This window comes from Danaus plexippus (assembly GCF_018135715.1).
Source record: "Danaus plexippus chromosome 13 unlocalized genomic scaffold, MEX_DaPlex mxdp_15, whole genome shotgun sequence".
In the NCBI taxonomy this organism is placed as follows: Eukaryota; Metazoa; Arthropoda; class Insecta; order Lepidoptera; family Nymphalidae; genus Danaus; species Danaus plexippus.
This window is the reverse complement of record NW_026869849.1, coordinates 4,703,981-4,825,876: the sequence shown is the minus strand read 5'-3', so window position 1 is coordinate 4,825,876 and position 121,896 is coordinate 4,703,981. Positions and strand designations below refer to the sequence as shown.

Below are 121,896 nucleotides of genomic sequence, written 5' to 3'. Positions count from 1 at the left end.
ACGAAGTATTTCAACAAGCTGTATGGCTGCTAAAAGGCATGTCCATATTCCATTGTGAATTTTACTTTCAGCTTCGTTATCAAGTCGGCACACGCAATACCACAATCACGACCGCGATGAGTGCACATCAAATACTTCTAAACTTTAACTTGTATAAATAATAATATATTCTTTTCTAACAACTTACATATATCAAAAACTTACGAGAAACTGTCCATAATTGCTTTTTTAATAAAGTCATGTCAAAAAATTTTATGAAATTCAAAGTTAAATATTTTTATGTTATTATTTTATAGCGATAAGATTATATGTATCAATCTTTAATATTTCCAAAAATGTATATGTTAGCGGAAAAAATGTGTGTGTGTGTGTTTTATTTAAAGCATTAAAATAATAAGTATGTCAACTGAATCATAAAAAAATATCAAATTCAATTGAAATTGTCTTTAAAAGCAACATTTAATTGAAAACATTTGTATTTATTTTTCTTTGAAAACTCATTAGTGAAAAGAAAAACGATACTTATGATTGTTGAATTTATGTCGTTCATAACAAAATTTTCATAATATATTAATAACTAACTATAAAGATATTTGTATTATTTTTTTCGGTTTTTATTTCGTTGTAATACTTTCTAATATTTCAGATGTACTAGGACCGGGCAATAAAAACACTTTGACATAACCTCTTCCGTAGTATACGATATATGTGGTAATGAAATTCGGTATCCAATACATTTACATAATGTTTGGGCTACATGCAAAGGTTCCTTAGTATGTGTTATGTATTATCTATAATATAAAAATAAGTCGAGTTTTCCTTCCTGACGCTATAACTCCAGAACGCACAAACAGATTTCCACAGTTTTGCATTTGTTGAAAAGGTCTCGGGCTCCGTGAGGTTTATAGCCAAGAAAATTCAGGAAAATTTCAATAGAAAAGCGAGAAAATAGGGATATCATTTTTTTAATACAGCGCCATCTCTGATACATAGCATGTACTACAAACCAATATTTTAAGAAGATGGCGACGGTGCGTGACACATTGTTTGACAGCTACTTATTGTTTTCTTCTCAGTTAATTTCATGTGACAAACCGGTGTGAAATTGTGAAAAAAAAGTAAAAAAAATAAGTTATTCGTTTCTTAACATTTTAATTGGAAACCATCAAAACAATCACGTGTATTGTGTACATTTTTATTCAATTTCAACAGCAGGTATTTGTCTTTAAGGTGGTAAGTTGAACTGTGTAAATTACGTGGATCGTGCATTTGAGGTTAAATTCACCACTCTGCCCATAGTTAAAAATGCCTAGAGGACGACGTGCGAACATCGGTCGCCGCACAAGACATGCAAGTCAGCAACAAGTGTATTCACAGAACTTAAGCGAAGAAAGACAAAATATAATAAGAGAAAATGCCCGATTGAGACAACGCGTGAGCACACGAAGATCATTGGCATCATACAATCGCTTGGCATTCCAATATGATCCCACTGCGAACTACAGTGATGATGAAAATTTAAATATTGGACCAATGACGACTGTATGCCGATATTGCAATGCGTTAAAGTTCAAAAGAGAAACGGCTGGATTGTGCTGCGCAAGTGGAAAAGTCAAACTGGATCCATTACTTACACCACCACAGCCACTGAAACCATTGTTCGATGGAAGTGATCCCGATTCCAGCCATTTTCTTCAACACATCCTTGAATACAATAACTGCTTTCGCATGACTTCCTTTGGAGCTAATATCATTCGAGAAGGCGGCTTCATGCCGACTTGCAAGGTAAAAGATACAACACACACGATCAAAAGTTACACCATATTCTTTAACAAATTCTTTAACAAATGATTGTTTGCAATTACAGATACAAGGACAAATATATCATTTGCATGGTTCAATGGTGCCAACACCAGATGAACCGCATCAATTTCTGCAAATATATTTCATTTCGTCGATGGTGGATCAGCTGAATGTGCGGTGTAATATTCAGGGAACACAACAGTTAAAGAGACGGATTATTGAACAGTTGCAAGCATTTTTTCACGCTAATAACGCTGTGGTTAATATGTTCAAAACAGCATTGGAACGAATGCCATCGGATACGCACAAATTTGTCATAAGAGCGGATTGTACCCCAACAGGTGAACATGTGCGAAGATTCAATGCACCCACCGTTAATGATGTTGCTGCAATTATTGTTGGCGATCCAACTAAATCGCGAGACATTGTCGTTCAGCGAAGAAGCAATATCATGCATCGTGTAAACGAGACACATCGTTTGTACGATGCGTTACAATATCCAATCATTTATTGGCAAGGGCAAGACGGATACGACATCACGTTGAAGATGGTCGATCCAATTACAAGTAAAATATTCACACACTAATTATTGCTATTATTGGTTTCCATTAACAATTCATTTAATTTTGCATTTTCAGGCGTATCAACGAATAAAAATCTAAGCGCAATGAATTACTATGCGTATCGTATGATGATTCGTACACATGAGGAGAATGTCATTCTGAAGTGCCGTCGGCTATTCCAGCAATTCGCTGTCGACATGTATGTCAAAGTCGAGACAGAACGTTTAGCGTTCATCCGATTCAATCAGGCAAAGCTACGATCTGAGGACTATATACACTTGCGTGATGCTATTCATTCAGATGGTGATGTTCAGAGTATTGGACGTCTGACGATTCTCCCATCATCTTATATCGGAAGCCCACGCCACATGCACGAATACGCTCAAGACGCTATGACGTACGTGCGAAATTATGGAACTCCCGATTTATTTATTACGTTCACTTGCAATCCGAAGTGGACGGAAATTGAACGTGAGTTGGAACCGGGCCAAAAACCGCAAGATCGCCATGACATAATAGCCAGAGTATTTCAGCAAAAACTCAAGGTCATGATGGATGTGCTTACTAAGTATCGAGTTTTTGGTGACACACGTTGTTATATGTACTCGGTGGAATGGCAGAAGCGTGGACTACCGCATGCTCATATCCTAACTTGGTTGCTGAACAAATTACATTCAAATGAAGTGGATGACATCATATCAGCTGAAATTCCTGATCCAGTCACTGATCCCCATCTACACGACATTGTGACGACACAGATGGTGCATGGACCGTGCGGTGCATTAAATCCATTATCGCCTTGCATGACTGATGGAAAGTGCACAAAACGATATCCGCGACCGTTAGTTGCTGAAACAGTTACAGGGAACGACGGATATCCAGTATATCGTCGGCGTTCAAAAGAAGATAATGGTCGAACTATCAAAGTTAAAGTTCAAAATCAAGAGATTGAGATCGGAAATGAATTCATTGTACCATATTGCCCGCTACTATCACGAATTTTTGAAACACATGTAAACGTTGAGAGTTGTCATTCGGCCAAATCAATCAAATATTTGTGCAAGTACGTCACAAAAGGCAGCGACATGGCTGTGTTTGGTATTGCGTCGGAAAATGCGAATGACGAAATCAGCAACTTCCAAATGGGCAGATACGTCAGTACTAATGAAGCACTGTGGCGATTATTTTCATTTCTAATTCATGAAAGATATCCCACAGTTGTACATTTAGCAGTGCATTTGGAAAATGGCCAAAGAGTTTACTTCACTGAAGCTAATGCAGCACAACGAGCTGAGAGACCACCATCGACAACATTGACTAGCTTCTTTGCAATGTGTGAAGCAGATCCATTCGCAGCGACGCTGATGTACGTTGAAATGCCTAAGTATTACACTTGGAATCAATCAACAAAGAAATTCCAACGTCGCAAACAAGGAACCCCAGTTCCAGATTGGCCACAGGTGTTTTCCACTGATGCACTAGGTCGCATGTATACTGTTCATCCTAGAAATGATGAATGTTTTTATTTGCGACTGCTGTTGGTAAATGTACGTGGACCAAAATCATTTGCGCATTTGAAAACTGTGAATGGCCACCAATGCCAAACATATCGAGAAGCATGTCAACTATTGGGTTTGCTAGAGAACGATTCTCATTGGGATTTAACACTTGCGGATTCAGTTGTTTCATCAAATGCGTACCAAATACGAACGCTGTTCGCAATTATCATCACCACATGTTCTCCTTCACAACCAATTCAGTTATGGAACAAATACAAAGACGACATATGTGAAGATATCTTGCATCGCTTGCGCATTCAAACGAATAATCCTGACATGCAAATAACCGATGAAATCTACAATGAAGGATTGATTCTGATTGAGGATCAATGCTTGACTATTGCAAACAAGCTACTTATTGAAGTAGGAATGATTGCACCAAATCGATCAATACACGATGCATTCAACCAAGAATTAAATCGAGAGCTGCAATACAATGTTGATACATTGCAGGAATTCGTTCAAAATAATGTGCCGTTGCTGAATGAACAGCAAAAACCAGTATACGAAACATTAATGCAAGCGGTGGACAATAATACTGGTGGTCTATTCTTCCTGGACGCATCTGGAGGAACAGGGAAAACATTTGTCATTTCATTGATTTTGGCCACTATTCGATCAACAGGTGACATAGCTTTGGCGTTAGCATCATCTGGAATTGCGGCGACTCTTCTAGATGGCGGTCGTACTGCACATTCTGCGCTTAAGTTGCCACTCAATTTAAACACAATTGAGACTCCAACATGCAATATTTCCCGATCCAGTGCAATGGGAAAATTGTTGACGCAATGCAAGCTCATTGTTTGGGATGAGTGCACAATGGCACATAAGAAATCACTTGAAGCACTCAACTTCACACTGAAGGATCTTCGGCGAAATAACAACATTTTTGGCGGCTTGATGATATTGTTGGCAGGCGATTTCAGGCAGACGTTGCCAGTAATTCCCCGTGGAACGCCTGCAGATGAATTGAATGCTTGCCTGAAGGCATCACCTTTATGGAATAACGTAAAAACATTATCGCTAACCACTAATATGAGAGTTCAACTTCAAAATGATCAAAGTGCTGCACAATTTTCAAAACAATTGTTAGCTGTTGGAAATGGAAAAGTCCCAGTTGATGCGACATCTGGATTAATTACTCTTACCAACGACTTTTGCCGATTTGTAGACTCTCAACTAGCTCTTATTGAAAATGTTTTTCCAAACATTAGTGAGAATTATCAGAATTATGCTTGGTTAAGTCAACGAGCAATTCTTGCCGCAAAGAATAATGATGTACACGCACTGAATTTCACCATTCAATCAAAAATCGATGGCGATTTGGTGACATACAAATCCGTTGATTCCATAACAAATCCCGATGATGTAGTACATTATCCAACGGAGTTTTTGAACTCTCTGGAGTTACCAGGATTTCCACCACATAACTTGCAACTCAAAGTTGGTACAGTTATTATGATATTGCGTAATTTGAATCCACCGCGACTTTGCAACGGTACTCGACTTGCGGTAAAAAGACTTATGCCGAATTTGATTGAGGCAACCATTATTAACGGAAAGTACGCAGGTGAAAATGTATGTATTCCTCGAATACCAATGATTCCGACTGATCTTCCGTTTGACTTCAAACGATTGCAATTTCCAGTTCGCCTTGCGTTCGCAATGACAATTAACAAGTCGCAAGGCCAATCGCTTAGTGTTTGCGGGATAAATTTAGAAAATCATTGTTTTTCACATGGGCAGTTATACGTTGCGTGTTCACGAGTTGGGAAACCATCCGCTTTGTTTGTATTAACGTCAGACCAAAAAACAAAAAATGTGGTTTACCAAAGAGCACTTCAATGAAACGGTTAATTTGCGGACACGTATAACGCTTCGATTCAGTATTTACTTTGGATTCACTTTCATTTACTTAGAGAAGTTCAACTAAATAACACTTAATTTTTTTAATCGAAATGAATTCATTACTGTTGTGAAATGAAATAAAATTTTTCATTTCAAATATAAAACAAAAAAAAAATTTTTTTCTTCATCTTTTAATCACCAAACGAAACGTTACATAAAACGAAGCCATCTGGTGGCGAAACGGAGTTCGCCGGGTTTGCTAGTATGTCATAAGAAAACAAGAAATTAAATTCCTAAAGAGAATACATTGACCTCAAACGTTGATCTCAGGTCTTCTCCGCAAACGTTTTTCATCGATTATGTTACCTATTTTTTAATTAATACTGAAATATGTTACACTTATTAAGATTATTTTATGGCTGTTATAAAGAAAGGTTATAATATAATTGTTCCGCTGGCTTGGTTGTATACTTTTAGTTTAATATAGATTTTTCCATTAGGAATTAATTAGAACATATTAGATTGACATTAGATATTAGGAGGGTATAAAATAAATACAAGCCTTTCTTTCAAAGATAGGAACAAACAAACAACTCACACATTAAAAAATATAGATTTTTATTAAAAGTGTTGTCTTAAATAATAAATATATTGAATGTAAATAAAATCAGTATGTTTCATATTGTGGCCTTTATCGTTACGTACTTCGTATTACCTAAAATTGCACGTGTAAGGTAAATAAAAAGAGATAAATTCTCCTTCAAAGAATGGGATGAAAATATATAAACATTCATGTAAATATAAATATTCTTTAATAATTTAGAGATTACTTTTTTATAATATATTTTAGCATAGTTATACTTGTTGGCATTTTACCTCTCACACTAGGATACCTTGATAACTAGTCCGATTTTGTGGGTCGTTTTTAAAATAATTTCAACTTAAAACAATTTTGTTACTAATTTTAACGATTTGTTACCCGTTATATGTTTCGGATAGTTTGATGGTTCTCGAAGTTACACTTGAAGTTACCCCTCAATAGACCCTTACGACTAAAATAACTTTCGTCTTGAGAACTCAGATGATACTCAAAATTAACTTTTGTCTAATGTAAAATTTCAAAAATCTTTTGGTTTTTAAAAATTAGAACGGCCATGAATGCAGTTTTTTGTCATATAAGAAAAAAAAATTAGTCATGACTCGCTTTTTACGAATGGCAATAAGAAAGATGTTAATATCATAATACCCTTACTCTTATCTTACTTTAAACAATATTATTAGTAATTTGCATCATTATACTAAAAATGGATTACTTCAAGTAATAAATATAAAACTAAATTTATTTAAATTGTTATGTTTAAATGTACCTAATAATCATTAGCTAAAAATAATTACAAACTTTACGGAATAATAATACGAAAACTTATACATGTATATACATTTATAATGCATATTATATACAATCACTGCACCTTCTCATATACAATATGTACAGTAATTGCTTATATAAGATAGCCGCTCTCTGTTTACGTTTAAAAGCCGGAAACATTATGCACTGACACCATATACAGATCACTTAATGCGATCTCAAATTAAGCCTATATTTCTCTAGAAACCAGACCATTTAACATTAAGTTTTCCGAAAACGGTAATGTTGTATCCTTAATAAAGCAGATATATTTTATTGAACTGTTTAGTATAATTTAAAACAGTATCATATACGTTTTGCATTACTTCATTATCTATGTTCTGTATTTCAGTAAGAATTAAAACTTTATATGTATAATATAAATTTAAAAAAGAAACTACTTTAAAGTACAGAATGCTACAAGAAACAGAATGCGGTGAAACACGACAAAAACACTTTGTGACGGCTTGGACGATTGACAGCTCACCTGGGAACCGCATGCAAATTGACTGCAGGAACAACGAGCCAAGAAACTGGGATAAAGTCAGTAAAAGCAGGTTTAGAATATTATCATTGAGTTGCTTTGATCATATTTAATTGGTTTATTTTGATGTACCTATACTGTACAATAATAATGAAATTTGTGTATTAATTCAGAAATTGTCCTGTAACAAAATTATTAACATCATATCAAGCGCCTGATAATCCAGAACGTCCGGAAATTTATTTTGATATGATTGTCATAAAGTTTTATGAGCACAAGTTCAAACAATAAATATTATTCATGATACAAAATATCAAGTGTCGTGATATTGGTAACAATATATGAGATTAATAACGGCCTTACTCGGTCACGCTCGATTTAGTGCGGACCCAACGGTTACTAAAACTTTAATAATAATACAAGCAAACAAATATCTATTTTGATTAATGGAACGTTTCCTATTTCAGTTAAATTAAAGGTTCTTATAATACTGATTAATATTCTAACTTGCTATCTAAACGCGCCGGAGGAAGCTATGCACAAAGCCGACATGGAAAGGGTATTAAGCAGTGGCTTCAATAAACGGCCCAACAAGTTATGTAAAGTGCATCGCGTTACTACAACCCTACATGGTTAGTTGGGGTTGGGGCGCATGCGCGTGCACCGTCGGCCGTGCACGGCATATGCGGAATATTAAAGGAGGAAAGAGAAAAAAATTAACTTGTGAAGCCATTTTCGTCTATTGGTACCCCCTCACCCGCGACGGGTTCTCCGATGCAGGCAGAGCGCCTCGCGGAGCGGTCGCGAACGAACGTCTGGCGGCATTGTGACGTATTGCGCTCTGATTCTCGAACCGGTTTCGTTGGAAGTGATTACACGTTATCCAGTTAATAATACTAGTGCAGTGTTTTGTACAAACTCTTAAAAGCTTTTAGCCGTGAACTAGTGCTTATAAGACAAATTTAAGCCAATAATGTGTTTTACATATTTTTTTTATTGTGAAGTGAAGTTTTAAAAAAGTTTTGTGATTTCCTTTCTAAGTGATATAAACTAACTCAATTGTCATTTATAGGATATATTGATTATATTGACTTATTTGCAGTTAGTATATAATTTATTATTATATTTTAAAGTGTATTTATAAACTTACTAAAGTGAATATTTATAAAAAATAATTCTACAGGCAAGTAAGATTACAAAAGAAAAAGGTAAGTAAAAACAATGCCTTGTTTTTGTCTCTTCATAAAATTTTGTTCGTTCTGCTTTATTAGAGATTTTTTTCATTTTGGACGAGATTATTTATGAGAGCATTTATTATTATATATTCACATTTGTATTTATTTTTCTCTTTATGTTGTTTAACTTTGAGACTAAAAATATTTAGCTGACGTATAGGTTATTTAGTTAGGGGCATGGAAGCTAGTGTAGATACCTGTTGATAGACCATACATAGACATAGACGGTGTTTGTCTTAATGCACTGAGTTATGGCTTGATTTTTTAAAGTCACATTCCATTACGTTTTTTAGTTATTTATGGTTTAATAACGACGGGAAAAAGCAATTTTAAATAGACAACCGTCATAAAAATCCATACGGCTTCTAATAAATTATCGGAAGACGTTCTTTTTATTGGAGTAACGAATGGTGAGATGAGTAATGGCACAAGTTTTACCAATAAATCATGCTTTCCCTGTTCGAGTGGAGCTTCCGCCTTGGGGTTGTATTTGGCATGAGTTCTACTTACTTTTATTTTTGAGACTGGAGACTCTTTATCTGACGTCTGCAATCAGATGTGCAGCTACAACTTTTGTAAGAAGTAACTTTAAATTACTTTTTACTTTCTACGTACTACATGTATACTCTGTGTACCAATTATTGGAAATAATACCATGTCAACTTTTATAGGCAAGTTTAAAAAAAGTACAAAATTAGGTGAATTATTGAATAAATATTGATAGCAGTATACGATTTTCACCACGAAAATAGAAGTGCTAAATAGACCAGAAGTCGATGGGCCGTGAAATGACGTGTCGGACCCGAGATAGTTGATGAACTATTGTTTAGAAATGTAGAGATGTGGACGTGTTCCCTCTAGAGTCCTATTGATATTGGATCTGTCGGATTTGTGAAATCTATTCGGATATCCGAAGAATTGATTAAATGTTCCGTTAAAGTGTACGCATTCTCTGGATAAGTTGTAAGTCATGCGAAGAAAGGTTATTTCATGTTTTATTATTTTATATGTATATTGATTTGTCTTCTCACCATCCTCGGACCAAAAACTACATATATAGAAAAGAGCAAAATAGAATTCATAAATTTTAAGACAACACATATCTGATGAAGAAAAATATTTTTTACTTAATGTTTATATATTTAAGTACTAGGAGAACCATAGTTTTATCGTCGTCACGGTTCATATTGACGATAATAAACAGCGATTCCCACGTTAACTGAAGCCGGCGTTGGATGCCACGCTTCGATACTCCATTCTTTTTCACTATTGTCCCTTTGTTCCTACTTAACCTCGTCAGGCTCAAAGGAGCGGTGCTTTATTCCACCGCTTTAGTTTAAAGTACTTAATTTTCATTGCAGCCCTCATTCGCTATATTTTTATCAGCAACATAATGGACACGCGGAAAGTTAGGCGTCATCTTAAAATATCAATTTAGGAATTGTAAATAATAATATTATTTAAAATAAAAGAAAGATAACATTGAACTCAAGAAGTAAATGCAAGCTGTCTATTAATTATACATACTTTGTTTCTGCGTATCACTTTTATTGGCAAAAAGAAATTTATTGTTATTAAATTTAAAAGTGTATGGGACTGCAAAAAGATCTTATGAAGAAGGCTACTTTTTGACGCGATAACCAATCTGAAGTAGACGGAGCCGAGGACAGGAACTAGTCCATAAAACTCATTTGCATAGTATTATTTATTGACGTCGATAATATAGATGTTTATACTTAAAACTCATATCCGTTTTAAGATTACACCAGATAATTAAATTTAAATTAATTAAAGGTTTTATAACCATACCGCCGTGCCGACCATCAACGTAAAAAAAAATTTGCATTCTTGTTCGTATTTCAAAACTTTAAGATACGTTTTAGACCACCCGCGAAGCCTTGGTTTTTAATTTAATAAGAACTTTATTTCAATGTGATAGAACTTAACATAGTTTTATCTTACAAATTTCGCTATTTGCTTGCGATTTCCTATAATAACCTCACCCGATGTAATCATTGAGTACAACCTGCTATTGAAATTACAGCTTGCAAAAATGTTTATGCGCTATAATATAAATTTTACTTCATCAAAAAAAAAAAATGTGTGGAATACGCTGTTAATATTTTTAATCTTCGTGTAATATTAAGAAAAACAGTTGCTACATTCGAATCTCATTAGTGAAACAAAGAACAAAAACTTAAAGCAATAAATTTAGCAAGGCTCAAGTCGAACCGCTTACGGTTTCTTTTAATTTGGTTGCCATTGTTAAGACGTCCCGCTGGGCGCCACCCGTAGTATTTCTTGCTAGAACTCCAGCTGATTCAAACATTAGTAACTTCTTATTAGTCGATTACGAATGAAAATTAAATTTTATTTCCCGGTTCTGGTCCGCAGATAAAAACAGCAATAATCTGTCCTGTATTATTTCAAGTAAATTTCATCATTTGAAAATTAAATGATTTGCACTTGTTATCATAAATTTTTATAATTCTTTTCTTGGAGACATCAAACAGCCTGCTACCGCAAAAAAAATTCTCGGAAACGATATTTATTTAAAATGATTGAAGCTGAGAGCTTAACCGCCGGAGGACATATGAGCAAACTCAATGACTTTGCATTATTATATTGACGCATCGAGCCTACACTCCGATGAAATTAATAGTTGTCCGGCTATCGATGGCAGCGATAAATTTGTCCGCACATGGATAGGTTCTAGATACATCAATCATTTTGTGGTAATTGAAAACATACAGCTGCATTTTAATGATTGAATAATAACTTGGTTGATGAATATCATGTCTTTAAAAACTGAGACACATGCTAGCTTACAGTCTCCTAAAATATTTATTACAATATGACACATTTTGCAAATTGGTACCGATGTCGGCACATCTGTGTATAGGAACGTGCCGTTTTGGGCCACTATGAATTTTCCCACACGTAAAATGGAATAAAAAAAATGGTTCACCCAACAGCCCCTTTTCGATACAACAAACAAGCAGGTAAGCGAATCTTTACGATCCTTCGAATAAAATATGTTTAGAACGCTGAAGGATTGTACATCTTGTTACAATAGAATAGGTAGTAAAATGAGAGTGACATTCGAGACTTCTGTAACAATGTTTGGGGAATATAAAACCAAATTGCTCTTTTTTACGTCCGAACGTCTCTCCATATTAAAATGCTATAAAAGTTCTCAAACCAGGCAAATAAAAAGTTTATATCAAGACAGCACGCAAAAATTCACATTAATTAGATATTTGGTTGCATATACTATAATGATATGAATATTCTTTTTTTCACTAATATTTTACGGTCTAAAATGTATAATGAAGTTATATGAATATTGTTAATTATTATTAACTACCGACTCCATATCACTAGGGATACTTAAATATAAATAAAAATACAAGGTAAGTATGTACATCACCTAAAATTTCAAGATCCGGGTTCTTGAATATCATTATAGGTAAATCAATGAAAAAAAGCCATTAATAGCTGGTCGTTGTGAGCATAGTTTAATACATCGATGTAAACATTTAATATCTTCTTATTGTAATGTCCAAGTTAGAAACGTCGGGGTAACATTCCAGACGCGACGGTCAATAAAGGACGGTAACTATCAATAGCATTAGAAAGTGTCAGGGAATGAGAACTGAGTTTTTAAATCATGGGTGTGATATTTGTGAACAAATATTACCGATTTCTGTTGATATTTCGGAATGTGTCACCGCTTTCAAGATTAAGTGGTGCCTTCTATGGAAATGAAAAAATCAACAGCTGTGCTTCTAATAACGTTACTGATGTGTATGGCTCTAGGCGTTTGTACGTAACAATAAACATAAATACAGAGTCACGTTTGTATATTAACCTAAAATATTTAATCAAACGAACGCGGTAAACATCATTATATGTAGAAAAGTTTACGCTTACTTCCCCAGGCGTATAATTACTCTTTGTTATGGAATCCTGTTCAAGCGGGCGTACATTAAGTTTACATAACAACCTAGCTAGAGGGCAGTGGTCGCAGTCAAAACAACGATGTTATGATACGAGACGGTCCGCATCCTCGTGGTTCAAATAAACAATCTTTAACCGCCATTAAAGCGCAGCTGGCAGGTGTGACGAGGACATCAGGGTATAATGTGATGGTAGACCATCACGTTGTTATATTCAAAACATCGTTAAAAACTCGCTTTGTTAGCTAGGTCATTGCTTTGACGTAAAAATTAATAACATATAAAACAAATTTGTTTTTACAACATGGTTTAGTCTGTAATATAATCTTAATTATATTACAGTATTACCGTAGTACTATATACAAAAAATTATACACAATACTCTATTGATTCGTATGTTGGCATATTAAACTTGAAATGGCACTTCCAATTTGATGAAATGATATCAATAAAACACATTTTACCGTAACAAATATTATATGATGAAATTTTTATTATGAACAACGCAATTTATATCTATAATTGAGTTGTTGTGCTAAAGTAGTAAAGTTATTTGCTCAATCGATTGAATAAAAGCACTGTTTAACAAAATGCTGTGTGACAGACAACTATGCCGTATTCAAACATGCTAATGGAATTGATCAAATCCAGCCAGTTCCGCTTACGGCCATATAAATAATTCCATGGTTTTGTATATATAACTGTAATTTAATTGGATCAAAATTTTATGTTTAATTTAAATATTTATTAATATTTGTAATGAATATATCAAAATGAAATACTGAGTAAATTTTTGAAGCTAAATGAAGAGCATCTTTTTATCGAATATGATTTTGAAAATAAAAACCGCTCTGTAGTTTGACAGAGAAAGAAATCTTTTATCTGTGGTATTAAATAACAAAAAGAATAACGGGTGTGGGTATGAATTTAGAAAAATATGTAACCTTAGAACTATAACTATCTATGTACCTACAAATGTAGATGTATTGTGCTTATTATCAGAGGTATCCGCTCTACATGTGTAACAACGATTTTTTTACAATAATTATACTAGATACCAAAACTATCATATGCAAGAAAAGTTATTCAAATCACTTCACTAATTAAGTAGAAGTTAGAACCAAACATAAACAAAAAAAAATCCAGACGTATTTATTTGTCTAATTAAAATGCGGAAAATTAATTTCATTCATTTTTAAAGTAACATATCATTCACTTAATTAAATCACCTGTTAATCGTTAAGCAATATATCCCGGCTTATATTTAAACAGGGTTTATGGTCATTTCGTGAACTTTACCCATAAAATAAATAATTTTTGTTAACGATAATCAAATAATAAACGATCCAAAATAATCAGCGTGCTTTAATCCAACGAAAATGTTTGAGCTTTATCCACTGTATAATGAAACAATTTAGGATTATTATAATTTTACGATAATATAAAATGCATTTTCCTGTCCATTAATGCTTTTATCTGGCAGTAAAAATAACTGAGCAAGACAATTAAATTACTCGTGTTTATTAGTTGCGGCGTCGGGACTGTAAAGATGACAAAATGTTTAATTTATATTCTGTTTTATTTTATTGCGATGACATTAAAACAATTCTTCATTGTTTTCGTTTTACGTCATAATAATATCGTCTCCCTTTAATTCGATATTGGATATGTAATGGCACTATTTTATTGTCAATTCAAAAATGCTTACAAATTATTATTAATGCTCATTAAATTTAAGTGTTTTAAATGAAACCAATATATTTCGGATATACTACGCGGATTTTATTATTTTAAAAGTACACAATACCGACGTTTCGGAAATCTAAGTCTGTTTTTAAAAATCCATATCTCTCATAGTTCTTCACGGCTAAACGTCTAAATCGAAATGGAAAATTCTATGGAATGAGAAAGTACTCAGAGTACTAAAAGCCGCTATTAAAAAAAATTCATATAAAAAAAAATTGTTTAAATTATATTTCGATATAATTATAGATATAAAAAAGATAAATTATAGAGATTTGCTTAGAAATATAATTTAATTATAAACTATCATGTAGTTATAAAGTTGCGTATGTTGTGAATTCAAGCCTCTCGGATTACCAATCACATAAATACAAGGAAACTCATAATTACAAATACGATGATACATCTACGTCACTTTTAAGGAAAGTGTTTGTGAATTAAACGTAATCATGCGCTAATACATCGGTTAACTTCAAAGCGTGCAGCTGACTTCTGAACTATAACGATGTGCCACGGATCGAAGTTTACTGCCTATAAAGTCTTTATTGCCCATTGTCGACGATTATTACTTAACCCTCATGACTTATGAAGCAATAAATTCGATCTTTCCATACCTAGGGTATATCCAGTCCATATTAGTTTAGAACGGTGCAGGAGTCCGAAACACTAGGGACGCTTAATTGAAAACGGTGCAATATGAACTTTTAATAGTCCGCAGCGCAAATCACGTTACCCAGTGTCAATTTTACTCTCAGTTAAAGCTCATGTACAATCCAGCTATTGTACTTCGTATTATTTATCTATTTCTGAATTCATTATTTCTCTTCCTATTCCTTCCGCTCAATAGACCAAAATGTTACAAATAAAGGTGTTAGCAAAAATTATTATTGCTACTTGCTTATATGTGTTAATGAAAATTTTGTAAAAAATTTATCACTCCTTATTGCACAAAATTATAGCAAGCATGATTCATTCATATATATTTATAATATAATTACTATTTATTTAAATAAAATAATTATTAAAACTTATTTTATTTTATAACTATGAAATCAAGGAAAAATCATTTTACACATACTTATTATTAAAAGAATCAGTATAATGTAATCTAAAGGGAACAGGTCTACACAACAATATAAAACCAAAGAAAAACTCAATGGAATTGCATTACGTGTACAATAGATATGAATGACAAAAGTATAAAGTCCGTTAGAGACAATGGCTTATTGAGTCCCATGCTTCAGAATACGATCTCAGCATAAAGTTATTTTCACAACAAAGCTTGTAGGGCCTCTGAGCTTCTTATATTGGACCTCTTTAGAGCCGACCCATTGTAATCTTAATGCCCTATTATATTAATGCGATAAAGATCTCCTAGGCGGGATCGGTTTATTATTTTTCAAGTGAATTTCTTTGAATTTATTAGCATGGAGACAGTTTTTTATTGAGAGTTATTACTATATATATTAATTTCCATAGATTCAGCTTAGAGCAGGTATATTACTTTTAGTTTTATTTAAGTATGTTACTTACATATGTTTAAGGAAAGGGTCAATTTCATTCTAGCTTAATTAAAATCCTTGATAACTTCACTTAGACCTTAATATCGCCGATACTAAGCACTCGAACTAAAATGTTTGTTAGTAACTATATGTATACTATGCTTTTTTTCCGAAATTCCTGTACATATATTTTTATACTTATGGCCCTTATCTTACATAAATATTTCCAAACCAATAAACAGATGTGTTTTATTTATGTGGCTCATACATTTATCAAGCTTTTTATCTTTTTTTTCACTATCAATAGTTATACAATTTTTCTGTTTTAATAAAAGTTTTATAATTTTTCTGTTTTTAATTTTTTTAATCACAATATCATCATAATATGTAGGTTTTTGTACTAGAGATTATGTGAACTTTGATATAATAAAATTGCTTTATTTTTTGAATGAAAAAGTTGATAGGAGATTATATTATGATAAAAATAAAACCCGTCAGCAAACAACGTGACCGTTTTACCTAGGGTCTTCGTCAAACGTTATGGAAACGAAGGCCGTGGGATTATGTTTCAATTTTATTTTGCTCTTTAACAAAATATTTTCGAAGTCACATACAAATCAATATCAAAGCAGCGCGGACACTTCATCTCGGCCGTAATATTCGCCGGCAAATACTTATTGTATCAAACATTTTATTCTGTAATGAATTTGGAAAATTAATCACGACAATCAGCGAGTCTTCATGAAATACAGGGCAAGAATTTCCTTTGATAATTAAAATTAATTCTGTTTTTTTTTTAAATGTATTTTGGTGTGAACTATATAAATCTTACCGTATAATATACCTAACCAATTTTGATTATTTGTCTGGAAGGGCTTTCGGTATGAATCAAGAAGGCGTCATCTGAGACAGGAATTCAGATGGTAAATGGATTAGACTGTTTGGGTTGGATGACGTGGCATGAATCTTCATGTTTAGAGACCGTTCTCAAGCGGATCATATTGTCTGTGAACAAACTTGTGCCTTTATCGAATAATTGCCGCATTTAACCACGAAGGTTGAATCTATACCCTTTATCAAGTATTTGATCTCCATACTGCAAATAAACTGAACTTTCCATTAGTATTCACGACAAATAAATGATATTAATAATATAAATTATATTAATAATAATATTAATGATATTAATATATGGTATGCCACTAATAATAAGATATACAATTTTTAAATAATTTTTATTTCATCAAAAAATCTGGATAGTAAAAAGACTGTCAAAAACTATGAAACACTAGCAGTGTGTCTCATCTCAGTCTCATCGTGTCTTTATGATTTCCAGGAGATCAATGTTTGCAGGTATGTGTGAGACGCGAAATGACTCACAAATTGTACTATACTGTACCTACCGAAATTGATAAAATTGTGTACGTTGTAGAACTGTCATAAAATATACTTGTATATTTAAAAAAAACCACAGCAACAAAACAGACGACCCGGATGCAAACTGTCAAATGTACTTGTTTTTCGTTTTATATTAACAGTTAACTGTATAATGCTTCAATTAAATCACATAAATTTATATTCGCATTTTATAATAAGCCACTAACGTATATTTGGCATGAGACATTGTGCATGGAGCTTAATGGAACGCTGAGTAATCGCCGCTGGAGTATTTTCACTTATTTATGTATACGTCGTTTCAACTTCCACTACAATGGGACATTTAGGAAGGGAATAAAATTTCAAGTTACAGACACAATATATTATATTCACGTGACATATGAATGGCTTCTTTTAACGATTTTACGAGAGCCATAGCATTTCAAACTTGAACCGGAGCTAAGTTAAAAACTTCATAAAATAAAAGTTTGGTTTCATTATACATTTCTGAAAGTTCTAAAGATATCAAAACTAGAAGAAATATAGTACCTAATTCATATTTTATTTGCAAACAAATAATTTACATACATTTGTCTTGTAAAATAAACAATACATTTGTCTTGTAAATCACTACAATTGTCAAAACTATAATACGTTAAATGTGTAACTTACTTATTTAAAAAAATAAACCATAGAAATAGTATCAAACTAATGTCAAACAGCTTATGGAAAAAACAGTTAATAAAATAGAAAGCATTGTTCGAAATAACTTCATAACTTGGAAAATATTTCTGAAATATTGAATAAATCCTTTCAAAACCATACTTACTTGTTCTGGAAATAAATAATGTAGCAAGTTTTATATACTTTAATAATTAACGTATTTTTATTGAATATTTTCAGAACCTACGCTAGAAACATTTTTTTGTTTATTTGACAAAGACACTTAAGCATTCGCTTATTTTGAAATTCGAACCGAAACAGCGTAAACAACTTAGTATGAACTCAAACACACAATTAGAGTTAAAGAATAAATCTTGCACATAAATTTATTTTTTTAAATTATTAGCTATATTTGATTCCATGAAACTTCATTAGCAAGTTGAATTGTTTCCGATTGCTGTTTTAACGCTCGTTCAACGCATTTGAATAAGAATTTTAATGTGCTGTAATAACATTCCAAACATATTGCCTGGTTACGAAGTGTTTATAGATGTTTTTAATATATTTAAAGATAGCTGAAATTACGATTTAATTAATCAACATATTATAACGAAGTCCGAAGACACTACTTTTAATTGGTTATATGAAAAAAGTCATTACTACGAGTAACCGAGTAATAATAACGAAAATACATATTTATAGACTTCTAAAAAGAGAGATTAAAAAAAAAGGTTTTTGTATCGTATTTTCTTCTTTTTTAATCATTTCATTTATTTACATAATATGGATTTTGATGTATTTTATAAATGAAAGGCTTTTTAATTAGTCAGTAGTATTCTGACACTCCGTCTTTCCCCACCTAGGACAAGAGGGGTCATTTGATGATTTTCCCCCTTTCCTCCTTTACCCCTTAGAAAATGCTTTTTCATTATGTTATTTTTGAACGTAATTATTCTTTTAGTTTTAAATACTGTCATTTAATAGTGAAGGATAATTGTATTCTAAATTTAAAGTTCGTAATTCATTATTAAATAACATTTGTTTATATTTTATAAAAAAAAAAACGATAAAGAGATCATTTAAGTTGATGATGAATGGTAAATAGATTGAATAAGTTTTATCTTGTAAATAACTCCATAAAAACAAGAAAGACCTTCATGTAACTTAAATAAACATTATAATTTACCTTTTCATTATTTCTATCAAAAAATATTGAGTACATTTATGAATATATAGTCGTTTTTATTTACCTTTTTATATCAAATACTTATACAATGATAAATTTTAATCTGTGTAGCAATATTCATTCAAAAAAAAACTTATATATAAGCAAAGAATATTTATTGACATAAATCTTTGTTTAAATGAAAGTCAATAGAACTTAAGTAATGTATTGTAAAGCTTCATTTTAGTTTTATATGAACTGTAAAATTGTAAAACCTTCGTATTAATAAGCTAAGTATAAAGCTGGGTATGCACCAGCAGTAAGGCTTATCTTTGCAACACGCCACTTTTGTGTTGTGCCAATTAAAAGAATAATTTCTGTAAACTCACAATATAAATATGTTCCTTGATTATATTTAAATAAACTTTTAAATCAAAATTGTAACAATTGTGCAAAATACTCTTATGTAAAAATAACTTTTATAGTATACTTTTATAGTCCTGTCGCATATAAATCATTTTTAAAATGGGTTTTGGCCTTTTTAAGATAAATTTAAGAGAGAATTTGTTAACAATTTTCTCTTTATAAGTTAACAATCACTTATTATGGACTCTTCATGAATCTGCCTACCAAAAAAGTGGTTTTCTTTAACTATAAAACTAAGGACCATTTAATGGTTTAGTTTGGGTTAAGACTTGAAACCAGTTAAGATTTCTATGAAAACCTTATTTAGAATAAATACAGCAACGACTTTTTAGTTTTCCGTGCAGATCAAAGTAGCTTTAAAATGTAGCCCTTTGAGAAGTTTGTTCACAAAACACGAATCGTTTGTGGTCACACATGAACCTGAACTCTTGAGTCTAGTGCAGCTTATGACTTTAAAATAATGACTAATATGCAATGGCAATTGTTTTATACATATTTGCTAACCATTGAAGCATAGCGTGCTTATCTTCAGCACGCTACTCTCTGCCAATTAACCAGGCTTAACCTCGCACAAAAATAACAATCCCGAGTTACTTGATACGGATTTATGATTTGAAACAGCTAATGAATTATTTAATAATTCACAATCACATGTCACTAAATGAATTTTTCATATTGACATGAATTGTTACCAAATTGTGAGTTGACACGAAAAATCTCAATTAAGTTAACTGGAAAATCGCGCCGGCTGGTGTTTACAAAAAATTACGTCAGTTTTGATTCATGACTTTATATTTATGATTAAAATAATACATATATCGGAAAATGAATTATTTCTTTAACTTTGATGCAATGCTTTCGTAAACGCTGCAGATTAGGTATACGATACTATCTGGGAACTAACAACAAATGGAAAATTTAATTTCTTTAAGCACTATATTAAAATAAAGCTTTCTTTTTGTAACACTCTAGCGAGAATTGAAATCATACTTACCTCTAACGTAAAAACTTTACTGAATAAAATTTTCTTGCTCTTAATTATGAAAAAATTGTTTTAAATCTTTTAACAAAAATCAGTAACAATGTAAACGATGTAGTTATAATAATTACTCCAACCAGAAAAGTTTAGTCCCCGGTTTTCTTGGAATTGTAACGAATAAAACTGTTTCATTTGTAAATATGTATCACTCATTCATTTTAATGAATCCTCAATTTGTAGCATAATAATCATTCGTCCATCTATTTCAAAGACATCCTTTTACCATCTATTTTATTCATGACAAGGAAAATATAACGAATGGAGTCTTTATAAAAGTTTGTTAGAAGCAACTGCTGTATTGTAACATAATAGACGTAGTAGACCGTTAAATTAATCGAATAAGTCTAGACGGTCTTAAATATGCAATTTAGAATTTTAAAGGGAAAGGTTCAAATATAAATGATTGTGTAGTGAATGGCATGTCTTTGCGTGTACTAGAAAGACCCATTAATGTAGTCAGTCTTGAGCTGCCGCCAACAAACAAATTACTGATGCAAACACATCGGAACACGCAAGCCAGCTCTGAAAGCCTTTTGCTTGCTTTGTAAATTTTGCTTCCATTGCCGTAACGAAGTCGCTTCACCGAGTAATTTGATAAATGTTTATTATAAATAATGTGACTCACGCTATTCCATAAGTTCAGCATTTGGTGATAAATGCAGGTCACTTGGTCGGGTCGATAGATAAGGACACTGCGTCACGGAACTTTTTAACATAACACGCACATGCAATATGCATGCAAACGAGTCTCTAACAATACAACGCATCTAGTCACATATCTTTTGCATACAATAAAAACAAGTTTATGACATGTTGAAATAAGGAACTAAAATTAAATTTTAAATTTAAAACATTTAAACGGGGAAAAAAAGTTATGTATTTAAATTTAAACGTGGTAAAAACTATTCAGCCGTAAGAATTCTATTCAGAAACATTAGAATAAATTCATTTTAAATCTGTCTTATAAATATTTAATTTAATATGCAGATTCTTGTCGGTTTTACACCAAAGGGTACCATTATAATTGTAATAAATAATATTTATTGAATCACCATTTCTACAAAAAGCTAATGTGGTATTTTAAACATTCCATTGAGGTAAAAATAAAGGATATTTAGGCGTGCGCTCGTCAATTAGTAACGAGGTGTCCGCCCCAGACATACATAAACTATCGCTTTGCTAGAGCTGTCACTGGCACGCCTAGAATAACAATACAGAAGTATAAATAGCCGATTATGCTGTTAGTGATTTATATTCTGTCTATAGATACAGTTATATGTAACTTAGAAATATGCTAATTATTGTATAGGATTGATTAGAAGTAACGACATCGAACCGTTTCATAGACCAGCCGTTTATGCACGGAAACTTAAGAACCAACTATACTAACACGTTTTTTACAAGCTCTTTGCTATTATTTTATACAATAAGTACAAGTGCTTCTCTATTCAACTTCTATTCAATTCATAATAAATATTTGCATATTTGAACAATCTAATTACTAATTGCTTGAAATTATTATAATGCCTCTTGTGACTTTATAATTCAACCCCATTGCATGAAATGCCTAACACATATAGTGTTTTGGAGACAAGTTTGATATTGGTTACTGGATAGCTCTATATCCCGGTTTTGCAAACAAATTTTCTTCTTATTTACAAACAAATAAAACTGTATGATATAGTTAAAATGAAAGCAATTTGATTAAACACAATAAAGCTAGTATAGCAACATTATAAAGCGTATTTTTAAGAATATCTGTTATATATAAATTCAATTAATGCAATATTTTATCGTTCAATAGTTCTCTTATTGACTTATAATTTCTCGTAAATTGTAAGAGATAACAATAATTAACTATACTCACCAGTCTATTTACTCACAAATGTTTTGCTATAAATAAAGTCTTTTTAGATAAAACCAATACATATCGGCAATAAATTTGGCCTATAATGATAGCGCACAATGATATTGTATAGAATTTTACTATATTGGATAACATATAAGCCGTTAACAATGTAGGTTCCTTCAGAAATTTTGGCAACTAACAAAACTTATTTATCAAAAGGCGTTTGCTATTTCCTTTAATATTCCTTACCGAGAGAGGCCACCTGTTGCCCTTGCTTAAATGTGTCGTAATATTCCCGCTGGCTTTTATCCTATGTATAACATTACCCAATTATGCAGAACCCGCTAATTAACTTTTATGGCAGGTGTATTATTACTGCAACTTCTGGATAAAATGTTTTTAAAGTAAGTGCTTTTTTTGAGTAACTTGAATAGAATTTATTAGAATGTTTGTATGTAATTCGTATTTGTTACCTCATCTCTATAATGCTTTCGTTAAGAACAAGAGGACCAAGAGTTGCACTTGGTTTCGTTCGGGTTAAATATGAAAACATTTGTTTGTCTGATATTGCCATTTTATTCTACGTAAATTTCTGCTTATGTAATAAAATTCGTCCAAAACCTGAATGTACTAAGAGTGGAGATATAACAAGCTTGCATACATATATCTTTCACATTTATAATGGTATCGTGAGCTAACGACGCGACGGCAAGGTTACATTCGAGGTTGGCAACCGCTTGCTTCCGAGGTAACAAAGCTACGTTTTGAAATGAAGCTCTCTGTGGATGATTTCTTACCGTTTCGGGACAATCTCATATCGATTTTATCCGAATAAGATCGGTCAGGTAAGAAATATACAGAATTTTACCTTCAAAAGTTAGGAAATAAATTTCTTGTGTTTTTGTATTGAAGGAAAGAGAAATGTAGATTCCCTGGACATTTTTATGCTTGACTATAAAACCATATAATAAAAGAAGAATACAAAATCACACTATCTATTAACATTTACAATAGGTTATATTATCTATAAGAACACAAATGTTTGGAGGTATCCGAACAATATCTTAAAAGTACTTGTAAAATGTAGAAAACTTTCTGTAGAGATATTTAAAGGAGAAAATTTGTAGCAAGAAAATAAAAAGAATCTACGTAACACGAATATTTAAGTACGTAACTTTAAGAAATATTCATGAAAAATTGTCCGATTGTTCCAACAGTGCATTCAACACTTCCAGCTTCCATTTCAGTGAAAAGTTCAGTGTTTGCAAAATGGCAAGCCAAATTCAACGTAGTAAAGCGAGATCAGGCAGTTCAGGAATTAAGCTTCCAGTTTTAACTAAATTTATCTTGAGCTGTGTTCAACCTACGTGAGGCATCAGTGTGCCTGTCTGTTTGTACCCTTTACGTGAGTGGATTGCTATCTCCTTTTTCTATGTTGGCCATTCGATTTATGTTCAGCATGCCAAGTAAGTAATGTTTAGTCATCGATTTCGTCATTTTGCGGTTTTAGCGATGTATGGCATGTTGCCAATATTTATAGATGAATCGTGAAAAAAACGTCGAGATCTAGCTTTATCATTTGTGACAAATTTAGATCCACGAAATTCACACATTTATTTGGAGCAGGAATATATTTTGTTTAAAAATGGGTCATATAAACTCGCTTACTTAACTTTATGCTCACATCAACACTTCAGTCTTATCAGAGCGCGTAACACTTGCCAAATATATTCCAGCAAACATGCAGTTTCCTAAAGTTTATTGCGGGAATGTAAAATATTTTCTCTGAATTATACCCACCTTCCACTGCAAGCGTATTATTCTATGTGCGGACTCTATTCCACTTGTATAATATAGACTAAATAAAAAAATTGCATAAAAATAACTGAAGAAGTGGAGAAACTGTAATACAGTTTTAATATTTTCGGGGCTAAAAAAGACATTACACTTTTAATATTATATTTACGCAAACTTTTTTTACACTGGAAAGAGAGTTTTAGGACCGCAATATATCAAGTTATATGCAGTATTTGCTGCAGTTACTTCAAGTACACAAATGTTAGACATTAATTCTCTCCGTGTACCGGCTTGTAGCAATTTGGTTTGAAAAATGTTCTGAAACTTAGATATATAATTTTTACTTAAATTTATAAGCACTGATATGAATAATTGATCTAAGATTTATTTTAGAATGATACATAGTGAAATGTATTAAACTAAATGTGATAAAATATATGAGAAGTGGGTTTGAACACATCCAAGTGCCACTGCATAAATTATTTAAATGTTTAAATACATATGTAAGTCTTAGTGCAACAAGAATGGACTCAGTGATGTTGGGTTTGAAATTTTGCATGAAATGAAACTTCGCGGTGGACAGCTGAGCTAGAATACAATATGGCTGAATTCACCATTTACCATATTAATAAAATAAGCCAAAACCACTATAATTCCTACCTTTAAAAAAAACCTTAGGATTACAAACCTGCCACTCTTTAAATATTTTGAAGGAATATTCTGATTTTTTTAAATTGTATTCATAATAATTGTATTCATAAGGACCTATGTTAAAAATATTATTTAAATTAGAAAATATAATAACGTAGTCGAATCCACATACCGGTTTTGTAAAAAAAAATATTAACAATAGTAGTGCCGACAACACGTGTTTCGTCAACTAGAGTCAAATATTAACATACAGTTACTGTCCAAAACCTTTTAAGATTTTGACATGACGTTACATGATAATGTGGTAACGATACAGTTTTAAAGGGGGAGTGACGTACAAACGTTTTGGTATACCTAAATTTTAACTCAATCACTCCTATAAAACAGGTGCATTTTGCATCGTATCCCTTTATATAGTAAAAACTTATAGGCATACCCGAAATACTAGCAGCTGAATAATTTAAAACATTACAATTTAACATTTTGCCACAAAGATTAATGAGGGTAGAAAGTAAATATTTTTTATTCATCGTAAATTAATTATCTTTTCAAGTGTCAAACGCCTACGCACAGGCTGAGAAACTATTTATGGAGTGGCATGCGAGTTATAATTTATTTAATATGCCGTCAGCCCATTAAAAAGCATTCAGTCTCGACGCTACATTGAAGTGCATTAACTACGGGCCAAAGAGTAAAACATAAAACCAACGTTCACTGCATTATCAATCTACAGAACTACCTTTTGATATTTAATAACAACTGGTTACAAATAACGCAGCTGTTTTGTTAAAGATATATTAGATTAGATTCAATTAGTTTTGTTTTAGTTCAGTCGCATCTAAGTGGTATATTTGGTAGAATTCTTAATGCTCTTGCTACGATATTTTGAACTTAAATAAGTTTAGACATACGTTTAGTCATGGCTAATTTATGCAGCATGTTTTTTTTTTATTCTTTTTCTATAACTACATAAATTTACTGCCTTTTATTTCGACGAAGACCTACCGCATTTAACAAAGTAGGTCACAAATATAAAATTTAAAAAAACACAGATCATTCCACACATCATGCTAAAATAAATATCGCAGGAAATGTAATTTTATATAAAATAAGATTACAATATGCAGCAAAAATACTTTTTTTTTTAAATAATACTATCATTTGTATTCGTAAGAAAAATAATAATCGGTTAGTTGTGCCAGAACATAACAACTGCGTCTTGTTGTTTGCTCTACTAGAAAATCAATTTTAAGTGTATGGGTGTGGTAATTACATGGCAAGTGGTGATTAAAGCTACAAATAGTTGAATCGGCTAATTTGCATTTTAATAAATTAAAGCTGTGTCTAAAACTTCGTAACGCTTTATAATAACGTAATCAATTTCATAACATGAATTCTAATTATCTTCCTGTTGTTAATCCCGTATCAGAAATGAAGGGATGGGGACCGGTGATCGTCAAAGGCTTGTCCAAACAAAGGGGAATTTACTGGTTAAAATTGAATGCGTTAATTATTTTTCGCTCTATCGCAAATTGTATGAGGTTTTGTTTCTGCATATAGTAAGAGAAGTGGCTCCGCCCAACACTAGCAGACGATTCTGATTGGTCTGTCAGGCTTCCTTTTTTACCAGCATTATTTAAACAACCATTTAAATTAGCGTTTTCAAGTTTTTATGACGCTCATAAAGCTATCAGCGGTTATTCAGTTATCTTTACCGATGACAAAAATGATACGAAATATTTTCTTGCTCTAAATTTAATTTAAGTAAATTTAATTTTTAAATTTGTCGTGGTACAACAATCGTGCTCTAAACTTAAAGGTTTTTTAACGGACTTCATGATTAAAAAAAAAACTTTTTTTCTCGCACATTAATCTTTATGAACTATACCTACTCCGCTTACGGGTGAGTCAACAGATAGAATATGTATTCATCTCAGACACATTTATATTCAAATCTAGGAGACATTAAAAATGACTAATGCTCAACGCGTCAAATTAACATAAATTGAATTGATTTAGACCTGATTTATTTTGATTTATTGTTTGTTAACATAAGAGGACTTTGAAGTACATAATCAACTTGTGCAATAACAATTCAGTGAAAGCTTTTCCTATTGCAGCTGAGATTTGTTGAATAAGATTCCGATGAATCTCTTACTTAAGGATAACGTATTATATTGTTCTTATTTAACTCCTAATTGTTAATAGATTCTTTAAGATAAACTTACTAAAATGCTCTCATTTTTATTTCAGGTAAGCGTAAACAGATGTCTAAGAGGTGAATGGTGTAATTATACGGAATACATCTGATAAAATCGGAGCAATTTTTAAGATATTATAAATCTTTTATGTACATTCGTTGTGGAAATATAAATAAATATAATAATTAATATAATAAATTCCAGTATTTCGTAAAATGTTTCTTTAATGAATTTATTAAATTTCTAAAATACGATAAGTTTGTTCAGGACCATAAATGTAAACAAATATAATTTTATCTGGCCTGGCTATTATACTCAAGTATTCTCATTTACTAAAAGAACTCACTGGCAGAAACAAATTACGTCTTCTTTGAACGCCAATACCAATTATGTCATTTTGCTGGACACGTTCCAAATTATCTTTGCTCGTCTGATCCGGGTGTGAAATTTTTAGTATATAACAGTCGTAATGACGTGTTACGTACTATTTAATGTAAAAGTTTTTTGGTCTCCAGATTTAATGATGGCGTCGAAGAAAGCTTGAATTTTAGAAGGAGACAATATTTGATATATCTTTATTAGGCTTTCAAAGTAACAATAAATAATAGATAACGACACAACAGATCTGGCAAGATAGCTATTACCATTCAAAATGATAATAGAAGATTTGTTTACACCAAAGCGGCTCGTTTTCCCATAGCCAGTTCCGACTCGACATAACTCGAAATGATGTGGTAATGGACTGTAATGGATGTCATCTTACTCACGTTTTGAAAACTTATTCCACTGTGATTTGAGTGTTATATTTAACTTTAAATTTAATTAATGTTTTTCTTATAATTGTGTGCTTTAAAACATTATATTATTTTGATATAATATAAAATTTCACAATATATGTACTTGAAACTACATGAAGTCATCGTCTCATAAATAGTTGTTTAATTTCGTTTCGCTTTATCAGATGTAATCTAAATTCATAATGACATTTGCATAGAAAAACGTGACACATTATTCTGTATACTTCTTCATCTGTGGTTACAAATGTAACTTGTTTATTATTTCCGAGAATGCCATATGACAATATTTTATGTAAGTATTATTTAAATAATTCATACATCGCTATCGTCTGTTCAGTGCGACACAGACCGGGTCTAATACATATTTAATAAGCCTTTACCGCCATGTAATAAAGACAATCGTTGGGTTGAAGGTAGAATAAAATAAATCCTTATTTCGAATCATTGCTATCACCCAGACAGAAGGAAAATCGTTACAACTGATTGTCAAGTTGGCGTCGTTTTCTCCCAAACGAACTACAAAAACCTCATTGGTAATGGCAGCGGCCGTCACAGTAATAATAGCTAATTTGTTATAAATAAAAAACTTGCAAATGGACCTTGGGGCTATAATAAAAACATCGATAGGCCCGGTGGGTTGGATCGAAAAATGAATTTAGATTACAGGTTAACGCCGACTAAGTGTGGGTTGACTTCAACTGTGTTCAGAAAAAAAAAAACATCAAGTAAAAACAGTGAAGCGGTTGTCTCTTCAAGCTGTCATGTGAGGAACAGCCATTTTAGGACGAAGCCGTCCCGACGGCTTATGAATGTATACTTTACACAAAAACACCAATGCTTTTTAAGTATACCGATGTTGTTGTTTTTAATGTGATCCGGGGATAAGTTTACGATATACGTGACTTTTAGTTAGCAACTTGAAACAACTCCTAACTAAATTTTATGAAGCTTTCCAAACTAGTTAGCACACAAAGATACTTGATTATAGTTGATTACTTCTCGCTAGAAGACGTAATGGGATACTGTACTATGTTGGGATGCCTATATTTGTGATGCAATACACTGCGCCTGTAGCTTTTGTAGCATTTTTTTTTAGACATAAATTACTCTACTTTTTTAACATTAAAAACTTGACATCAACAACGGTGAGAAGCAAATTTATTAATATTATTAATATATCCTTTTTTATCAATTGTTAAAATATAATTAAGTATATCTGTATGTCTGTCAAAAAAGCCTGTGACCAACATATTTAATACGAGCGCTTTATGTCACTTAAATAATAGCAACGCTCATTTATGACAACTATCAATTTAATACAATATTAATTTAAAAAAAATATTTACACAACTGTGACATCTTGGCATAATACAAATATTTTTGATTTTGGTAGTTCTTAAAGAGACCGTTACAATAATGAGATCTTTATCGTAAATTACTATTTATGTAAACATTCTATGAACTTTGACTTCATTTAAACAGTAAAAAATTAACATAATACATTTAGTTATCTACACATTCGTAGATTATGGCACTTATTACTGACAGTGGAACCAAACCGTGACTCTTATATAGCTAAGAATAAAAGGCATATTTATATTTAGTAAATTTATCTCTACCCCATGAGAAACCGGTTTTACAAGAGGAATAGTTCCGACCATGGGCATACTATAAGAGGCAATGTTATGGAAAGGGCCAAGCGCTTAGTGAGAGAGCCCACGCGCATTTAACTTACGATTCTTATAATAATGCCCGACCATTTACATTGCTTTTTCGAATCAGAAGCGTAATTATATTTCAATCAAAGGACCACTTTTAAAGACTCATAAAATTTATCAATGATAACCTATTCTTTATCTGCACACAACTATAAACGTAGTTTAAATGTTAGATTAAGGTAATGGCCAAATATAACAATATTGAGCTACTAGCTACTACAAGACTAAATGAAGTGGAAATTCATTACTTTAGTGGAAATTTACCTCATTGCAGAGAATAAAGCTCGTTAAAATTACTCGCAGCCCGTTCCTGAATAAGTTTCCACGGAATTTTATATATTTTAAAGAAATGAAATGGAGCAAATTTAATCACTCCTAGCTCATCGTTTTTTATGTTGAAATCTATTTAATTTTTTATTTTATTCACATAATTTGTTAGATCAGAATCCAGCAGCTCAATTTATATTTAATCTTTTATAGACAATAGCTTCAAAAACAAATATTATTTCGTTTACAAGATTGAAGTATTATTTTGTTTCACAATTGAACTGAAAAACAATTCGTTTTTTTTTTTCACTATACATAAAACTTATGTCATAAAGGTTTGAATCGTGCGATAATATTCAATTTACTTTGTTCCAGCATCGAATAGGGGGTTTTATAGTTTCGGCTTAACGAATGTTGCGGGCCTTTGTAATCCTTCACCGTTTTTGTAATGGAGCCAACAAAAACTAATAGAGTGACGATCGAACAATGGCTATTTTAATGAAGTTTGGATGTGAGAACGTACATCCGTCGTGGTCGCGTAACAGTCTAATAACGTGTAATATCAAGTGACGGAAATCTACTATATATACTATATATTTTTTACAAAAATAAATCACGCGTAGTAAATCCGAAAAATAGTTTCATTTAAATGAATAAAACTCGCGAAAATCTTAGATCTCAATCTACTATATGTTTGATGTTATACAACAAAATAGAAGAAAAATATAATGCTCACATATTTTTTTTCTACTTAAAAGCTTACTGGTAAACATTTCCTTTGCTTTGTAAATAAAATGAAAAATTATTATATTTAATTGCCTAATATTTTAACAATCTGTTCTTCATCTGCATATCGCAATTGAAGAAATCGTTTTATCAGCTGCTTGAGAAAACAACTTGTACCTTGTTATATAGAAAACCAATCATACGGTACAACATTGTAAGAGCTTTTGTTCCTCTTGAAGTTTATCTTAGCATCTTGCTTATACAAACAGATGTGCACTCTGAAAAAACCATTTTAGCTTATGCAATAAAAACTAAAATCCTTTGTGTTTCCAAGTTCATTGTACAACAGTTCTGATTTGTAGACTTGATAGGCATGAGATGGGAGTTCTCGGACGCAAGGACACAAGTAAATGTTAAAAATAAAATAAAGCTACAATATAATTTGTTGTGATAAGCGTCTGTTTATCTGTTATTTTGTCTTTTTCTCAAAGAATTAGTTTACATCTATTGTAATATTGTAAATATTACATTACCTTAATATGTTGGTTACTTAACGTTTTTAAGTCTTATACTTTTTTTTATTGCTATTGAGTCGTGACAAGGCACGACTCTTATGTTTTGTTTGCTTATTTAAATTAAAGTATTTTTGCATTCTGGCTGTCAAAGGTGCAACACATCGTCTAAGTCGTTGGAGCATGAAAATCTATTTATTACATATAAGGTATCTTTATGTTTTTAAAGTTTATTGATTTTTTTAATACCCATATTAGAAGACTATTGAAACAAACATATATTTTCACGTCCTTTAGAGAATATAAGTCAAAGTTAATGTATTACAATACACAAATTATTATAAGTCAGCAGTAAAATATTTCATATCACATAAAAATACGTTTATCTTGATATGAATAAATAATATTCCATCGATTATTTTATTTATTTCAAGATTTCCATACGAAAATGTTAAATTGCATAACACTATATGGGAACTTTCTATAATATTGGTTACATTATCGTATTCATAGAGGGTACTGACAGCTCGAATAAACTTACTTATAATGCGCATTTGATAAAGAGCATTAAAACTAGAATAGACTATACGAAGCAACTGATTGATTGCCCTTGCATTAAAGAGTTAATTATAATTAACTCCCGTTTGTAACACAAATTGCATTGAATCGATGTTGTAAATCCAGCTGAGTCATTATTGATTTATTTCTCCATCTGCGTGTACAAAGATAAAAAAATATATATTTGTTTTTTCTTTCAAAAAGTGAACACGCCATTTTCTTGTCTCCATATACATGCTAATTGAAATTGTCGTCGTCAAGGCTGGACTTAAACAATGGGTATTTATGAGCCAAGTGATCTGGCTATTACATTATTCAGCACGACTTGCCAACCTGCTAGCGTCTGCTATTAAATTATAGATGGGTCGACTATCTTTGCTAATAACAGCATATCAGAATATTATAGTATACTTTCTAAACGGCTTAAAGGAAGAATTGCTGTTATGACCTATTGTAATATTTACGAAAATATAAAATATATAAATTTTAACATAACATTAGACAAAAATTAAGTAATAGAAAATGGTGGTCTTGAAAATAGAGAAAAATGTTTTTAACTTACTCATTATTGTTACTCCATCATAAAAGTTGCACACGATTGTTCCTGAGTCATATTGTTCTGACCGCAGACCATGGTTTTATTAGAAATGTTTATGTTTCGCATTGATATAAGCAGGGGATGAAAACAGTATAATTTCTGTTTACTTACGCTTTAGTTGTTAATTCACTATTCAACTATTTTGTTTTAAAGCTTTTTTTTAACATTGTAATGCGGGTCTATTGTGTAGTGCCTAAAACGCTTCTGTATTGATTATTCGAAATTGTGTACTATACTGTCTATCAGATTTAATCCCTCAAGACTAATCGAGACTGCTCTATCTCTTTTATGAATACAGTAGTAGTTATATGAGTTATTACTAAATACGTTATTACGAGGTCTCGTTAAATTTAACAACTACTTGTAAACAAGACAATAATCACATGAAATGGATGCTGTAACAATAACATATATAAAAGGATTTTGTGCTACAAGTTTTTATATAAATAAAAAACATATGTGAATTTTTATTATGTAAATATATACAAAATATGTTTGGCTGGACAAATTTTTATTAAAATATTAATTAAACTTGTATTCAAATAAACTAATTGGTGACTTGAAAACATTGAAAAACGCTGTTTAAATCTATACCAGTAACTATTTTATCCTTATATGAGGATTTATAATATACGAATCACTCCAATGCGACTTTAGTTTTTGGCTGGAGATTTTTTGTTGTCATAATGTATTTTTAAAAATAAAGTAGTGACAAAAAATAAATCGCCAACCCTGCGGCATCGGAAACCGAATACGGCCTACATGTGCGTGATTCCGAGTCTGCATAACTAATCCTGCTTTCGGCATAGCCGGTGTTAAACTTTTCGGACGGGCTGCGAGTTTTAATTTGTGATCAATTATGCGTGAGCACTGTTATTTATCGTTTTTATTTTATTTGCCTTCTCGCAGCATCGCTGGGTGGTCTCACGATTTACGGACGGCTCTCGAATACTTTCTGATTGTGCCATAGAACTAACGAACCGATACCGGATTGATTAGAAACATTATTGCTGTTACAAACTGATGTTATAATGAATTTAATTAAATTTTTAATCAATTACTTTGTCTAACGAATTTCTTTGATTTGGTATGGATTATTGCGAATAATTGAAGAATTCCAAATAGTTCGTAACATATGTATATATTTTATTATCGATTTCATGTTTATATTTTTATGTGGCTGTAAAGAGAATTCTAAAAGCTGTATCCATAAACGAATTAATTTCCGAAGTCGATCGGCCATTTTGTTATTCCAAGCGCATCGGCGCCCTCCAACTGGTTAGCGGCAAATTGTTCCACGTAATGTGATTCTAATTGAGCAACTAATTTCTACTGAGCACACTTCGTTAATTATCCATTACTACAGTACAGGAGAATATTTTCTATATTCGAAATTTTTTTTTTTTATGTTATTCAGAAATGTATAATAGTATAAACCTTTAAAGGAACACTGCTACCCATTCTCGCTTAGATTTAAAGTATCGAATATTAATATAATGATCTAAATTGTATTTTTATTACTTTATTTGTATTCATAGGAGCACTTTTATATGCAGAGGTATGTCATAAGTATTTTACTGTCTTTTATTGCACACTTGTTATTTTGAATGCAGAACGTAGAGTAGGTACTTTCGTCACAAGACTAAATATGTGATGTACCTAACGTTTCTTTGCTATTTTGGCTAAAAAAATTTGTTAACGTGTCATTAAATGAAATGTAATTGTTACCTCATATAGGAATAAGTATTAAAAATGATTTTTGATTTGCATATTACTGTAATAGATCTCCGTATTCATTTGTCACGTATTTGTCATTGATAACTTTTTCAATTTGTGTTTAGCAGAAGTCAAAATATATTTTACTCTCAGTTAAATAAGGATAACATGACCTAGATTCATAAAATTTGCGCGATAATCTAAATAACGGTTGAATGTGTAGAATTGTGGTCTCTAAGAGCCTTTTGACCTCAAGTCCGGCTCTTAGGCACGGCCAATTATGTAACGTGAGAGTTTACTTTGTAAGCATGGATTATTAGAAAGAAAAGATAAGTGCCCTATATATTTTTTTCAAAGCTTTTTTTCACTGATCTCATTATAACGTAGAATATTATACTACAACAATTTATTTCTATATAACAGTTAATTAAAATATAAAGTTAATAATCTCATTCAATATACAGAAGCCTGAGAACAGGTTCGATTTCATTTAATAATAGCCATTTCATTACTTGCGGAATTTATTTTGCCGCGCGGGGAATATGAGCCTACGCGCTTTGGAAACGAGGCTTTTGCAATTACTTAAGATAATTTTCTGAGTTGCTTCGATAATTTGAATTGGTGTATATAATAAGCCAACCGTTCAATACTTATGAGAGATTTTAAATTACTAATAGGATATAATTAATGCATACGATTAAAGTGATCGCTAATTTCTAAGGAAGCATCTATCATTAATTATAATATATTAATCAAAACTTCATATTGTTAAATCTACTACGTTTAATCACGAAACTAAAGAAGAAAAGTGAGAGCAGAAATATGTAAGTAAGTAGTTTTTGCAATCGCTGAAAAAGTAGATGTACTAAAAACACAACTAGCCCAGTGAAATTTAGTATAGAAAAAGGATAAACGGAAAATTTATAAAAAGACACGAATATACATTTTGGTATATATTTTGCCAGTCCAGGTTGTTATAATAATTATTTATAACAACATTATAAAGCTCTAGTAAATATGGCGGAACCTGTATCCTACGCAACCTTTGCAGCAATTTATTACTGGAATGGTAGAAAGACGTTATCGCTATAAAAGGTGGACATGGCTAAAGTACACGCTGGCATTTTACTTTGGAATGCTATGTGGTGTTTCTTGGAATAAGATAATATTTAAAAGGTCAATCTCCTTTTAATTAAAATATATTATAAGGTGAATAAATAAGACCTAAATTAATTCCCGCAACTGGTCTAGGACCTCTGACCAGAAGATGAAAAGTATTTGGAGCCCCATAACAAACACAATGAAATTTGGTATTGTTTTTGGTATCTACTTTCACGTTCAATAACGTTTCTTGTTCTATGTAATAGAGATATCACGCTAAAGTCATTATTCTAAATGTTCGAAGAGTTCGAATTAAGACAAGTTTGCTAACTATCTAACTGTTTCCTAGAAATCAGTTTAAACAGTGTCGGAAATCATTGTTAGGAGTAACATTAGTGTGCTAAAATACTTAATAGATGCGGTTGTGTCCAACGTATCATGGTGAAAATATATACCGTTTTCCATAAAATTTAGATATTAAAAATAAATTGATGAATATAAAAAAATCCGGAATAAACTTCTTATTTATTATTCAATTCTATGTAAAAGAACTACCTTTAAGAGTTGACATTATAACATATCCATAGCTGTGAGACCTTTTGAAGTCACAGAAAAAGAGATTTGATAATAGTCTATAAACAATAGCATAAAGCCTGCGCTGCAAATCTTTTTTTAAAGTATGTACCGATCAATCGTTACTTTATTTGTCATAATGCCGCTTTGAAGATTACTTTCGAAGGCTTTGTTATAACTAATGTCATTGCTTCGTTACCACATGTCGCATAGGAATATTAAAATTTTAACTAGAATAATATTCAAAATTAGGGTTAAAATCGCTTCAGTTTCGTGTAGATTTATCTTCGGCCCTTAGTGAACATGTCCCCTGTCACAACTCCCACACACGCCTCCAATTAGTACAGAAATAACGCGAAGTATTTGTTAACTTCCGACCTTATAACATTCTTAAGAACGTAGACAAGATGAGAAAAAATATATTGTACAAAATAACTTCATTAGTAATGAAAGCAAATAGCATGTTGTTACCTTTATCTCGATTTACTTCTCTTGTTGACTTGTTTCATATTAAATACATGATTTAATATACATATTTATGTTATTCCACCATAAAACAATTCAAGAATATTTTATTACAAACATAACATTTTAACAAATGAATTTTAATTTAGCATATTTTGTAAAGGCATGGTTAATTACACTAACCCTATCCATAATAACTTCTGTTGGGAAAATCTAGGAAAAGCCAGATGTGACAGACATAAAAAGTGTTGTTTATATAACTTTTAATTCCTTATTGAATGCTTGCTCCGGAAATTAACTTCAAATAAAGTAAGGATGGTTCAAACTTATCTTACAGGTGCGGGAATGACCGCACAATGAGGCACCCCACGAACTTTTATCAGAACAAAGTTGACAAATAAAAGCCCCTACAACTTTTCTCATAGCCTAGTAGACGTGACTCGACCTATTTCACCTACTTGAGCTAATATTGTTAGCAATACTTACACACTAATTACATACAAACCTCTAATAATCCTGAAAAGGTCTAAACAACGGAGGTTGTGTTTGACCTTTCTGTGCTAATTGAACAAAAAATAGACGACATTTTTATGAGCTTTTATAAAAGACGTTAACACATCACTAATTAATTCCAAACACAACGAAGAGTAATTCATTGTATCGAAAGTATATTTTGGACTTTTCGCCATTATCGATTTTGGAAATCAATCGCTCAACTTCTAGATTTATAAATAAAAAGTTAAAATAATTATAGGAGAGAAAGTAAAACTAATTTTATTTTAAATATGTTCTTCTTATCAGGACTAAGAAGTATGATTTGATTACGTTATTTTTTCGAAGGACCGTGGAAGTTTTTACATTGGTACTGTGAAATATGATAGCTGGAGGTAATCCTCGTAAATGAAGAATGACAGGGAAGCCGCAAACTTATCCATCCAACCTTCTAACTGAGATTAGCAAATTTCGGTACAACGATCTTTCGAATAGCAATAAACTTAATTGATTTTAATGACACTTTTCATTTTATTATTATTTTGTTTACATAAAACTTTGTAAATTAATCTTGCTGGACTATTGTAAGTATCTTTTCCTTTTTCCAAAAATTCGAAAAATTTATACTTAAGCTATCAAGCCTGACGGGTTTATTCACTTCTAATTTTGAAATAAGCAAACCATGTAAAACTCAAAGCATACCTAAAACTTTCAGTAATAGAGGTGGTTTTTGCGTGACATGGGATAAAATTTGATGTAAAGCTCGCGTTTCCGTTCAAGTTTTTAAAAGTCCGGACTCAGTAACGGGTCGGTATTGTTATTTCAGTCGTCGGAAACGTAACGAATGGGAAAGGTTCAAAGTGACGGCAAACATATATTTTATAAGCGGCCATTTGTCTCAAGCGCATGTGTCCGCTCCCGCTGAAATATTTACGAGCTATTAGAGCAACAAGAACAAATATTAGGCGCAGCTTGCATTTCTCATTCCCCTAAAATCAGATCACAGCTATCTTAAGTCGACTGACTCCGTTTAATATATTAGCTGGGATGTTTGATGCATCGGTGCGGAAGATGATTCTCATGTATCCTAATTGTTTGGAGACAGATTAATTAATTTATTAGTGAACAAATTAATTTAATCTGTTGATGTATACATTTTTGTTCCTTTTATCAATAGAGGTATTCCTAGCCTTTGTAAATATGGGTGTATTGCTCAGTTGACAAATTACTTAATTTTATTAAGTGGTGATACACATGAGGCCCCTGTTTGCGTAATCCGAAAGTGTTTCATGACAGCGACCGGTCCCCCACAAACTTTATAATGCGTAAACTCACCAAAGTGCTGTATTAGTCGACCGCGACAAAGAAACGGTAATGGTCTCTCATATATATGCAAATAAATTTTCGAAATGCATTTTAAATGAAAATAATCCTAAATTTATATGTAAATTTGTGACCGCATTTTGTCCTTCGCGGCTTCTCGTTTCTAAATCGATTACGCTACACGGATTCGGGCTTAGATCCAAGTCGGATAAGTTTAATGAAGGGTTTTAAATGGAGATCCTTTTGGTAGAATCTCTTGATTGGTGATTCTATTATAACACGCTTTCATTGTACTTGTAATTTCTGTGTTAGCATTAAATAAGATCGTATAGGTTTAAGCTGATATGAAATTATCAAGCACAGTTTTATGAACGTACTATCAAAAATCCCAAAAATTAAAGTATTTATTTATGAGGCCTGGCTTGATAGTTCATATCTTATTTTTGTTCGCCTCTCTTTTGAATTCTAAGAACCGAAACCTATATTTATGGGACCACCCGGGTAATTTAAACTAAAGCTGATGTATGCGTGTTCCCTTTATGCCACTTCAATTAGTCATGATTAACTCAAATTTATAGGTTCGTTTAATGGGCCATTAGCTTACTCCCTTGTGAAATGACTTCTTATTTGAAACCCTTCTGTCATATAAAACACTTCCATCCAATAAATATGTGTAATGATATTCGATATCAAGAGGCATTATTACGTATGAAGTCAAAGTCGTATCAGTATATAGTTATAAAAGTTCTTCATAAGTATGTTATACTTTGGATCTTACCTTTAATTATATATCTTAGTTTTTACAACGTATTGTATGCAATCAGTTTACGTACTTACTTTATATTCTGTAAAACTTTTATATGTTCTCGTTTTAAATGTAGTTCAAACTACGTACACATTGATCAGAAATACATTTTGAATTTAATGTTTACACAAACAAAACCAATACAAAATATGTATTTGTAAAAAAATATAACATAAATTGAATGAAAAATAATATAAAAATATGAACGGATAATCCAATCCCTTAATTGTATTTAACTTTGTAAATTATAAATGAAACATAACAAGGAAGATAACTATAAATATATTCTTATATAAAAAGAATTGATAGGCAAATCATTGTGATATATCGTCATAAATTTTATATGTTGTCCGATTTTTCCCTTACAGGTATGTGTTATGAAAAATAAGAGACCATTCAAGTAGGTATTGCATGATAAATTGTGTTCAATTTGCAAGCTGACAGCCACCGAGGAAAGCATTTGGGTAACAAATGTTTAGGTATGGTTAAACAGCACGCGATCGTATACAACTTTACTATATACATTCATCATTTCACATTCCGTTGAGTGGATATATGTCTTGTATATTTTATTTTACTTCCATTTAAAATTACTTACGTTTTATGATTACACTGGATTGTGGACATTTTAAATGCCATTAGTGATTAGAACAATAAACTTTGTATTTTATATAAATGTTAAACAATTTTATAAGTACACGTTTACATCTCATTTTATATTAATGTTCAAATTTTAAAACATTCAAAATAAACGACGGTGGAACAAAGGAATAAATAACAGATTATTTACAGACATCCTCCGTGTCTTGCTCAGGTGGTATTACGGAAAGCAGAGTTATGTTTGAGCATTAAATCACATACCAATTAGGTTAGAAGTTTTCAACAATTTTATCCATTATAATATTTATTGTTCTAATTTTCAATTCCTTAGCATAAAATAATTGTTTTATCATAAATATAATTTATTGTATGGGAATGAACAGTCTGGTTATGCGAAATTCAAACCAATATTAGGTACATACACATACATTACAATATTTATATACTATAATTAATGAAATATATATATTGATAAATATAAACACTTTTTCACATAAAGCAGCAACAAAGTCTACCTTGGTAATTCATCAATTATAAAATAATCCAGTTATGTTCTAAATCTTGTTTATTTTTACACGAATTGGGGGTAGGTTTGGCACGGAACGGTTCATTAATCATCGCCCCAAATCCGGCTAAACGAATATGTTTAAGTGAAAGACGGCTGAGAAGGCAACGATTTTTTACTTCGCGTAATCTCTCTGTAAATGACATTTGCCTAAAGTAAATATTAAATGTGAAAACGGTGACAAATAAACTTTTCCTCGCTGAAATCCGTGATTCCATTATTCTGGTAACACCCTGGAATTCTTTTAGGCTTAAACGTCATTGTTGACTTAGAGTTTTTTTGAAAATATCTTTACTATTTTGGGGTCTGTTTCGTTAACCTAGAAACGACATTTGTAGTGGATTGTTGTAATTTTCCCTTTTTATATAAAAATATAATTTGCATACAAAAAATAATTATCAATATCGGATCCCAAAAGAAGTTTAATATAATTTTCAAGAATTGGAATTACTTTAACGAAATTAAATAGAGACCGACTGCCAATGTAATCATTCGTATTGATTGCCATTTCTAAGAGCACCCAATTACTCGTTTTATACGACCCGATAATAATGTTTGATTTAAAGAAAAAAATAACGACACTTTTAAGTCAAACTTTTCAAATAAACTTCTTTAATAACGACGAATATAAGTATTATTACTATGTTTATTAGTAAGTAAGTCATGTTTCAATGCGTGTATGATTAATTTTACACGGTATAATGTTAATTTAATTCCATTTCCATGTTAGAATAATTTTAACATGTCAAATAATTTGTATCTTTTTTCCAAATGTTTAGTTAAATAAGGCGTTATCGCATCCACATCTGCGTGTAGATCATAATTTTGTTAGGCACTCAGTCGAGTCGAGGAAATGTTTGTTCATATCTATGTATTCATCGCGTGAAACCGTCTAGTGTGGCAGGACCCTAATTTTTGAGTATATTTACCCGTCCTTTCTAAATATTGAATAATATAATCAAGCTTTATAATATAACTTATATAAATCATTTAAATCTTATATATACAAAAAAAATGCTCCTACAACTTTAAATAAATAGGGACTCGAATTGTCTATGTTACTTTCTAAAACTGAGTTAGGTTCTGTCTTAATTTTATTTATATAAAAATAATTGAATATAGTGAAAACAGACTGAATGTGCATGAAAAATATGAAATTATATTTTATTACAATTGTTTTTTTTTTAAAGGACCACAAATAAAATTGAGAGAGTGTATAAAAAAAATATGGGACATAATAGTATTGTCTTGTATTTTAAATTCATGAATATAGGACTTATCAAATGTGTGTTCGGTTCGTATATTTGTATGAGTTTTCAATAAAAATAAATATTATGCTACTGTGACCCTATTTTCAAGAACTGAATTGAATATACATTGCATATAACAACTGTGTCGCTACCATTATCATAATAATTAAGTATTCTATTACTACAGGTGAATATTTTATATATATACCTCTAAAAAAGGTACTGCTCCCTCCCTCAAAACGCTACTGCTAATTAGTGTTTTTAATTAAGATGAAAAATAAGCCGAAAAAAACTATCCTCTGACCTAGTTTTAAATTTATTACACAAATACATACAATATGCAACTAATTTGACAGCTCCACTTGAACAGTTGTAAGTTAAAATTATAAATAAACTAACCAATAAGTACAGCTACAACTTGTTGAACGACTTGACAACGTCGCTATGTAATTTTTTTTATGCCAAAAAAAATTTACATTTTAACATTAATTTTGGCTCCACGCCTTGAAACAAGTGGAGATAAAATTAATATAGATTTATTATAACAAAACTCTTAGATGTGAAATTTCTATTGGTATTTATTAATCTTCAGAGTTTAAAGTATATAACTAATAGTTTTTGTTAACAAAAATTAAAAAATATAAATTGTGTGGAATGTTCTAATTTAAATTGGCCCTTGCGTGATCTCAAAATACCGATATAAAACCATACATAAAACGATGCTGGATTTCGTGGAACAAAGAGAGCTGAGGGGCTTCTTTGAACACAAGGTTAGCGTAGTGTGAAATAAGAATAATTCGCTTTTTCGTCATCACAGGAGCAGTTGAAAGGTTCAAGGGCCATCCAAGGTGGAGTGGCAGACTTTATTATTGGCCTCACAACGCAAGGGGATATTGGAAATGAGGTCATAATGCTTCCACGCAGGAACCAACTTTGCTTTGTACTTCAATATCACGTTGATTTGACTTTGAGTGCCAACGCAAAAAAACATAAAATAAATAAATCGCTATGAACCTTTTGGAGCAAATCTGGTAATTGTGAGATATTTTTATTATTTCGTTTTCCATAATTACCTTCTTATTACGAACTTTAAATAAATTTCAAATATAATTTACTTGTGCCTTTTTGGTAAGTCCAATAGAAATTTTAAATAATGAGAAAATAAATCCGAGCTTGAATTAATTCCCCACTTTTTATCTATATACATACTAGGCATTGTGAAGCAATATGTTGTATACAAACATTTCTCCTTTATATTTTATTCATACACACTTCTATAAATTGCCAAACTATTTTAAACTTGATTATCCTTCATAATTTACACCCACATCTAAATTAAGGTGAACACTGTTCTATTTTGTAATGAAATGTAACAAAGCAATTCATACCTCAGTTCAACAGTAAGGGCAAATACAAAACAAAAAAAATTCAAATATGTTACAACTTTCATTTCGGCTTTGTCCTCGGATAATTGAAACAAAACGAGCGACAACGCGCGTCACGCGATTCACCAGGATTAATATAACCTTGTACTTTCACAAATTCATTTCCTCACGCATAGAAATAAGTATTTCTTTTACACTACCGTATTTTATTATGAAATTGATTAATATTCCGCTGTGTTGCCATGCTTCATTTTTGTTAATATCAGAACTCAGTCGTTGACGTGAATCATTTGACAATGAACATTATATTAGATAATATTATGTAACACTTACATTATTAGATTTAAGTATTTGTTTGTTATCATGTACCTTATATGCTTTTATATGGAATAAAATTTAATATCTGTATGATGGCATCGTTTGTCAAATATTAATAGTATGTAATGTATTGATTTTAGTATGGAGCAGATTAGTTAAGCTTTTCTATCAGTACCATGTACCCAAACAGATTTGTGAGGTCGGCAAGGATAATAGTATCACTTAATATAATCTTTGATTATTAATGGCTTTTAATTGGAGAAGAATAGAGGGGGATTATTTGTAGAGTATCTGACGTGACCTTTTTGGGAGATATATTCTGCAATTGTAAGTATAGACACATTCAATATTTATAGCATTCTATATATTTTCATTGAGTGCATTTCAGTATTTGCTTTAACGGGTAGGGTAGGGAGGTTAATTATAAATACAATTCTAAAAAAATTCATTGTCCATAACAAAATCTCAAGTTAAGTGTATATCCAAAACAGCAGATTATTTTCAGAAGAATAAATGAATTTTCCAATGAAAAAGTTTATATAGAGTCATTAATTTTAAGAACTTTCTTTAATTAATTTAGTTTCTGAACATCAATTTAAAACTCAAATATTTGAAGTTCTCATTTTATTTTTCGTACCATTTTTAATTATTTTGAATCTCACTCTTCATTACTAGTTAGTGCACTACAATATTTTTCTTTATGATTACTGAGCTAAAAATATTTTTTGCACGCTAATTAAAATTACTTTTTAATAAGGATGAAGTGTTAATATTTAGTAAAAATAAGACTAAATATATTAGTTAACATTTCTTGGCTTGGGAATTAATTGAAATAAAACAGGTGGTTACTGTTGTGAGTCACGCAGAGCATTCGTACAATTTTATACTCGAATAGTATAAAATGAGCAAAATTTTTCCTTATTGCAAGAGAAAATAGTCTCACAATATTCACAAAAATATGTTTAAGGAAAAAAGTTTTTCTCTTTTCAAATACGACGAAAATGACGACTTAATTTTTTTTAAAGATAAAAATAATATCAAGAGCGTGAATGCTCACTTGTTCAGATAGTGTGCTTTTTGTCTGTCACTCAAAATCCGTTCTAAATGTAAAGCTATTTCTGACTTTTGCTGACAACTAGAATTGTAAATGGAACAGTATTAACAATTTATTTCGGGACAAATGTCACGTCATCTTAATCGAAGGTAATTTGCCTAAATCCTTATTTATTTTTTATCCATTCATTCTTAAATGTGAGCCCTTTTTAACGATTTATGTGGAATAACTAACAATGAAGTCCGATGCTCCATAATAGACCATCCATTACTATAGTAAAAAAAGCCAAATATTCGAAGACATTGTTAGGTTGCTATTGTGCGAACCCTCCATATTCACATATAGTCAGCTCTTTGTGCTTGTCTGCCTCTGACGTTTGGGCTGTTTAAGATAAATGAGACTGTAGAATTAAATACGCTCCAAAATGAACGTACTTAAAACCATTAATACCAATGTACAATTTTGTGATAAGCTAGAAAACAATAGTATTATATGTTATAGTAATATTTAAATAACTGTCGTAGTTCCAAAGTAATTTTACGACATGACACGTGATAGACACGTCCATGCATTATAAATTTCTTTCGTCGGCTAATTCTATTTAAAATCAATGGAACGATAACGGCCATCATGCATATTCGTTCATATAATCTGAATTAACGATTAAAGTCGCGCGCGCATTGTGGGCGAGACTTAATATGGCTAAAGCTTTGTTCTATACTGACCTAAATTTAGATACGGAATAAATTATCTCTTACATACCTTTATTCGTTGGCTTCATCTAATGAAAGCCTTTCGATATTATCAGTCAATATGGTAATTAAGAATTAAATATCAACCTTCGGGATATTTTAACTATTTATTAATTCATAGCTAAAATAAAAATAAAATATTGTGTATACTAAACAACTGATTTAAAAATATATACATTTTGTTTTTCTATTGATATAACTTATATTGCTAAATAGTTGAAAGTTGTTGATGATTCTCAAATATTTATAAAGTCTGTACAATTCGATGGAGTTGTATGGAATAAACAATTTACAATTTAAAAAATGTTTTTATCTAAACTTTTAAGTGAAAAAAGTCTTATCTTTACCGACTATTGTAATGCCATTGGTGAGATAACACTATCGTTAGCGGAGTTTTCAAGCCATCGCGTCGACCACATATGATTATTTTAACGTATACTCGGTCTTGTGATAGCATTTTTATTATGTAATAGAGAAGAAAAAACACGAAGTATTGTAATGTATATTTCTGTATTTATGTGTATGTATTCTAACGCAACCTATGAAATTTATTTTAATTCATTTATTATGTTTGTACTCGTATGTACACTTCAAATTATTAGTCAACGCTACTATTAAAGTTGCCTGTAAAATAACGATTTCTCTAGAAATATTTTAAAAATGTCGGTGACCAAATATATTTATATAATCTGATTTAAAAAAATCTTTGACCAACCTTCTTAACACTAACGTGAATAATGTGTCGTTCAATATGTGTGTGTGCTTATTAGTTTGTCAGGTTTTCTACTTCTTACTCTACAGAATTTACTATGGTTGGTTAAGTATATACATATATGCACACGTTTTACTGTAGAATTTATCGACCATAGACAAGCTTTGCGCAAGCCAACCTTTATATAAAATTCGATGAGAATTCAAACCTATTAACAATTCTTACCATATTTCTGTAGGAAAATTTAACAAAATATCATAAGCGAAAATTGTTTAAATCAATTTCATCACAAGACTAAAGTTAGAAGTGATTCTTCGACGAATAAATAATACGAATCCAAAATGGTAATCCGAAAACAGGTAAAAATTTCCATACACATCTATCGGTCCAATCAATATGAAATACCAGATCTGATACGAATCAGATGTTTCATTATTCATCTGCTCCCCACTTTCCAGACGACAGGCCATTAGCATTTTAAATTGCGTAATGAATTTACTACTTCAAGAGGTTTAAACTTCAACACGCGGGAAAGTTTCACAACGGCTTTAATTTGACGAATAATTTTGGATTCAAGCACTCTTGTTTCATATGTGTTTTTTTTTTCTTATTTTACATTGCAAATAAAAATATGTGCATTAAAACTTGTGTTGTAGATGCGTAGTAGAAGATTAAAATGCTTTCATTAAATAAAAAGGGAATTACGTTGCGACGATAAGTATGTGCGTACTTAGGAACGCAAAGCAATTATTTAACTCGTTACTGTCACCTTGACAGCTGTAATGTTAATTAAAAAAAATACCAGTACATATCTACTGCGTTTGAGTATTTAGCATAGAATTAACTTCCACATACTTACTTTTCAAATGCTTTTTAATGAACTTAAAAGCTTGTACGCCTTAATATATATATCTTCTAATTATAATAGAAAGCCTTGCCCCGTTCGATGTATGGCAAAGATTGCAGCAATGATAGTAGTGGCACAATTTGTAATAACATCAGTATATAATATTACTTTATTTGAACAGTGAAATAGCGAGTTTATAAAACACTTGTACGTTTTAGTCTAAGTAATGGTACTGTCAATATTTTGAAACGAATATATCAACACATTCACACCTGTTGTAGATTATACAAAGTACATGATACAATAAATACAGGAAACTGCTTATAAAAATATTACAAAGAGTGGTCGCAGCAGGTGACGTCTACGTTTCGTTTGACTTAAGCCTAAGGGTCACTTCAATTGAGTGGACAGTTCATTTTATTAAGAAATATGTGACATTTATTGTCAGTCAATAATCCCGCATGTGGGTGAGACCTATTATTTAAAAGTGACTGGATAGAATGCTCAGCTTAAGCAACACGGCTAACGTTTTGTTTCTTGTTTCAGTTGATCGTTTGAGGCTTAACATGTCATAAGGTAAGTAATCGATGATAGTACCTTCAAATAAATGTACGGTGATCATTATAGCAGTTTTATATGCTTTGTGATTCCATTATCATTGTTCTGATTTGAAGAGAATTGATGTAGAATAATGGACAAGATTTATTTAACTACATCGAGCTTAAAGAAAATAGTTAAATAAGCCTGACTTTTTTAAGGCAATGATTAATCACGAGTTATAAAAAATTGTAAAATCTATAAATATGAAGCTAAGTTTAATTTTTTTTTCTCAATACTACTAAATATTAAAAAAAAAACTTTATTAATAAACTAAACAAACATGTTCTTAGCGCATAAATATTTCTGTTTTTACACCGTTGAGAAATGATTCGTCTTGTTATTATGTACCGGTAATACTCCATACGATTATGTTTAGTAATTTTTCCCTTGTAAATTAATAAATATCCTTACATTTCTCCACTATGTTATAACTTCTCATTGAGAGTAATAAAAATTTCAGATATTTCATTTTTAGAGATACTAGATATTTGATATATTTGTCATATTATAAAAATAGTACAATCTTTCTTAAAACTGACTGCGAATGTAAAAAATGGTCTATAATTCATATATATATTTGAAACCTGTATTCCAAGTGTTTTGTTTTGTATATCGTTGTCAGATCTCGTCCGATTTATATGCTTGCTAGAAAGCACTATAGCTTGAGGCGTATGTCAACTGCTCTGTTGCAGATTATAGTCTAATCCCCTTTCTATGTTGAGATTCTAAAGCTTTGTGCTCAGACACTCCGAATGTCGAGAGTGCGTAAATCTGTTTCAATTCTGCGATCTTAATTATATGCAACTCAATTCACACTTAATCCAGTAAATGTTATTATAATAGACTCGTGGATTATATATATATATATAAATATCTGAGTAAGTTTTTTCATAAATGTTACGCCCGTTTTTATGAGAAAAATAATGTAACGAGATCTAAGATTTTTGCGGGTTTTATTCATTTAAATCAAACAAATATTTTTCGGATAAACTACGCGTGATTTATTTTTGTAAAAACTTCGGGAGTATGTAGTTTTTTACAAAAATAATTCACGCGTAGTTTATCCGAAAAATATTAGTTTCATTTAAAAAAAAATGTAGCTAGCAATGATAGTAAGTAGAGTCACAGACGGCTCTTAGTTTAATTTAATATGAAGTATAAATAGTACTATGCTCATGGTCGGCTTCCCTCAGTTAACTCGATACCTGTCAAGTGCGCCCTAATTCTGTTCTAAAGTGTTGTAAATATTATATTATATCATATAATATATGGTTTCGAATAGATCAATTTTTTAATAAAAGTCAACCTTTAAAAAAGATAATGAGAGTAATTTTTGATATTTTACGATTTAGATTAAAGATATAATAAAGAAATTCTTGCGTGTTAAAAAGGAAACGTACCGTAACGAGATGATCAAAGAAAGATAAAAAAATGTCGCAAATGGTAACTGATGGAGAGCTATGCCTTTAATGTGGCTTTAATGTGACCTCAAAGTCACGGACGCGTGTCCCGACATCGCCAGTGGAGATTACGGATTATTCCTCTGTCTTCATATCAAAAGAAGAATACAAAAGCGAGATTCATATTACGATTTTTTTTTAATTTTTAATTAAAACAAAAAATATATAAGATTTTTGTATCTTATTCAATATAAAAGCTATTGTGTGTTTATATTATTTTTACTATGTATAAACCAGACGTGAACAGAAACCTCATTAAGAGAGAGAATTACCTTCCAAAGTCGTAGCCTAAATGGTACTTATATTTGCCCAAGGCTGAAGGATCTCATGAAGCATGTAATGGATAACAGTAGCATTGCTAGGGAAAGGGCACAGAATATTATTAATATTAATATGTGCTTATATTCAGTAGAGTTTACAGTATAAAAAACAGTATTGTCATCTAGATCCAGCAGTCACACAACACTTTTTTTAACTTGTTCATTGTGTTCATAACTTTTGCATTAATAATCAGAGTTATATAGCTCCACGGCTGTTAAGCGTTAGGAAGGTCTGAGAAGCCCGTCAAATGCGGCCTAAATCTGTTTTGACAAACCAACCGTAAAGTCAACATAGGAAATGTTAACTGTCTTACGTTTTCCTGCAATATCTATTATACTCACGATTGAGACATTGTGGACGATCTTTATCTCTTTTTATTGAGACCCTCTTCCATTTAATTTGTTAAAAGTAATTATATAATTTAAATAATAGTTTATTTACTGTTTGTAATACTTTAAAAGATGAGATGATGTTTTATGTATGAGGCATCATTTTTCTATTTGGTCTCCTATATCTACGTATCAAATTTTATTAAAAACTGATTAAGAGCTTCAACGCTAAAAACAAGACGGCAGTTAGATATATATCGTAATAAGTTTATATTGCTATTTCGTAAATAAAATCAACGATACGATACAGGTGAAAAAGGTGATATCTGTGTATATATTACGGAAAAGGTATAAAAGTAAAAAATCACATCTGTTTCCAATGGATCATATAAAGTTAAAATATTTTTTCACGTAACAGCGGATACTTCAATTTAATCACATTCCCTATTTTAATGAAAGAATCCCCGAGCACATTTCAAAGTAAAAGTAATCTTGTTAAAGTAATTTTGTACTAATTGAAACCAACAAAGCTCTTTTTGCGTTTGCTCATTATGGAATTTAATTCAAATAAACAATATCATCCATTCCTTTCCTTTGTGCGGCTGGATTCAATAACTTTAATTAAATGATAGTATAAATAATGAAATAAAATATCTTATTCTTTGTGTATAATTTACAAAAAATAAATGAATAAGCAGATTATCTCTTATGATTTCTCTAGTAATTACTACATGTTTAAAATATATCTAATACTCAAAATAAACTACGAAAATAATATAACGTATATAGTAGTACAAGTATTTAAATTATGTCATGTATTTTTGAATTTCCTGATTTGTTTACACTGTCACTTTATTGAACGTCCGCCACGTTCAGTTCCCTCTCCAAATTTTATCAAACACAACACTTCCGTTATTGACAACAAATATTTCGAATTTAAAATCTTCTAGAAATCACTAACATACAACATCAGCAGATGTTTTCTTATTCATAAATATTATCAGATTTGTGAATAATGAAAAAACTTTTTAAAAAATCCTCCTAGTAAACCAAGATACGTTACTGATAAATAAACAGTGGCAGCCCTGATTTTAGGGGCGTAATACGCGGAATCTCACCCGTGCGCTTTAGTAGAAATCATAAACAGTGCGACTTTGATCACTTGTTTTTATTGAGTTAAACCCGTCCAGTATTGATTGTTATTTCTAAACAACTGGTGTTAAATAGTCGTAAATGTAGACTATTTATATCTCAATGAAATATATTTATTTAGGGCACAACAGAATGAAATGTGTTTCATAAAGAGTGTAATAAAGAAAATATATCGCTGATTGTTACCGGTATAAGCTTGAAAAATCGTGAGCATTTACAGCTCATATTAGGTGTCACGGGGCAAACACGAGCAATAAGAGGATTAGACACATAAAAGGCTTTAATGTTCACAACTTAAATAAAATACCCGAATTAGGGTCAAGTAATAAACCAAACTACTACCTCTTGCATTCATAGAGTAAATTTGATCGGCATTTTAAATGAAATATAAATATATATTTCTTAATTTTATTGTAAAAAACTAATTTATTTGTCAATCTTCAAGTACAAGTAAATGAGTCGTTATAGAAAAGTTAAGTGAGATTTTAATAAAAGGTTGTTGCGTCAAAAATAACATAATACTATAGTGTTTGTAGAAATATTTCTCATTTTATTAATGTTCTAATAAAGCCAAACTCTACAATGTATTATTGAAAATGATCGCTGAATCGGAAACCGAGCACATTAAGATCGTAAATACAAAGTCGAATATAAATTTATTTCACAACCCTTACATAAATCCATTCTGCCCTCAAAATACGCATAAGATAATTGTTATAACCTAGTATATGACTGAACTTAATGACTCAGCTTCCGCACTGCGCCCGCGTCCTCAGGCCACGGAACTTCAATTTCCGCTCCAAAGCTGATTTTCCCTTTACGACAAGCGCTGCCTATTCTTTTACTTAGTTTTCATTCCCTATTATGAATTTATTGTGTCTAATACATTAACTTTTATTATTAGTTAATAAGCATCAATGATTGTGAGTTCGCATTTTTATTATTATTATAACATGAAATCAACTCCGTTAAACATTGCGTAAGAAGTCTTGCGAAAGACTCTATAAACGAATCACGTAAATAACTCATAAAAATGTATGTGGCCGACTTCTTTATTTTTTTATTTTATTATATTATTACTTATTTATTTTTTATTTATATGGATATACGACTATACTCCGAGACACGTATAAATTGGCATTGACTTTTGATGGAAGGCATTATTTCAACTTGTCTCGAGATAAAAATTCAGTGTGTGGCGTAGTTCTACTCGTATGTGGACCATCGGTTTGTTCCACTCAACTTTCAAAACCCGAAATCAAACAAAAGAAAAGACACATTGGCAACTATTATATCCGAAGGGGTTGGTTTTGATGGCAAATTCGTACAATGCCTCATTTTTTTTACCAATAGGCTTTCAGTTTTCTTTATTAAAGCTTGTTTTAAAATTCGCTATTGATTCATTTATGCGGACAACTTTTGTAGCTCCTCATACTGTAAACGTATTTTATTTTATATATCCATGAAAATCAACAACGGCCTCTATATATTTGTAATTGTAATACTATTGAGCCAGTACGCAATGTTTATATTATATGATACTGTAATAATAAAATATATCTCAAAGCAATTTCCCGTAAGAAATTAGTTTCACAATATATATTCGGCATAACTTGTGACAAGCAGAAATAACAAAACGAAATCGTTCACAAACAATGGAGCTTGACATACGCGTATAGCCTCGAGAAATATAAATCTGTCCTGAGATCGTGTATTAATCGTCGTATTTGGTGAATAAATTTACTTTTGTTTGAGTTTGTTTTCACTGGGGCGTTATTTATTCAGTAGGACGACCCCAGGCCAGGACGCGGATACTCCAATGTTTACATAGCATTTTCGTCCTACTGTTTACCATTGACTTGCGATATTCTATGAAAATAGTTTATTATGGACTTATTTGTTTTAAATGAAACAGAATGTATGTCATGAAATGAGCAATTCCGTTGTTATCTAAAATAACTGATATTTGAGGTACCAGCTGTCCGTATTCTCACAAGAAAATAAATGTTATTATAGGTCAATTATTGCTGATTTAAAACTCACAGTCAAGAAAATATTTCTTTAATAAAAGAAAATTATTTTAATTTAATAAAAATGTGTCCTCCTCCTATTTCCAGTAAGAAATATGTAAAGTTATTTTATTACGAACGTTGTTGACGTGTTTAGAACGACATTCGTCGAACTGTAGGCGATTGATTTACGTTGTTGATCGCAGACTTGACTACGCGGCTTGCAAACAAGTTACCTATATATACGCTAAGAACTATCCACTGATACTACTCTGAATAATAACACAATACATTTAGAATGGACAGGATGAACGATAAAATTCAAACATTTATGTGAAACATAAAACATTGAAGGAACATATAATTTTCTCCAAGCAAAGGGTGCTTGTATGTAGGGATTTCGATCAAATTTTAAGACTTTGGTTTTATGTTTATACATTAAAAATAAACCGATATTTTATTAGGGAACATCGAATAATATCTATTTCTACAGACTTACTTCATACGCCTGGATTTCTGTGCCATAAACAAAAAAGCAATAGCGTTCGAAGACAGGTCAAGCAATTATGGCGTGTAGGAGATATAAAATAAACTAAAAACTCATCATCGCATCTTTGATAGTAGTCAGGTTGCTAGGCATGAGTTTAAAAGTAACTTAAATATTTTTAACATCTATATATTATAAATGTCACAACTAGTTTAGTGAAAATTGTAACTGTACATATTTAAAAATGAATAAAATTTGCTTTTGAATTTATATTAACCTTAAAAATAGCCAAATTTATGTTTCTATGATAAAAGGTAGTTTATGAACTCAATCATACACCAACTCACATAATTTTGACTAAAATTTTAACATAAACAGCAGCCCTTTCTTGAGCAAAAGCTATTTTTAACGACCAGCTCACTGACTTATTTTATACTTGATTTTAATGGCAGCGTTGGTTGTGATTTTTGCTTAACATACATAATTAAAAACACTTTTACTGTAATGAAAAAGGGGTGCGCCATTAAAATAGTACCACATAAATAATTCAGGCGTGGTTTTGGCGTCGTTTCAAGATATTTTCACATTAAATTTCATGAGAGGATCATTTTTCCGGATAAACGAGAGCTGTGCTATCTGCACCGGTCGTCTTACTTGTAATTGACCGTTCTTTCTTATTTACTTATAATTGGAATATTATCTTTTGGTTTTAGACGTCAGGCATGTAGAGATAGATAGCTATAGTCATATTTTTGCTACCAAAAAATTGTTTAATGCAAATGGTTGGTTCTTTTTGTAAAATATTTAAATCATACATCTAAAATACAGTTAACTATTGATCAATAAGTAATATTGATAAAAGAAACATTACAAGCATTACCAAAACTTAATAAAAAAACGCATAAGTGGCAATGTAAAAAAAAATATTTTTTTTTTAAAAGGAAGTATATATAGAATATTACATATTTTAAATTATTATTTATAAGTTGTGACATTAGAAGCCGTTAAAAATAAAAATATTTTAATTCTTTTATATTAATAATATGTAAAATATTCTTTTTTTATAAACCCATCCAAAGTTAGAAAATTTATTAAAATATGTTTTAAGTTATAACTAACAATGTGCAATTCATAGATCGTTTTGTTTAAAGTATTTCTTCTGGTGGAAATAATCTTATTTCTTCGTTTTCTGTCGTCGCCTTAGCTGCCGGGAATGCTGAAGGGGGACTATTTCATTCCTTTTTATTTTTACTCCGTAAAGCAAAGTCTGCGACTTACGAACGTTGATTTATATGGTAATAGTTCGCTGAAGGTTTATAAATCGACTTTATTTTAAGATTGCAGTTCTTTGGTGCCTAAATATGAGAGAATAGTCTAAGTAAACCGGCAATCAATCACTCCAATATCAAAATTTGAAGTTGACATAAAGTGGATGAGAATATGATTGATGCACCCACTTTCCAAAACCCATTAGCAATAACCGCAACTAACTCAGTAATTGAATAAATTTACACTAAAACAGTACGTGACCTCCTTGAAAACATCTTTTAAATTTGTAGATATATAATATTAAAAAAGAATACTTAATTGATTGAAGAGTAAAATATTTTCGTAATTTTTCCTTATTTCTTAATTTTGAATGTACATATCTTGTTTTTTATTTGTCTAGCTATCTTTATCTTTAAATTTATCTAGTAGTAGAACGTGAAATGAAAGCAAAATAATTAAAACCCTTATGACATAGAGACGAAACCTCTTAGCATTCAATGGATTCACCGTGCGGTTGCCGGGTCCATCGCATTGCAGGGAGAGGAGCTTCAGTGCCTTGGAATTGTTATCCAGGTGTAGGTTTAACTTTTAAAAGGCCCCTATCTAAAGTGCGTTAAATGCTCACCTCCAGCGTCCAAGCTCCTTTCCCTACCTAACCAAAGTTGAAAAGAACCTACTAGGGCTGCCTTTGAAGTACTTTCCAAGAATGAATTGATATAAGTTCTGGACAGGCCTAACTCTTTTATAGGTTGTAGAGAGATTTAGCCGTTATACCTCTCGCTCCCACTTCAACCACGTACCAATCCACGACGAGGTTATTTCTAGTGAGTTCGTTAGTGAGCTCGTAATATTTATTGATCTTGATGAAATCTTCCTTGGGGATGTTGGTTTCCCAAGGAACCGTAAACTCTATTATCACAACGCGCTTTAAAATTCGCGAATACATAAATATGTCTGGTCTAGAGGCCAACGTACAAATATCCTCTGGGATTTTGTATTGTTTCTTATATGACTTGTACAATGCTAATAAAATTTATAACTTTATATTAATATTATATTTTAATATTATATTTAATCAAAAGTTTTAATATTTAAACAGGTTATATATAAGAGTTAACCGCAAAATTACTTATGAAAATTAAATTAAGTCCAAGTATTTGTATGTATGTATAGCGAGATTTCAAGTAATGAAAATAATTCGTGGTCCGCATGAAAAATGTTTGCTTAATAAAAGAGTACACTTAATTTCAAGAACGGAGAGTCATTGCGGGCTTGTTAAAGTAATGGGTAGATAAAATATGTCCTACCCCGAATAATCCGCAAATTCATTTTAGTAACTCCAACTTAATGAAGGGAAACGACCCGTACCTATTTCAAGAAAAACTAACCTCGATCATTTGTTAAGTGACTTGCACTGAGCATGTTAGGTTAATAGATGAACTCAGATTCACCGTTACATTTACATTATTGATTGTGTTTAGCCGATTAACGTTTCAAGTTAAATGGTTTTGGTAGTAAATCAACTATGAAATAAAATTATTTTTATTCATTACTACAATATTTAAATTATTTAATTCATATCTGTCTCTACATCATGAAATTTAATATTCTGGCATACATATTAATTAAGTTATCAAATTTGTTATGAAGTTTTTTTGTACATATAAAACTGAAAATATTGAAAGTAAATAAGTTATCCCATTATTGTAAGATTATGTATGAATCATTATATATTTAAGGCTTTCAATAGCTTAATGGGCTAGCAAGATTGACATAACAAGGCTATTGGTTAACCAATTTAAACCCGGCAACAGCATACAAGATGAATATGTGAACAATTAATTATTCACTGTATTATAAATTTATAGAATTCTCAATGAAACAGAACAATTACACAGTAATATAAGCTGATCTTATGTTTACTGTTGCTTCTGACATCTATTAATATTGTTTTAATTACAATCTTCTGACATAAGAGAATACTCTTGCAGTGTTCAAACGATAAAAAGAATACATTGGCGTAACCAATCTATTTAATGGAAATAAGAAACGTAAAAGGCACACACGAATTAACAAACTTTTAAAAGATATCGTATCTTCAACATATTCGGTTAAATATAATACCGGCAACATTAAGGGACTGTATTCTTGACAAGGGTATGTTAAGAAATTCTTCGACATAAGTATCTTATACCTTTACAAGAAATGACAAAGCTGACCTGATTTCCCTATAACTTTGCAATCCCGGAGGGTTGGAAAAGCCCCTCTGGGACCATAATTTCATTACATCATACCCACGCTGTTAGAATTAATAATTTTTAGAACTCTACGTTATCATATTACTTCTTTAAATAGCAAACAATTTAACATACGGTTTATATTTTACTGAGTATTTATTTCTATTCATTATATTCTAAACTCGTCCTAAATTTTAAAAGCATTCATATGACTAAGTGTCAGGCTTTACAACACATAAAGCCTGTTGACCTGATTGAATTCAATATTACAGGTAATGTCTAAACCTGTGTAACATAATACCTTATAACTGCTCATGAGCCACTCCTTTTAAATCGACTTATTCGGCTCCTCATTTTGAAATACTCCTTTTTTTAACACCTATTACCTGATTGAATTCTCTAAGATTCTATCGACCCAATATTTTAAAATATAAACATTTGATGCAAAGAAAATAAATCATAAGTTTAATTATATCTAAATAACTTGTATAAATACATTCTGTCAAAAGTTTTAGAATATCAATTAGTTTTACTTAAATATTATGTTTAAGAAAACTTATAAGTTGAATGTTCTCTTTGTTGACTTTTGATTCGAATGACATAAGTTTTTATTGCATAAATGTCATTATATACCTCACAATCTTTTTATTACTGTGTTAACAATTGTATTTAAAACATAGAGAATTACAAAAATACTTGTTATATTTCTTTGTCTTTTTGTTTCACTTCAAGTTCGAAAAGACAAGGACATTCTGTCAATTCTTAAATATAAACAGTTTCTTTACTTATCATATTCCAGTTAGTGATATAGTAGTTCGCTAATCCTACAAAAAAAAACCGACAAATTTGAAAATAATAGCAACTGTTTGCATTTCATTAGAACAATTTATGTTGCTATAACTGTAAATCATCAACCAATATTAATTAAGTCACGTCAAACTGATAATGATGAATTATTATGAATAAATATTCAGTGTTCGGCATAAACAATCTGCAAAAGTAAGTCTGATAAAATTGAAAACGGTAATGATATTGCACTACGTCAGATAATTATAGATTTTGTGATAAACGTTATACCATTTCAAATCTTATTTATTATACGCATTTGATAACATACTGACTGATTGATGTCACTGGTATAGTGTCAGCTCTACCGATATGTTGTCGCTTATCTACCGTTTGTAGTCGTACGAGCGTATCATAATATAGATTTATCTCATGCATTTTCGAAATATGGGTGTCCATTTTCAACTTGTATGTATATCATGCCTTAATTCATCTCAAAATGCTATTAATCAGATTGATTTCAATTCCAAAACGTGTTAGATAACTGATTCCATTATGTTGATACTAATGTAGAGGAGAAAAGATGAAATACATTACATTTATTAGAAAACTAAATATATAGCAAATAGCAGTAAATGAACTCATTACGTCCAAATAAAATGACCATTTACCTAGAAAGGTTTTCATAAATAGAACTAAGATTGAAAAGACATTTTAAACCGAATATGACAAAATGGAGTGCGTATTTCGCGTAATCTTAGCTCTTGATGGCTTCACTGTCTTGTTATTTCGCTGTTTAATTTAAATATGTAAATTTTATTAGGTATAATACAGGCTGAGGCTCTTGAATTGCAAATGATGTGACATTACAATTTTATAGGCTGGTAGCCAATTCGCCGGGCCGTTTCCTTGGCAAATTTTCACTTAGAAACACTCAATCTCAATTTTAGTAGCTTTTTATAAGTTGCATTCGCGATGACAACAGGCGTCTGTGTCAATTAATTAATGTATTTAAAATATATACAAATTTAAGTAAATATCTTCATATTTTTACTCCTACAAATTCTTGTCATCATTAATTTAATCTTATAAAAATTTTAACCTTTAATCTTAATTTTTTTTTGGAGTTTTAGTACAGATCGATAATTTATAAATACAAAAATAATTTAAATACTTTGAAATAATGTTTATTCTCAGTATTTTTAGTTTGTTACTTTTAATGTTAACTTTCACTTTTTAAATAGGTATTAAACAACCCAAAATAGCTTAGCAACGGAAAATTTTTTTGATTTTTATTAAAGATATATGTACGTGTTATAAATGATATACTTCCGAACAAGGCATTCAATTTAAGCTAGGCTTAGCCTGGATAGACGTACAATCTAGACGCGACACTAAAGCCGTAAAATGAATGAATGATTTTGTAATACCCATTTCTGAGCGTTTGCTTTTTATGTCACCATTTTATGTAAAAAGAAGCGTTTCACTTCTCATTATTAATATTATATAAGAAAGCTTTATTTATAGTTCCGCAATGTTCTTACCTTGACGTTAATGATTTTTATTAATTATCATTTATTATCAAAAATTTGGATTATACCTTACGTATAACCGAAGTTTTGATAATTAATAATAGTGTACACATCATGTGCTCGTTCCCATGTCCTTCAATTTACCCTAGCCCAAAATAACAAATAATTTATATTAGGGCAGAAGAATAAATGTTGGTTTAAAACTAAAGTTTTGAATAAGTCGGTGTTTTTCATGTAGTAGCTCATATAATATGTAGCTATACTCCTACTTAAAGAAAAGAGATCTATCTGACTATGATATTTTTAAAAGGACTTTTTAAAGTTTCTTCAAAAGTCATCTGAGAGTCATAGTTTACTTTTCAAAAAAGTATTATTTCACGTTATTCATGCAATAATATTACCTTGGGACTTAAAATAAGATCTTGTATAAACCCACAGATGTTTATACTTGAGGTTGTGATATTTTCGCACGTTTTATTAACTATTCTGTCTGCAATAAAACACGGCTATCTCCACAAAGACCGCTTAATGGGTTTCTGCTGTGTACCCCCTGAAATAACTTTTTACTACTGGCTTAACTGTTTCCCTGTAACATCTGTCAATAATAGTTTATGGAAGCAGTTTCAACCAATTATTATTAATACATATCAATACCTTCTTAATAGATTTGTAGTTAACTCAACAATTTACTGTAAATGTAACAAAAACAATATGATTTATGTAAATTGTTTGTTAAAAAAATAGCATTTTATAGAACTTAAAGCACTTCATAAATAAATGAAAAGAATATTTTCTTTTCTCCAACAGCATAATAAAAATGCGGAAAATATTTAATTTCATATAATTTTTTTAGTGTATGTATATAATTTTTTTATTATATGTCCCCATCATTATGGGTCGCATGTGGCAAAAGCAGATACATATTACTTCAACAAACACGAATACAAGGGTCGCAAAGACATAAAAACTTATCTTATCGCCATATGATGGATGATTATATTATTATAATAACAAGCAATTGTGGGCACCACTGCCATGACGTTAAAATATTATTTACAAAATACTTTATATATTTTTTTTCGTTTTGAATAATTAACATGTGAAATTGTACATATAGCTGATGCATTTATTTGTTTGAAACGAGAGAAAATATGTTATCAATATTCACAATCATAAATTGTAATGAATGTTGTATGCTAATTTTTACACACACACACATACATTTTTACGTTTCCCTTATTTACATTGCCTCAATTTGTTTATCATTACAAGTAAACATGTTTCTGCATGAAGTATAGTACATTTTATATCAAACGCATAATAAATTTTATATTAAACAATGGTAATATTCGGAATATAATAAAATTCAGGTATATAATAAGACTTCACATTTAATATTAACATAAGAATATCAACATGCAATTCAAACATTCAGCACCTCACACGAGACGGCGATGTGTCAAAGAAAGTTTCGTAATAAACGTTAAATAACACGGAATTGATTGCAATTATGCCACTGAAGGTAATGTTGCATGATTTTTTACCCTCATACCCAACACGAAGGGGAGAATGGGGGAGCAAATGTGCTGATATCACGATCCGAATAATGCTTTGGATAAATTTCGTTAAGCATTTGCTACAATTGCTTTTGCATATTTTTATTAAAAGGGGAATCTTAAGCATGCGACCCTAGGGCGAAGTTAAGAAGGTATTTGCAAGAAAAGCTTTGTGTTATTCTTTTTCTATTGTTGTAAATTACTTTTAATGAAAAATTATTTCCTTTAAAGAGTTTATGAAATATTTCAACACTTATTACATGAAATGGAATAAATTATTAAAGTCTTTTAGTGAAAGTAGTGAAAAGTTTTCAGAATGTGGTCTATTTTACAGAGAAAACCATGTAATAAATTGTTTAGGTTTAGGCGTAAACAGTGGGGCGAAAAGCTAACAGAGGTGTAAAGCCACGACCAAAATGGTTCCCCTGCCCAACATAAATATCAAGAATTATGTTGAAACGACATCTTAATACGCAATCTCAACCCAATTGCATTACAAATTGTTGTCGGTCAACGTGCTCTTTACGAGATACTATTCATTGATGATGATTTAGATGCAAGGAGAATCGGACGGAAGTGAGGCGATATACCGCGGGAACTACTCAGTTGCCATGGTAACGTTTTGAGGGTAGACTCCCCTACTACCGTCTAGTTCACGGACACTTATTATCGTTATCATAATAAATTGGTCTGGAATGCGTGCAATAACTTCTAGCGAAATCGTAATAAAATTCAGATATGGAATTTCGTTATGATAAAAAAAAAGGATTTATTGCTTGCCGCTTTTGAATTCGTGTTTCATTTTTTATGTGGCAGAAAAGTAATTGAGGTTTTTTAATAAGTAAATTTTAATTGAGTCCTACTTTTTAATATTATTGGCAATAATTAACTTTCTAGATATTGTTTATTGATATAATATATTCCCTTTTGATAGATTTATTTTAGTTAGTATCTCAATCGTAGGTTAATAACAGCTTTGTTTTTTTTTTGTCTTAATTTATAGTTTCATGAAGGTCTCCTCCTATATATAAATGTGATTAATCAAGAAACACTTTTGCATTGCTTTTAATCGGATAATAGAATCAGAACTAAATTCAACAAAATAATGAAATATTCATTGATTTCCCCATAAAATCTTATCCATACGGTATATGGAAAGAAGTTTGTATGGAGTATATGAAGATCTTATTTTCTATAAATTAACATTATCTTAATTATCTACATTTTCCGCTAAGTGGTTTAGCCTCTTTAATAGATTAAACCTACAGTTAAAAAATAAATTTATATTACATATTAAACAACAAAGTATTAAAACAGCATTAAAATCTTACATAAAAAAGTTTACCGCCAAGCAAACAGTTGTAAAAGCAGAAATGGAAACGGTGTAAATCCCAAATTTATTATCCCGCGATTGATGATGATATATCGAAGTTGGCTGCTGTGTTGATCGTCACTTACCCTTCCCTTATCACGTCGTATGTAATTTTGGATTCATTGCCCTCGGGCGTTTGTGACCCTTACATGTTTTTTTATTAAATATTTTTATCGTTTACATGAATAAATTTTTCAAAAACTAATTTATTTTCAGGAACTATATGGTTAAAAGACGATGAGCCATGGAATCTCGGAGTGCGCCGCCGAGCCCCGAAGACTCTGGGGAGGCGGTGTTCAATACACACTGTGGACGATATCCTCATCAACCAGTATTGCAAAGAACATTCGCAAGTTGTCGCGAAGCAGGCCGACCGCGACCTCATCACCGACATGCCGTTTCAGAACCTGGAAGACCAGACGATCGAGTACTTACAACAGCCGAAGTTCACGACTATCCTTCCTCCGAGTCCGGCATTGCTGCCGATTGTCCTCATCCTCATTCAAGTAATGCAGACGACAGTCCATGTTACGACCGTTCAGATTTTGAGGGCAATTCTAGTTACAGCTTAAGACATAATTACCACCATACAATCGACTGCAGTAAACATAGATCTGATTTCAGTCGTAGCCATACCCCAGATTATAATAATGATCACGATTCAGATTGTGATCGCGGGCATTCCCGTTCTCAAACAACACGACGACCACATCGTAGGCATAGGCGAGAAGATGGTGATGGCGCCCAATCGCTTGATGAACGCTGTGCTCGAGACCTTGATGAAATTTTGCCAGCAAGACTTGCAGCAGTGAACCTGTCGAGAGAGCAACCATCACAATCATGGAATAGGAGCAATATTGCCGCTACCATGGAACGTTTTGAGCCGGTGGATTATTCCTATGCCTATTACGACCATCATTTATCCATGCCTTCTTCCTCTAGAAAGGCTAATCGACAAAGGGGACGTGGTGGTTTACCCCGTGATAGATCTGCCCGTCATAATTTTGTAACAAGGTATGGCACTGAAGAAAATATTTACGAAGAAATAACAGACGGTTCCAGAACTTGCCCTAAGCATCGATATGTACCTCGACAGTCACTGGTTTCACTAGATAGAAGCGTTGTTGAAGAAGAAGTGCGCAGAGTAGAGTCAAGGCATAAAAGAATCTTAGGGGAATTAAATTTAAGTGTTGAAGCAATGCTTATGCCTGAATGTGAATCGCCTGATTCTGAGCGCGCAGAAGATAGAGATAATATAGAAGAATTGTTGAGAGTTGGGCCAACAGATGAATTATTATCGCCGGCTAGTTGCAATCCCCCTGATTTAGACAGTGGATTTAGTGGGAGCAGTAGTGGTGCCAGTTACGTAGGAAGTTTACGTCGAAAACCTACAGGATCTGTGCCACATTTACCTGCAGTAGCGTATGGTACTCGTGGAGTTGGAGTTCGTATTTTAGGAGCCGAAGACTGCAACTTACGATGCCCTAAAGATGTTAATTCTCCACGTAGTTCTAGCTGTGGCGATGCAAAAACCAGTGGTTTTTGGAATAAAAAAGCATGGAAGAAAATATCAGGGTTTTCGAGTTCGAACAGTATAAATAAAGCTGGTTTAACTGGTGAGTAAATTGGCTTATACTCTGTAGTAAATGTTCTAAATTCTTCATTTATTTTCTTATGTTTTTGTTTTTGTTTTTGTTTAATACTTTTGGTTAATTTGCACGTATACAATTTATTTTTCCCTTTTTTATTTGTTATGTAGACATGAAATTTTTTATTTAGCTCATTATTACACAGTAAACATTATCTTTAAAATTAAATAGTACTTAACTATATACACACTGTCAAAATATGGCAAGAGACTTTTTCGATAAAGGAAATTTAAGTCGCCGTACAAGTTTTTACGATTTTAAGTTTTCGGCTTTCAAACGTCTATGGACGCGTTTCAAATGGACGCGCTAATCATATTTTTAGTTGTTTTTGTTAACGGTACGGCATTTCATTGCAGGTCTGCTCGTTAGGTACACTTTCCGGCGTAAGTCCGGCTCGCAGGGCTCTCAGGGCAAGCGGCGTACCGAGCCCGTCAAATGCGATGCGTGCCTCTCACAACGATGTTAACCGCCTTTATGGTAAGGGACCTAAACAATAAACATTTGAGGCGTACGTTTTCTGAGAAACATTACTTTCAAGATTCGAATTCCTTAAATAGAAATTCAATCTTATTTCACATTTAACACACTTAGAGTCATTTATATTTCTAATTAATTTCACTCGATCAGTTTTAGCGCGTCTTTTTTAATCTTCTCCACATTGATGGACTTTTTCAATCGCTCTATAGGAAATTTTTCGCTTTTTATTATTTTGTTTTTATTTTATTTTCTAATATAATTTAATCATAAATCACCTACGATAGCTCATTAGCAAGCTGAATTCATTAATTCAATATAAATAGATATTCATTGTATTTAAAATAAAAAGGCAACTAAAATTCTAAATCAGTAATTTAGAACGGTGTGGTTGGGTCAGAAACGATGAACAAAGTCGATATAAAGTTCTCTCATTAAGGTATCGCAGATATTACTTTTGCCAACTCCGACTTAAGATAAGTACTGTTCCACAAGAACCGAGACAATAGCATGCGCTACTACTTAATTAAGCTTTCCCGATACTATGTACAGCAAAACTTTCGATTGGACTCGAATTTCATCTATTGAATACTGAAGTCGTTATCCCAGTCATGCTGAAACAATTTTGATAAAATTTCAAATAAATCATATTTGATTACAGATGAAGCTTGTAGGCCAAGCAGAGCTAAATCAAGAACAGCAACTATACCCTACAGGTTATACACTTTTAAGTAAAGATCAAATTAACCAAAAGTGGAGAAACAATTGTTGTCCTATAAAGTGAATTTTTTATATTAATTTACATATTTTTTGTTACAGCTACTCCAACGGAAAACTTGTGGTGCCGCTGGATTCCCTAGCACAAAGCTGAAGGGAGCGCTCTTTCAATTTCAGTCTCCATCGTCTTCGAAAATCTACTCCATACTAATGGGCGGAGATCGTTTAACTTCGTATAAAATATGCACTGGACAAAAGTGTCACATCATTACGTATTTTCTATTAGTAAGAGAGCAAAAAATTGCTTGCACTTAGTAGTTATATGACTATTCTCTAACTTTTTAGTAGTAAGTGACTTGCATTCGGATTTTTTAATTTTTACTGTTATTGGAACATGTTTTGTGTGGGATGTTCACTGTTTAGTCGACTGTTTTTTCTTGTTAGTAACATTCCATTTGACTTTGTATCTTGGGATGCCGCTTTGGCTCTGCGTCTTTCAATGCGTCTATGAGACAAACTTATTGGGACGAAATCACTTGTAAAAAGAGTGTAAATATAATAGATATGTTTATAATTTAGAATGTTGGAGATGAGTATACGCCGACGAGATAGAAGAGCCTAATTGATATTATGTATTAAGACAACAGTTTCATAGAAACATAATGGATATGTTGTTGTTATTTATCAAGATTTTGTAGAAATTAGGAATTAAAAAGTCTGACCCCAAAACATTAAAATTGCAGTATATTTGCTATATGATTTTATATTGTTTAAAGCTTAAATTGTAAATTAAGTTACAGTGAGGTATAGCGAAATTTCAAAGTTATAAATAAAGCATACGAACTTGTCACTTTCATGATTGTATTTTTTTTTTCACGAATTGGCGTTACTTTTAGAATATGTGTTATTGTTAGTTATTATACCTGTAAATGTTGTAAATAAGATAAACATGGTGCACTCATTTTATCGTATAAACCTGTAAATAGTTATAACGCAATTGTTTTAGATTATATTTATATGCGATTTATTTAACAATTGTGTATTGAGAATAATCTGCCCAAACTGCCGGCCTTTGATATAAATTTTTAATGGCATATTGTTTGATTTTATTAATTACAATTATTATTTACAGAGTGAAAAAACGAATTGGATCTTATGTTCTGATATTCTTTTATTGCTTCTATTACAAAAAATAAATAAATAAGAGGAATAATTTAAATTAATGTCATATAATATGTATGTCCACTATAAGTCTATTAATTTATTTAAAGCTTTTGATGTGCTTATAGCAGTGTCAAATGGGTATTAAATATAACTGGGGGTCTCACATTCGCTCAGACATATTTGTTTTTAAATCTCATTAACCTATTTGGTTGATAAATAGCTTTAATCATGAAATTATTCATTAATTTTCAAGAGTAATTATTTGAAATAATATTTTACTAAATATCACAATATGTTTAACTGAATCTTTCTTATGTATATTCTTTTTATTTATTAATTTATATAAAGTTTTTTTTAATTTGCGAATTGTCATATCCCTTTAAATAAATGGATGTTACGTAATTAGTTAGCCAGCGAGAATATAATTTGATAATTGCTGTAAGCTAATCGACTGATACGAAGTAAATACTCAATGTTACACAATTTCTGTCTGTAATTTAGTGATCGTGTTCGAGTAAAAAGAGATTTTATTAAATAAACTATAAAAATTCTTACGTCTTTATATTTTAACCTTCCTTTTTTTTTAAATATTGGACTTAGTACAGCAGGCTAAATTTAACTCTTCTGTCTTCATATTGATTTATTTAGAAGCTTTTAAGTCAGAGTTCCCGACGTTCAAGGACTGTTAACAGATGCGTCAATCAATTCCTCATTAAGTTACATAGGTACCTAATTGTCTTTCATTGTTCGTGTACTAAAATAATGGATTTGCATCTTTTCAAAGATTTTAGGATTTTATTCATGAAAGTTAGAAAACAATCTAGAAAACATTGTAATTAGCAACCTTTTAAAAAGATGTGACCCTTAGGTTACGAACGAAATTGATCTACAATAGATTACTTATTGATGGACAATAAAGTCTACATTAAATATTTTAGTCGAGCAGTTAAAAGCATATAACAAAAAGTACTTGAACGTCATGTTGCAATTATCTTTATATTAAGCTCATAAAGATATTCTTAAAGGTTATATTTTATATAAGAAATTCTCATTTTAAACTCACTACTAAATAGTTTCCACAAAAGTTTATTTCGTTATAGAAAATATATCAGCATTATATACTTCTTAGTCTGATAAAATTCAAATTAGTTATATCATGCGTATCCAGGGATGAAGCTGTGAGTACAGGTAGTGCAAAAAGGGGTTATTAAATTGATTAAACGAATTTATTTTCAATGGAATTAACATAGAGATGGAATTAACAATATTAATCAATAGAATTAACATAGATTACTTAATAGACATCTGGAAAATATTTTTAATACACGTACGTGTACCCATCGGATATCTTAAAGTAAAGAAGCTTTCATCGCGTTGAAATTTCATATCCTCGGTTATTTCCATAAATACTATAAAAGCGAAAGTCTCTGTATGTGTGCTTTTGACAAACACACCGGGACTATCTAATGGATATATTTATATAAATATTGTTTGTGATTTTGTCATAAAATTCATAAACTAATTGAATTTAAACACGCGAGCGAAGCTATGAGCAATATCTAGATAACTATATATTCTGTAGACCGTTTTGTAATTTATAGGTTTCTCTATCATAAAATATTATTTAACCGAAGCTCGCAATTTCTCAGTAGTTTACTAAGGATAAGAGTTAAATATTCATTTATCAAATAAAGTGAAAGCCAAGTGTTTGTGACGGGCAGTTAAAAGGAGTTGGATCGGACATCAAAAGAAGATTGGTATGATCAGCCGTCTTTATGAAGTGGTATTTGCTTATCACTCTGATAAAGTCGTTATTATATAAAACTGGAACAAACTATTCGTTTTTAAGTTGATAAATAACTTAACGACAAATATTTTTCTAATATTTTTTCTCTAATTTCCTAATAGTTATAAAATAATTTCGTTAGTAATTTTATATATTTTATTTACAAAAAAATAAATTATCAAGTACGAAAGGAAAACAATGAAATGAAACTGTTATATTATGCAAAAGTACAATTTAAAACAGCTATTTTTGTTTGACGGACTTGCCGTTCGTGTATCACGCAAAATTAAATACCACTGCTAAATTAAACCGTTCGAACAAATAATAAATATTGAAATTTAAAACACTATATATTTTGATCGAGATCCCAACATTAGTCGGACTTTCGCATATATGATAACATATATGGGAAAAATTGTGTTGTTTTTTACAATGTAACGCAAAACTACTAAATGGAATTTGTCGAAGCTGTAGACTAATGTAGTTTACATTCCACAATATTTCATATAAAATTGTTCATAAAAAAAAACTAATCAATAATTCATGATATTTTTCTCTTTCATAAACTGTATGAAAAGTCCAACATTACTTTTTCTTATTCAAATGATTTTAAATTAAGGATTATATATAAAAAAATATATATAAAAGGTTCTGAATTAGAATATATTGGATAAATAATATAACATGACAACCAATAAAATGGCTACCAACATACTCGTTTTAAGTTGAGATTGATTGAATTTCGATAATCAAAACCCCTCCTTTATATAAACATCCCAAATTACCGCTTTGCTTTGAATACGTATAAAATTTCTGTCTGAGAGGGGACGCTCAAAAGGCTTTTATTCACAAATAGGTTAATTGTTTAATTACTAATAAAAATAAAAAAAACTCTCTATTGAAAGAATTTGATGAATGTACAGCTGCTTCAGAGTACACAACAGAATATTTGCACACATACGTCACAAGTAATATGAAGATACGCTATGTTTTAAATATAAAATAAACAAATATTTAGCACGATCTAGAATAATTAACATTTACATCCAACTCCTTCTTTATTAAATTCCACGCGATTATAGCCAACCCTTAGCATCGACTGGGACAATAAATCTTTATACCAATGCTTTGTACGTCAGATCGTCACTAGGATTTATTTGTCACTGGCACTCACAAAGGACATTCCTTTATTGGGATTTGCTTTAATCTGTTACCAGTTCCCAAACGGCAAATATCTATGTCCTTCAATTAATATCAATTTGGTTATATCAACTGAATATTCCATTTTTATGAACGAAAAGATGAATATTTTACGTCCATGTTGACACACATCAAAGAATTTTATTATATATATATCCATTTATCATAAAAAATATTAAAATTGTGACTGGCATGAATTCATGACAGAACCATGTAGTTTTTAAATCAACTTGGAGAATATGCTGATTATTCCGAGTTTATTATGACACTAGAACAGAACTGAGTACTCTATATGACAGAATATTACCTTGATAACGTAGGTGAGCCAAACATAAAAACTGCTGATGCTTGTTACGGTGACAACCAGAACTTTTAACATATTCTTCAAAGAAACTGTAACTTTAATCCACTTTCATATGCCAAGTTTATTGGTTTTTAAAGGGTATAACTAAAAGCCGTTTACAGCAACACTGTAGCTGACTGTACGCCTTTCATGCATAATAATATCAAACGTCTGCGCTCGGCGTCAAAACAGGCGAGCTTCGGTTAAGCTTTGATGTTTACATACTTCCAACCTATATATGTATTATACACGATGCTAATTATTTTAATTTTATAACAATGGTAAGCTGAAGATTTGATAAGAATAGACACTTAAATTAAGAAATAAACATATTTTATATAGACGATACGACGATTAGATATAAACGAAAATTTTTTTTTTATCTGGGTTTAACATAATATTCTATTTAAATGAAATAGTGCAAAGCAGGAAAAATAACATACCAGGATAATTCAAAATCTTATAAAACAAGTTTTCCTCCGCGACTGTGTTCGCGTGGTCTTCGGCATTGGGCTCGAAGAGAAATTCATACCAAATATATATATGTATGTATATATATAGTATCCTAACAACAGCTATATCTTCTGTCAATGTCACGTGTATTCGTACAATATTACTACTACACTACACTACACTACTCTAAATATGTATAGTAAATTTAGCGTAAAATAGGTACGAGCATCTATACATATAAACCTTAAAAAAATTCACATTCATAATAAATTTTAGTAGGATGTGGAATAGCTTCTACTGTTCTATATATATACGTATAATAACAATAAAGCATCTTTAATAATTTCAAAGCTAACTATGTAATCGATTCTCATCTAACCAAATTATAACATATTAGGCTGAGACAAGTCACGTCCAAGAATGAAACAGAAATAATACAAAGATAGCTGTATAATGAATGGGCTTGTAACAATAAACGCCGCCAGCGTTTGTTTTTGTTCAGAAACTCTGTTCTATTGAAAGTTCACTTGTAAAATGGTCGTAACGAATACATTTATATTATTATAATTTATATCTAATAAAGGTTCTTGTTATATATTATTTAATTTAAATTATCATATCAATAGCAAATCTATTTCTGATGTGCGTATATGTAATATATACAAATGTGACCTAAATAAAGGAAAAAAAAAAATAAAAGTGTAAGAATTTTTAAACATGGATTTTTATGGTAATAAATTTGTGTCAGTCTAAAGTTAATTAAAAAATAATTTCATATAGAGTTAATTTTGTTAACCCTCTACCTATGCTTACTTTATAAGGGGCTTGCGATGCCCTTTTTTACGAAATACTATTAACTGTAATGGTTATAATAATGTGAATTTATTGTTTGCAGATCTCCGTAAAATGATTTTTAGCCGGCCTCGATAAAGGTTAATCGAACCTTAAATCTATTAACATTCATTTGTTCAAAAATTACATACATACATGAAATTGTATGTTATTTTAAGTTTAGTTAACGAATGTAATTTTAAATTGACAGTCGAATATACTCATTTCATAAATTTAAAAGCTGCAACGCGATGGACCCGGTACCCGCACGGTGAATCCATTGAATTCCAAAAAGTATTGTCTCTTTTGATTGTGTATGTTTATTGCTCAAAAACAAAAAAAATATTGTGTGGCTAGAGAACTGGAATAACTAGCTGCTATTTTTTGTCTGAGATATTCTGGGGATTATGGATTAAAATCCCTTGTGAATACTATTACAAGATAAAGAGAAACAAATATTCGTGTTCCTCTTTATATTATATGCATTCATCAGATAATAATTTAATTTAAAATACACGAGACAAAATATATACATTAAATTAAAAAACGCAACTTGTAATAAATAATGTCTAACATTTTTGTCTGTACCTAGACTTAGGAAAACCGAAGTCGATTTGTTACATCCTTCACACGTCCGGGGAACTTTGATAGGTCAACATCTACCCACACTCCACACTCCGAGGGGTATCTCAAGGGTAATCAATATTCGTGTTGCTAGCTACAAAAACACGATAGTTTCTAGTAATATTACTGAGAATTTCAGTTCGACATAAGTCAAATAATTTAGTTACGTGTTTGGACTAGCGATTTTAGATACATTTACATTTACTTCAAATGAGTTTCAAAAGCCTCGGGAAGGTTACTTAGTCCTTAAATTACAAGTACATCTAAACATTTAAACATAAAATGTACAAATGTATTTTGAAATATAATATAAAATGCTTTTAAATTTTTAATTAATTAAATATATAACAGTTTTAATTTAAAAGTTTTGAGAGATTAAAGTCAAAGACAAACGAATAAACATAATAAGTTTGGAAACTGTAGTTTCCAAAGAAAGTGCATGAATACGCAATCTTGTTGAACATAATGGTAAAGTTCTGTCGAATACAATGGCTGTGAACCTTCTTAATAATGCAGTCACGTAATGTACGTTAATGAAAATTGTTTCGTGACGTCTGAATTGAGAGTTTTACGGTGTCAGGTACACGACGCCATTTCAGTGAGAATTTCACTAATCACTATATTAAAAACACTCATCACAATGATCCCTTTAGATGTTTTATTAAAACAAAGACTGAAATAAAATTATATATATATGTATATATATATAATTATGATATCGTTTATTAATATGATAATAAACATATATTAATAATATCAAAAAAGAGACGGCCTAAAATACTTTGACCCAAAGGGTGGCTTGCGATTACTTTTTAAAATTAATTGCACCTCAGAACAGAGCTGTTCGCCAAACCACAGTTGACTCGTTTAGTATTTCGGTAAATAATAATGTACTATGTCCATTAATTACAGGGACTGTTTCACTTTTAGTAATACTGTTACGTAAATTACAATGTGACTTCACATAATATGTGGGTTTGATAACAAACGTTGCGATTTTAATTGAAGTCGTTTAAGATTTGAACTGTAAGAATAAATATCCGTATATATATATATATATATATATATATATATATATATTAAGTGACAAATATTATAATACAAAATTAAACAAACAAAAATACTTTTGTTATGACTGCCTGGTAAATACAGAATAAAAACGAGTAATTTTTTTTTCTGTATTTAAGCATGTAATCTACATTAGCATAATAACAGATGTTATAAGGCTAGGGCAATTTGCAGTTTCATAATTTTGCATTCGTAGGCTGTTTTCTGTTCTTAAGAATTTAAGTATTACAATTATTTTATATCATTAGTTTTATTTTTGTAGTCGTGATATACTTTAGTTAAAATCGACTGTAGGTTTATGGATCTTCACCTTTTACACTACAGCAAAGATAGTAACAGTTAACAATTCCAATTACAATTGGTGTTCGCAGCCCGTAAACATCTAGACGTGATGCTACTAATAACTTATAGCGTCATAAAAAGGAAAATTAACGAAAGTATTTTGATAGGTGGTAAGAAAGAACGACTTCTATTTTTATTCTTAATATTCAGAAAGTACAAGGACTAAGGAATAAGGACTGTAGAATTTAATAAATTAGTACCTTCTGTAAAAGGTTGAGACCAAGATGGAACCAGGAATACGCACTACAGCTTTTGCCATCTAGAAAAAAGTCGAACCTCGTTCGTAAGGAATGATCTTGTAATAGAGCCTACATACATCATTCCTCTGCAGGTAAACTTTGATTTAAATTAAGAAGAAATTTATTAAAGATTTCTCTACGTTAATTTTATGTTGACTTTCAATAGAGTAATTTGCGAATTGTTGCTCTAGCATTTCTTAAAGGGATTTTCCAATTCTCTTTTTGCTCTAATTTGAATTGAAGTGTCAGTTTGGATTACGGAAGCAAAATTGACCGCTAAATGACAACTCAGATATAACATTGTTTAATCAGACGATTAGCCTTAAGGGGATTTATAAGGTCAGGTGTCTATTATATTTGATAATGTTACAATCGTGCGGTATCGTAGACACTTCGCATAATTTGACACAATTAATAAGTATTTATTACATAAAACGTTATATACAAGAACGGTCCACGAGTATAATATATGATATAATGTTTGACATAATAAAAATCAGTGCATGAAATATAAGCACACAATATGACTTAGTTTATTCTCGCATCGACAATCCCTGCTGGATCTGAGCCAAAACAAATGCTATCTTAAAGTGAAGCGCCAATAAAGTTTTGGAAAATATGTCCAAGAGAAATAAAGTAATACTCTCTTGAAATCAATAGATAACTAAGTAATTATTTGTTTATTATATTTACTAATCTATCTCAAACTATGTCATAACACATATCTTCCTATCGTGAGTAGCAGGATAAGATGTACCTAATACTTGGAAACAAAATAGTAGGTTTATGAAATGTTTTGTTTAATGTAAACTTCAGTGATCATTGTTTATTAATTATATTACTAACCAAGTATAATACCATATTGATTGAGTTAAATGTACACAGTATATTATTGACAATATCTTGGTAATAATTATAACACATACAATGGTGGCTTAGAAATTCGTACTTGTCTAATAACTCTTTCATTTTTTATGATTTTTTAATAGTCGAGTTAATGATTTTATTCCTTAACTGTTATAAATGTCTTATTTTATTCGGACTGATTTTTAAAAAAAAAAATTTCTTGTTGTATTATTTAATTTGAGACAAAAATATGTATGTTAAAGTCTCTATTTATCTTATATTCTTTATAAAATTTGTGATATTGGTAATTTCTTGCATTTGCATTGTATTTGAATTTACATTTTAGAAGGAGTAATCCCCAGATGTTTCATACATTTTGTAATATGCTGATTGTTAGCATATGTTTCACAAGAATGAGCTTAGTTTAATAACAAGAAAGTATCTCCCATACAGATAAGGAATTTGAATTTTAAAATGTTCTGGGATGTTGTTAGTGTAGTGAATAACATTAACTTATCCTATTTCACTGTCCATTTCAACACAAGGGATAAATATGACTTTTTGCATTTGATTAATTGATTACTATTACATTGTTTTTAATCCTAGTCAAACTGATATTTTCATATGTGATGGATTCTTTCCTGTAGTCTTACAGACAGGTTTTAATGAAAAACAAAAATAAAATAAAGGAGGTCGGAGAATAAGCATTCAATTTTGTTTAAAAATGTTTAGTAAATTTTGTTATATTCTTATTTAATCATATTGAATAAGCAATGTAATTTCAATTGTTTTATAGGTGAACCTCTGAAGCTGAAAATTGATGAGTAAAATTTAACCAACATTCATTATGTCCAAAGCTGATGCGCATTAGTTATTCTAATTAGGTACGTAATGAGATACTATCAAAAGAGAGTGTTTACAATAATAACAAAGCGAAACAGTGTGCTACATTAAATACGTATACGGTTTATTGAACTTTGGTTTACGTTATGTTTAAATGAGGGATTGCACTTTTTAGAGTGAGTGATATTATTTTTTTTATATTCGTATATCGTATATGTATTTGTAGGTAAAAATGTTCATAATTCATAGTGATTTATTTGTTTTATGTTAACCAAGTAACCAACAAAAAGAAACCTGGAGGTTTCAATTTTCTTGCAAGTCTTCTAAGGGCCAATTTTTTTTCTTTTAGTTTTATACTATCAGTATTTGATTTTAAACAAAGTAATTTAAATATATCATTAGGACTCTACATTTTAAAGGTCATTTAAACTAAGACTCTCCGCACTTATGAATAAGTACAAAATTTTATTCAATATTTTATTTTTTTATTATTCCTTACATTCAAGTTTATTCACTCATTTTCAACAGCATTTCTTCTAATACGGAATAATAAATACAGTCTTTGCGTCCATGTCAGCAATTATAATCATTTGTTTTATTATTTTATCGACTGGCTTACACTATGCTTACAGTCAATGTGATTTTGGAATTAATATTGCATTAAAAGGTACGTATAAAATTAATTATATGTTGAATGTGTAAATACAGAATTGTGTACAATAACACGAAACATTTGATCAAATAGTTCTGGTAGTGTAATTGAAATAGAAATTGAATTTGTAATTCATTTCTAAATAACTGTCACATTTGCTTTTGTTTTCCTCGAACTTATTATTATCTAATTTATGTTTTGTTTATTTTTTTTATTAAATAATTAAATAACATGTAATGAATACTACATTATATTTTTTGATGAATTTTGAAATAAAAAAAAGGTCTCATCAGAAATTCTGAATCATTTGTAAAACATACAACTCTCATGTTGATCTGTCTTTGGATTTGGCTTCGCGCCAGAAAAGATACAATCTCGGCGGTTGTAGATGACATGCGACACTTAGCTTTTAGAGACATTTTTGACGAAAATAATATGGCGATAAAAAAAATTATTTAACTCTTATTTTATCTTCAATATATAAAAAAAAAGTGCTTTAGTGGAGTTCAATGCAATTTTGTACTTGTAATGATACGGTAACGAGTGTAGACATTTATCAAAATCTAATTTATTCATATCTGAACGATCTCAAAGGACTCGCTATTTACTAATTTGTTGAATATTCACACGCCGTTTATAAGGGCAAAGTTTGATAACCAGTTCAAAGTTATTTCCTACAGAGCAAACAAGGGTAAATGTGAAATAGTAATTTAACCTGACATCCCAAGAGAATCAGGTCTGTGTCAATGATATACAAGAATAATAATTAATTGAGTTACTGTTGATTGAGTATAAACGGCATGGGAATTTTATATTGTATGTGTTATAGCGAATTCGACTACTCATAATTTTGCTTTAAAATTTTTTTTGACATTATGAAACAAAATATTCAATATAAAATGTAACAGTTTATATTAGTAAATAAGGTCTTTTTTGTTCTTAGATATCTTTAAACGTTCACAGGTTACACAACCGCTACTATACTTTGGATCTGTTACACAATATCTCACAACTCCTTTCGTTCCTTGTAAGTTTTCTCACTATATTACTTTAGCAACCAGAAACGTCAAACACGAAATCGAGAACTTTCCATACAAAGTCTAACATTGAAACCGCTACGCTAGACTGTTGTCGAACAAACATTTAGGAGCTATATTTTATTTTGAAATGGTGCTATTTGAATGTGAGGTCAACGATTTTCAATATCAGCCCCCTGTGGAGTGAAAACATGAGACTGTAAGGTTTACTTTGCACCTCAGATATTGGTTTATTTCGGTAAAACTTATGGTATAATTTATTCAGGGCTAACTTTCTTTTATATAATATGCAAAAATTTATAAAAAACATTTTTTTTTTAATCCGTACATGAATATTTTCAATGTCCATTTTGAATTCTAATTTCTAAAACATTTAAATCGTTATTTCATTGAATTTTCTTTCCGTATTTTAAATTTGTTTTATTAATTCTATAATTAAGTAGACCAAAGTGTCATCACTGAAACTAAAATAAACAAGAAGGGTTCCCATAAATAACTTTTCCTCACAGGAAATACTCCAAAGCGGCAAGTAATAAAAGCCGCGAATCTTACGATCACGAAAGAGATAAACAGAGTGAAATATATAAGTCTTATTGCTTTTAATAAATTTTTGACAAATAGTCGTTGTTGAGTAAAATAAAAATCTATCAATATTTTATCTTACGCAGTAGGTAAAAACTTTTTCTACGAAGTTGGTGGCATACTTCAACATTTCATTATTATTTGGCCTTGAGTCCTTCACAACAATTGGATAAAAGAGGCATCTTGAGTGGAATGCCTTTCGGGCGTCCCTTAGATCCAACTTTGAGAGCACAACGACACTCAACAAATATCAAAGTATCTTACATGGTCTGAATATTAAAAACCTCTCGTAACTTTTCTTCATGTGGATGTTTAAAGTACTTAATAAAATGTTTCTCCGAGGGCACTGATCAAAGCCTTGTTTTGGAGGGTCTCATAAGGCATATTTGAGGTTGCAAAATTAAAGTGGAATTTAATTCTACGTAATAAACTTCAATTTTGTCTGTAAATTATGTGTGCTATGTTAATAGTTTCAAAATACATACATTTGTGATATTTTTAATAAAAAATATACAGCGATACAGGCCACAGCTTTTTGACCCAATTTTTGTGTGGCCCACTCGGCCGAGTTAGCGATAAACAACCAAAATATTCTACAGTAAGACACGTGAAACACGATCTATTTATATTTTAAGCTGAAGAATCATTAACTGATGAAGCATTTATGGAATAAGTATACATACTAATTTAAGGTTTATTAAAGTAAACTCTTAGTAAGGTTTTTTTAAATATTCCTATAGCATGTAAAAAGTTACAGACTAAGATCTTGTTTTTTTCTTTCGTATTCAGACAATTCTGCCCTGCCCTTATGAAAATAAAAAAAAATTATCAACATTACTGGATCAGTTCCGTGGGTTTTACATTTGTGTGTAATATTGATTTTTTATGTATTATGGAACTAGTTTCTGCTTTCCACATTACTCTAGTAAGTGTTTTAATATTTCAGATTTATAATAACACAAATGTTATAGGTGATAATCTACATATTCTGATTGGAAAATGGTTTTTTCTTATTGGTTGGTGATTATGGGATAAAAAAATTAAAAAATTCAATATTTGACTTTAGTCCAATCTGATCTTATATTAGCTTAAACGAAGGGGCTTTAAGTTATTTTATAATGAATATATTCCTATTCTTTGAAAATATCGGTATCAAATCCAAGCAGACAAAGCACGACCTCCTATTCCGAATAAAAGTGGTTCGCTATTAAAAAAACAACTAGAAGTATCGTATAAAGCGGCTAATTGGCAACAAGCAATCATAGGTAGCGCCATCTTTAATACCGGTATCATAGTTCAATTTCTACCATGAAACGAGTAAACCTACTTTTTCTTTAAAAATACCTATTTACTAGGATGTTTCATGTCCTTTTTTTCTATGTATTCGACGTTCTAAACGGAGGTACACAGAGTCTATTTTTTTAGTTTTATTTCAACTTTTTTGTTCTTTTAAGGAATTAGATTTTAAAAAAAATACTTCTATCTTTGCTTTATATCATAATCTAAAAATCACGTTTTTTTAGTCTAAAATCTGTAGAAGCTTGAAGAACAATAACATTATGAATCCAAAAAATAATGTCAGTTCTCCATTAAATATGTAACATTTATAAATGTTCAGTAACTACAAAAAATAATATTTTGTGAGCATAATGAAATATCATTTTTCATCAAATGTGAGACTTCTATTAAAAAGGCCAGTCAACTGAGAAAGCAATTGCCGTGAAATAAATTTCACTTTATTCAGGCATCGCTTCCGGTAGCTGCCGACTGGTAGCTTCCGGTATCGATCGGATACAGCTATTGACCCCTCTTAGCTGTTATGATATCATTTCGCTTTTTACATCATTGTACTGTGACAATACTTTATTATTTTTGGATAAAATTCAAAATCGCTTAGCAAGTTCGATGTTTGGCGTCTGGTAATTTTTGCCTCGTCGCAATTTTTCTGTTGACCATGCCTTAACTTTGCTTTCATCGGTCTGATGTATCTATAAGAATCATTTATTTTTATGTACGTAATTAAGACTTTTTGAGGCTTTTTAGCAATTATTTTATTATTTATTGAACTGAAAACATTATTTTATATCACTTTGTTACTACAGGAAATATACGTATAACGGAGGGTGAGTATGAAGAACAATTTTTATTTTCATGTATATAATTTTTTAACAAGGAATATTTTTAATTTATCAGAGCTGAATTAATCGACTATTCTATTTTACCGTAATATTTCCTGTACATATTTTATCAGCCACATAGTGAGATGTATAAAAAGCTTTGATATGTCACGAGTTAGTTTCAAATAAAGGAAATGAGAACGTGTTCATTGCTCTCGGTATACTTGGGTAAAGTAGCATTAGTTTATTATATTAGTAATTGGATTATCGTTAGCAAAAACAGATGTGGTTTTTGTGCTTGTCACTGGTTAATTCATAAGAATTGTTACGATGAATCTGTTACTACACGACTAACATAGATTATCCTTGAACCAATTTGACCGTTATTATTTGTGCAAAATTGTGTGTAGATATTTTATTTAAAAAAACTCCCGTTTATATAATTGTATTCAAATTGCTCTCAAATGCATCCGAAACGGTTTCTATAGCCTAAAAAAACCCTTCTATTAATAATTTCCAATATATGTTAGTTTAACGGGGTCAGAAAACAATTAAGGAATGGCATGTTGTATAATTTTGGTATTTTATAAAACTCACGTAGTACAGTTACTCTTGATGTATAAGTACTGGTATGTACTTATGTATGTATGTGTATATGAAATCTATTACAAATAACCATGAATAAATTTGCAATCTGGATTTTTATGCCTATTGAATTTAGATTTTATTCATTTATAATCTTACTTTTTGATTCCTCAACAATATTATTGTTTTATTTCTACTTGGTGAGTTAAATTAATCCGGAATAGCTGATTTAGATATCATGAAATATATTAAAAAACTAGCTATCTTCGTTTTCGTTTGGTTCCGTATGTTCGAGAAGAAGTGAAATGCAGAATCTGTATTTAATCTCTAAATTCGCTTTTTTGGAAATCGGATTTCTATTTCTTAATTAACTATTTTTGGCTCGTCTCTGAAGTGCAATTACAATTTCATAATTATTTTAAAACTAAAAACTTTATATTTTTTCACATAATTCGCGACGAACCCAACGAAATAAAATTTCCACAATTAGCTAACCCGGTATTCCATGAGGTGCGAATGTTGAATCACTTTTACAATACATACATAAGCACATAAATATTCCGTAAAAAAATTCTTATCTAAAAAATCTTTTTATTTTTGACATAGTCGAGTCAAAACTCAAAATTCTACGTTTTTATAAAACTTACGTTATAATTTGCTTTCTGGACAATTTTATATGAAGTTTATCACCCATTTTGCAAATAAGCAAGAATAGTAAAAAAATTAAAACATGGGGATAACAAAATAAATTAGAAATAATTAAATAAATTGAATTTCCTGTATCATTATTTGAATAAGGTTAGTATTCTTATAAATAATTTCCAGTGCTAATAACCCGTAACACTCAACACACGAGCCATCTCCGGATATATACCGAGATAAATTAAAGCTTTCATGTCAAAAACGATTTATTTGTTCCTTTAGGAATTGCACCAAAGGCAGTTTCATATTACAACTTCTAATCTGTTATTTATGTCTGCGATTTAAATATATGCACTTCATATAAAATTACTATTTTGTTTCAGCTATAAGTATTTAACCTATATAGATATAGTTCTTAGAATGACGTAGTGTCTTTTTAGACGACAATTCTGTACTGAAATTTTCTTATGTTACAACAAACTTTAAAATTACATTGAATTCACGAATAAAATAAAATAAAAAAAATAAAAAATGAAACTAAGGAGTGTAAGTTCGCAGTGTGACTGTAGACGGTCAACGAAGCGTACTCACGTGTTGGGCGGGCGGCCACACACAAATGCGTTATGATACATTATGTTATTCATTAATACTGGATCTACTTAATATTTTCTTTACATAAAGAATAATATAAAGATTATTTTGTTTTATTTGTTATGTCAAATTAATCATTTTTAGTAGAGTATTATTAAAATATTATGGTATGTACACGTATAAAGTTCAATCAATTGAACAATGCCAATGTGTTGTAGTTAGTTTTATTTAACTCAAAATACTGAATCAAATGTAAAAGACAAAGACCAATAACAAAATTATAAATCAATCCTATATAAAATTCAAACCAACCTATGCTCTATTCCTTGAACATAAGACGTATTTAAGTGCGGCATAAATTCTTTTCAGAATATTTTGATTGTCGCCACATGTGCGTGTCGTTTACATCCAAATGTAACAGATATGACACCACGTCATAATTAATTACTTTCATATGATGCTCGGACCACACACAAATAGAATTCCAACTAGTTCAAGTAATATTTAATTTTGATGTGAAATGAAAATTTGATGATATCAAAAACTGTTCTTGTATATGGTTCACGTTAAGCGCCTTTTGTTTTTCCAGGTCAATAGACTTAAAGCAATTTCAGTACAAACCGTCCAGTCGTTTCAGAAATCAAATGTCACTCCATAAAGAAATTCTTAATTTTATAGTCTATTGCGTGCTCACTTTATATGTATATTTTTTAAGCCTTTAACCTTTACGTCTTACGATACACCTGAAATATTTTTACATACTGATGGACCACTCAAGCTATTTAGGTAGGTGTCATTGCAAAATTTATGATTACTTTATTTGTATTAAAATATCACAGGTTAAAAGGAATAGTTAACCCGCTACGTAAAACAACAACCACCCATAATATCACAGCTAGGAGTATTATTTGAAACTAGATTTTAGTATTAAATCATGTTTACCCATTTTCCTATTACAAAATGAAAATAAAATTATATGCTTAAATAGCGTATGTATAAGAATTTTTTCGAACCTTTAAACAGTGAGAAAATCAAGTAATTTAGTGTTATATAAAATTGCAGAACACTATTATGTGATTGCATACTTTTATTTTCACTCTATGACGGTCCAGTCTTTTCTATTCTGCAACAAATTTTGTGAATACCTTCTACGATCTGGCTGTTCTTAGCTAACCTGTGCCAAATTGAAAATTCTTTCTCAAACATGCATTTATGCACCTATTTCAGCAGAACCTAATTTTCACAAATATACTTGTTACAATTTGTGTCTTACATAATTTTATTTAAAATTTTTCGACTCTTAGTTAGTCACTCAAAATTAAGCTTTAATTTTGTTTATACAAAAAAAAGTTAATGCGTTTTGCGTATATTTTAATCGTAAGTGCTTATAAAAAAATAAGTTCAAAGACTATTTAAATTTTTGTATCTAAAGAACATAATATATTAACATTTGCTATGTAGATACTACAGACTTATTTTTTTTATTAATGTATGTTAACAGTAAATTAAAAATACTATTTCCATATATATTTCTCAAATAATTTTTATTTAACATAGTAAATATATTGAAAGTATTGGACAAAAGAAAAAGGATATAACAACAAAGTATTGAAAAGAAAACGTAATGATTACTTAATACTTAGTTGATGTCGGATACGTTTTACATATTGTATAATAGGCAGAGAAATTTTTCCAATTTCAATTCCATTCGACAGGCGAATTGGACGCATCCGTCGAATCGAAAAGGCTTGTTGAAAAATTTACATATGTTGCAAACGGATAGGCAATCAACCCAAGCAAACATTGTAGACCAATAATTCTATTCCAAGATTATCTTTCTATTTATATTTAAAATTAAATTATGAAAATAGTGTAATAAATCACAGCTGTTGCACCGGAGATCATTATTAAAATTACTTCTATATAAATGTATAGCGTACGTTTATTTAAAGACTGGTTTAAATTTTCAGAAATAAATAGTAATGAACAGCGGAACAGCATATTATAACATAAAATATTAAACATCCAATTTAAAATGTATTTATTTGAAATGTTATTTAAGTTTCCCGCAATTTTTCCCGGACTTCAAACTTTGTGTTGTACGTAAAAGATATTAAACATATTCAGTAATTTTAGTTTTGAAAAAGGAATCAATATTTTTCTATTCGTATTTTGTCCGTAATATCATAATTGAACATATATAACTTATACTTGAATTTATATTTTAATATGAACGATTTTATAAGCTGCCTGTAATATATTTCTAATTTATTTTTAATTTATGTTAAAATGTCACTCTATATTATGGCAATATTATTTTTTCGACCCCAATTAATAGACTATATAGCTTTTCCAATTCTGTATCAATCGACTATCAATAACGGTTCTTGTAATACAGAACCATTAAACAATTAATAATGAGAGCAAGCGTTCGACTCGGACGTAACAAAAAGGCAATTGCTCGCTCCCATATATTAAGTTAATGGGTTCTGGCACTAAGCACGCCCTTGACTTTAACGATGCGGCAAAGGAGGCACGAAATAAATTTAAATTGGTTCCCCGGTGGCGGCCTCTAACTCAATCGTCGACTTTAGTGACTGCTAAGGACAATGCACATGACATGCACATGACTGAAAGTAAGAATTTAAACAAACAATTATTATTTACGATCAAAATATATATTAAATATTAAGTTTTTTGTTATAAACAGTTGATGGGGATGAAATGATTTTTTACCTGCAAAATAATAAATAACTGTCTATTCGCTCATATTATACCTAGTTCGAGAATTTTAAAGCTCTAAAAATTTTATACAAATATATACCTTGTATCCGGTTTCTTTCTAATGCATCTTTTCAATTATCAATTTGTTACCTTTTTATATATTTGTTTGTGTGTTACTTGGCGCGGATAAAATACTATATTCTATAAATCTTTTATACATTATCTGAATATTATGCAGACTACAACATTTATTTAATAATTTTTCGCAACTTAGCGACGTATACTATGATGCATTGCCTGTTTTCAATGATGCCCCGTTCGATCATCACCATCGCTCATGCTTAATATCCATTATGCTTTTCAATTCCCACTTTATTTGATATCCCAGCGGCATTTTAAATATTGAAGGTAAATAAATTGAACGTTTTTAAAATTAAACAAACATAGTTTGTATACATCAAGAAAAGGAATCGTATTAATTCGACGATCATTATAATTCTTGTTTATTTCCTTCGCTTGTACCTTAATGAGGTAAACATGTTGTTGGTCTTACTTAGTTTATATAAAACGTTTAAATTGATAAAATAAATATCAAACTAATAATTTATTACACAAAAAAGCACACGAAAAATTAATGGTTGACAAACAACTAAGTACTCGTATATGTAATACTTATATGATTAACTTATTTGAACTAACCCATAAGCTTTTACAGTCTGCACCCAGGTTTAAAAACTAATGAGGAAAACGCGTTACATGGAAAATGGTAAACCTTTAAAACCGAATTCAAAGCGCCAATGCTGTTACCATAATGAACGGTATTTCTTTTAAAGTCTCTATTATGCAGAGCCGGCTTATCTCAGCCTCCTGATTTCTTTCTATCTACAGACGGCAGGTATACTGTATCGTAATTAACCGCCCCGTGCCTTCAATTTATTGCGGGAGAAATTATCTTTGTTGACCCACGCTCCTTTGCTGGTACTTAATATTTTTCCCTTTTTGTCAGCCGTTTTCATATACGCTTCCATTGTTTCCACTTAATTTGAAAAGTTGACTAATTTTTCGATTGGTCCTTCATTTTTCAAAAGCTGGTAAAGCTTTTTTGGGAATTTAAATTTTATTATTTTTTTAATTGTTGTGTATATTTGAATTAAAAACTACTCTTTTCAAGATTTGTAATTCAGTAAAAAATATGTGATAAAATAATTTAATTCATACAGGGTATCTAACTTGACCTTGCCCAGACAGTTGGCACTTACAACGTTTGTTTCTGAAAACGGTTTATTCAGTTACTTATTCTAGATTAGGTAGATGTGGTTTAACTAACATAAATAATGTAATATAAATTACAAGCGGTTCCTGAACTCTAGTAAGCTTATATCAATTACAATGATCGTAATATCCTTTTATCAGAGTCGGGGTAAAATCTTGTGCAAACATTCCTTTCAACATATTCAACAAAATTAAAATTAGCTTAGAATAAAATATATTGCTGGTTTTATGCAAAATGAAAAATTTGAGTGATATAGACTTTTGTTTGAAAAATATATAAATCGTTTTATTATTTACTATAGATATGAACATAGAAAATATAGGAATATGCTCTACAATTTAACACCATAAATTTTTTGTAATCTTTCTTTTTGAAATTATGTATATATTTAAATTACTAGGCGTTGACAATCAAAAGTGATAACACAGAATCAGAGCTCAATATATTTTAAAATACATTTTAATACCGTTTTATCGAACAAATTATACGCTGAGGTGTGTATCATAAGTTTCGTGGCCGGTTCCATACTTGTAAATCGGAGCGTGAGACCTAACACAAACGATGAATTATAGCATGTCATCAATTATCTTGACAGTGGTGAGAAGAGATATATATGTAGATATATATAGTGCATAGAACTTTCACTTAATATATTGTCTAACTTATAAATATAACCTACGTTGATGCATAAAGGAATTTCCATAGACTTAATACATTTGTTTCTCCATGTCATTTGAACAACACAAAAAAATAAGTACTTTAAATCAACTCTACAATCTCCCTTCAACAAGTAAACATAAAACCTAGTTAGAATATACACTTTTTATATAATAATTATCTATACATATAAACTTATAGATATTCCATAACACTATGGTGTGTGAACGGTTTTAAGAATACAAATATTTTAAAGCCTTAGGATATCTCATATGTATATATATCTAATATTTAAGAGTTTATTACAAAAATATTAAAGAATGTTAATAAAAAGTTTATTGTCATTATTTTTGTATAAAAATTCCTGTCTCCTTTATGGTCTTATTATAAGTGTAATACTGACACTAGTATACTCATATTGCGTTTGTATAAAATCATAGTGAATTTTTAAAAAGATGTCTGTTCTAGTTTTTATAACTTTCAGTCAATATTGTAAGTCAGTGTTTACACCGCCCTGCTTTCCTTGAATACCCTGGTTTGGTGGTAACAATGCTCTTTGCTCGTCTTAGAAATATCATTATTATTATAATACTTATGTTAGATTTGTCTGCATTGATAATAAATTTATCTGGTTTTGATAAAAATATTAATTATCTTTTAATAAATACTGCATTATCCTTTAAGGTGTAACGTTTAACGTCATTTTCAATGACTTACCATAACAATCCATTGCTATTAAAAAGATTATAACAGGAGAATAAAATATTTTTTAACCATTGACAACAACATAACCAGACAAATGCTGACGTATTTTTAGCTGAGTCCAGTAATATATTCGGAGAAATGTATTGCTACAATAACTCAGTTCTTTGAAATTCGTCCGGTCGTATTTCGCTACGACAATAATCATATGTCCGTCCGTCTGAGGAGGAATTGGTTACCTAATGACAAATTTCCAGTCTCCTGCATTGTGTGCCCGATTTTATTACATATATTTTTCATAAATTTTATCTCATTTCGGATACATATAATTTATAAAAAAGTGTAATAACAATATTACAACTAACTAAAATTTTACTAAAGGCTCTCTAAGTAAAAGTTAATTTTACTTTATATTTTTTAGGGTTTTAACTTAAATCTGATAGAATCTGTATAGGCTGATGATGATGAAGTTAAGAAAGCCTTTTTATTTTAATGAGAGGGATTCTGAGTTTGACGTCGATGTCTGTCTGTCTCTGCATGATTCTATCTCGAGCACAGATTTTGACCCAATTTTTTTATCATCTGAAAGCAAATTTCTTTGCGATGGTTCCTAACTATATTTGGTTCATGGTATCAATAGTTTAAGACTATCACCTCTTACAAAATGAGTACATCATTATTTTATTAATTGTGATATCTGTGTCTTATATGTTTATATAAGACACTGAGGGTCTCCCTTAAAGTGATATTATGTCCTTTTAAATTCTAAATTCAAAATGCTATGTTACCAATTTTTTTTTTGTATACGTTTGATAACAAACCCTTTAAATTGAGAATGAACTAAATCTTAAAAAATTGTGCTAGCATTCTTATATTTAAAATATATAAATTCCAGCACAATATACAATAAAAATAAGAATCTCTTTTCTTATAAAGTCGCTTATATTTATAATGAATTTGCTTTTATAATACGCAGCTTCAATTACAACATACATTTTGGAATTAATTGAAAATTAATAAAGAAAATTTCCTTTACTAAATTGAAATGCAAAATAAGGCAATATTTTTTTATTACTGAGAATGCGATGGAGATCAATTGATATTATTTAATAAAGCGACCAATTTAAGTCGTAAAGTTATATTACACTGTTTTCCGCCAATATAAGTTCAAGGATAGTGCATTTTGTTTAAATAATAATGATGTTGTTTACAAAAATGTTACTATTTTTATATAAAATAACTTCGATCGATATAAAGGGAATTAAATCATAATATTTATTTAATAATATATGTATTTATAAATAAAGCATTTTGTATACAGATTAAATTTTTATAAATATATGTTGAGGTATATCAAAGATTTAAAATAATGCAAAGAATTTTTCGTTATGATTTTAAATAGCGTGTAGTGTATAACAGTTATTCGGATTTATTTAAAAAAATTCTTTGCGAATTTTATTAGCAGTTTCAAAACGAAAAATAAACGACATACATTGATTTACTTCATATAAGGATATGGTAATATCAAACATTATTGCCTGAGTAAGAATATGTACGCACATAAAATTCGAGTTCCCTGAATCTGAGAAATAATCAAAGTATTATTGAGCTATAAATCTTTATCGCCACTTCCAAAGACGCCGCAACGACCGAATATGTGAATATTTAGGTAACTTTTCTATTGGCTTATATGGAGAAGAAAAATAATCAAGATCGTCATATATTTTATCATGCCCTTTTACTAGCTTGTACTTACACGCGGTTATGAGTACGTACAATAAAAGATAAAAATATTTTCGCTCGCGGCTTAAGATTATCCGTCATTTTATGTATCATTGTAACGAGATATCAAGGAAAATTCTTATTGCTTTCGCTCTTATACGAGATATCAAATATTATAAATCAAATATTTAATTGAAAAGATAACATCCCTATATAGTAATAACAAGTAGAGCTAATGAATTGTCGGAATATGATAGCCCAGCTGGAAAACCGTTAGAAATATTTTATAATATCCATTTTATTAATTTCATTGTAACTAATATTTATTTAATTATTAGTAATTATATACATCGCAAAGGATTTAAACTATACATTTTTTAACCCTTCTTAAACCGAAATACTTAAAAACTACATTATATAATAAATAATATCTAAATGCTGACTAAATGTTGAAATAAACAAATCCAAATGAAAGTATACGCGCGAAACTTAAAAAGAAAGAAAAAGATTAAAGAAAGCAATACTAAGTGAAAAAGAACATTTTACACAACGGCTCGTAGGCAATGTAACTTTTTGAATTAGTTCTTCAAAAGTTCAAACAAAACAATAATCGTTTACTGAAGAATTGAATTTAATCCTTTCATATTAATTTGTTGTATTTAGGTGCTAAAATTATATTTAAAAAAAATTATAAAAGTAATTTTTAAAGGCGCTATCAGGCAGATTGAAATGTTTGTCATATTTATAGTTACATTGGGTTTTAAATTTAATTTTAAAGTGTTTTAAATATGTTTTATATAAATGTTTAGAACAATGCCATATTATTATTATTTTTTTACTTATTATATAAGACTTCAATAATTAATCATAAACAATTTTGCATCAGTGAATGAATATCAGTAATTGAATTCGGTTACAAATTTTATAAGATGATCCTTAAATGTTTAATAAAATAATTGCTTACGTTAAAAATAAAGTTGAGATCTAAGACTTTCGAAAGTTTTATTCATTTAAATGAAACTCATATATACTAACTGTGATCACGGTTGCTGAAAAGTAAACGAAACGTCGGGATTATGTAGTTTTAAATAATAAAATTCGCGTAGTATATCCGAAATATATTAGTTTCATTTAAAAAAAAAATAAAGTTGTCATTTCAGAAAACATCAATACTCTTAGTCTATTGAAGCAATTGTTGAAACTAATAATAATAAGTTATTAAGGCTTTTTTTAAGTAACTAATTACAGAAAATAAACAATTTAAATTATTTACGGCAGTTGATAGTTATTTTGAATTTTATACTTTTTTTTTGTATACGTTTTAATGGTCTTAGTATGAAACGTTGTAACTTAGAAGTTGATTTTACAATATCAAAGGAACACTAAAATATTTAACAGACATTACGGCATCTCTTGGTCAACAATCAGACCCGAGACGGACTTAATTGAAATTACACCGCACTGAAACTTTGGATTCGCTCTAATAAAGTTTAAGCCTTAAAATATTCGCAGACTCTGTAAATACAAAGTAAATTGTACTTTAAACGTAAATATTTAATACAAAATTTATTTATTCATTTATGTATACTTGAATGGTGATTTGTAGATATATTTGTGGATTGTACAATAAGATCTCATAAGCACAATTCACACAACAATATTTTGAATAAAACCATGTTATTTTGTTATCTATGCTTTATCTTCTAAAGTGCGGTTTTTATTGAGCCCATAAAAATATAATGTAAGAATAGGAGCCCTAAAATTGTCATAAATAAACTTTTCAAATAATAAGTTATAAAGTACTGAAAAAAGTCATTAATTTTTAACTATACTTCAAGCTTTTTAGTATGCTTCAAGAAATTTCAAAGAATTCTTTAGTGGAAGAGTAGACCAGTCCAGGCGCTACTAGACTTAGGACGATTAAGTAATAAAAGACATCATGCACTCGCCTCGATAAAACAAACATTCATCATAATGCTGCCTGATCTATTTTGTATAAATAAACAAGATACGTTAAGTACACGTTACCCTTTCGAAAAAGTACGTATGCAAGCATATATTAAGTTCATATTTAATAAAGAAGGCAACTGTGATGTCAATGAAATACTCTACCTAATCTGGAAAAAGAATCCGACAAAAGGGCCTTCACTATTTTTTTTTTTTTTTAATAAATTAAATAGATCAAAGTATAGCAAAAATTATGACGCTAGTATCACTCAGAGAAATGAAGTCCACTTTATTGCGGCGGGCCCCATTCAGTTACGATTTGGCTAATGTAATTGCTGAGGTGATTCCATTTGGACCCACTGAAAAGATCACTAAGCGCTTTGTTATAGCATTGGGGCGTTTATTTTAAAAGTTATAGAAACCTTTTACATTTTGTTTAGACGCTTTGGCACATTCATCGTTTTAGTGTTTATTCTTAAACAAGTTATTTGATATTCGTATTTCACAAATGTTAACAGAATATAAAACAATTTATTTACCTGTTTATTAGTAATCTGTTTTTTTTTAATGATTATTATTTAAGATTATCGTATAGATTGTGAGAATATTAATGACATTTTTGTTATTTAATTTAGTTTTAAAAATTTGTATGCATGTTTCAACTTGGTTCAGTGAAAAAAGACAGCTCCTCTCCCTGTAACGCGATGGACCCGTCCATAGAACGCTGAGAAATTTCGTCTCTATTAGCAAATAAAACCATGCTTCAATAAAAGGAATAGACTAATAAACAAACAATACTTTAAAAAATTGAAGAACGGTTTATAGCCAAGCAAAAAGATGCTGTAAGTCTGAGATATTTCTATCGGCGCCAATATTAAAGATCGTCACATGCTACTTTGTAAAAACATAAGTCACCTTTTATTTTGGGGTAAATCTACACACCAATAGCTGAAATTTGAAAGGGTCTGTTCCCCATTCACCCCTTTTAGCTTAGGCGCGATGAGAAGGGTTCCAACGTCACCTTTGACATCAAAGTTAGCATTTGTATCTGTCTGTATATTTGTTCGGTGTGATGTTTTCAGGAATGCGTAAGCATCGTTGTAATATTAACAATATGTATCTAAGCCGTTTGTTTGGTATAACATTGTCGCAGCCGTAAGTTTTGCTGTAATTATTGTAGTGGGTACGATTTAATTGTCAGCCGTATGAAATAATTTCGTACTTAGTGAAAACATCTACTAGGTATTATAAGTTTTTTCACTAAAAACTTTATAAAGTTTCAAGTTTTTAATGATTCTTTAAGAATTAATATTTTTACTTTAGTATTATTCAGCCACTTGCCTAGAGTGATGTTAGGTGTTTTAACAAAGGACTAAATCATCCAAAAGCACCATGATAATAATTTAAATGCAAAAACTATCTTTAAATTTTTTTTAAACTGAAAATTGAAATAAAGAAGACTATTTTGCAAAGATAAAAACAGGCAGACAGGCGCATATTTGTAATCTCCTTCATATAGCTCGCTGATCTCTCCATCGCTTGCTCACTTGAGCTATTGGCTCTTGTTTTATTTTGCTCTACAATCAGTATCTATGTGGCAAAAAATAAGTATTATATACGTCTCAATTTCGAAATTCAAAGGGGTAATAGTTCAAAATATTTTTAAAATAAAGGTAAAATTCATATAATGTAACCTTATATATATATATGTAATATAAGCTTATTCATCTTATTCCAATATTTTATATTTTTTGTTTCACTTCGAATATTAATTGAATATGAATAACTTCTTTAAAAAATACAAAATTGTGAAATCAATAAAAAAAACATTGCTTCTGATATAGATTCTTCTTATAAAATGCTAAAATGTTTTTTCGTTACTTGATATTTTTATAATTACGTTATTCTCCTTCGGTGGCTACACAATTGGCTCTACCTTTTTCTCAGGATTATGATTTATATTATAGACACATATTACTGATAGTATGTGCTTCATTTTGAAAAATTAATAATTCCACCTATAATATTAAAAGAGCTGACAATTTGGAATTATAGTGCATAAAAGTATACCAAGAAAAAAAGTCACGTTAGAAAACCACATGTATATCTAGTATACGTATATTTATATACTTATCTAATGTAATCTGAGACTAAACTCGGAAGGAAACATAACACTACTCAAATATAAAGTTTAGAACAAACAGATACAATAGAGATTGTAATATTTAGATGCTTAAATCGACTGCCGACCGCATAGAACTATACAATTATCTAACTTCGTAAGCTCAAGTTTGTCTAACTGCGGCCTAGCCGCTCGAGAATATTACTCTGTATATTGTAAACCATAAGTTTAACAAACTGATCACAGGCCACATGCTAGATGAATTGTGAAAATGATGTCACCTTCATTTACTGCACTTTTTATTAATTGTTAAATATTTCATGAATCGATTTTTCAGATCCGAAAAGATATTTTTAGTCTGTACGATTTCATTGTCAAGAAGTTTGCTAACTGAAAATATATTAAATATATATACATACATACATATGTTTTCGAAACCCATAGAATAGCAATTACTAATTCTTCGTTTATTAAGTAGGTAAATTCATATTAAAAGTTAAATGAACATTGCCTTGCCAATATCGCAGTATGGATAAAATAACATATAACGAGTGATGTTGTTGGTACTGCGGACCATGAGATTCCTAATTCCAGACAAGACGTGTGATAGCACTGCTTTGCTAACATATGAGCAATCATCCTTAATTTTGGTATTTATAAGTTTTAAAATACATTTTATATTGTAATAAACATACGTTAATTCAGTTTCATACTTCCATACACCTCATTTCTACTTGAGTTTATAAGGAACTTTAAATAAGTAGAATAAATATTAAAAAAAAACTTAGAAAAATTCTTAATTTTGAAAATAGCTTGTAAATTAAATGAAAGTATTTGCCACCTAATTTATAACTATTTGTTTCCAAGGACTTACTAATCTGCATTACTTATTAGTATAATATGATCTGTTATATTATAATTGTTAAAAATAAATAGAATTTCTATACAAAACATTTGCAATTCATTGCATTATTATACGTTATCCTACTTCAAAATCATTAAGTCTATTTTCAATTAAAAAATACGCTGTGAAAACCTTGCCCTAATAAAATTGCCTAGTTCATTGATATCGCAGTGTTTATAAATGTCGTTCAAAGCTAATTCAAATATAGAAGTAGATGATATCTGATGGAACACAAAAGTCCCATTTAACACCTCGCAAATGGCATAGTAAACTTAAATAAGAGTCACGAAATGGTGTCATTAGCTGAATTACATACGTGACCACATAATTAAAAGGGACTCAAAGTAACTTACAAGTAGGTCAACGTGGTTTGAATAATGAGTAAAATTTGTATATTAATTAACATCTGAATTGCCTAGAATTAACATTGATTCATTTGTTTGTTATTCCTCGAGATGCTTAAGATTTGTTGTTGTTTGTTTACAAAATATACCTGCTTATGTATTGTGACTTGACGACTCGTTTTGAAATGAAATGTTGTACCATAAGTTTATATCATGAACTTTACGAGCGTAGAATTTTCATGTAGCCATTGTACGATAGTACTCAGTTGTACACCGGGGACCGTGTCAGTTGTCACCCATTCGGAATAAGCTGATTAGAGGAGTAATTTCCTCTCTGACGACTCTTCAGTCATCACGTTTGGTTGAACATAATAACGAAGTTTCCACCGAAATATTAATAAATGTTGTGTTTAGATTAACGTTGCGGTTTTTTATGTAATATAAAATTCATAAATTAAATCCAAGTTGTATTTTATATACAACTTATTAATAAAAAAAAATATTTTCCATTACATACGTTACATTATACGCGTATTATGACAAAACTATTTAGGTAGTCTTAATGACGTAACTAAATTACAGTATAAAAGTTTTCTTAGTAGAACCGTAGGGAATTCTTCTTTACACACTTAATTTTGATTTTCATTATAAGTAAATATTTTCCATAAACATATTATGTCTCATTTTATATCGTTAGCGATTACTTAGAACTAAAGCTACGTTCTAAATATATTATCGCTACCAAGTGGAAAAATATAGAAAATTCAAAAAAATAATCACAAATCCAAAAACTTAAAACATAGATATTTTATACTTATATAAAATTTTTGCTTTAATTAAGTAGTAATGTTCTGAAAACAAGCACTTGCTTTGAGATTCTACCGAACTTTCGCTAGGATCTTAATTAGTGTAAATCTTAAGATAATAAGCCACGTGTTTCACTAATTGGTGTTAATTGAAAAAGGCGGAACCGTCGGAGGGAATATAAATTAAAAAAAATATAACAAAGGAAGTTACGAGAGATTCCTTCGTAAAACAAGCGTCAAAGCGAATATTTTTAAATAGTTTTTTAACTTTAAGTAATAAATGACTGCAAAAAACATACCCTAAGCTTTTTATGTGAGGTAGGGACCGTCAAAATAATTTTTACTTGTAAGGATAAAGTATTAAATATTAATGTATTTCTCACGTCTTTATACTATTTGTTGGCGTAGTTAAACAGTATATGTAATTTATATCAAAATACATAATTAGGAAACGTAAAAGAAAAGAGTAATTAATCGTACAGTCGTGAACATACAGTGCGTCTTTCGATTCATGAGTGATAGTGGAAGAAATACTGTTTCTTAGATTTTATACATTCCTTTATATATATATATATATATTAAGAAGAAACAATTGAAAACGGTGTGCTGTTGACATTAAGTCATTACTCGTTATTTACACCTTTACCTTTTCCATAAAAAAGATGTCAGTTACAAGTTATTATTTAAACAATATAATAGTATTCAATAAATAAAATTAACAATAAAGTATAATGTCATAATTGTTCAAAAAAAATATATATATACATATATATATATTTGGTTGCTACTTTTAACAGAACATCAACTATTCAGTGGACTTTAAAATAGAAGAGAAATTAATCCACCAAGAGCCGCGTAAACATTATTGTCAAATGATTTTAATTACCTTGTAAATAAATTTCATAAATATTTCAACAACAAAGCCATCGAATTGCCAATGTGAAAATTCGTTACAAAAACAAAGCAAACAGCAAAGTTGATGTAGCGTAAACTGATAGAATGAGACCCTTTGCACAAGAATAATGCCTTGCGTCAATGAATACGCATTTGACGCACTTATCAACATCGTTCAAGCGATATTTTAGCAATCATTAATTCTAGGTATTATTTATTTATTTTGTTTTACAAAGGAGTCTCTATCAGTTTAATTATAAAAATTGAAATAACAAGACATAAAAAGTTCCATCGAATTATTTAACCTTTAATTTTATATAATTCATTAATTTTCCTGCACATAGATATTTTCTTATCAATATAGAGCCAACAGACAATTGTTATGTTGAAGTTAAATAAATTAACAAAGAGAAATCAATATAGAATCAATATTTTAACAAAAGTAAATACGAACAAAAGTGCTTACTTCGTAATGCTTAAAATTACTCAAATAAATTCCTTCCAATTCAAATTGAATGGAAGTCCCGATATTTAGCTCTCATGTTTTGTGAATATAAATAAGTCGCAACAAACGAAACCGGCTGGGCCGGGCTAATTCATGAGCTTGGCTATTGGCAAATTAACTGAAAGACCATTCAGTGTTCACATCAAATCTATTCAGTTCTATTTCACGAAAGCCTTGCCCATTGATCTTAACGTTCTCTTAATTTTATGTTGTATATCTATGAATATTTATATTTATCTTGATTTGATAGGTATCTGTTTTAATATATGAAATGAAAAATACATGAAAAACTCTAATGATATTGATATTATATTAAAGAAACAATTCCTTAGGTAAATTGAGCAAAACCTTTAGTTCAACTTTAATTTTTTCAATTCAAATCAATAAACAGAAATATTTTTTCTAGTCCATCATTTACTGTACTGTATTATGATTTACTGTAGCGTACAAAACTATTTTAAAATTTACTACATGTAATCGCACAATAATAGAAATGTGTGGAAATTCAATAAAAAAGACAAAGAAACTTTTATTTTATGGATGAATGTTTTTGTTATGTCTATGTGAAATGAACGATTGAAAATAAAAATTAAAAAATGAAAGGTTTTGTTTGAACTTTTTTATAAATATCTTTTCAGTTAGATTCTGCCATACATATGTTAGGTACCTACCTACAAACCTACCTAATACGTACTGTCATAATTTTTTTTATTATATTTGATCTAAATTATAAATTCATAATTTAGTATATAATTCAAAACTTTAACATTTCAATTAAATTACGGTTTTAACTTTTTTTTATATTATCCTCGACTACTCTTTGAAAAGCCTGCTGTAAAAATAGGTAAAAATATTATTGCAGAAGTTTAAATTTTTACGTTTAATCAAAGCTGCAATGTTGCGAGTAATCAATTGAAAAAAAAATTTTTTAACATAAAATAAAAAAAGGAATTAAAATATTTAAAGTTTATGACGGTTACTTTCATGTCTTTACCTAAAAAGTATAATTGCCTTTTAGGACATAAAAACATACACACTCTTTAGTAGTTAATTTCAAAACGCGAAAAGTTTTAATAAAAATCTTTTTAATCAGTTTCCCAAACAAAATAACGCAGTAATTGAACGGGGAAATGTTATTTTCGTTTTCGTAAAGCCCTTTTATTCAAAAGGCTTTAGCTTAATTGTAATGAGCAAAGTTCATTAGTAGGCGAGCTCTTTCTATCCAATTTTACCTTATTTGCCTTATGTGCATTAATTTCGTGATGAATAACAGCTGAAAGTAATTCTAATATAAAATCTTACTGAAAATACATTTGCAACATAATATTACAAATTAAAACCGCTGGATAATGATTTTTGTTAAACCACTTTGAAAATCTGGTTTTTAATCACAAAGAAAAAAAATGTCTGAACTTATTTGAAAAGCTGATATCAAATTTTTAATGAACTAATTTTATTACCTGACATTCAATGATCCAGCAATGAGTTTTGACAAGTCTAATAAAACTCCTGAAAACAACTGAATCGGTATGTGCCGACCTTCCCCTTTTGACGAATCATACAATGTAACAGAGCAAATATTTGTTAAAAATATCCAAGCTCCGAATTGTTCGTTTACATCTATATAAATCGAGAATGTTGAAATTTTGCTCTAAAAAAGTTAAGCTGCCGTGGAACTCGGATCATAACACTGACTAACCGTCTACAGCTTCAATTTAGTTTCAATCGATCTTAAAATAGTGGTGCTCTATATGTTCGAGTCTAAAAAAAATCACGAAGTAAACATAATAGTCTGAGTAAACTGTAAAATATCTTTATCAAAAATAGTCCGCGATAGTATTTTAATCTGACATAGTGTTTTAAATTTATTAACCTAAATAGTTTTACATCATTTTTTTCAAATGTATAAGTTATTTATAAGACTAACTTTATCCACCTAAGGGGTGGAAGTAATGATCAGTACGAACGTATAATTTTATTTCAATCCGCTAATCTCTTCATGGAAAATATTACTAGTGATAAATTACAATGCAAGCCAACACGCAATACTGCGCCTTTGCTATAAATTAAGTTATTAACCTGGTTCACCATAATTCTTAGTAGGTTGGAGCTTTTACAATAATAATTCAGATATATTAATATAATTATTTTTTATTAATTAAAATTATTGTTTACTTAGGTACGAAATATTTATAAACTAAAGTAACTGGGTTGGTAATATTAATAAAGAGATTATAATAAATTAACAGCTTATAAAATAATCATAGATTTTTCCAGATGAGGAATGAACCACACAAATACATTTAACTTAGAAAGAGAAAACGAAATTTAAAAACAGGAAATTCCATTAGGGTGGCCTGTGACCTAATATTGATGTGAAGTAGCCACTAACGGTAGTTCGCTCCTTTGAGGGTGACCACTAAATAGCCTTACGAAGTTTGTTTGAATTTATAGCTGTTTTAAATTACCAAATCCAATTAATATGCGGACCGTTGCTTAATGAATTCAACAAGATTCGCTGATAGCTCGAATAAACTAAATTAAGATTAGCATAATAAGAGCTTAATCATCTTAACTTTAAGATTTCGTGAAGAAACTATTATTCATTTTGAGTACCACTACTCTAGATGAAGTTTAAAATAAAATTATTTAAAATACGCTAGTGTATGAATTCGATAACTGAGTTTTAATATATTTTACATTTATAATATATGCTGATTTTCCTTTGAATTCCTTTTACGTATTCGTAAAGATAACGCCATCTCAAACATGTAGAGTTACATGGACGCGATATGGCATGTAGACTTTTTCCTTATCTGAATGTTGGATCGTAACGTCCTTGGTAGTACGACATTGAGATCACAAGTACAAACAGTATGCTACATGTTTAAACATATTTACAAGAGAAATACTTTATATATACGAGATATTGCAAAATGATATTGGAATTTATAAGAGAGATTTTATACTCATGAAATTTATAAAATAATTTTCTCCAGTAAATTTAATAACGTATTTTGAGAGTTATAAATATTTCAAGAGTTATAAATACTTAACATTTACTTATATATAATATTTTCTTTTAACATACGTAATAATAACGCGAATGATTTTCTTACAATGTATAAATGTAGCGTTGTCAGTAATGATTTGAACTTTCCTCTTATCATAGAATTTTAAAAGCAGATCGAGCATTATGTTCGTCGGACACAATGAATAATGGAACACCTAGCGTTGCCCAGCTTAGTGTCAATGAGATCACGCGCAGCCGCCTCAATATTGGATTATTGCGAATAAATGACAAAAATGGTTAGCGATAAGCCAGAAAATAGTAAATATATTCGACAGATATACTAACAATGCCTTTTAAAATAAATGAGATTATATCCTCCTATATTAATTCGTGTTTCACATCTGGAAAATGTGTTTCAGTAAATTCTTAATTATAAAACTGGTAAAGATACCAACGACCAGCAGCTACAGGTAAACAACTCGTATTTTTGCTCCCTTATAATTGAAAAACGACGCCCACCAGTTGGCTGGCGCTGGGAAAAAATAATTCCATTATCTTACGATGTTTTGCTCTTTTGCGCTGTTATAAATTGATACATTTTTAAGTTTGTACTAAAGTTTGCCGTCACTGGATCCAGCGAAGTAAAGTTTTCAACCTGCTGCGAACAAGTCTAAATGAGGTTTTATAAACAATTCAATTGTTCTAACAGATTAAGTTAAAGTTATTCCACCAACACCGTTCATTTTTACTTAAATAGATTGAAAGTTTGTAATTTAAATTTCAAATCATTCATAATTAAGTTTCTTTTTCCCTCTACGACGTGAAATAAATAAAACAAATAGCCAACTCAGACAGTTAGCGGTAAACCTTCTATTAGACTAAAACTATTCATAAAATCATTAGATGATAAATTTATTAATAAGCTGAAAAAAAAAGGTCAAATATGAAAGAAAAATCCCTGGTAGGAGTTATACAATAAGATCTCCAAACAAAAGGCACTAATGTCAGACCTTTGTAATTGGTAATAACAAAATGAAAATACTCTTTACAAACTCTTGACTAATTACAAAATGCCTAATATTGTGTTTAATTTTTTATTCATAGCGTTGTTTTATGAAGGCGGGTTTCTGGCTGAAATAAAATTGCTACCAATTAGGGAAAACAAGATAGCCGTGCCTTCGGATTAATAACCTTAATTAACGGTTAAGGAGCTAAGGGGATCATTAAAAGCGTCGTCAGCAGCTCTAAGGACATAAACCGGAGGCATTCTGCTATCTGGAGTCTGCATAGTAAACCTTAAAACATAAATTTTACACTTATAAATTATTTTTATGTTAAAATTATTTAAGAGAGTAACGTAGCAATTGTATTATATGATATTCATCTTTATCAAGAATTTCAAATCTTCGACACAGAAAAGACGTGAAAAGATGATATAAAAAAACGTTATTCTTAATAATATAACGGAAAAAATGATCGTTTGTAAAATCTTTTTAACTAGTCTTATAAATTATCTATCAATGTAAAATTGTTTCTTTATATAATAATTTTAACAAAAATGTAATAAGTCCAATATATTCTTAAGATCAAATTACGTTTACGTGAATGTAGGAAAATCACTAAATAATATTCCAATATCTGAAACAATTTATTTGCTTATTTAAATCAATATTGGTTAAATAACTTGCATTTTATTACCCACCAAAATTTAATATTTTTTCAAACTTATATTTTAACCATAATATTTTACAAACTCGGTTGGCGATCATCCATACATATTGCAATGCAATTATTATGTTACGCTCGATATCATAAAAATAAATGGCGACCTTTGCGTATCAGGAAGCCTATTTTACGATGTTTGAATTTCAGTAACATCACACATATAGTATATGTACATTGCATTATGGCCATTTACACTGTTTCGGACTTCACAGACTTGCTTATAGCTCTTTATTTTTTACTGATAATATTATACTTCGTTAGGACTCAAAACTACAATTAGTATGATTTTTTCAAAATTATATTCCATTATATAGAAAAAATATAGTAAGGAAAAAATCACTTTTAGTTCAAAGTTATTTGGGATAAAAATTGTTAAAAGGTTGTAACTTTTAAAATATTGACAGAAATGTTATGAGATACGACATAGTTTATGGTCCAGTTTACTTTTGGACTTAAAATAGCAAGAATTATCGACATGCTGCAATATTAATGCAAATCATTTCCTCCTTCTTTGTGCTCACAGTCAAGTTTTATAATAGTTTTGCCTGCATCTGTGTTTCCTTCCAATTACATTTAGACTGTTTACCCTTTACTTTACTTATATCTGATAGGAAATACTTTTTATGCCTTCATAAGCACAAGGTAAGTTTTAATTTTAATCTATTCTTTTCCGATATTTTATACGACTTACGATAAGCAAAATCTAATAATCAGTTATGAGAACTACCAAAAATATTACAAAAATATGCCTCCGATTTCATGAACCAAGTATTTAAAATTAATGGCAAAGAAAGAATCAAAATTGACTTGTAATGTTGGATATTGCATAATGTAAGAGATTCTATTTTTACACCGTAACGTAATTATAGTTTTCTGTATTTTTTTCATTTCCAGAACACTAGCTTCCTCTTAGGTATTTCCCGCCAACTTACTCTTACAGCTGGACTTCTCTCTTACTCTTACTTCCCGGTTAACAGTTAGCCCATGACACACATATCCTAAGTCTAGTTATTCACTAGAATGAAATATCAAAAATAACACATTGGATTTCAAACGAATTGTTCCTGAGCCTACATATTTTAAGTCTTTATTCGTCGTCATCATTCTTCTTCTTCGAGCGATGTACTTGCCTATAAGTGCCCAATCTAGTATTAATTCCTAATATAGTCTAGTCAGATCAGGATCGTTGAGACTTATTTGAATCTTTGGAATGACAACTTTCTTTTTGTAGTTAGGAAAACTTGGTTTCATTTTTGAATTGAAATACAGGTTTCCGATACAAACACTTCAGTACTTAGAGGTACCAGTGCTAAACTTGGCAACATTACGGTGACTTGAGCATAAATGAGATCGAAATCAAAGCTTTTAGTTTACTACAACTTTTAAGCACAGTTTTTTCAGGACGCTGGAAATCATCTAGTCAAACATCGAGACAAAATTCATGAATTTTCGATAACGAATAGTATGATCGCTGAAAAACGAAATTAAGTTTATCATTACTTTTTGTAATATTGTTACACTTTAAATCAACTTAATAATATAGCAGTTTTAAAAACCGAATGGTAACATCACAATTCTTTTCGACACAGCTCTTTCTGCTCCACTTATAAATTTATAATTGGATGAAAACAAACAAGACTATTTAAATCGAGGCTTGACCCGCTGAACATAACAAATATGTGTATAAATACATAAAGTTTTTTTTCTTAAGATAGTCACTTGAATTCGGTACTGACTTTATTATATATTTTCACTACTTCCACGAACACGTGGGCTTCTTAAGTTTTCTAAAGATTTTTTTTTAAAAGAATCACACACAAATATTCAATTTCAACACTTTTTTTAACGGAGAATGTTTTGTAAAATCCTTAATTTGAAATATAATAACGTAATTCATATCATCTGCTATATATAAAATAAAATTATTTGAGAACATGTACTCCTTTCTTATTATTTTAAATATCTACTGGCAAAGTTGAATATTGTAAATAATATGATAACAATTCTTTTCATAAGACGTAACTCTTTAAAACTGAAGAATCCAAAGAGTTGTATTTAAAGGTTGCCATAATAAATAAATTACAATATGTAACGTTATGTTAAAAGTTAAATATTGCCTTTAAAAAAAATGTTTTATAACAAGTTCAAAATAATAACAAAGTATTCTTTACATTTATCTTAAGTTTTCAAGTTTTGTGATTATACCATATTATCGAAAGCTAAAAATGTTCAAAGTTTGCTTTATTACTTTATTGGAGTAAGATATTTTTATTTTATGCAAATGTAAACTTCTTGAAAACTTGGATAAAGCTACGCTTTTTAAGCAAAATAATTTTTAAAGACTTATAAATTCTTTGTATTATTTGACTTCTTTCGAAACTCTCATCTCAAAGAGTTAAATTAAAAGGTTAATCCAGTTTATTGTTGAGGTGGCTAATCCCCATAAATAAGGGCCATCTCGGTAAGTAATAATTTTTATTTTCCAACGTAATTAAGAATTGCTATATTTTCTTGATGACACTTTTTTGCTTATGAAGATTTCTAAGATTTTTACAAATACACAAATAAAATTATTGTTTTCAGATTTTATACGTCCTACCCGACGTATCATTTACTTTGCAGTAACTGTATTTACGGGCATATTATGTATAAGATTTAAATGTTTGTCAGTTAGTATTGTTTTTATTGAAGTACCCATAAGGCGCTAGTTGTGTCTTGAGGTGTGGTAGTGTTGTCACCAAACAGGGGATTTTTATTTTCTTATTAAGAGTTCCCAAGTGTTGGAACATTAACAGACATTTTGCCTCTTAAAATTAAAATGTTTTTGAATTTCAATTTCAATTTCAATAACCATGTAAAATAATATCGGTTTTTTTACGACTGAGAACTATTTTTTGTTAATCCGGATGTAACAGCTTGGCTTGTCTACAATATGTTCATGAACTGCGGACTTTTAGGCCCTGTTTTTATGCTGCTTTATGTAAAATGTTAATTATTAAAAATCACCTCCCTTTTTTGAACACACATGCAAATAAGCACTGCTTACCCTGCCCATACAACAACTATACCTACATTGTTTAATTCTTACTTACATACTTTTCTGGAAGTTGTGGTGGCCTGGAGGTTAAAGACCCATCTTTTACACGTGGGGGCGTGGGTTCAAAACCTGGCAAGTACTAATGTGACCTTTTCATATTTACTTTTTGGAAAACATTGTGAGGAAACCTGGTCTTATAATTTCAAATTATAAGATTGAAATCGCCAAGCCGTCTTGAGCCAGCGTGGTGATTAGTGCTCTATTCTTCTCCATGTGAGAAGAGGCCTTTGCTCAGCAGTGGGCTCTGATAGGCTGATGATGATGATAATGATGACATACTTTTAATCTCAAAGTAAGCAATACGAATGTTGACAGACATTCAAAATGTCATTTGATTCATAATTTGCTAAAATTGTTAAAATAGCAACCTATGAACGCAAAAAGAAACATTTTCGATTGGCTGCTGCTAACGGCTAACGCCACTTCTCAGCCACAGTGACCATAAGCACAACTACTCGGTGCATATTTTCCTTACAAATATTCTCAAGGATAATCTACAAAGCTCGTGTTTTATGCAAAAAATATCTCCGTGTGTGTGTAAAAAAGCTATTCATATTTTAATGTTCGAGAAGCACTGCTTCCTTAACCCTATTCGTTGAAAAAGTTACAGAGAGCCCAACATCTTTGTGATGCTGACCACCTAGAGGCTGCAGCATATAAAACATGCTCTCACCATTAACAAACTGTCCGTGCCTCGCCAGTATCGCAAGAAGCACTTGAAGCTACCCACAGTTGAACGACAACCTGCGATACTACCATATGTGAAGGGAGTTACTGACAGAATAGGCAACATTTTGAAGAAGGTTTCCATCAAGACTATTTACAAACCACATAAGGAAGTGAGCCAATTCTTGAGACCAATCAAGAGTAACATTCCTTTGCAACAAGCTAGTGTATACAAACTCGATTGTGACTGTGGCTTGTCATACATTGGACAGACAAAAAGGAGCATTAGTACAACGGCTAAAGAACACATCTAAGACATCAAAAATAGGCGCGCGTCGAAGTCAGCAGTGTGTGAACACACAATGGACAAACAAGGCCACTACATTCGGTTTGATAAACCACAAATCCTCGCTCGTGAAGACAAGTATATACCGAGGTTAATTCGCGAGGCTATTGAAATTAATAAACATCTCAATTTCAATAGAGAAAATGGCTGGAATCTAACAAACACCTGGGACCCCCTTCTTAAAAATATAAAATCCCATGTCCGTAACCACACCGCAGGACCTCAAGACACCGTAAGCGCATTCTGCCGGCATCCAGAGTGGTACGCCAGAAAGTTAATAAATCGATGGCGGTAGATGATAAATAACAGGACCAACTGACAGACACTCACATCTCGTCTGCCCGTGGTCACGGTCGCTGAAAAGTAACCGAAACGTCGGGAGTTAGTAGTTTTTTTCCAAAATAAATCACGCGTAGTTTATCCGAAAAATATTAGTTTCATTTAAATAGGACAAAATCAACCGTAAATCATTTCATGTTATACAATGTCTAGACAGTAATAAACGTCAAGCTGATCCATCTTACTAAGCTGTGGTTTGAAATAAACCTCTTAAAATAATTTACTCCTTCTGTAAGTTTTTGCAAGTTATAATATCTCTAGAGCTTCTACGCCGCAAAATGAATAAGTTACTGCAACATCCCTGCGGTCATTCAATTTATTTGTTGTTCATTTAGCTTGTTGTTTTATGTTTACATTGAAGACAGTTCTGAATATATTGTTTTTTACCTTAGAAAAATGTACCATACAACGGATTGTTCAATTCAATAAAATACATCTTATATATGCGTTAGTTAGGGGCCCCTTAAACCTACACCTGGGTCGCAAGTCCCAGGCACTGTTGAAGCTCTTCTCCCTGCAACGCGATGGACCCGGCACTCGCACGACGAATCCATGAAATGCTGAGTGGTTTCGTCTCTTTTTAATTACAACATAAATTTGAAAAAGACAGCAATACTGTTCTTAAGGATATTATATCAATAACATAATATAACATTAATTAAATATTACATGTATTTAAATTTAATATAAAATTAATAAGTTATAAATATACACCATTAAGATATAAAATATGTTTTTAAAGTGAAACTTTCACTGCATTGCTTTATATTTTTCCGTGTATCTATTGCATGATGTAGTACAGTCTGATGCGCTGTTTTTAGCGTACTATATACTTATATCAGTATGATTAATTTCAATAGTTAATAATATTTATTATGGGTTATCTCACCTTGTTATTAATTTTCATCATATATGTTGTCTAATAACTAAATTGAGTTAAATCGCGCAAAGGAAACTTCATAGTAAAACGCCTTTAATACGAGAATAAATTTTTTACATTTATTATGGGGGTTTGGTTTCATAAAATATGCAACAATTTTTTGTTTTGTCTACTTATGTTTATTAATTGATATTATCCTTAAAACAATTATATATGTACTTTCTTACTTCAATATTATCTCAGTAGACAGAATTTGTTACTAATACAAATTCTTGATAAATATTTAGTAACGTTGCGAATACGAATTGATTAAGCAAGTAAAGTCACTTGCATAATCAAGTCGGTTGGTTAGAAAACGTGTGCGATGTCTCACTAAAGAACAGTTACGTGTATTACAGATTTCTTTGATGAATTTGTTTTTTTTAATTTCTACTTTGGATATTTTTAAAAATTCATACAATTCGGAACCAGCAAACATTTTACCCAACTCAGAAGTTTATATAACTTTGTAGCAGTTCAATTTGTTTGACGTCCACTTGCTGCAACGATAGAAGTTTTATGAAAAGTTTAACTTGCGAGATGGTTTGGTTCCTTTTTATATTAGAATATTTCACTGTTGAATATGCGGTTTTGTGCTGAGTGGGGGCCTGGGCATAATAAAGAAAGCCACAAAGATTTCGCGTTTTTATAGTCAATTTTACAGAACTATACAAAATACACTTATCATACACTATGGAACTGTGAGTTTTCATAATATTTTTTTAATCCGGAATTGTAAGGGATTTTTTTAAACATCCTAAAAGAACAAAAACAAATATGTACATTAACGTTACAATATTAGAAAAGCAAACAAATGTTAATATTTAGAGCTCAAATACTAAAAAGCATTCAATGAAACACAATAATATGGCTCCTATGAACGTCGGAATATGTAGATTTAAATTATCTTGAAATTCTGTTTAGCTCTCTCGGGATACGGGATTACAATTGTTATTCGTATTAAATAAACCAGGCTAAAAACGTGAAACGTGTGTGTTTATTTCTTATATAGATGTAGTGAAAAGTACACGTAGAAATATAAATATTTAATTTGTGGCTGGATGGAACTCAACACTTATTCTACCAGATGTTATGTGGAAATGAAGTCCTGGATGATGAAAGCAATATACCAGTAAAAGCCCATTAAAGACATTTAAATTGTATGTGTAAGAAATCAGAGACGCGGCCAAATTGTTCCAATTCTGTGTTCTACGCATGAGGGAGTAACCATATCGCGTCGTATTAAATATAAGTATTTATTTTTAATTTAAAAATAATACAAAATGAAGCTCTGAAAGAAGAGTGCGAATAAACTTTTATTGAAATAGAGTGATTAACATCTAAGGCTACATCTCTAGTAACCATAAGCTGATAGCTAAGAACCACCCAGCTTTATTTTACAAATATATATATGTGTAAATATATTCATAGGACTAATTTTTTCACTGTGCATTATTTACCAAGTTGTAAATAAGATACGGAAAAGGATGCTGTTAAAATTAAGACAATAAAAAAATCTAAATACTTAACTGGATTTTCCCGAAAAACATAAAATATCTAGATTTAAAAAAATAATCTCTGGTTTGTTACAGCCTTATCAGATGTTATAAAGTTTATGTAGAACCTACCACGGTCTACACCAGGGAAAAAATGTAAATAGTTATAAATTTTTAAGAAAATAACGAATTAATGCTAATCCTATAGAAATCCTTCTTTATTTTGAAGGATTTTGTAATTAGAAAATAAATACTTTGTTGCAGATAAACTAGACTATCACCATTAACCGTAAAAGCTTTCAATGGTCAGCGATAAAATGACAAAAGGATACCAATATAAAGATTCGCCCTTTATTTTGGTCATGAGGACGATCGTAAAATGTTGACTTGCCAGTATAGTGCAAGGGCCAGTATTGACATACACAAAAAAATAATAACAAAATTAATTAAATAACACAACATTCCCTTTTATATGTTGTTGTTTTCGGTAAAATTACAAGAAATATATATTAAAAATCACCTTTTATTATTCTTGTATCCCGGCTCGTTTTAAAATTTGGAAACTATGTCAACAATGCCGTATTAACTTTCATAATAAGGCTTATGTTTGGGGTAAAAATATTTTTATTGTAATAATTGAAATTAAATTTTTATTATTATATGTACAATTAAATTTTTAAAGGAAAAGTAGATTTTATTAATATATTCTAATTCTTAAAGGGGATAAAGAAGGAGGCTTATGTTGTCATATCAAGTATATCTTAAGGTTTATCTCATGTTATATAAAGCTTTATCCGCATTGCATACTAAAACTCGTATAAATTAATGCGCAATATAGTAGCGAGTTGATAAATATATTTTGTACTTCATAAAATATATTTAAATTACGTATCATTTCTTTTTTTATTTATTTAAATATATATATATATATATATATATATATATATATATATATATATATATATTATGTATAGCTCTTCACTGTGTTCGAAGTAGAATCTTTACATAATATTTTTTATATCATTGAGAAATTTAGCAATTAGAACGTTTCGTTAAGAATGAAATCAATTAAAAAATTTTTTAGAGCTCAGCTAATCGTCGAAATGAAATGCAAATTCTACGATACGTACAAAAGTTATAGGAGGTGGAATAATTTGATGTTTTATATAAAACTTTTAGGAAACGTGAAAATAAAAGGTTCCACAAATTCTCTTAATTGGTCCTCTCATATACCAAAACTTTTAGCTCATATGGAGCTAATTTATCGAAACCAGATGAGGCCATATTCAAAATAATAAACGGTACTTACATAAAATTGTAAATATGAATAAAGTCAATATTTTTAATTTTTTTTTGTCTGTTGGATATTGATCATTTGCCTCAAATATAAATAATCTTAAAGGTAACAAGATAATTTTGTATATTACCTGACTATATTTCAAAGTAATAGGAAAACTTTCATAAAAATAATAATTTTGTAGAGATATTCATGTCTCTCAAACATTTTTATGATGGAACGGAAGAGGTTATTTGATTTAGATAGTCGATAGTATTTTAACTGGTATTTCATTTAAACTATTTAAATTCTTTCATATAATTTGGGGTAGTCAACAACAATGATCAATTAGAATATTCTTATCTTGGTTCTCGTTTTATAATATAAATAAGACAGCATTGAGGCTTTTATGATCCAGTGTCCAGACGAAAAAAGTATAATTTATTTTTTTATTGAATAATATTATATGTCCGAAGAACTAATTATTGGTCTTAAGTATAAAACTCCATTTCTTGAAATAAAGAAATATTACGTAAATTGTAAAAAAGTTAAAATCGGCTTCTGTGGATTAGGCGAAGTACCAATCAAAAAACCGGGTAAGACCCATTAAAAACCAAATGAGGAATATACCATAATCGCCCGGATAACTACTCGAACCTACAACTTCTGGGATGTCTGGTTGTTTAAGCGTTTAAATTATCTTGCTATCTTTTTACTCGGTATGAAGCACTAGAAACTATTTGCATTATTAATTAAAATTTTTCAATATTTGTATGCTAAAAGGTTTTAATAATGTATTTACCATTATCATTAGTTTTAAAAATAAAAGATTGAGGTCAACCAACTATTAAATTTGAAATTAATTTACAATAACAGTAACTATAAGATGATTGACGATACGAAAAGGTCTTTTGTAGTGAATGTCATATTAAGTATTATTATTGTTTTAAGTATTCCAATCTGACTAAGTAACCAACTACTAGTTACATTAATCTTAATACCAACAATATGACTATTATAAATTATTGTGCAACTAATTCTGTAATTATCAATCAGCCTAACATATACATAAAAATTTCTGTAGAACTTTTCAGATTTTGATTTGCATTTTTTTTTCTGGCTCCATCGTAAAGATGTAAATAAATTAAACTAATATATTGATACTGATTCATTCATCGTTGAATACTAAAAGACTCTCGTGCTGACCTCTTTTCGCAAAATGCATTTAACTATTTGTGTAATTCGTTCAAGGTTTACACTAAAAAGCTTTTCCGAGTGAGAATTTTATCAAGTTTAACGAAGTTTAGTGATAAAATGTCATGTAATTATGTAAGTTCTGAATAAAACATCGATAATTTAGTAGTTTAACTCATATATGAGCGATTGTTACATATTGTATTTTATTTTGGTGTGCAAATGGTTCTTGTGTAGTTAATCTAATTTTGACAGTAAGTATTCTCTTGACCAATTATCGTTTTTTTTTAACTTTCATTGGACAATAACATTAAGAGCGGAATATATTGTACCAGAAAACGTAAAAAAATTGTTCGAAACAGTTGATGCATATAATATGTTTACTCTTTCTGTGCTGTTTTGGCGTAGCATATAACAGTAATTCAACTGAGCATCCAGGCATATAACAGTTTTTATGCCTGGATGCTCAGTTGAAAAGTAATCTCTAGTCTCTTTTGTATGCCACACTATAATCTTTAATTTTGTATGTACCTACACATATATGACTATTTTGCTGTATAGGTGCATACTACGTGAAAGTTACTGAGTTTAATTATTTAAAGAAATCTGCTGCAACAACGAGCAATAATTCTCACTAAATATGTTCGTGGATATTTAAAATTTTCTCTGTAACAGTTCACCTTGCCTGCACTGCCATACATCTTAATTTAGGAAGAGAAATATGTCTATTAAACTAATAACCAATACATTTTATTCATCTTAAATATTAACTGTGATATTAGGTTCGTACATATATATTTTTTTTATAAAGGGGGAAAATCATCATATTACATACTCTTACTGACTAAAACCCCCCCGTACCTTCTCCTGCTCCGAACCAGGCCGCGGTACATCATTGCGCTTGCACCCGCAACCCGGCTTGACAACGGCTCTTTGGCCCCATCTGTGGTGGTCAGATGTCTCCTTGAGGCGCGCGCGGTACGATACGCGCCGTACGCTTAGGTCTGGTTCTGATCAGGCGACAAGCTACCCTTGCTCGCCATCCGCAGACCCGCGCTTACGGTGGCTGGAGATCATCTCGCGAGCCCCAACGCCGGGAGCGTCCCCTGCGGCGGCTGGGGCGTGAGGAAGATCGTTCGCTCATGCGCTCCGCATCCTCCTTAGCTAGCATGACTGCTTCGCAGAAGAAGGAAACGGCTTCCTAATGCCTCTTGCTCCGCACCATGGCCTGAACTAAAGCCGAACGCGAGAGGTCGCCGCCGCCGATGGCTACCCTGAGGACACGGCGGTGCTCAGCTCAAGCTGGGCACTCCGCCACCGTATGCTCCACCATGTCTGCTGGTTGGTCGTCGCAATGTCGACACCCGGGTGTCTCCTCCCTCCGTATCCGAAACAGGTACCTCCCAAAACATCCGTGTCCGGAAAGTACCTGCGTCAGGCGGAAGGTAAGTACGCCGTAGCGTCTCTCCAGCCACTCCTCAAAGAGCGGTCTTACCGCTGCTATAGTAGCGAGCCCGGCCTTCGGCTGAGACAATCGTCCCTTCCACTGTGTCATAAGTTCACGCTAGAGTTCATCTTGCCACGCTCTGATTTGGCACGGCAGCGGAGCTTGGCTCTGGCGACAAGCTTCAGCACGCAAACTGAAGACCTGCGCAAGCGCCTTCGCCTCTAGATGCCAGGTTCATACATATGGAGTTTGCATTTTGTCGAACTGGCGACTCTGATATTAAATAATCTGTGCGTTTGGCTAGAAATCGTGAATTTCAAAATATTTTTTAATTTATATTTCGAATTAATTGTGAATTTGTTTTTGTTTTCATATATCCATAAATAAAAGAAAAAACCTCAGAGAACACGGTATTTGATTATATGAGTTTCACCGTGGTACAAGAGTCATAGAAACAGTCGCAAGAATTAATTATTTGTACCGGAACGCAATGTACTTTTTGGTTAAAACTTTTTCATTCTAGAATTTTTTTCTCCGTAACAAACACCACGGACGGTCCGCCATCCAATTTGACACCGACGTATTAAGAGTGACGTCAAAGCGAATCTATTGGAAAGCAAGTCAGAATTAGTGCCAGGCTTTGATGTGACTTACAAACAAAATTTTATTCATCTCGCAGGAAACGAGTGAAGCACATGTAATTAAAATACTGCTTATGCCAGAATATGGAACGGCCATTACAAATTTTCATCACAGTGGTTAAGCTCAAGGAAAAAGGTTCAATCCAGTCCCAATGAAATTTATCTTAAAAATAGGAGTGTCTTATGGACCAATGCTGACAGTCAAAGGACAAAAAATATTAAAAAGCACTCATAATTCTCAAATTAATAAAAATAATTCTAATGTTGTCTTGATAATATTTTATTAATAATGAAAAGTTTTTAAACATTTCTTTCACATAATATTTTCGAATGTCTGTGAATAAAATAATGGTATTTTTTTTGTGACTTTATTTAACCTAAACAGTATTCGATCATTTTATGCAACACGTCTATTTAAAATCCAAATAATATGTGAATAAAAAATTACAAAACAAACTTTCGATTACATGTTACAGAATCATTGAAATGCAAAATAACTATATACCTATAACTTCAAATCAAATATAAGATATTCTTTATGAAAATAAAAATATTACTTAATTAATTAAGATAATATTTGTTTGCTAATAAATTTTAACTTGGCGCTTTCATAGAACAGCTGTATCTGATATAAGCTTCTGTTTCTCTCATCTCAATATTTATTATGCAAAACGCTACAACGCTCAGGGAGAGCAATACTAATTTAAATTTTATAAAATATTTCAATAATTGCATATTTCATTAAAATATTTGATTTCAGTGCTATTTTCAATATAGTGAAAATATTTTAATAATAAACTGGGTAATTAGATTACTTTTATTATGCCAGCATATTAATAGTACAGATAATATTTAAAACAAGGCCGTAGAAGTTCATATATTGAATGAAATTACTATTCAAACACGATATTTATTCATATTTCAGGAAGTCCAATTCGATATATGATATTAAAGTCTGATGTTAAATTGTTTTAAAATGAACTTCCTTTGTCAAGTATTCTACGGTTGTCTACACTTTACTTAGAAAAACAGTTTAAGCCTAAGCCAAGCCTCTATCTGTGGTTCTGACCACCCTTACTTTTATTTAAGTTTATATTTCTACAACACTGTAGTTACGAATTTTCATTAATTATAAACGCGTTAATACAGCAACGTATAGATCACATTTTATCGAAGAAATATTTAATTATGCATAAATCATATTTTATCCTCTTAACTGGTGAGTAATGTCTACAAAAAAAGAATAACTATGTAAATAAAATACTACTTACGAATGCAAAGTTGTCTGCTAAACCCAGTTACACCGTATAATCACAGTATTCAGATAGTTTTCATTATAATATTTAACATTTTTCCAGTTAATTACTATGGCAGTCCGCATAATGATTTCCATTCATTGAATCTCTACAAATGCATCCATATTAAATGTTTGCTGTTAACATTTATCTATGATTATTGAATAAAAAAAATATTCGTTATCATCTTATATTTCTGTACTTACAGCTTCACGTTAGTAAAATTCTCACACCACTGACTTTAAATCTGATTGAATTAAGTTTGACTGAAAAATAAATGTAACCATTTCATATACACCGGGATAAAAATTAATAACATATCAGTAGTAAGTATATATACGAGTATGTATGTATGTATGTATAAATTATTATTTTATTTGCACTCCCAATTCTTTTTTTAGAACTAGGACAGACAAAAAAATCGATTATGGCAGTCAAATTGGTTTAAAAGTTTAAAAAAAGTTCTAATAATTTCGGCCTTTGAAATATTTATTTTTAATGTGAGAAAAAAACAGTCTAATAACCATTTACGTTGCATGTTTTTTACTACGATAATAAAACAAACTTATTAATTAGTAATATACAAAATAATAGATTATAAAAATAAATATTAAATAATCTATAGATAAAATATTTAAGGAAATAATAAAATATACGTACATATGTAGGTATACGTTTCTTTATAATTAGCACTGACAGTACACAATTGTTTCTATTAAGAACATTAACAGTTCGGTTCTCCTGGAATTATAGCAATGGGTTTTCAATACACCGCCCATTTGCACGAGCTCACTACGGTTACAAAGATTCTCCAAATTGAAACCACTGACCTTAATGCTGTCTATTAACTCTCATCGACCACTTGAATGTTCGAGGTATTTTATACATTATCCTAGATGAGGACAGTGTACGTTTATTCAGACAATCCTTTTAAAAGGTGTTAAACTCATTTTTTTAACAGGACTTACTGTCACTTGTGCTCTTTCAAATCTTTTAGCCTCTTACATCAATAAACAAAAATTTATGAAAGCTGTGCGTTTCATTATAAAAAAATATAATTAACAATAAAGTATTAAAATGGATCTCTTAGCTTCGGAGATTAACTTAATGTAAAGCGTCTGTGTGAGAGAGCCAACGTTAGGCGAGCATGCACTTAAACTGCTTCGGATGGTTAAAACTGGAATCTAGCACCAAATTACTTCGCTAGATTTCTTCCACTTAATATATTTATGTACACCCATATCTATTGGGATTTCAAAAGGAAAATGAAGAAATAATTAGATTTTGATACCAAACAAGGGTGGGGGACTATGCATTCCACACTGTCACCGATTTTACCGAATACAGTTATCATGACGACCTCTAACAATTGGGCGCTTGAGCTAGGTTGAAAATATAGTTGTGTATTTACATACATATACATTGATAGAGAATCACATTTACTTTTTTCTTGCTAATGCTAATGGACCTTGCGCTCTATTCATAAAAAAAAATTAGTAGGTATCCGACAAATATTGAAGTAATACATATATAAGTCCCCTTGTACATTAAATTTAGTACAATTTCTTCCTTATTAGTCGGATCTTTTATGCGGTCGTTAAATAATTATTAAGCCAATTTGTTAATTTGCTCAGGTAATGGAAATCACTCTCAGTTAAATTGAAATGATTTTTGGAATGATAATATAATTAAAATAAATATTGCAATTATAGTACAAAAAATATTTTATAGAGGAAGTATGAATTCAGAACGTTTTAATGACTGTTGGTGAATGTTTGTCGTAATTGGGCTATTTTCACTATTAAATATTAATATTTATTTGTTGTGATACTCAAGCTTTTATACTATTAATGACAAAATGAACCTCAGAACACCATTTACGTCGATTTGTTTTATTGGAGAAAAATTTGTATCGACTGAAACACCAGATTCGGTACAAATACTGAAGATACCTCAGAATTTCTTGAATTAAATACTTTTTTTTAAGTAAAATAAAAAATTTTTTGGGACACTACATTTGCTATTAGATATTAAATTTACCCGAACACTGATTTACGCAAATTTAAAATTAATTAAAATTTAACATTTGTATACGATAAAAACTATATTCTTTAAATAAAAAATTCTGCTACTGTGTTTTCAATTTACTACATCGTTCTTTTTATACAAAATTTAATAATAGTTACTTAGTAAATTTATGTTCAAAACAATATTTTTTTTCTTTTTAGAACGCTATTATTTTTAAGACAGGTGCAGGGACACAATTTATACAAAGTTTTCCAATTACAAACTCCTTTAAAAGCTTATAATGAGTTGGTTGTATATGAATGCCACTGTGTCTACTTACATAAAGTCAAGCATTTTCAACTTACTGAGCTGCTTTTTTAATACATTTGTAGCGTGCACAAAAAATATTTATTTGAATCTATCTTATGAAAATTATGTACGAATAAAAAGTAAGAACATCATCAATATCAAGCTAGTCTACCGCAACACCAGATCAATATGTTATCCCTCCATAGTATGTACAATTAAACAAATATTAATAAGAAACTCTGACAAGCTACGCGCAGTGCGGTATTGCTTAAAAGTTTTTATGGGACTGCCCAACTGTTTGAGATCTAAGATTTTCGCGAATTTTATTCATTTAAATGAAACTAATATATTTCGGATATACTACGCGGATTTCATTATTTTAATAAACTACATTCATAAAAAATACATAAAAAAAGACATTCACATCTCGTCTGCCCGTGATCACGGTTGCTGAAAAGTAACCGAAACGTCGGGATTATGTAGTTTTTTAAAATAATAAAATCCGCGTAGTATATCCGAAATATATTAGTTTCATTTAAATGCCCAACTGTTTGTTATATTATTCAAATAAACCGAACTTTACCAATTCAAATCAATCTGATGTTAAAAAAAAAGTACTACCCTAACAAGTCATTCAAACATTTATCTGCATAAGAAACGCAACACTAAACTATTTGTTTCTTCATAGATGGAAAAAGTATGTAAAAGGGTAAAAGAGATTAATATTATCAATTTATAAAGCTCTCGTAAAAGATTTAAATGAATGTGCCTATTTACGAATACTGAACAACTATTTAAAGGCCGCTATCTTACAACTACTCTAAAAGATGAGGTCCGGTCCGCGGTAACCCTAATAAATCCTATAAAACCGCTCTTCATTAATTTGCTGCATCCGACTATTTTCTTATATGTTTGATGTTTTACGATTTTCCAATATTTATAGATTCAATTAGTTATATCTATCTACTATAATAACACAATTTAAAATAATCTTGTTTTTTTTTTCAAAGAACTGGTTATCCTTAATTATTATCCTTAATTATAAACACAATCGTTGGAATCGTAAGATTTTATATCAACAATTCACGACTTCCTGTACAAAATCGAATCACTTTTTGTCAATCATGTGTTATCAAATTACTTTTTCTTAAATAAATTTGTTTATAATACGACTTAACTAACTTTTTGTATGTATGTAAACGTGACCAGTGGGTAAAATCTGTATCTCAATATTACTTACCATTTAAAAGTGTGGAAAATTAAAAATAGGAAGTATTTTGTGTTACAACCAGTTAACTATAATTTGTTATTTGAAGTTAAAATGTAATTTTTATAATGAAAAATAAAAAAAGAATTTTATATTTTATGCTATGGTTTCAATTTTATCTTTTCATACATAATAAATCAAATATATACACTTAGTGCGCAGTTTCGATCTCCCTAATCTTTTTCACCCCATGTAACAAGGAAAGATGAGATAAAAAATTACTTTACGACTGCCGAACGCAGCTGAGGCCTGTGTGCATGTGCATTTCTTCATACAATTTAGTTAATAAATCGTCCCGAGGAAATGAAATTGCTGAATGTACTTACATTTTCTCGTTTTATTGCTATTGTTTAAGTCTGTATGCAGATTTGACATTCATGACAATTTATTACAAACTAAAAAAACTCCATATATTATAAAAAGAAGCAAAATGCTTCTCGTTTTCATAACTTTTAAGTAAAACAAATTGAAAACAATCAGAGTAACTATAATTGTAATAAGATATCATACCTGTACAATATCATGAAGGATATTTCAGTTTTAAACACTTAAAAACTAAATTTTGTATTTTATTATTTAAATGTAACTTGGAAACTTCGATATTGACATTCAAAGCTTTTAAAATTATATTTTTTTTAATCAATAATTTTGAAATGGAATAAATAAAAATATAATATGTTTTGAGTGATAAAAATTATATTTTAACTTAATTGACTTGTCTGATGCTGGTGTGATTCTTGCCTTCATATCGCAACGGTGGTGCCATCTGTTTATTCTTACAATATCATTATATCTTACTCTAACTTTTCAGCATAGAAGAAACACCGTTAAGATTTCACAACCTTTGTAACATTTTTAACATCAAACTAATTTTAAGCAGCTGGAAAAGATGAAAAATAGTTCATAAATAATAGAAGATTTCTACATTTATATACCATTTTTTTAATTATATTGTGTACTCGCAATAAAAAAAATTGTACACAATTTTGAGTACATTTAAAATTTACCACATTCAATTTAATTAAAATGGAAATAAACAATATCATTCAACTGTGAATCTAACCGCAAATTTTATGAAATCAGTTTATGAAGAATTTCAAACAATATAAACGAAAACATAGCCAGGAAGTCAGAGGAAAGTTTAGTTTCAAGGTTGGAATAACAAACGCAATAAAAACTTAACAAGTTAAATGTTAGCCTTAGGAAGTTTGTTTTCAGGCAACTTCAAGATAATAACGAAATGGTCTCTACAGATACCTAAAATTTCAAAGTTTCGTGATTATACCGTGTTATCGAAAACCAAAAATGTTTAAACTTTAGTATATTCGCTTTGTTTATGATTTTTATTTAAATATCGCATATTTTTGATTACACTGTTATATACACACGTACCAATTTAACGTAACGTTTTCAGTTAGCCGTGTTCATAATTGCACCAAAAGTATCATATATTAAAAATATTGATTTCCAAATACAAAGGCAAAATTTGATACTTATAATACAAAACACTTTAGAAAATTGTCACCTTATTTACGTAACTTTTAACAGACTTGAAAAGTTTGCATCAGGTCCATTCGCTCGGCGTTCTGATCCTATTTCTAATCTGAAGTGTAATGAGCTCTAGAGATTGAGAAGTCAGGATTTTCATGTAGAAAATTTATTCATAAATAATTTAAGTTATCAACTTTATGCTTTTAAATACTTTTGTATAAAATAATATTCTATAATAGATTTATATAAAGTCATAACTTATTGCTAAAATGTTAATCATAAAAGTTTATAGCTAATAATATGTTTATAATAAAAGTTAAAAATAAAATTTAAGACAAACAAGTGCTATGACCTCTAAAGACTGAGGAGTCAGGATTTTCAAGTAGAAAATTTATTCATAAATAATTTAAGTTATTAACTTTATGCTTTTAAATACTTTTGTATAAAATAATATTCTATAATAGATTTATATCAAGTCATAACTTATTGCTAAAATGTTAATCATGAAAGTTTATTGCTAATATGTTTATTATGTAAGTTAAAAATAAAATTTACGAGGAACAGACTATTTTATATGATTAAAAATGGAATGAAGAAAAACTTAAACGACTTCATCAGAGCGCTATTCCAACAATATAATTTGCAACCTTAACAGAACAAAATTTAAGAAAATTAATTCATTTTAATGCTTTAAAAAAAAGGTCACATAATTAATTTTTATTTTAATTATGTTATTTCACAAATTTTTAAACAGCTTCATACATAATTTTGTTGTTCGTGTTTTTATTTTCATTTTTCAATTCATTGTTCAATTCAAGCAAATCTTTACCACACTTTGGTTGCTTTACATTCAAATCGATGGCCACTAACATTAAATGTTGACTTACTATTCTACACTGGTTCAGTCGTTATTCAGACTAAGTCTGTGTTTCTAGAAAACTCTTATTTCAATCTTGAAGTTTTAGTTGTGAATAACAATTTCAATTCAAGAGTAAGCTTAAAGAATTTCATCATTTTTATTAGTCAGAAATTAAATGTACCTATAACTTTGCATGTGCAATTATTACTTATCTTATTTCTTAGTCCCCTTTATATTGTATTAATCATAATAGTATTTTTTTACGTATCTATTATTTGCATGTCTATTTTAGAGCATTATTTTAATTGTGTCCTGTAAATAGGAATATACTTCGCTCATGGAGGAACTCATTACCATTTAATTATAACATTTTATTCCTCAGCGCCTCCTTCTTATAAAGTTTTTCGATAATGTTTAAAATTCCGTACATGTTATATACGTACATTACTTTTAATTTTAGAAGAGCGACGTTCAGTATTCGACACATTAAAAAAAAAACTCCACGATGTTGAATTAAATGAAAATGTATATTTTCAAAAAGATAGTGATATCCACTGATTTACAGTAAGTTTACCAAGTTATTCACATGCATAACATAACGTGACAAACCATTGAAAAAAAATTAATTTTTAATCATCTTCTCAAATTAAAACAGAACTATTGCAACATAGAGGCTAAATCTCATTTTAAAAAGTTATTTCAAAAAGCGAAACATAAACGGCCTACACGTTTTATTTACGATATTAAATTACTGAATATTTCAATTTAACTTTTCTTTCTTTTTCATGAGTGTGTCTACATACAACTATCAAGAATTAACCGTAAAAGCTTTCAATGCGCTGCAATAAAATGACAAAAAGATATATAAAGATTCGTCCTTTATTTGGGTCGTAAGGCCGATCGTAAAATGTGTACCTACTCGCCTAATAGTGTTTGGGATTTTGTTGTGATTTGTGAATACTGGTTCCCATAACCACACTTTTTGAACAATAAAACTTTCAAAGAACTTCATTTACTACAGAAGAAAGAATCTCGTAATTTTAGTTAATTTTAATAAAAAAAACAATAAAGTTATCAAACCGGCAAAAAATGTAGGACATTGAATTAATAAGACACCATTTTAAATCATATCTCTTATCTTCTGAGCAATATTATTAAGAGGCTTGAATTTTATTTAAATAAAATGTTATGAAAAATGATATTCTAAATGGATTCTTTGTTAATCGGTTTAAACTGAGAACATAAATAAATAAGCAAATTTTCTCTTGTAATCAGAAATAAGGAATTGCTTTTCAAATGTAATTTGTATTTATTACGATTAGTTTCTATTATAGTTTTAGTATATTTTATTTCTAACGACGCTTCATAAATAACTCAAACCTTACCAGCGCAAGGTCTAAGTCTACATGAGTGTATTTACTTACTGCTCCTTACTGTGTTACCATTCCGTTCGTTACACAACCAGCAGTGTTTGATGAATTCTCGTTTGTGGAACAAGAGAACAGCATAAAAATATATAATTAAATCAAATTGTAAAAAAATGCATAAATAAATTATAATTAATTACTAAGATGAAATATTGAAACCAGTTTAAAGACAGTTATAGTTTTTGAAACAAAATAATTACTTTCACCGATTTGAAGTATGTGTATTTACTTATATAATTAATTACTTATATTACATTTACGTAATCACAACTTTTTCACACACACATTATTCATAGACACAAGAACAATAATTCCACTTCTACGTGTTTGTTTAACTTCTTAAAAAAAAATAATTGACTATTTCAATAAATTATATCAGGATGACGTATTATGTGACGATTTTTATAGTTATGTTTTTAATATAAAATTCATATTTTTTTAAACACTTTAACATTACACAAGATTTTTTACATCAGCGGTTGCTCAAGAGATCTTTAACGAAATCTTTTTTGGCTATTTTAACGAGCATAAGCCAATAAAATAATAATTTAGAGGTAAAAAATAGGCTTTACATTTATTTTAGTACTATAATGATATTCACCTAAAATTTTAACCAACCTAATTCTTTGGTCTACTTTACTAGAAAGCACATAAGATTACACATGATTTTATACACGAATTGTCTAAAAATTAAAAAAAAAATAATTTTAATTGAAAACATCATGAACGCATATTTTCCTCTATGAGGCTTCTATTTGAAATTCTTTTAGTAAATATAAACTACTCCTGTATGTACATTCTACAAGCTCGTCTTGATATTTAATATGCAAAATAACAACCGCTCGATTTAACAAAGTAATTTTTTTTTTTAATTTACATGAAATATAATTTAATAAAGCACTCGACCTTTCATTCTAAAATCAAACAGTTTAAAAATTATTTAGAATTCGTCTTACATTTTTTATTTTAATATATGTTTATATTTATATTTATTTATTTTAATTATCGTTATACATTTTTTGATGTTGAAGTTGTGGTTCGGGCCCACGCTGTCGGCTGATTCATCAGCTTTATTCAAGGATCGCAATAGTATTGGGATGAGTCTAAAAAGGCTATCGGAGCTCTTTAACACCTAAAAGTTTCCAAGTGATATATCCTAGCGAAATCCCATGATGACGTCTTTACATCGCTCCCAAAGACAAAGATGCTAGATTAGAGCTAGATTCAAGACTTCAATTCCATAAGCATTTTATGATAGGAGCACAAAGAAACAGAGTAGGGTTAGGATCAAGTAAGAAGGCTCAAAATACAGATATATTGAAGTCTTATTCGGCAAGACGAGAATGATAAATATAAGATCCATGCAATGAGTTAAGAGATGCAGAACGAGTGGTTAGAGATAGGAGATTTTTGCATCCCATTAGCACTAAAATGGCGCACCTTAATTCAATTGTTAAAATTTTATCTTAATGCCTACCAAATAACTCCCCCAGATCAGAGAAATTTAGTAAGATGGGGTAAAGGTACCGTAAAAACTTGCTATATCTGTTGGAAGCCAGTTGGAACTGCTAAGCTTTTGCTGGTGGGATGTAAGGAACTCCTAAATAGCGGTCAATACTCGCGTCGAAACGGTCGTTGGGTTCTGAGTTACAGGAAGCGGTTAGTCTTTCGACAGCCAGAGCGCAAAGGGGAATAACCACAAACGAGCGATCAGTAGGTTTTGTGAGAGAAGGCTCTAGGGCTATAAAATTAAACGTCAAAACTTAAATCGGCTTCGGTTTGGCCTATAATGATGGATACGTATGAGAAACAATACAAAATCCCAGGGGATATTTATATATTCTCGAATTTTAAAGCACGTTGTGCTCATATAACTCACGATTCCTTTGGAAACCAACAACCCCAAAGACCATGCCATCAAGGTATTGACCTTATTGAAATATCACGAGCTCACTAACGAACCCACTCGAAAAAGGTTCGTCGTGGATTTGTACGCGGTACAAGTGGGAGCTAGAGGTACAACGGCAAAATCTCTCTACAACCTACAAAAACACTGCGGCCTGTCTAGGACTTGTATCAATTCATTCTTGGAACACACTTTGAATGCAGTCCTAGTTGGTTCTTTTCAAATTTGGTTTGATAGAGAGAGGAGCTAGGACGAGCTTTAACGCGCGTAAGTCC

General features: G+C 30.3%; 2 protein-coding genes across 6 annotated transcripts; both read left to right on the top strand.

The window, feature by feature from the left end:
- The first annotated feature begins 826 nt into the window (after positions 1-826).
- On the top strand, positions 827-6,032 carry LOC133320198 (uncharacterized). 2 transcript variants are annotated; one of them, XM_061527772.1, is made up of 4 exons: positions 827-1,215; positions 1,300-1,785; positions 1,868-2,369; positions 2,442-6,032. In XM_061527772.1, exons 2-4 carry the CDS (start codon positions 1,306-1,308, stop codon positions 5,771-5,773), a joined length of 4,314 nt encoding a protein of 1,437 aa, XP_061383756.1. In that variant the 5' UTR covers positions 827-1,215; positions 1,300-1,305; the 3' UTR covers positions 5,774-6,032. The 2 variants fall into 2 exon arrangements, with proteins under 2 accessions (XP_061383756.1, XP_061383757.1); XM_061527773.1 differs by having other exon boundaries at positions 827-1,233.
- A 2,428-nt stretch (positions 6,033-8,460) lies between these two features.
- LOC116770210 (uncharacterized) lies at positions 8,461-66,071 on the top strand. Of its 4 annotated transcripts, XR_004353511.2 has the most exons (6): positions 8,461-8,873; positions 46,953-46,982; positions 61,733-63,132; positions 63,522-63,642; positions 64,301-64,355; positions 64,459-66,071. XR_004353511.2 is itself a non-coding variant. In XM_032661586.2 (5 exons), exons 3-5 carry the CDS (start codon positions 61,761-61,763, stop codon positions 64,508-64,510), a joined length of 1,479 nt encoding a protein of 492 aa, XP_032517477.1. In that variant the 5' UTR covers positions 8,461-8,873; positions 46,953-46,982; positions 61,733-61,760; the 3' UTR covers positions 64,511-66,071. The 4 variants fall into 4 exon arrangements, 2 of the variants coding, with proteins under 2 accessions (XP_032517477.1, XP_032517478.1); XR_009753643.1 differs by lacking the exon at positions 46,953-46,982; XM_032661586.2 differs by lacking the exon at positions 63,522-63,642.
- Positions 66,072-121,896: the final 55,825 nt, after the last annotated feature.

Excerpts from the sequence above, each read along its gene's own strand:
- LOC133320198 (XM_061527772.1), top strand. The coding sequence starts at position 1,306 with ATGCCTAGAGGACGACGTGCGAACATCGGTCGCCGCACAAGACATGCA. Across the intron at positions 1,786-1,867 it reads GCTTCATGCCGACTTGCAAG|ATACAAGGACAAATATATCA; the intron begins GTAAAAGATACA and ends TTGCAATTACAG. Across the intron at positions 2,370-2,441 it reads GATGGTCGATCCAATTACAA|GCGTATCAACGAATAAAAAT; the intron begins GTAAAATATTCA and ends TTGCATTTTCAG.
- LOC116770210 (XM_032661586.2), top strand. The coding sequence starts at position 61,761 with ATGGAATCTCGGAGTGCGCCGCCGAGCCCCGAAGACTCTGGGGAGGCG. Across the intron at positions 63,133-64,300 it reads AAATAAAGCTGGTTTAACTG|ATGAAGCTTGTAGGCCAAGC; the intron begins GTGAGTAAATTG and ends ATTTGATTACAG. Across the intron at positions 64,356-64,458 it reads ACAGCAACTATACCCTACAG|CTACTCCAACGGAAAACTTG; the intron begins GTTATACACTTT and ends TTTTTGTTACAG.